This window comes from Mesocricetus auratus, unplaced genomic scaffold (assembly GCF_017639785.1).
Source record: "Mesocricetus auratus isolate SY011 unplaced genomic scaffold, BCM_Maur_2.0 Super-Scaffold_100042, whole genome shotgun sequence".
NCBI classification, from domain to species: domain Eukaryota; kingdom Metazoa; phylum Chordata; class Mammalia; order Rodentia; family Cricetidae; genus Mesocricetus; species Mesocricetus auratus.
Genome location: NW_024429219.1, coordinates 4,152,455 through 4,260,000, shown reverse-complemented (window position 1 = coordinate 4,260,000; position 107,546 = coordinate 4,152,455). Strand labels below are relative to the sequence as shown.

Genomic DNA, 107,546 nt, shown 5'->3' with positions numbered 1-107,546 from the left:
TCCTCCTGGCAGCGGGCTCGCAAGGCCCGGCCCCACCTCCTCCTCAGCCGTCGGGGCCGTCGCCGGTTCGGAGTCCTGACCCGGGGCGAGCTGCGGCGCCTGCGACGGCGGCTGCTGCGGGCCCACGCGTTGGGCGGCGATTGGAAGCTCGGCGTCGCGGCGGCGGCGGCGGCGGGGGCCGCGCCGGCGGCCTCCAAGTGCAAGGCTCGGCCCCGCGGGCGGCCCACGCCGGACACCCGGCCCGCACCCCGCCCCGAGCCCGAGCCCGCGCCGGACACCCGGCCCGCGCCCCGCCCCCGGCCCGCGCCCCGTCCCCGGCCCGAGCGCCCGCCGCCGCTCCGGCACTCGAACATCACCCAGCCCACGCGGGACCTCGGCTCGGGCCGCGTGCTGCTGCTGCTGCCAACCGGGGAGGTGAGTCGCCCGCGGGGAGCTCCTGGGGGCCGGACCGCCCTACGGTCCCCGCCCCTGGCCCTACGGAAGCAGGTCGTGGGCAAGTCCATCCTCATCCCCCTGCTCAGGATCTGCTGGCCGAGCTGTGCCAGCAGCACGTGAGCGGGTCGCATCTGTCAGGCACATAGCTGCCAGCGTTCCCGGTGTTCCAAACTGTTTAGCACTCCCAGCTCTCCCGGGAGTGACGGTGGCCTTGGCTTTCTTGCCGTCATGGGCGGGAGAAACAAGGTAGGTGACATGCATGGAGTCAGACAGTAGTACAAGGCAGAGAGCCAGGAGTTAAACCGGGGCGGTCTGACCATGGACTGCCCCTCCTGGGACGCCTCAAGAGTCGCAGATGGGTGCTGTGCGACTTTGTGAGCCTCTTGGGAGTTGCAATGGGGGGGGGGGGAGTTAATGACGTTTAGGATTAAGTTAAAAACCTCGGGGAAGTTTGGCCGATCAGTACAGTGTAGCTTCGTTTTATGTGTCTTGAGTGTACAGCATGTGCATGCAGTGTCTGCAGGGGCCATGCCAAGGCGTGGGATCCTCTGAAACTGGAGTTAAAGGAGGTTAGGAGAGGTTGCGAGCCACCCACCCACCACATGGGTGTTGGGAACCAGGCTTGGATTCTCTGGCAGCCCCAGCCGGTGCTCTTAACCAGTGAGCCTCCTTTGCAGCCCCAGGGCTGTGTCATTTGTTTTTTTTGTTTTTGTTTTTGTTTTTTTGGTTTTTCGAGACAGGGTTTCTCTGTATTGTTTTGGAGGCTGTCCTGGAACTCACTCTGTAGACCAGGCTGGCCTCGAACTCACAGAGATCCGCCTGCCTCTGCCTCCCGAGTGCTGGGATTAAAGGCGTGCGCCACCAACGCCCGGCGTGTCGTTTGATATTTAGGCATGGATTTTCTTACCAATCACTCTGAATGCAGAGATGGTTGAAGAACGGCCTTTTGTACTTAGCTAGTTCTAAGATAGCCTTGGCTACATCATGAGGCCCCCTTCTCTGGGGGGGGGATCATTTTGATAAGTGAATAGCAAGTTAAGATTTTAGGATTTTCCTGTCTTTGTACCAAAGTGTCCATAATGTTTTTGTTGTTGTTTTCCTTATCCTGCTAGGGTTTTACTTTTAGTGGGATCTGCCGCGTGACTTGCATCTATGGCCAGGTGGAAATATACGGCCATATCATCAAACAAGGCCAGCCTGCCAGAGATGTTTATTCTACCTACACCCACTCCTACCTGACCATCAATGGGGTTCAGTACCCAGAACCTGACAAAAGCGAGAAGGAGACCAGGAGAGAGATCCGGGCTCTGCTCAAGCCCCACATGAAACTGGGTAAGGCTTCAGCCTCCTACGTCACAGCCAGTGATTTTTAAGTGCTTTTTATATTTTGCACATTGTGCTCTATTTAAATCCTGGTGGGCCGGGCATTGGTGGTGCACGCCTTTAATCCCAGCACTCCGGAGGCAGAGGCAGGCGGATCTCTGTGAGTTCGAGGCCGGGCTGGACTGATAGCCTTCAAAACAATACAGAGAAACCCTGTCTCGTAAAAAAAAAAAAAAAAAAAAATCCTGGTGGGGTGGGCTTACTTATTAAAGTACTGTTATCCCCACCGGTTTACACCAGATGTTTTCCAAGACCATGAAGCTGATAGGTGGCAGGCTTGGGTACGTCAGGGAATCAGCTCTACGGGTGTAAACTGTTAACTTCTTCTGAGGTGACTTGACCTTCTCTCTGCAGATGACAGAAACTGGGCCATACAGAATTTCCCTCCCCTGGGTTCCATGGTGCTGCTGGAACAGCTGAGGACGCCTGCCGTAGATTTCATGAGCTTCTATGCCTGCGCGTCCTATGTCTTCCTGCAGGAGGTAAAGCCAGTGCTCGTGCCCCCTTGCCGCAGAGTGGTCGGCCGTGCAGGGCACGCCCCCAGAATCATCCTGTCTGTCATGTGAGTGGGGTAGGCATTACACAGCAGGCAGCACCTCAGTGTCAACAGTTAGGAGATAGTCTCCACACAAAGGTGTGTCATGGGTGAAGACACTTGCTGAAGAAGCCTGGCGAACTGGTTCCATCCCAGGTACTCGGGAGAAGGGGAGAGCGCCCCCGCTGATGTTCTGTGACATGCACCCACACAGGCACCTACAGGAAGGTTGTCAGGAATGTTTTTCCTCTTCTCCCTCAGTTTCATTGCCCAGCTGAAGCTTTCTCTTTGTCAGCTATGGTAGGACAAGCCTGTAACCCAGCACTCGTGAGGTGTAGTCAGGAGGGTAACGAGTTGAAGGCCATCTCCAGCTAGGTAGTGCTGAGGAGGCCACGCTGAGCTGCATGGCACCCTGGCTCCCAAAGAAGGAAGAAGAAAAAAGACAGCCAGGTGGAGATGTCAGGCAGGCTGTAGAGTATAGGAGTCTGCAGCCTGAAGAAGGTGGGGGCTATGAATTCGGGAGCCTGCAGCAGAGAGGGCATCTGAGAACACAGATTAGGAGACAGACAGACAGAGAGAGAGAGGGAGGGAGGGAGGGAGAGAGAGAGAGAGAGAGAGAGCATGTTGATACAGCTTGAGAGGGGAGAGGGTATGAGGTCTGGGCAGTGTCACTCCAGAGGGGTTTAAAATAAGGAAGCCAGCCAGGCGTTGGTGGCGTACGCCTTTAATCCCAGCACTCTGGAGGCAGAGGCAGGCGAATCTCTGTGAGTTCGAGACCAGCCTGGTCTACAGAGCGAGTTCCAGGACAGCCTCCAAAGCCACAGAGAAACCCTGTCTCGAAAAACCAAAAATAAAATAAAATAAGGAAGCCACAGAGGAGCTGAGGAATGGCCAGGGTTGGAGGCCTCACTGGTCTGAGGTGGCCTGAGACAGGTGTAGAATGAGGATCTGGACTAGACTGATTTCAATACACTGCTGAGAGACAGCCTCAGATGGGTCAGGATGGGAGAAGAGAGACACTGGATTACGAAATATAAGACTTTGTAGTAAAAGACTTGGTTTTCAAGGGAAGGAAAGAAAGCAGTGTCTACAGGGCGCTGTAGAGAGTTATGGTTGTTGAGGGGGATGGTGCAGCACTGTGCTGGCACACAGCCTTAGGACTGACGAGAAGGACTGGAGTGATGTGCTGTAGAGGGCAAGCTCGTCTGCACTCACCCGAGTCCAGGATGGATGTGTTTGCTCATGTGGTCACGTGGCCGTGGGAGGAACAATGATTCTATGTGTGTGTGCTTGTACACGCGCCTGCAGGTGCATACGGGTGATGCAAAAGCCAGGGGACACCTTGAGTTCTGTTATTCAGGGAGACCGTATCTGGTGGCCTGAAGGCTGATGGCTGTCACAGCCTCCATGTGCACATCCCAGGGGATGGGCTCTCTCATGCACACTCACACTCGCACATGCGTACACACACACACACACACACACACACACACACACACACACACACACACACACACACACACACACACACACCCTTCCTTCATGCCTGGGTTTCTGCCCAGGGCCTCAAGATTATTGACCAAGCTGTTTCCCCAGCACTTATACAGGCATTATTTTGTTTTAAATTTTTTGTTTTTTTTTTCAAGACAGGGTTTCTCTGTGTAGCTTTGGAGCCTGTGTTGGAACTTGCGATCCCCCTGCCTCTGCCTCCCAAGTGCGGGGATTAAAGGTGGCTGGTTTTAACTTTTTTAAATTTGTTATGCTTTGGTGTGTGAGTGCTTTGTGTGTGGGTGTGGGTGTGGTGTGGGTGTGTGAGCGCTTTGTGTGTGTGTGTGTGTGTGTGTGTGTGTGAGAGCGCTTTGTGTATGTGTGTGTGCGCGTATGTGTGTGTACACGTGTGTACCTGGTGCATGAGGAGGTGGTGATGAGCCTCAAGTGGGTGCTGGAAATCAAACCCCAGTCCTTTGCAAGAACATTGAGTGCTCTTTTCTTGTTTTTTTGAGACAGGGTTTCTGTAGGTGGAGTTTTCCCACCCCAGAGGCCATTTCCAAATTACCACACAGGGGCTTGTATTAATTGTAAATGCTCGGCCAATACCTCAGGCTTATTACGAGCCAGCTTTTACTTTTTTTTTTTTTTTTTTTGCTTTTTCGAGACAAGATTTCTCTGTATTGCTTTGGAGGCTGTCCTGGAACTCGCTTGGTAGACCAGGCTGGTCTCAAACTCACAGGGATTCACCTGCCTCTGCCTCCCGAGTGCTGGGATTAAAGACGTGAAGTGAAGGCGGTTGGGGCAGGGCTGTGTGTGGTAGTTACTTCAGTATTTGAATATGTGGGTCTGTGCGCGCAGGACACGTTTCTGTAGAGAGAGGTGTGAAGTCACGGCTCTGGGACTGAAGTTACAGGAAGTTGACAGCCGCTCTGCATGGGCACTAACAACAGAGCATCAGCCTTCAGAGAGCCCAGTCCTCTTCACCTCTGGGCCCTCTCTCCAGACACCCACTGTGTTTTTGTTTTTGGAAACACAGTATTACTATGTAGCCCAGAGGGGCCTCGACCTTGTATTCCTGTCTCTGGAGTTCTGAGATGACAGACAAGTACTACTGTGGTTACTTTATTGGTTGCTATGTAACAGTCCTGGCTAGCCTGGAACTCACAGAGATCCGCCTGCCTCTGCCTCCAGAGTGCTGGGATTAAAGGCGTGCGCCAGTGTGATTACATTTTTACTCACTTGCTCCTGTGAGGAACTGGAGGTCAGAAGCTGCTAGGAAATGTCTTGCTCACTGTCTCCACTGACTCATTGTACCAGGTCTCTTGCTGAACCTGGGGCCCACCAGTTGCAGCTAGTGTAGCTAACCAACTTCTCCCAGTGTTACTCTGTCTGCCTCCCAAGTACTGAGTTACAGGCAGCCCTCACACCTCCTTAGCTTTTACGTGGGTGCCAGGGATTTGAACACTGGTCCTAAAAACTGAGTCTTATCCACTGAGCCATCTCCCTAGCCCTCATATGATTGCATTCTGAAGAGTTTTTTGTTTTCATTTATGCGTCTGTGTGTGCCACGTATTTTTTTAGGAGGCTAGAAGACAGCATCAAATTTCCTGCAACTGGAGTTAAGGCGATTGTGAGCAGTCTAACATGGGGGCTAAGGACCAGACTCTGGTCATCTGCCAGATCTGTAGGTGCTCTCAGCCGCTGAACCATCTCTTCCACTCTGAGACTACATTGTTACCCTCTACAGAAGGAAGGGAGGCACCCGGGCAGGAATGCCCTCTCATGAGGATGTGTCTGTGGGTGCTGCCTTCTTTCATTCCGCTGAATGGTGGACTCCTCACCTGAGCCCCCCTGACCCACGTCAGCTAGCACGTGGACTTTTAGCTTCCTCCCGCTTCCTTCAGAGCTCCAGTGAAGCTGAACACACCGCCCTTTTCATTCCTGCTCTATTTGCATCTCTTCCGCGCCCTGTTTTGTGTGAGAGGCGGCCTTGGCTTTATTTCAGATTGCCAACCTGTCCCTTGCGGTGGCCTCTGTTAAACTTGCCCTGCATTTTAATGCCTCTCTCCTCTCCAGAGGCAGTGGCAGTCTGAGGGTATACGCTGTGGAAACAGACATGAACTTTGGAAAGAGGCAGGACATGCCGATGGGTGGGCTGGGTGTGGGGGTACTGAGAGAAAGGAACGAGGTTTTGTTTTTTGTTTTTGTTTTTTGTTTTTTTTTTGTTTTTTGTTTTTTTTTTTTTTGTTTTTTGTTTTTTCAAGACAGGGTTTCTCTGTGGCTTTTGGAGGCTGTCCTGGAACTCGCTTGGTAGTCCAGGCTGGTCTCGAACTCACAGAGATCCACCTGCCTCTGCCTCCCGAGTGCTGGGATTAAAGGCGTGCGCCACCAACGCCCGGCCTGAGGTTTTGTTTTTTAACTCACAGCGATTTTTTGCTTATTAATTTAGAGTCAACCAAATGTATATTTTTAAGACAATTTTCCTCAGAGTTTGAATTGCTGTGTTTCAGAATACTCCTGTACGGACAAATGCTGAGTACTTCCTTTTGAAGAAGATTGGCCTCAGAAGACAGAGGAAAAAGAAAGGGATCTGCTTTAGTGAGAGTGGCCTTTGTGCCATGGAAGAGCTGGTCAGCGTGTGCTGCGGTGAGCCTCACCTTTCACCAGTTCTGTATTCCCCAGAGCCCCAGGCCCTGCAGAACTGCAGTCCTGAGGACTCGCTGGCCCCGGGACTCACTGTTTGTTTTACCTGCAAAAGTAGATGGCTGCCCTGTGATCCTGTTGTGTGGCGCTTGTGACATTGGAAAGTCGACGTTCAGTAGAATACTGATTAACCAGCTACTGAATAGGTAAGCATGCTTGTGTTTTCACTCGGTCATCCGGGCATGAAATGTGATTCAAATGGAGGAACTTGGTTTTTGTTTGATTTTCTGAGGCATGGTCTCACTCTCTAGACCAGTCTAGCCCTGGGCTCTTGGTGACTCTCCTGCCTCAGCCTCCCCAGTACTGTGACTACTGGTATAAGTCACCATGCCCAGTTTGATGAAGAACATAGGGTGGGGTTGTGTTCAGTTCTGTATGCTGTTGGCTGGGCGCTGGCGCTCTTCACTGTGGGGACAGTGCTCGCATGTGACTCTGATCCAAGTGGGATGCTTGGCCCAGGTGTCACCCCCAAACCCAGGACTGAACTGTTACATTTTGGCAGTGGCCTTGCCTGTTGAATGGCACGGAGCCTTGCCTGTACTGTGGCCCCCAGCTTTTGGGGTGTGGCAACTGCTAGGCTACCCAGGGTGGTGCTATCCACGTGTCACCCAGAGTCACTCCTGCTGAGGACAGCTGAGGGACACTGTCTTTCTCTTTACGATCTCCAGCCTTCCCGGGGTTGACTATCTGGAGTGTGATCTGGGGCAGACGGAGTTCACTCCTCCTGGCTGTGTTGCTTTACTGAACATCACAGAACCGCTTCTGGGTATGTAGAACATACTTCTTTAATGTCTCAGGCTTGCAAGGTTTAAAGGTAACCTTATTACAAAACTGTAAAATGTAAAACATACCAAGTGAACTGTTCTGCCTCTAGCTTCTACAACAACATTGGGTATGTTTTTATTTTAGGAAGTAGAACTATTTTATGTAAATTTTGTTAATTATTTTAATTTTATGTGCATGGGTATTTTGTCTGCATGTATGGCTTTTTGAGGGTATCGGGTCCCCTGGTTCTGGAGTTACAGACAGCTGTGAGCTGTCACAACGTGGGTTCTGGGAATTGAACCTGGGTCCTCTGGAAAAGCAGCCAGTAAATTACAAACACGTCTCACCCAAAAACATCATAGGTGACCTGAGCCCTGCCCCAGATTCCACAGATGATTTTTCTCTGCATTTACCAGTTATCCTGTAATGTCATTTTTAATTTTTTTTTTGTTTTTATTTTTCGAGGCAGGGTTTCACTGTGACCTAGGAGGCTGTCCTGGAACTAGCTCTTGTAGACCAGGCTGGTCCACCTGCCTCTGCCTCCAGAGTGCTGGGATTAAAGGCGTGTGCCACCACCGTCTGGCTGTAATGTCCCTTTTTTAAAATGTATTTCATGTACATTGGTATGAGGGCATCAGAAGTCCTGCAACTGGAATTATAGACAGTTGTGAGCTAACGTGGGTGCTGGGAATTGAGTCCTTTGAAAGAGCAGCCAGTGCTCTTGACCATTGAGCCATCTCTTCAGGCCCGGCCCCCCTCTCCGCCTCCCCCTGTTTTTAGAGTTATAAAATATGCAAAGTAAATGTGGTCATCTTAGCCACTCCTGGGTATATAATTCAGGGGTATTAAATCTGCTTTCAGTGTTCTAGCTCTCATTGCTACATCCGGGTTTTTTGTTTTTGTTTTTCAAGACAGGGCTTCTTTGTGTATTCCAGGGTGACTTTGAACTCAGAAATTGGCCTGCCTTTCCATGTATGCAACAACTCCCTTTTGTTTTTTGTTTGTTTGTTTTGTTTTGTTTTGTCTTTTTTTTTGGTTTTTCGAGACAGGGTTATCTGTGGCTTTGGAGGCTATCCTGGAACTAGCTCTGTAGACCAGGCTGGTCTCGAACTCACAGAGATCCACCTGTCTCTGCCTCCCAAGTGCTGGGATTAAAGGCGTGCGCCTGGTTTAAGATTACTTTTAATTATGGGGGGGAAGTGTGTGCACCTGAGTGCCAGCTAGTGTCCTTGGAGGCCAGCAGAGGGCGTCAGATTCCCCCAGACCTGGAGTGACAGACAGGTCTTGACATCTCTTGACACCAGGCTCGAGCTCCGCCTGGGCCGTTAGCTCCTGCTGCTGAGCCATCTCTGCGGCCTTGTTCTGGGCTCTTCTCTCTCACTGTTTGCTCTGGCTAACCTGGAACTTGCTGATCTGCAATCTCACAGAGGTCCAGCTGCCTTGCCTCCCATGTGCAGGATTAAAAGTATGTACCAGAGCCGGGAGGTGGTGACCCACGCCTTTAATCCCAGCACAGGGGCGGGGGAACGATGACGAAGACAGGCAGGTGGATCTTTTGTGAGTTTGAGGACAACCTGGTCTCCTGGTCAAGTTCTAGGAGAGTCAGAACTGTTACACAGAAAAACCCTGTCTCAAAAAAAAAAAAAAAAACAGAACAAAAGCCGGTTGTGGTGGCGCACGCCTTTAATCCCAGCACTCAGGAGGCAGAGTCAGGAGGATCTCTGTGAGTTTGAGTCCAGCCTGGACTACAAGAGCTAGTTCCAGGACAGCCTCCAAAGCCACAGAGAAACCCTGTCTCGAAAAAAAAAATTGTTACGTTGGGGGTCATCCCAAAACAGTGTATTACAGGGTCCCTGCATTAGGGTGGTTGAGAATCCCTGGATGTGTGTTAGGCAACTGCTTAATTCCTAACTCGAGCTTTTATTTTCCTAGGACCACCTTTCACTCACCCGCGGAGGCCACAGAAGATGGTCTATTACGGGAAGATGAGTTGTCACAACGACTATGAGAATTACATTGAGATGATAAAATATGTGTTCAGAGATTACAAGAGAGAGTCTCCACTTATCATCAACACGATGGGCTGGGTGAAAGGTGAGCAGTGTTAGCAGCTCCCATGAGTGCTGTACAGGTACATATTTACATGTATGGTGTACAGGTACATATTTACATGTGTGCTGTACAGGTGCATATTTACATGTGTGCTGTACAGGTACATATTTACATGTGTGCTGTACAGGTGCATACTTACATGTGTGCTGTACAGGTACATATTTACATGTGTGCTGTACAGGTGCATATTTACATGTGTGCTGTACAGGTGCATATTTACATGTGTGCTGTACAGGTACATACTTACATGTGTGCTGTACAGGTACATACTTACATGTGTGCTGTACAGGTACATACTTACATGTGTGCTGTACAGGTACATATTTACATGTGTGCTGTACAGGTACATACTTACATGTGTGCTGTACAGGTACATATTTACATGTGTGCTGTACAGGTACATACTTACATGTGTGCTGTACAGGTACATATTTACATGTGTGCTGTACAGGTACATACTTACATGTGTGCTGTACAGGTACATACTTACATGTGTGCTGTACAGGTACATATTTACATGTGTGGTATACAGGTACATATTTACATGTTTGCTGTACAGGTACATATTTATATGTGTGCTGTACAGGTGCATATTTATATGTGTGCTGTACAGGTACATATTTACATGTGTGGTGCTTCCGTATATGCGTGCTGTCTTGTTCAAGTGTGGGTAAGCGTGGTCATTCCCCTGTCTAGCTGAGGACAGCCTTAAACCTCTAAACCTCCTACCGCCTCCTCCCAGTGTGGAGATTATAGGCATTTATATCCACTAAGTGAGCTCTGGTTTCTGGGATTTGGGGTTGTTGGTTATTTTTTCTACACTTTCTTGGTTCTTTGAGACAGTTTCTCCAGCTTTGGAGCATGTCCTGGAACTCATTCTGTAGACCAGCGGACTCAGAGTTCCTCCTGCCTCTGCCTCCCAAGTGCTGGGACTAAAGGTGTAAGCCGCCGCCGCCCCGCCCGTGTTGGTTATTTTTTTAACGGATTGATGTTTGTGTGACTGTTTTGTCCTAACACTGCATGCAGTGCCCTTGGAAGCTAGAGGAGGGCTCAGATCTTGTCAGGTGTGCCCATGCTGCCTGGTCATGTCTTTCATTTTTTAATTTGTTTTGTTTTGTGATACAGAGTTTCTCTATGTAGCACTTCTAACTCTCCTGAAGCTTGCTTTGAAACGCACTCTGTATCCTCCTGTCTCTGCCTCCCGAGTGAGTGCAGGATTAAAGGTGCCTGGCCCATGTCTTTAGTGCGTGTTCCGCTGTGCTTACGGTCTCTCTTCCGGCAGATGAGGGGCTGCTGCTGCTGGTTGACCTGATCCGAGTGCTGTCCCCCAACTATGTCGTTCAGTTGTCGGGCCGGGGCAGAACAATGTCTGCTCTGACCTCCGAATATGTAGAGCTCACAGATGGCCTGTATACAAAAAGCAAGACCAAAAGGAGACATCGGGGTTTCGAAATTGAAGAGTTTGGAGACAGTTTAGAATTGACTGACGAAGACAAAGACTGTTGTCCAGTCCCAGCTTTCACGGGACATAAGCTGATAGCTGTTCACTCAGAATTTATATGTGATAAAAATGAGAAAAACAGGTAAGTGAAGCATCCTGGCTAAAGAGCGATGCTGTCTGTGGTGACCAGCATCGGGGGCTCGCTTGTTCACAGAGCTGGTCACGGTGGCTCTGGCCCGTGGTTCTCTCACCTGGGAGGCCAGCCTGTAGCACGTTGTGAGGCCCTGTAAACTAAAGAAGAGGTGGCCTCTGAAGATTTAAAGGGGCATCATTCCTGGGGGAGCGTGGAGATGGGGCTTCCCATACTGGTGGCCAGGGGCTCGGTGCTGAGGACTCTTTGGGCTTTCTGTTATTTGGAGGACTGTGTCAAGGCGGGGTTTTAGGTGGAGACTTAGGGGGGTGAGAGTGAGTGTAGCCTTGGCCCTTAGACCCAGGTCTTGGACCTGCTGGCCACTGTAACCCTGAGCACATCTGCAGCCCTAGGGTTTGGAGAGACCCTTAAAGAAGTGCTCCGGATGTCGGCTGAGCTGCTGCTCGCTTCTGCCCCCAAGTGGCCGTGGTATGTTATTCTCCATTCACCTTGCTCTGCTCTACTTTTCAGGGCCAAATACAACAAAATTTTTCGAGATCTGGCAGTGTTGGGCTACCTTAGCCAGATGATGCCGCCTGTGCCAGGGCCGCTTACGCCTTTGCACAGCCTGACTCCCTATCAGGTAACCAGAGCTGGTGGGAGAAACTGTCTATACAGAGGAGATATGTGACGCTTCCCTAATTCTCACACAGCCCTGTGGTTCAGGGTCTGATAGTCTCCCCGTTTTTCAGATGGGGAGACTAAGGATCCGTGAGGCTGGTTTTTTGAGACAGAGTTGCTTTGTGTATAGTGGTTATCCTGGAGCTCACTCAGTAGACCAGGCTGCTTTCCAACTCACAGAGATCCGCCTGCCTCTGCCTCCTCCTAAGTGCTGGCATTAACGGTGTGGCAGCCACTGCCTGGTGCGGTGGGTTTGTTTTAAAAAAGAAAGCAAGCAGCAAAGTCCTGTTCAGCAAAGCACAACTGGAAATACTGCAGCCAGACATCCGAAGAAAACGGGCTAACTGGAGCAGAGGCACCGGCTGTCACTCTTGGTGGCTGCCAACACTTAGTGTGCTGAACTCTTGACTTTTACAGCCCTTCACCTTGCAAACGCATGTCTCCATGGTCTTGATGATGCTTGGGCAGCTCCCTCTACTCAGTCTGCAAAGAGGTGACCTGGGACCCTGCATGTCGACGCTGGTGCTTTTACCCCTGGCTTTGTTTTGTTTTTGAGTTGAGAGAAAGGAATGAATCATAGGAATACAAGTACAGGAAGGAGGGACTATGGAACCCAGGTGCCCTGAGCAGAACTCTGGTCCTCTTGCCTCTGCCTGCCATTTGCTGTGAGGCTAGGCATGTGCCACCACACCCGTCTCTTTGGAGGGAGGAGAGTTTCGAGATGGGGTTTCTCTGTGTAATAGCCCTGGCAGTCCTGGCACCCTGAGTACACCAGGCCGGCCTTGAACTCGCTGAGACCCACCTGCCTCTGCCTCCTGAGTGCTGGGACCAGAGGTGTGCACAACCCACTGCCTGGTCCACACCCAGTCTTTCGCGGTGCTAGGTGGTAGCCTAGGGCTTCTGTGTATTCAACCAAGCCTTCCCCTAATTTGTGCTTTCAGAACCCCGATTGGCTGGATTTGGTGTCGGATGTTTGTAATCCCAGCCCTGGGAAGTAGAAACGAGAGGATCTCCGTGGCTTGCTGGCCAATCAGTCTGGCCACATCAGCAAGCTTTAGGTTCTGTGAGAGGCCTCTTTCTCAAACAAACAGGGTGAAGCCTGGTGTGGTAGCATATTGGATCTCTGCTTTGAGGCAGCCTAGACTGCATAGTGAGACTGTTTCAAAACAAAACTTGAAAAGCAACATGCCAGGCGTTGGTGGTGCACGCCTTTAATCCCAGCACTCGGGAGGCAGAGGCAGGTGGATCTCTGTGAGTTCGAGGCCAGCCTGGTCTACAAAGCGAGTTCTAGGACAGCTTCCAAGACAATACAGAGAAACCCTGTCTCGAAAAACCAAAAAAAAAACAAAAAAAAAAACAACAATGTCCAGAGTAGTCAGTGGGGAGATACCCACAGGTGTATGCTCAAAATACACACGGGAGCACACATGAACACATACATGGAGAACATATTAAGTGTCTGAGTCAGCGTAGGAGACTAAGGCAGTGGATTGCGTGTCTCAGGAGGAAGCCTCTCAGAGGAGAAGGGCCTCGGGGACATGAACATTGGTGGTTTATTCTCCAGGTCCCCTTCAATGCGGTTGCTCTCCGGATCACCCATGCTGATGTTGCCCCTTCCCACATACTGTGTGCTGTGAACGCCAGCTGGGTTGGCCTTTGCAAGATCGTGGATGACATGAAAGGATACACTCGGGGTCCCATCCTGCTTGCACAGAATCCCATATGTGACTGTCTGGGCTTTGGTGAGTTGAGAGTAGATTATGACTCTTTCCTTGTCCACTCCACCATAGACAGCTGGTCTTCACCTTGTACCTGGGCATTGTATCGAGAAGCACCTGTTGTCAGGGAAGTTAATGTCTCTGTGTGCTCCTCCAGGGTTGAGTTCTTTGCCCTCATCACAACTGTCCAAGCTCTTCTCGGCTCCTCACAGCTGAACAGGGCGATGTTCAAATTCTTTGAATAGACTTTTTCTTTTTTAAGATTTATTTATTTGGGCTGGAGAGATGGCTCAGAGGTTAAGAGCACTCACTGACTGCTCTTCCAGAGGTCCTGAGTTCAATTTCCAGCTCCCACGTGGTAGCTAAAACTGTCTCTGACTCCAAGATCTGACACACTCACACAAACATACATGCAAGCAAAATGCCAATGCAAATGAAAATTTAAAAAGTAAATAATTAAATAAAACATATGTTGTTTTATTTTTAGCTAGGCATGCTGGCTCATCCCAGGAGACACAGGCAAGTGGTTGGTTCTCTGAGTTTGAGGACAACCTGGTTTCCTAATCAAGTTCCTGGACAACAAGGTCTATGTAAACCCTGTCTCAGAAAGATTTATTTCGTTTTTATGTGGGTATATGTGCACATGAGTGCAGATGCCCCTGGAGACCAGAGGTGTTGGCTGTTAAGTTCCTGGAGTTGGTGTCATAGCTGCCTGAAGTTGGTTCTGGGAACTGAACTTGGGTCCTGTGGAAGAACAGCACATACCTTTAACCCTGCTTAGCCACCTCAGTACCCCTCAGAAGCACTAGAAATTAGAACTCCTTAATTTATCTTGTTTGTGTTGGCCTGTGTGTCTGGTGTGCATTCAGGCCAGAAGGTGGCATCGAGTGCTAGGATTACAGGCATGCACCACTGCCCGGCTCAGCAAGTGTTCTTATCTGCTGAGTTGACTCTTGAGCCCCAAAGGAAAACTCGCAATGTCAAGATCAGCCTTCCCTTCCCGGTGGTTGAAATGTGGACTGTCTGCCGAGCGGCTGACTTTGCTCTGTCTTGAAGGCATCTGCAGAGGCATCGACATGGACCAGCGTCTGTATCACATCCTCACCCCTTTGCCTCCAGAAGAGTTGAAAGCTGTGAACTGTCTGCTGGTTGGCGCCATTCCCATTCCACATTGTATTTTCAAGAAGCAGGTGAGCTGGCGGGGACAGTCCCGCGGGGACCATCGGAGGCAGGAGTGAGCCCATGGTGGCCATAGTCAAGGCAACAAGTTCTTCATCTGGGAGACTCACACTTGACTGTGTGGTTTGGGTGACCTAAGCTGGGATATTGAGTGCTCAAAAGGTTTCAGTCAGCATCTCAGTGTAGAGCCAAAAATAGGGGAAGGACGTGGAGGGCAGAGGTGGCTCTTCAGACTGGCCTCTGTGGACAGTCTTATGTGGGTGTGTTGTGAGACAAGGTCTCACTGTGGAGTCTTGGTTGACCTAATTTATAGACCAAGTTGGCTGCCCAAGTGGTGAGATTAAAGCTCACCGCCGTGCTCAGCGTGAACAATCTAAGGCCACTGGGAAGAGCACACGTGCTCACCGGCATAGGTGGAGGTCCTGGTGCTTAGCTCTTACAGATCTGGAAGCTGCACACACCATGCACTGTCCCTCAGAGTGTTTGGTTAGGGGGTCAGGGTAGCGGGTCAGGGTAGACAGATGGCATCCAGGCTTGTCCAAGGTATATCTGGTCAGATACACATAAAACCATGTCAATGAACATATATACTCATATATTTGCTTTGTTTGTTTCTGGGTTTTTTTTTTCCCAAGCCTTGAAATCATCTGCCTACCTTTGCCTCTGGAGTGCTAGGATTAAAGGCGTGCACCACCACTGCCCAGCTGAGGCAGATGAAGTTTTGTGTTTGAGGCCAGTCTGGTCTACAGACTGAGATCTAGAACAGCCAAAACTACATAGAGAAGTCCTGTCTCAAAAATCCATATTCACCAGGCAGTATTGGTTCAGGCCTTTAGTCCCAGCAGTTAGAAGGCAGAAAGCCTGCCTGCCTGCCTGCCTGCCTGCCTGCCTGCCTTCCTTTCCCCCAGACAGAGTCTGTCTGTGTAGCTCTTAACTGTCCTGAACTAGCTCTATAGATCAGGCTGGCCTCTAAATCATCTGCCTACCTCTGCCTCCCAAGTGCTGGGATTAAAGGCGTGTGCCACCAACGCCCAGCTGTATATTTTTACATTGAAAAAAAAAAAAGGCCTTTTGAGGAGCATCCTAAGTGTCTTGGGACCCAGAGACCTGCTTTGCAGCTGCTCTGTATTGGCTTCCGGTCGGGAGAGCCCTCTGTTCCTCGAGGCTGTCCAGACTGGTCTCTATGATGTTTCTTTGTGTTTCCATTTCAGCCTGGGCCCGAAGGGACAATTCCTTACGTGACCACAGATTATAACTTAAAACTTCCTGGAGCATCAGAGAAGATTGGAGACAGAGAGTATGAACATTCATTCCTTGGATACAAATCCTATAAGAGAAAATAAAGCCTCAATAGGATGGACAGAGGCTCCTTGTCCTCAAGCCCAGAGTCGGCAGCCTCAGCGGGGCTTCGTGGCTGAGAACAAAGTCAGGACCAGTTTCATGGGACTGGAAAATGTGCTGAGAGCAGACAGCTCCAGACTCCGGTTTTCTTTTCCCTCTAAGACACCTTGAAGCTCACACTCGGGGTCTTCCTGTCTCCGTCACCCAAGTGTGGCGTTACCATTACAGGCCTGTGTCTTCACACCCAGCTTTCAGGCTTTTCTCTGCAGTTGTTTAATGCAAACTTGGCCTCTTTGTGACTAGCCCTCCTGGGTGAGCGGAGTGTGTCCTGAAGAGCCGTGAAGCAGTGAGGACAGCTGTGCCCCCTGACCAGATGGGACTAGCACGACCTCTCAGTTCCAGAAGGACCTGACTATTGGAATCAAAATAAAATTAGGGAATCTGGAGCCACAGAAAAATGTGCCAAGAAACAAGGCAACAGGCTGACCCTCCCAGCGCTCAGGCTCAGTGCACAGGCTGCTCGGGTCCTGAGGAAGCTGAGGGGACCTGAGTGAGAGTCGTCGCATGGTCCTGACCATTTAGGTGACTCACATGCCTGATCCCTTGATGCCATTGACTCCCAATCGTGTAGTCAAGTGTTAGCAGATTGTGTTTGCTCTTTTAGCTTTTTGGTCATTTTAATCATGAGACTTTTGTGTTGAAGAAGCTGCTCTGACATCCAGAGAGCCTCCAGACTGTTCCTACGGCCAGTGTTTGCTCTGACTGACTCCTCCGTTGAGGCTGGACACATTGCCACGGGTCCACCAGTCTGTGCACAGACATATTTGTGCCTGGCTTGGGCAAATCTCTGCTACCAGCGCTTTCTTCTGGGGACCTAGAGGCCACTGCAGGTGCCATTTTTTTTTTTCCAGTGGATTTTGTAATTAGAAGTGACTGGGTCAGACCCTTTTTGTGCTTGAGAGACCAGCCACTGAGGAACTTCTCAGGTTGGCATGACCGACACGTCAGGACTCCACCTCCCAGTGGGATCATGTTCGAGGCTGTGGAAGGTTGAGTCTTCGTGTTCACATACACCACCTTGTCTGTAACCACCTCAGTGTGCCCCATGTTGTCTGCTTGGCCCAGTCTGTGTGACTCTTCATGGTGGCCTCAGCATCTGAAGACCCCATCACGAGAGAGAGAACTGCAGCAGCCTGTTTGGTCTGAAGCCCTGTAGACCACTGAAGGACTCACTCACCAGCTGTTCCTTATTTATATCTCGTGTTACCTTGTGTTGTCTCTGTCTGGTGGGGAAGGGTCTCCTCTCCCTGAGGTGTGACTGTCTGTGCCATCATTGGTCTGCATCCCCCACATCTTCCTGTCTTTTCCAGAATAAAGGTCCTGAAACGCAGTCTCCATTTGCATTTTCCGTAAAGGTGTGCTTTTAGCCGACCTTCACCTGGAGGGTTCCCTGTCAGCCGTAGAGGGAACCGTAGGATTGTACTGGGGGCTGAAGGAGCAGTCATTTGGAACAAGATTCCTGGAGGGAGGTCTCGCTGTGGAACCCTGGCTTTGCAAATGTCCATGTGATTATGGGTGGTTGGGGCAAGGAAGAGATGGCATGGAGGGCCGTCTTTCTGGGGGTTTCTGTTTTGAGACAGGATCTTGCTATGAGCAGGCTGACCTCAGACTCACGCACTATTCTGCCTCAGTTTCCCAAGTCCTGGGATCATTAGCGTGTTTGTGTGTTGTTTTGTTTAGGTTTATTTATTTAGATTGTTCTGGTCCATTAGAATAACATACACTTGTTACACTACAGAACCATGCAACAGCAAACACCCAAGTTGCCAGTTTTTATGGCTCCTTAAAATAAGACTCTGAAGCTAGGCATTGGTGGCGCATGCCTTTAATCCCAGCACTCAGAAGACAGAGACTGGCAGATCTCTGTGAGTTGAGGCCAGCCTGGTCTACAAGAGCTAGTTCCAGGACAGCCTCCAAAGCCACAGAGAAACCCTGTCTCGGGGAAAGAAAAAAAAAAGACGTTAGTTATTTCCTAGACAAAGATGACCCTGTGTCCCTTAGTGCTGTCCTGCAGAGGCCATTGGTAATTCAAGACCCAAAAAAGTGACACTAATGAAGAGGCCATGGCCACACGCCCAGTACCTTGAGTTGACGTACTCTTCCAGAGTCTGGGCAGAGCTGAGTGGGGAAAGAGGCCAGCCTGAGGGAGGCTGTGTCCTGCACTGGACCTCTTGAATAAGAACTTGTGACTTGGGGTTCTGCCTGGTCTGCAGCGTGGAAATCAAATGATCTAGGTGAAGGACCCCTTTTAACGTACTACATGAGAGACCTGCTGGCTGGACCTAAACGCTGGGGTACCTCAGGGTACCTCAGCCCCTCCAGCTGGTGGTTTCCTTTTTTTCTATTTCCTATTCATCTTTTTCTCTTCACTCTCCCACCCCATAGCATCTTACTCTTAGCCCAGGCTAGCCTAGAAATCACTGTAGCCCAGGCTGACTGACGTTGCACTGGTCTGCTGCTGCAGCTTCCCAAGTGCTGAGAACCCAGGTGCGAGCCTCTTCTGACCTGGTAATGATTTTTCTTCCACTAGATTCATTCGATTTGGATGGCAGCGTAATGGTGGAGACAGCATGCTGTAATGTTGGATCTGAGGGGGAGTCTAGCCTGGGTCTGTTTCTTTCTCCATGGTGGGGTGGGGAGGACAATGGGATTGCTTATAAAAGGCCCTGCCAAGAAGTAGAAAATGGTGGTGACTCTGGGCGGCCTTTAATCCCAGAGGCAGGTGGATCTCTGTGAGTTCGAGACCAAGAGCTAGTTCCAGGGCAGCCTCTAAAGCCACAAATGCTGTCTTGAAAAACAAAACAAGGGGGCTGGAGAGATGGCTCAGAGTTTAAGAGCACTGACTCCTCTTCCAGAGGTCATGAGTTCAATTCCCAGCAACCACATGGTGGCTCACAACCATCTACAATTTAATCTGGTGCTCTCTTTTGGCATGTAGGCAGAACACTGTATATGTAATAAATAAATAAATCTTTAAAAAAAAAAAAGAAAAACAAAACAAAAAATGATGGTGACTCCTCTTGAGTAGCCTGTCTCTGTCAGTTATAAACCCTTGGAAGGTGAGCATCAAGGTTTTGCCCCTCCTGAAGGCTGGGAGTGGTGTAGACTTAAATGTCTGTGCATAACTCCTTCCCTGTCGAGCCAAGCATGGTGGTGCACGCCTTAATCCCAGCACTTGGGAGGCAGAGGCAGGCAGATCTCTGTGAGTTCAAGACCAGCCTGGTCTACAGATCGAGTTCCAGGGCAGCCTCCAAAGCCACAGAGAAACCCTGTCTCAGAAAAAACTCCTTCCCTGTCCCTTCCCTTGAGTTCAATTCTGTTGCCATGTGTCTTTGTGAAAGTGTACCACTTAGGCAGGTCTTGGTTACTAGTGACGAACCAGGTCCTCGAAAGTCCCGACTATTGCTTTTAGAGTTAATTGTCTATGCCGGTGTGGAAACACAGCCCTTGAGTGCCTGTGGCATCGGTGGTGGCCCTGTGACTCCCGTGAGCTTCACACCTGGCTCTGTGAGTTCAAAATTCACAAAAGTCATTTCCCAGTGTGTGCCTTCACCGTCTCCCATTTACCATGATTTGTGTAATTTCAGGGTGTAAGATTTTTTCCCCAGGCATGTATTTATTTTTGTTGCTACTGTTGTTTTGAGAGTTTCTCTGTGTAACTCTAGCTGGCCTTGAACTCAGAGACCCACCTGCCTCTGCCTCCCGAGCTCTGGGATCAAAGGCATGTGCTACCACCTCTCGGCTTGAGTGCACAGTTTTATTTTGTGTTTTTTTTTTTAATGCAAACGGTGAACCCTAAACTGGTGTCTGCGCAAGAGATGCCTCAGTGAGAATGCAGCCCAGCTCAGGGCACCTCTGGTTTCCCCTGACCTGGTGTGGCCTAGCAAAAGAGAACCAGACTTTGCTGACGAGTCCAGCTTCAACGGCAGCTAAAATAAATAAGGGGGCCATCTGCGCTGAGGGGGAGAACCCGTGTGACCTACAGGGCCTCTTTGGAAAGGCCTTGCACAATTAAATGCCCGCAGGCTTTGCCAGGAAAGAGCAGCTGGAGAAGGGCAAGGTCGCATAAACGAGATGCACCCAGGCATGGGGTGAGCCTGCACCGCACAGGCCAGAGCGGAGTCAGCACAGCCCAATTCCAGCAGACAGAGCCGAACTGGACAGACCAGGGTCTAATCTGGGAAGCCTGGGGTTGCCATGGTTTCCAGCCCCATGTCATGAGGACGGCCAACAGTCACTGGCTAGAGTTTTTTTCCTAACACCTTTGAACTTGCTCAGATTCTGGGGTGTGTGACCAGCTCTGCCAAGTAGAAAGAAGATACCTGACCTCTCAGGCCCTTCCCACCAAGCAGCCCAGCAGGGAGTCTGCTGCTGGCCTGGGGGTAGAGGCAGGGGGGGGGGAAGGTCTCCCTGCTATTGCTTTCTAGGAAAGGGGGGTGGGGTGGGGTAGCCCCACGTAAGCTCTGGAGTCCACATATTAAAAAACTTCAAATACACTGTGCCCCGGAGACCGGGGACTGAAGGAAGCAGGGCCGAGAGCGCTGAGGTCTTTCTGTGACAGAGTCCCCTGGAGAAGTTGAGACTGTGTGAAAGAGAGGCCCTCGAGCGTTGGGACAGCAGCTACAGTGAGGTCTCGTGGTAGAGGGTCCAGCAAAGCACCACCTCAGTCCCGGCGAAGCCTGGACTTCCACCTTGCTGCTGACTCTGCCTTCACTCAAAAAACTGGTGAGTCTGTTTCTCTGTCTACGAAGAAGGGTTGAGGGAGTGGAGTGAGGAGAAGCAGGTCCCAGAGGGCCCACCAAAACCCACGCTTGCACCTTTAATCCCAGCCAGATGGGTCTCTGAGTTGGCGGCCAGCCTGGTCTACAGATCGAGATCCAGGACAGCCAAGAAACCCTGTCTCGAGAAACCAAAGCAGGGCAGGCGTTCCCTCACGCTATTCCCCAGGCATCTCTCTTCATCTGCTCCCGTCACCGGTGTGCCATGGCTCTCGGCTGAGGGGTGTGTGCAGCTGCCACAGGACCTGACCTCATGCTTCTAGAACCTGCAGTTTCTGAGCGCTCTGATTAGCAGGTGTGACGCGGCACCCTCAGTTACGGAGGGAGCTTGTAACAGCCTAGACCGTGTAGGCAAAGAACCTGTGTGATATCAGCCTCTGACTCGGTAGGCAACATTTTTACTGTCCAAGATAGTCACAGTGGCTGTCACCCAGAATGTCTGTGGGAAAGGTTTTAGTCCCCGTCTGAAAATTGTAGTAACTCAAGGGTTTAGTTTTTTTGTTGTTGTTGAAACAGGGTCTGGTGTAGCCTAGACTGGCCTTGAAGTCACTTTGTAGTTAAGGCTGGCCTTGAACTCCTGATCTTCCAATCTCACCTCCCAAGTTGTGAGCCATCTGCTGTGGGTGCTGAGAACACACCTCAGGTCTTCTGGTTCTCACAGGCGCTTTTAACTGCCCTCTCTCCAGTCACCCCACGCCCACTTTTCTTTTTTTTTTTTTTTTTTTTTTTTTTTTTGGTTTTTCGAGACAGGGTTTCCCTGTGGCTTTGGAGGCTGTCCTGGAACTCGCTTGGTAGTCCAGGCTGGTCTTGAACTCACAGAGATCCGCCTGCCTCTGCCTCCCGCCACGCTCACTTTTCTGAGACGGGGTGGAACCTTGGTTGACCTGGAACCGATGTGTAAACAAGTCTGCCCTCAACTTCATGGAGATCGGCCTGCCTCTGTCTCCTGGTTTACCTTCCAGTGGACTCTTGGGGCTGAGGGACCAAATGCCTTACCTAATAGATTAAGGTCAACTTGTAAATAATTAAAAGGTTTTTTTTTTGAGACAGGGTCTTACTATGTAACAGCCCTGGCTGGCCTAAAACTCTATTAGTTCTACAATATTAAAAGCCTGTGTTGCCGGGCGTTGGTGGCGCACGCCTTTAATCCCAGCACTCGGGAGGCAGAGGCAGGCGGATCTCTGTAAGTTCGAGACCAGCCTGGACTACCAAGCGAGTTCCAGGACAGCCTCCAAAGCAATACAGACAAACCCTGTTTCGAAAAAAAAACAAAAACAAAACAAAACAAAAGAAGAGAGAAGAAAAAAATAATAAAAGTCGCAGACACCCTCTTCTGGTAGCCCCCATTGGCACATGACCACTCAGAATATCAGGATAAGAAAGAAAAGGCCCTTAGGGGCAAGGGCCCCTTTTCTGGCTTCACTCTTCCCGTCCCCATTCCATGGGTCTCCTTGAGGCTCCTAGTACAGTGACCAGCCTCCACTTGAAAACCGAAAGTCCTGTGTTCAGGGACTGGAAGAGCTGGTCATCTTAGCTCAGCCACAAGGCATGTTGTTGTCCCAGGGCCTCTGGCCCTGCTGCTATCTGCCCGTGTGCATGGTCAGAGAGATCCCTCATCGTCCCATGCCCTGCTGAAGTCTCCTGGACAGAGGACAAGTCTGAAATAGCATACCCTGTCCCCTTTCTCAAGGCTAAGTGATCATGGGAGAGCGTCCTGCATGGGAGGCATCCCTGGACAGTCACCCACTGCAGCGCCAAGCCAGACCAAACTACAAGTTGCCTCTGCGGCCAACGGGAAAGCATGGCCTGGGTCAGAGACAGCCTGGTTTGTGCTGGGCACATCCACCAGAGAATGACGGTCATTGCCAACCAACAGGGCCAGTGTTCCAACAATTGGTTAGATGTTTTGAAATCCCAGCTGTCCCAGGAGTCCGACCTCTCTCTGTTGTCAGAGACTGGCCTAGAAGCCTTTGTTCCCAGGACAGACGCAGCCTCCAGAGGGCTCAGCCTTTTCAGTCTGTCTGGCCAGGTTTGAAAGTCTGTGTGGCCAGCAGCCGGGATTCACTGGAATGTGGCCATTCTGTTGTTGCCATAGGCTTCTGGAAACCTAGGTTTCTCCTCACCCAGCCGATTCAGGCAGTCAGCTGGCTGGACAGCTGGGACAGAAGGCAGCTGTCAACTCTGTCCTACCAAGTGTCCAGGGTCTCCTTCGGAAGGTTAGGGAGGCTGCCACCTCACCCACACAGGTGAGGGGTTGGAAGTCAGTGCCTGACTAAGGACAGTTAACTAAAGTGACTCAAGTTCCGGTCAATGAGAACATTCCTGGCACCGACAACTCTGGGCCAGACTGGCCACGGACTCCACATCCAGAGAAAGAATCCAGGCGCTAACTGGGGGTAGGGTGGGCCTCCAATTCCAGAAAAAGCAGGAAGGATCCTCCCACTATTGACTTGGAGGAGGAGCCTGAAGGGCAGGTCCTGGGGTCCGAGTGGCCACCTCTGGGCATGTGACCACACCCCCGGCAGGAAAGAGCAGGATTGTAGTCAGAGAGGCAACAAGTTCAGGTTTGCATTCTGTCTGTCCTGTGTTTGTTGGTTACGGTTTGTAAATCCTCCATGTCACCCAGACACTGAACGTGACAGCCAATCGTGTGATTTAACTCACTGAGTCCCCAGAGTCTCCCGAGAGGCACAACTGTAAATCCCCTATAGAGGCGAGAAAGCTAAGGCCCAGAGAGGTTGAGCCTCTTGCCCAAGATGGCACAGCCAGCAGGAATTTCAGTCCAGACCCCTGGGAGAGATGACAAGACTGAGTCTGGGGTCCGTGGCCCCACAGGGGTGGCTTGAGCCTGGGCCGGGGCAGGACCGAACACTGAGACATTCTGGGAGCAGAGAATGGTGTGGGCAGCTGGCGTGTGGCCAGCAGCCCCAGGCTGCACTTGTCCCCGGGCTGTGGTGGGCGTATGGGTGGGCGACAATGGTGAAGCCGGCTACGGGACAATGACTGGGTCTCCCAGCAGAGTGGGAGGCCCCTGGGACCTCCTGGCTCTAAGAGGCCTGTGACTGGCACTGCCCCCACACTATTGAGGGTCCAGAGAAGACCCCCCGTTTTGAGGCCCGTCCATAGTTAAGTGGCTATTAGGTCAGGGAGGATTTTTTGAAGCTTGAAGAGCCTAAGGCAGGACAGATCCAGGGAAGAGGCTGACTGGGGTCTGAGGCTCAGGGGTTGGGGAGGGGCTGGGACCTGGCTGAGGCTGCAGAGATGGGCTGGTTACCCGTCAGAATTAATGCTGAGGGGAGGGAGATATGCCGCCCACACTGGGCTCTGCCATTCAACCCTCCTGCAGGAACCAATGCAGGGCACACTGCTCCCGACCAGGGGATTGGCGTCTGTGGCCCAGGCCCTTGCCAGGGGTCACCAGAGAACACTGGCGCCTTGACACATGCTTCCAGAAGGTGGGGCAGTTCTCCTGTTTACCTGGAGCAGAAGTCTGGTTGGAGGTTGGGGAGGGGAGCAAGCCAAAGCAGGAGAGCCAGAGGGCTGGGAAGAAGCCAGCATCCGTCCCTGCCAGGTTATATAACAGCACCCTGATGCAGCTTAATTTGAACAGGCTCTGTGGCAGACCTGAAAGGGGCCACCTCACTCGCACCGCACGTGAGCTGGGCAGCTGGCATACAGCTGGCTCTGCTCAGCTGTCCTGGCATGCAGAGGAGCCTCAGACACCGGGAAGAAAGAAACATTGGTCACCTGCCCCTGGGCATCCTAGAGCACCACAAGGGGTCACAGTGAGCCTTACCTGGTAAGAGAGAGACATGGAGCCCCCTTAGTGGGAGAAGAAAAAAACCCACCTCTGGGGCTAGAGAGACGGCTCAGAAGTTAACAGCATTTGTTGCTTTTGCGGAGGACCTGGGTTCAATTCCCAGAACCCACACGGTCACACACAACTGTCTGCATCTCCAGTTCCAGGCATTGATATCTGTCACTGATGGTGCCCAGACATTCATGCAGGCAAAATGCTCATGTATAAATCTTTTTTAAAAAATCCCCAAGTTGTTATTCCCTCCAGGTCAGCACTATCCCTCTGGCTGAGTCCCTGCATGGCCTTGTGAGTGAGGGGTCTCTCCTGCCACCACTGCAGAGGCAGGTAATGGCTCCCTGGTCCCATTTTTAAAAGACACGCGCACACACAAACACAATATTCAACTCTTTTTTTTTTTTTTTTTTTGGTTTCTCTGTGGCTTTGGAGGCTGTCCTGGAACTCACTTTGTAGACCAGGCTGGCCTCGAACTCACAGAGATCCACCTGCCTCTGCCTCCCAAGTGCTGGGATTAAAGGCGTGCGCCACCAACGCCCGGCCTCAATATTCAACTCTTAAACCCTAGTGCTCTGAACCCATTTTGCAGATGTAGATTCTGAGACTCCAAGACCCACCAGCTACTGCAGCAGGGGGCAGGACTCAGAGCCAAGCCCAACTCAAAGAGACTTGCCTTCCGTGGCCCAGCGCTAAGGGTCATCATCAGAGTAACTGAAGGCTAAGGTACGGTAAGTGCTCCCGAGGACTCCATGGTCTCATTCACCAAAGGCAGTGCAGAGTCACTTCCTGGGTGCATCGGCCAGCTCTGACCACCTGCGTCTCTTCCTCTTTTGACCCCTTACTCAGCAAGACCTTGCAGTGGTCCCCTGTCCAGGCCCTCAGAAGGCACTTCCGCCCCTAAGGAAACAGCTGTGGCTGGCAGAGGGCTCAACCTCTCCCCAGGGCGAGGCCACCACCAGACACTGGAGTCTCCAAACCCCTGGACGTCTGGCTCCTGGGCCAGCCCGTTTCTCACTGGAACTCAGCAGGGTCTAAAAGTCTGGACAAGGGCCAAACCTTGGTCCCAAGGTTCCCAGTCCCAGGAGGCCCAAGTAGAGAGTACTGGCTGACTGGTCTACACTCCGTGTGGATAGAGAGGTACCTAGAACCCCGAGTGTGAGGTAAGCCTTCAGGGCCACCCGACTGGCTCTGGTCCCTAGCTCTGTATACCTCGGTGACCAAGAGGGCTCTGTGGGTGGGTGAGGTTGGATGATGAGAGCCACCCCTGGCTCAGAACAGTGTGTCTCAACTGCGGGAATGGCGCTGGGGGTCTGCCAGGGCTCTTCTCTCTCTCCCTAGCACCATGCGGCACCTGGGCAAGTTACCACCAGAGCCATCAGCATCTCCATCTCTATCCTGGACATGGGGTGGGGACTAAAGGAGAAACGGATGAATTAGCGTTCGGTGTGGCACCAGGCCCTGGGAGCATCTATCATTACGCTTGCCCCCGCGTCTGTTAAGGCATGAAGTCCCTGGACAAGGCCCAGGTGTCCGGCAGCTTCTGACCGTAGCTGTTTCGCAGTCACATTGGCTAAGGCTTTGTCCACGGCACTGGTGGCTGTTTCTTTAGGCGTGGGGAGTCGGTCCTGGTCCACTGAGGGGGTCTCCTGCTCTCTTGCGGGGAGAGGTGAGCCAGGGACGCAGAGTGGGTGTGAGCGCAGACACAAGTATGAAAAATCGGGAGGGCCACTGGGCTTGGGGGCGGTGAGCGTGTGTGCATGGGGAGTTAGAACCCAAGCACGGGAGACTGCCCCACGCCTGTGCACCAGCAGCCCAGGACACTGACCTCTCGGGTGGGTGCCCTCCAGTTGGATTCAGGACCCTGTATTTAGTCTGTAGATAGGTAGGAAGAAAGCTGCTCCCCACTCGGTAGACCTGCCCTAGGGCTGGCTACTCTGAAACCAGAGGCAGGCATGGTTCCTACCCAGCCCAGCTCCTAGATCTGCAGCTCTGGCCTCTACCGGAGCGGGTGCTGATGGATGCCGGACAGCCTCATTCCTGAATGCCCAGACCTACACCGAACTGAACATGAACCAGGACACCCCCAGCATCCCACAGCCTCATGTCCAGTCCACACCGACGGCTGTGATCAGGGCTCAGGGCCCGTGAAGCTAGACGTGAGAGAGGCAGGCAGGCAGGCATGGGCTTCAAATTATTCCAGCTGCCTCTCGGCACCTTGGCCCTCAGCTGGGGATGTGCAGCCCGCCTGGATGGCCACTTCTACCATTCCCCAGCCCCCGACAGCCTGGGGTGACCCTTCTACCACCCTTAGGAAAGCAGCCAGCCCCCTCTGCCTGTGTCCCTCTGTCTCAGACATCAGATCTGGTTGGGTGGGCGCTGCCTGACCCAGGCCAGCACCATAAACCTGGCAGGCTGAGGAGGCACGAGCAGAGTCAGCAGAGAATGGCTGGGAGTCCAACGCAGGGTGCCTCTACCACACGGACATCTGGATGTCTTTCTTTCCTTCCCCCTTTGTAGTGCTCAGGATTAGACCCAAGGCCTCATTCGGGCTAGCACCCCACCACTGAGCTCGGTCTAACCTCACACCACCGCTGTGCTGTACCCTCAACTTTTCATTTTGTATTTGAGCATGTGTGTGGAGGGGAGTCTCACATAGCCTTTAACTTGCTCTGTAACCGAGGGTGACATTACACTTCTGACCCTCCCAAGGCTGGGATTAAAGGCAGGAGCTGCCGCGCCCAGTTTATACAATAATGGAAGTCAAGCTTACGGTTTCGTACCCAATGGGCCATCACTCCCTGCCAACTGAACTGTATATTTCAACTCCTTCTACTTTTTTAAATTTTTTTTTATTTTGCAACTGGGCCTCACTAAGTTGCCCAGGCTGGTCTGAACTTGGGGTCCTCCTCTTCCTCAGTTTCCTGAATAGCTGGGGTTACAGACCTGTGCCTCCAGGCCCACAACAAGTCTGGATTTTTTTTCTTTCTTTCTTTGGTTTTTCGAGACAGGGTTTCTCTGTATTGTTTTGGAGGCTGTCCTGGAACTCGCTCTGTAGACCAGGCTGCCCTCGAACTCACAGAGATCCGCCTGCCTCTGCCTCCCCAGTGCTGGGCTTAAAGGCGTGCGCCACCACCGCCCGGCTGTTGGTATTTTTTTGAGACAGGGTCTTCTCATGCAGTCCCAGTTGACCAGGGTCTCTGGGTTCTCCTACCCCAGCCTCCCGACTTCTGGGATTTCAGACTTGAGCGTCCATCCATGTTCAGTTTTGTTGTTGCTAAGACAAGGTCAGGCCTGGAATTTTCTATTTTCCAACCTTTGCTGTGTGTTCTTCACTCACCCAAGGGTTCCTGTCACCCCAGGCTATACACATGGGACCTGGCCCTACCCCTCCTCCCTTGGTGCTTTTCCTTGGTAGCTCTGTACCCCTAGCCCTCAGTTTCCCTTGCTCTTCTCAGGGCTTACTCTGGGGCCTGTGCTGCAGAGAACAGTGAGGCTCCCTGATGACACTAGGGGTCCTTGGCCTAGGCTCAACCACCCAAGGCTCATCCCTGTCTGTGGGTCACAGGCTGAGGAAGGAGATGCTAACTGGGCAGCCTGGTGAAGGGTGAAGAGAAACTCAGGAAGAGCCCAGCCAGCATAGCTGGCCTCAGAAGTGGGTGAGGGCTTGTGCCCTTTGACAACCTGGAAGCCCTCAGATCAACAGAGTTGGGAGATACTCTCAGTGTCCCCTGGCATTCCCACAGGTGCCTTCACCCCTCATTGAGGACCTGTGAGCCAGCTGAGGCTGTTCCGGGTCACAGGTCACGGTGGAGACCCGGAATTGCTCCCCGGGGCAGCACATTTTTCTCCTCTGAAAACTTATCTTTGCAAAGAGACCAGGAAACAATTGTACTTTTTTTCCAGGCCTCCGCATCCCCAGACGGACGGCCCATCTCCACGGCGGGGGCTCTGAGGGGGCTGGGAAGGCAAAATGTGTAAAATGTCTGTAGGAGGGGAAGAAAGGCGCTTTGTGTGGGGCAGGGGCCCTGGCCATTGGTCAGATGTAAGGCCCTCGGCCACTCCCAGAATGCTCCTTTCTCTCCTTGGGGCAGGGGGGCATTATTGTCAGCCCAAAGCCTGCCTCTCTGCACCCCAGCACCACTGTGTCCGGGTCTTGGGGACTGAGGTCCCTGGAGCCACCCAACTTCTGAAGGTGCGGGCCAGGCGGGGGCACCCCAGGTCTCAACATGTTTCTCTACTGGAGGAAGCGGGGTGCCTATGAGCTGGAGACCCTGCCTGGTGACCTGGACCGGCTGGAGCTGGGGGCTTTGGAGCGCTTTTCCTGGAGCTCGGCTCTGGACATCATCGAGGACTTGGGGGGTAGGTGCAGCCATTTCCCAGAGGACTTTGAGGAGGTGTGGGCTCCTGGTCTGTCTGGCCGCTCCTGCCGGCCAAAGCCTGTGGCCGGCTTGCCATGCGTGTGTTCCCATACATGCACGCCATGCTTGTGGTGCTGTGGGGTCCCTAGCCCCTCTGGAGAGCCACTGCAGGAGGGACAGGTGCCCAAACATGATGTCCAGAGGGTAATGAGCGTGTCGGGGTGCTCTCATCCTGCCAAGTGACCTGTGAGGCATGCCTGCCCCTCGCTAATCTTGGAGAGCCCCAGCTGAAGACCAGTGGCAGCCGTGACCACCTGACCACCTGTCCTATTCCTCCAAGATGAGGCACGGGGCTGAGCTTTTCTGGAACATTGCTGATCTAATGTGAGGATATGGGTCATTTCCTGTATTATCCCCCATTTTACATGTGTGCAGGCAGAACCATGGTGAGATTGTGACCCTCAAGAGGCATGGTGAGCCGGGTGGTGGTGGCGCACGCCTTTAATCCCAGCACTCGGGAGGCAGAGGCAGGCGGATCTCTGTGAGTTCGAGGCCAGGCTAGACCGACAGCCTCCAAAACAGAGAAACCCTGTCTCGTAAAAAAACCAAAAAAAAAAAAAAAAAAAAAAAAAAAAAGAGGCATGGTGAAGTATTGGGGTGCTCAGCTCTGAGGCCCTGGCATAGTTGAGGACAGTGGTATCTCTGGCATTGTCATGAGAGGCTCAGAGCAATCCCTGGGGTGACTTGTCGGAACACCTCCCACAGTGGCAGGCAGATAGGGCCCAGTTTGGGCAGGCTATGATTGTTGTAATTGCTGGTCTCAGTTCAGCAGCGTTGGTTTGCTCTGGACTGGTTCCGTGGGCCTGACCCCTGTGATCCGCTGTGCCTGTTGCTGGAGAACAATCCAGGCCCACAGTAGCCAAGCCAAAAGCTGAGGGCCAGTTTACAGAGTGGCTGGGTCCCAGGCTGTGGTTTGCTTATTTCCAACCTCAAGCTCTGGCATCTCCAAGCCCCAAGCAAAGAGAAAGGGAGTCTCACCAGGGTCAGAAACCCTCCAGCTTGGCTGGAGTCCTTTCATGAGCCCGTCCGGTGGCCAGAGGGCTGGAGAAGGCTGGTTAGGCCTGGGGTCTGCCGTGAGAAGTTGGGGAGCCTTTGGAGCAGATGGGGAGATGAGAACAAGGACGAATGGATGCTTTGGAGCTTTGAAAAGCGCGTTGTTCAGTCCCCAGGTGTGGTGCTTTTGGGACTCGGGTGACTGCTGCAAGAAGACAGACAGGTTTCTTGGCCACTTAGGTCCCAGAGCTCTGGGCTCCATTAGAAGTGTGTGCAGGTGTCTTGAGGGAGAGTCGCTGCGCTGCCTTGGACATGGGTCCATGAGGAGCATGGAAAAGTGGCGGAGGAGAAAGGAGCAGGCGCCAAGATGGGAGAAACGCGTGGCTTGAATCCCAGCCGAGGGAAAAATGCCCCCTTCCCTGAGCCAGAGAACACCTGCGGTCGGTCGAGGGTGGGATGGAGCCACCGCAGGAGGCCACAATCTTCTCAGCTTTACCCAGTCTCAGCTACAAGCCAGGGAGGCTCAGTGGGAGTGCACTGAGCTTTGCGGTGGTCACAATGGCAACAGTTGCAGTGTGTAGAGCCCCATTCTCTCCAGGGTTCTCCGGTGTTCTTTACCCAGGGCGTCCTCTGGGGTTCCATGATGGCCATCTGCCTGCAGCTTTGGGGTCCCTCAGTCACACAGCCGCCCCCTCCCCCCTAGATAATATTCTCTCAGTGGGCATTAAGCCCTGGTCCTGAACCTTCATGCCTATCCTCCGGCCGGGGCTATTCTTTTGTAGCCATTATTCTGGTGAGGCTCCGTGAGGTCACACACGGCAGCACTGAGACCTGCCCTCAGCCCAGGCCTGGAGCCGAGGCTCTCCCACCCACTTGCTCCCGGGGCCAGCTCTCTGTAGGGTGGGTAGGAGCCTGGCGAGGCACTGGCAGCCCATGAGCTGATCCCAGGAGGAGCTGAGGCAGCTGGGTGGGGGAGCCAGGGCACGCAGCTGTCTGTGTGGGATCGGTCCTTCGCTGCCAGCTAGTCCAGTCCCTGGCCTGGACCCACGTGGGTGGGTGTTGGGCCCCAGAACCAGCCCAGCCTGGGGGGGGGGGCTGCACGGAGCATGACTGTCGGGAATTGGAATCTCAAACCCTCTCTGCGGCCCATCTTTCCGTTCCTCTCTCTGTTCCTCCATGGGGGCCTTAGGAGGAAGCTCACAAGCCAGCAGATGGATGGATGAGCAGGGAGGACCCATGGCAGCCTCGGGCAGAGGAAGTAGCCGCTTGGCCATAAGCTTATGTGCTAGAACGGTGTGGACAGTTTCTCTGGCCATCGGAAGGAGGTCTGGATGGGTCATGTCCTGCCTTTGACTGAGCCTGAGGGGTGTGTGCTGCGTGGCTGGGGGGGTAGGGGGGGCACGGGGGCGTGGGTGGGGGCGGGGCAGAGTGAGTGTTTAGACTCTAGCACCAGGGATGATGGCAGCAGTGAATCTGAGTTGTAGGCAGGAACTGCATTAGGGCCTATGGCCTATGTTTATTCCTCCATGGGATCCCCATCGATCCCCTTTTAACTAACACATATGCCAGATTCCCATAGCACAGTGGTTCTCAGCCTATGGGTCATGACCCCTTTGAGGGGGGCAAATGACCCTTTCACAGGGGACACATATCAGAAAAATCCTGCATATCAGATATTTACATTATGATTCATAAAAATAACAAAATTATAGTTATAAAGTAGCAACAAAATAATCTTTTGTTTTTGTTGTTTTGTTTTTCGAGACAGGGTTTCTTTGGCTTTGGAGGCTGTCCTGGAACTCACTCTGTAGACCAGGCTGGCCTCGAACTCACAGAGATCTGCCTGCCTCTGCCTCTTGAGTGCTGGGATTAAAGGTGTGCGCCACCAATGCCCAGCGCAACAAAATAATCTTATGGTTGGGGTCAGCACAACATGAGGAACTGTATTAAAGGGTCGCAGCGTTGCAAGGGCTGAGAACCACTATCACAGCACTTTAGGAAGGGGCTCAAACCTTTCTTTTTTCTGACCACCGCCCAGCTTCAGTTAACTTTCTTACATACCCTAGGACCACCTGTTCCGGGTGGCACCACCCACAGTGATCTGGATCCTCCCCTATCAATCATTCATTAAGAAAACTCCCTGCAGCTGGGCATGACGGACGGTGCACACCTTTAATTCCAGCACTCGGGGAGCAGAGGCAGGTGGATTCTCTGTGAGTTCGAGGCCAGCCTGGTATACAGAGCGAGTGCCAGAGTGCTACACAGAGAAACCCTATTTCAAAAACCAAAAAGCATGGGCTGGAGAGATGGCTCAGCGGTTAAGAGCACTGCATGTTCTTCCAGAGGTCCTGAGTTCAATTCCCAGCAACCACATGGTGGCTCACAACTATCTATAATGAGGTCTGATGCCTTCTCCTGGGGTATAAGCATGTACACAGATTAAAAAACTGTATGCATAATAAATAAATAAAAAAACAAAAAGCAAAGAAAACACCTTACAGACTTGCCTACAGATCAATCTGACGGAGGCTGTTCCTCAACTAAGATCCCTTAGCTCTTCCTAGATCCCTCTAAGTCTGTGTCAACGTGACAAAAAAGCCAACCCAGCATGGCCCCAAGCTCCTTATGTAGCTGAGGATAACCCTGATGCCCTCTCTCCACCTATAGACTTCTGGGCTAGGCATGCAGTACCACACCTCTTGTGCCGTGCTCGGGATCGAACCCAGGACTCCCTGCGTGCTGGGGGAAGCACCCTGCCAACTGTGCTGCACCCCAGCCCTGTGTGTGTACTTCTTCCTTAAGTTTTCTGGGATGTCCTGACTGGGGTCGACTAGAGGGAGTAGGAGACATGAGGACCAGTAGGCACTGGTGCAGGGCGCAGCCCTGGGTCCCACCTGCGCGGAGACAGGTTTTGCTTTCCTCTGCAGCCGGCTCAGTGTTTGCGTGTGTTGGGGGTGGGGGTTGCTACATCCCTTCAAGGACTGTCACAGTTGCTCAAGCACAGGCAGGCTCCCGGGAGGGCTGGGCCAGCGTGGGAGGGGGCATCCAAGGCCACAGCTGTTTCCTGGGAGGGGCAGCCTTTTGGTGATCCGGCCTGCGGCTCAGAGGTAGTGGGCAGGAGGGCTGAAGGACTTGAGAACAGGTGCATCTGTGTTAGCCCCAGGCCCACAGGGGAAGAAGGAAGACACTTGATGCTGGAAGGATCATTTATTTTTATTTAGCACCTAATTGTGCCAGGCATTGCGGTGGTCCTGTAGCCGACGGTGGGGACACAGACTTGGAGTCCTGTAGACCCATACTCTGGTCCCAGCCTCATCAATGAACGCCTTTGTAACCTTAGGGGAGTTTGTTTGTCTGGAATGGCTCAGTTTCTTCATATATAAACGGAGGAGGCAATAGTCATACTTCCTCTCGAAAGTGTTTAAAAACAATTATACCCAATAGAACTTTTGTAGACTAGGCTGGCCTTGAAATTGGAGACTGTCTGCCTCTGCCTCCAAGTACTGGGATTAAAGGCCTGTGCCACCATGCCTGACTTCATTTTATTTTTTTCATGTATTTGAACACTTATTACTGGTTGTTTTATTTTTTTATTATTATTATTATTATTATTTTTGGTTTTTTGAGACAGGGTTTCTCTGTGGCTTTGGAGGCTGTCCTGGAACTCGCTTGGTAGTCCAGGCTGGTCTCGAACTCACAGAGATCCGCCTGCCTCTGCCTCCCGAGTGCTGGGATTAAAGGCATGAGCCACCAACGCCCGGCTGGTTGTTTTATTTTTTTGCTTAATTTAAATTGTTTTTTATTTTATGTATCCGGGTGACTTGCCTTCATGCCTGTCTTTGTGCTACTTTTGTGTTTGGTGCCTGCAGGGGTCAGGAGTGGGAGTCATAATCCCTGGAACTGGAGGTAGCAGACTGTCGGGAGCCACCATGTGGGTCCTAGGAATGAACCCAGGTCCTCTGGAATAGCAGCCAGTGCTTGCGACCACTGACCTGTCTCTCCTCTCCTCTCCTCTCTCTCTCTCTCTCTCCCCTTTCTTAACTTCTTTTGTGCATGGTATATGTACATGATTATATGTATGCATATGGAGGTCAGGTTAACGTAGGGTGTCTTCTTCAATCACTATTATTATTTATTTTATTTGAGACAGGATCTCTCATTATTATGTAGCTCTGACTGTCCTGGAACTTCCTATGTAGACCAGACTGGACTCAAACTCCCAGAGTCCTCTTGTCTCCATCTCCTGAGTGTTGGGATTAAAGGTCTGTGTCTGAGATAGGGTCTCTCACTGAACTTGGAACTCACTGTCCTGCAAGCTGTGGGGAACTAGTGGCCTCCACACTCCCAGGACTGGGGCTACAGACGTGGGGTGGCTTTTTACATGGGTTCTGGGATCTGAACTCGGGTCTTCATGCTTATTCTGCAAGCATGCTGCTACTGCCTGAGCCACCTCTCCAGATCTTTTTTTTTTTTTTAATTTCATTTCTTTTTTTTTTTTTTTTTTTTTTTTTACGAGACAGGGTTTCTCTATATTGTTTTGGAGGCTGTCGGTCCAGCCTGGACTCGAACTCACAGAGATCCGCCTGCCTCTGCCTCCTGAGTGCTGGTTAAAATTTAATTTCTTATGTATACAGTGTTCTGCATGCATGCTGGAAAAGGGCACCAGACCTCATTACAGATGGTTGTGAGCCACCATGTGGTTGCTGGGAATTCCTCTGTAAGAGCAGTCAGTGCTCTTAACCTCTGAGCCATCTCTCTGGCCTTCTCTTCAGATCTTTAACTTTTTCTTTTTTTTTTCAAAAACAGTTTTTTTTTTTTTTGTATGTGTGTGTGTGTAGTCTTGGCTGTTCTGTAACTCACTCTGTAAACCAGGCTGGCCTCAGACTCACAGAGATCCACCTGCCTCTGCCTCCCAAGTGCTGGGATTAAAGGCACGTACCACCACTGCCTGGCTGACATCTTTTTCTAGAAAGATGTTTTAGCTAGGCATAGTGGAGTTTCAGGACAGCTTGAGAGAGACCCTGTCTCAAAAAACAAAATGCCAAACCAAACAAAACATCATTGAAATATTTTACATTTTCCAGGTCTGGGCTAAGGGACTATTGAGGTAGCAGTTGTATCAGTGGTAAAGAGCACTTGCTGGTCTCGCAGAGAATCTGAGTTCAGTACCCAGCACCCACAGGCTCACACCCTCTTCTGGCCTCCACAGGTACCTGCACATATGTGTGGGAACATGCACACACATATACATACATACATACAAGACAGACTACTTCTTGAGAGGCCTGGCTTGGGTTTCATGTAGACAGCACACCTGAGTGTTGAACTTGCCTCCCCTTGAGGGACCCCTCGCTGCAAGGGGCCAGAGGCTCCCGTCTGGGGCCAGCAGATACCACACAGATTTGACTGGTGAAGTGAAGTAAACCTTCAAGGGAGCAGGCCGAACTCCCCACAGGCGCTCAACATGTGAGGGCTCTCCTGGAAGCTGTCTGGAGAGGATAGGGAGAAAATAATAGGTTGCTTCAAAGGTGCAGCCCAGGTCGGGAAGGAGTGGGGGCGGGGGCGGGGTGGGGTCAAGCATGGAGATCCACCTGGATCTAGATGTGTTGCAACAAGGCCGAAAATGGCATTCCTGATCCGAGAAGGAAGGGCAAGACACTGGAGGCCAGTGCCGGAGAGGGAACCCTGGGAAGGGCCTGAAGAGCCCAGGGAGGGTGTAGCAAGGGCTGTGGGCAGAACAATTTGAGCCCATCTGAGACAGACACAACTTGAGAACTGGAACCTTCTGGAATATATGGATCTAGAGCTGCCAGTCCCCTCTGGTTTGTCGAGAGGAGCCAACAATCTGGATTCTTTTTTTTTTTTTTAATGTAAAATCTACTGACTTTTCAAAGTTGGCAACCAACTGAGATTCTTTTGAAACGCAGTACTTAGCCAAACAAAACAGGTCTGTGGGGCAGCTTCTGCCTAGTTCTGGTAGAGATGCTGGGGGGGGGGGGAGCCAAGGCTGGGCATTCTTGTGACTAACACAGGGGGTGAGTGAGGTGTTGGGAGCTCATTTCCTGGCTGAGGGACCCTGGCTTTGCTGAGGCTAGGAGGAAGGAGCCGAAGGGCAGCTGGGTCATTTCAGACTCAGGGATGAGTCTCTAGCATGCGTGTGGGGGGCAGAAAAAGGGAAATTCAGAGTTCCAGGTCTGCCTGGGGCCTGGCTAAGGTGCAGGAGAAGACAGGAAGGGAGGACAGGAACCCTGGGTGCGCCAAGGGCGGGTAAGCAGGGTCGGGCCTGAGCTCCTCCTCCTTGTCCTCTCTGCCCCAGGGTCTTTCCACTGATTAGTGTCTTCTGAAAGTCCCCTTATCCTTGCTTCCAACAATCTCGAGGTTTCCCGTCCACTCAGACTGACTCTCCATGTCCTCAGGACCCAATTCTAACACCCATGAGAGCAAATCTGATGGACTGAGCTCGGCTAGGTAGCCACCAATGCCCAATCAGCATACCCAGGATGCCACAGTACAGTAGGGTGTGGCCCCTTCTGCGTCTCCCTCCAGGCCCATCCTTTCTGCCTCAAGGGAGGTCATGCTTGCCCTGGGGCAGGATTGCGGGGTTGTTTGTCTCTTTGCCTGCTTTCTTGGCCCCGGCACCACGTTGGACCCCCAGACGTGCGGAAGCCCTGGTCTCATGAGACTTTGGGGCAAAGGACCATAGATCATAGCACCGGAAGTAGTGGGGGAAAGAGCACACTCTGGACATACATCCTCAGGCTGTGGCCACCGCAGGCCATCGGACTCACGCAGCTTGTCCTGGAACAGGTGTAGCAGAACCCAAAGGGCGCTAAGAAAGGTGCGCGGTTTCAGGTGGCAGAGGAGTGACCCCGAGTGCTCTGGGTAAGGAGTCAGATAAACAGGACATGGAGGTGCACACCGGCAGTCTCAGCGCCTGGGATGAGATGGCAGGGTAATCAGAAATACAAGGTTGCTGGGCGGTGGTGGCGCATGCCTCTAATCCCAGCACTCGGGAGGCAGAGGCAGGCGGATCTCTGTGAGTTCGAGACCAGCCTGGTCTACAAGAGCGAGTTCCAGGACAGCCTCCAGAACCACAGAGAAACCCTGTCTCGAAAAACCAAAAATATTTAAAGAAAAATTAAAAAAAGAAAGAAGAAGAAATTCAAGGTCATCTTCAGTCATTTCATACAGCTGGGCTATGAAACCTCGGGGAGAGGGGGGTGGGTGAGGAGAATGAACTCCGAGTTCTTGGGGCCAAAGGGTGCTGGAAGGCAAGGCTGCTAGGGCCAGTAGCACTGGTGACCCAGGTAGCCTCGCCAGGGTCCTTAAGGATCAGCCCCACCTGTGTGCCAGGACGGGCAGCCTGGCCTGCTGGACATCCTGAGAAGGCCCGTGCTGTGGCCGGGAGCGGCTGGACCAGAGAATGTGAGTCAGGAGGCCCCAAGTGCGGGAACCGTCTCCGTGTCTCACCTGAGGACGGCTGCCCCACTCGGAAGGCTGAGGGACACTGCAAGAGCTCTCCTCTCAGCCCAGACCTCAGGACGCTGGCCGTGCTTAGCTCAGATGTTCTGTTCCAAGGCCTTTGCACATTGGGGTTTTGTTGTTTACCCTAAGGGTTATCAGGGTCATCACTGAGTCCCTTACTCCCAGCCCAGGGCTTGACCCATATTTGCCGAATGAACGGACCTTTCAGGAAACTCCAGACCCTTCTACTCAGCTAACAGAGACTGACTGGGTTCTCAGAGACAGTATCCCTGTCAAGCATCCTGCTCTCGCACACCTAGCTCTTGGCAGCACCGAGCCTGCAGGCACTATGGACAAGGAGGTTCTAGAGGCTGACACAGCAACACCTCGTCCTCAGTGGAATCTGGGGCTATTTTTTTTCCCAAAGGTTTTTTTTAATGTTTTATTTATTGTGTATACAGCTTTCTGCCTGCAGGCCAGCATAGGGTACCAGATCTCATTCAAGGTGGTTGTGAGCCACTATGTGGTTGCTGGGAATTGAACTCAGGACCTCTGGAAAAACAGTCAATGCTCTTAACCACTGAGCCATCTCTCCAGCCCCATCTGGGGATATTTTGTTCAATATATATATATATATATATATATATATATATATATTTTTTTTTTTGAGTTTTTGAGATAGGGTTTCTGTGTGACTTTGGAGACTGTCCTGGAACTAGCTCTTGTAGACCAGGCTGGTCATCTCAAGCTTACAGAGATCCACCTGCCTCTACCTCCCGAGTGCTGGGATTAAAGAGGTGGGTCACCACCGACCGGCTAAAAAAATATTTTTTATTTTATGTGTGTCTTGTCTGCATGGATATATACACACCGTGTCTATGCCTGGCGCTCTAATAGGCCAAAAGAGGCAGACACACCCCTGGAACTGGAGTTCTACATGGTTGTGAGCCCTGCCATGTGGTTGTGAGCCCTGACTGAACCTGGGTCCTCTGGAAGAGCAGCCAGTGCTCTTAATCACTGAGTCTGAGTCATCTCTCCAGGCCCCAAATATTTTAGTGTGTGTGTAGCATGAGCTCACAGATATGCCAAAACATGCATGCAGAGAGGCCAAAGAACAGTTGAATTTCTCCTTACACCTCGGGTTTGGGGTTGGGATGTCAGACTTGCAGGAAAAGCCTTTATCCTGAGCCATCTTATGGGCCTCTTACACAAGGATTTAAAGCACTGTCTCTGTGGGGCACAGGCTGTTAATGCCAGCACTCCCGAGGTAGAGGCAGGTGGATCTCTGAGAGTTCGAGGTTAGCCAGCACTACAGTGAGTCCCTGACTCAAAAACAACAAAACAAACCAATTGATACCACCTATTGATAATTCTGCTTCCATAAATGATCAGGGGGAAACTTCCCAAAGCGTCATTAGCCAGGGCAGTAGAGACCCTGAGGAAACCCAGCTCGTGGGGCCTGCCGGGCTGGGGGGGGTAAGGAGGGGGGGGGGGGTCTCTGGGCGCTGGGCTGCCTGGCCTGGACGCTGGTAATTTTGCAAAAGTTGAAGTTTAGTGCGGTGGCTAAACTGGGAATAGTAAAGCCACAGCAGAAGTCGCTCAAGGAGGCCACCCGCCCCTGGCCCGCCACCTCCAGGGCGTCCTTAAACCCTGGAACCGCGCGGGTGGCAACCGTTCCGAATGAGTGGGGGCGCGGCCTGGAGCAAAGGGGGTACGCGTGTGTCGCCGACCCGCGTGTCTGGGTGCAGGAGGCGCCCTCTCCTTGGAGGCACTTCCGGCCAGAGCAGCCGCCGCCGCCACTGCCGTGCGGCCCGCAGTGCAGGAGGCCGCGAGGAATCGGGGCTCACCACGCGCGCGAGGCCGTCTCCGGAGGGTTCCGAGGGGCGGGGCGCACGGCCGGGTGGGACCCCCACCTGGACAAACCCCGTCTCCCGGGCAGGCGCCGTCGGGGGCCGCCGGCTCCCCGCCCCCCGCGGGCCGCCCCGCGCTCCTCCCACCGCCCACCTGCCCCGCCCCGCCTCGCGCGCCAGGCGGCCGCGGCGCTCGCTCGGTTCGCCGCTCCCGCGCTCGGCGGCTCCCGGCTCCCGCGCTCGGCTCCTGGCGGCTCGGCGCCATGGGTGAGTGCGACCCCGCGGACGTCTGCTCCCGCCCTGCAGGCCGGGTGGCCGCCCGGGTGGTTCGGAGGGCTCCGCGCGGGGTGGGGGCCGGGCCTGCCCCGGGGAGGGCCTTGCTTGTTGGAGCCGGGTGGACGCCGGCCTCTGCACCCGAGGCTGGCTGCAGCTGCCCTCCCTGGTCTCGCCCCTGCCCCCTCGCTGCGGCGGCGCCCAAGCCTCCGGGAAGAAAAGGCATCAGCCTGGAGGGGGCCAAACTCACGGTCAGAGATGGACCGCAGGGAACAGAGGTCGCCCCGGGCCTCGGGGAAGGGAATGTTTAGCTTCAAAGGGTCTGAGTTGGAGAACAGGGCTAGGAAGGGCATCCTGGAACCTTGGAGTCCCCCTCCTCCCTCCCAGCGGCCCTGCCTCGGATTGCTTAGAAAGTCCGGGGCTCCGGGAGGTCACTGAGCTACCCCCTCCCACCAGTGGGACTGGGGGGGGGAGTAGTTGATTCCCAAAGACTCCCCCCTGGAATCTGGACAATTTCCCCGGGGAACTGCACAGAAAAGGGCTCTGCAAACAGATCCCCCTGCAGATAAGTTGGCATTTAAAAGAGAAAAGGACACTGACTTCCTTTGAAGGCAGGATTGAACAGTCCCCTGGCCTGGAGGCCACTAGGGCCCAGGGGAGTGTGTGTGTGTGCGCGCCTCCCCCCATCCCCCAGCCCCCATGAACTGATGCCCTCTGCTTCTCCACAGAAGACCAGAGCCCAGCAGAGGAGAAGGGGCTTTGCTGCCAGAACCCAGCCTGCATGGACAAGGGCCGAGCTGCCAAGGTAGGGGACTGACAGCTTGCGGGCATAGAGGACAGGTTCTCCCTGCTCAGGACATCCGTGGAGGCCTTGCCAGGGCGTAGCGGTGCCCTCTGGATTCAGGGTGGTTGGTTTAGGAGAGGGTGTTCATGGCTCAGGAACACTGGAGTGGGGGGGGGCTCTGTCAAAACAAGGGACCTGGGGTCCTTGCCGCCGCCTGAGGAGTTGGGAGCCACAGCTCCATGTCACGGATGAGGAAGCAGAGGCTGAGGAAGGGAAGTAAGTGGTCCCCGTGGTTTGGTTGGTCACCCGGCCACTCTTCAGACCTGGGCGTAGCTCTGGGATACTGTGGGTCTTGAACACAGCCGTGGCTGTGGAGATGACTATGGGAGGGGGAAAGGAGGGGGCGCCTGGCCTTAGATTTGGAGGAACCGGGAGACACTGAAGAGAAGGGAGCCAGGGAGCGAGGTAACAGCAAGAATATCCCTGGTACCTCTCCCTGTGACGCACTGGGCTCCCTGCCACGCGTTTTCTGTGCCTAACCCACGAGTGAGGTAGCTCCGCAGGGGAGGGTATTGTCACCGTCACCAGGCTTTTCCAGATGAAGGTACCGAGGTTCAGGGAGGTCGTGTGACTTGGACAAGGCCCGAGGTTCCTAAGAGCCGGATCCCTCCCCAGACACTCATTTGTGTTCCGGTCGAGCCATCCAGCCTCCCTTCTGGGGTAGGTGGGGAAACTGAGGCCCGGAGAGGCGACCTGTGGACACGTGGCCCGGCAAGTAGTAGACGGGGGATCCGAACCCCAGATTCAGGTGTGCAGAGCAGGAACCCACGTCCTTAACTGCCGTGCAGCTCGGCCCTGCCAGCTGTGGGAGATTTAAAATGTGCTCCCCGCCCCCCATTCACCCAGCACAGGAGGCCCATGGTCAGAAGGAATATGAGGACTGTTCCGGGGGTGGGAAGAGGGGGGCGGCCCCCAGTTGCCGTGGTCACCAGGCAAGGGGGCGGCAGTGATGTCAGATGCAATCTGCTGGCACGGGTGGTGCCTGGCATTGGGCTCTGGTGTTGGCTGGCTGCCTCTCCCCCAGATTGGCAAAGCAAGCTGGCCTCTGCTCCCTCAGCACATCTGCTGGGATCCTGAAGCATCTGTCTGACCGGAAGGGGTGACAAGGGGACAAGACACACTGTCCCACCCGTCCCAGGGCCCCACGTGGCATGAGAAGGCTGGTCTCAGCAGCTGGTCCTCCGTAGCCTTCAGCTCTGCCCTGGTCTGCTGGGGACTGGGCTCCTCTGTAGCCGTGGGATCCTCTCTGGCAAGCGGGAGGTGCCCTGAGGGAGGTGGGGATGTGGGTGGTAACAGCAAGGAAAAAGCGGGAGTGGCCCAGGGAAGGGGTGAGCTAGCAAGAATTGGGAGGCACAGAGGAGAGGGACAGCGGGTTTTGTGAAGAGTGATTGGCAAAGGTGGTTGCTGGTGGCGTGACTTACTGCTGTGGTGATGTGTGCCAGGTGTCCTGGGGAAACTCAGAGAGGCAGAGGAACCTGTCTACCTAACCACACCTACCTGGGCCAGGCGTTGGTGGCGCACGCCTCTAATCCCAGCACTCGGGAGGCAGAGGCAGGTGAATCTCTGTGAGTTCGAGGCCAGCCTGGTCTACAGAGCGAGTTCTAGGACAGCCTCCAAAACAATACAGAGAAACCCTGTCTCGAAAAACAAAAAAAACAACACGTACCTGGTGGAGCTTGCCCCGGGGTGAGACAGAAGACAGGGTCTCTTCTTAGTCTCCAGCCACACCAGGAGCCAACAGCAGGAAAGACAATCCCCAGACGGGGCTGCGCCCGATTCTGCCGGGGGCTTGGGTGCGAGGACTTCTGAGATTTGCCTCACCCCTGCCTTCTGTAATTCACTAGGGTTGGAGTGACCATGACGAACTTTCTGGAGCAATAGGAGGTGTGGAGACGGAGAGCGGAGTGAGCAGGGGAGGATGCTGGGGGTTGTGAGGCAGTGGGGGACAGACCCTGAAGAGCAGGCAGGTGTATCGCTGTGCATGTCCTGTGTGTCAGGGCTGTATGCCACGGAGACCCCTAAAAGCCGTGGCGCCCCTTCTCCCTGTCCGGGATGAGGACGTGCGGCTCACACGGTTGGGTTCCAGTGTTTCTTTGCGGTTGTCTGGCTCTGTACCTCTCTCAGTTGCGCTGAGGATTAAGAGAAGCCTCTGTGTAGAGCGCTCAGCACGGTGCCCGGCATGCCGTGGTGTTTGGGAATGCGAGATGTGATTGTGGACTTCATCTGTGTGGGGACTAATCAGGCCTCTCTCCTGGCTCCGGGTGTGCCCTCTGTCTCTCCCTGAGGAGAGTGAGACTGCCCAACAAATGCACGTTGCACACTGGGAGAGAAGGGCGGGGAGTGACTAAGGCAGGTGAGTGTCCTTAGCCCTTCCACAGAGTGTCCCTAGGACAATGACTGACCCCCTGCTCCCTGCTGGGCCTCCTTATGGCAAACGTTCTGGTCAAAGTCTGCTCCACACCTTTGGTTGTAAGGGGACATGTCAGAGGGTTGGTACTGGACCACTGGAGGATTTGGGAACACTGACCTCAAACAGGAGACCATCCTAGCAGATATGTTTGATCAGAATACCATGCTAGTCCCAGTACGTGTCTCATGCCAGCAGCCCACTCTGGATGGCAGAGACAACTCCGTTTCGATGCAGTGACCAACATGATTTGCCCATGACTTGTCAAAGCAGGGCCTGAGCCTCGGTCAGAACTTCCTGTTCTCAGGATCCCGTTCCCAAGCATCTCTAGAGAGAGGTGATGCCCTCTGCTTTGCTCTCAAGGGCCTAGTTAAGGAGGCAAGATTTAATTCCATAGAGACGTTTTCAACATTAGGAGCTGTTCCTCCACCGTCCAGTCCATGAGCCCCCATCCTTGAGCGTACTCAAGCATATGGAGTTCTGTAGAAATGATGGAGGGGGTGTACAGATATGGTAACCCCAGAGTCCTCTCAGTGTTGTGGAATCAGGAGAGGAGGAATCCGGGGTCGTGTCCAGATGGAGGCCATTGTACCCAGGGCCAAGGGACCCCTGCACCCCCTGATGTCCCTGAGCCGGGGTAGGTAGGATGCCTTGAGCAAGGTGACAGAGCTGGCCTGTTTTCTGGACAGTGCTTTAGGGGTAAGAGGCAGGACACCAGGTACCCTTGGGAATGGCCTGGTTTGGGGGTCTTTGGAGGTGATGGTCCCTTTAGAGGCTGGTCAGCTATGAGCAGGTGGTAGCCCCGCCCACTGCTGAAGAGCAGGACCAGAGAAGCAGCGAGTGCTGGCCTAGGCTATGGCTAAATAATCCGGGGGGGGGGGCAATTGAAAACTTAGGACCTCCAGCTCAGCAAGTAAGACCAGAGGAGGGGAGCTGCCTGGGGAGGCCCAGCTCCACAGAGCCAATGCCGAGAGTCAGAGCCCCAGCTCTACCCTTCTGGGATAAGGGAGGGAAGGTCGGGTTGTTTGACCCCGAAGTTCTGAGTGTGATTACAGGCTGCTGAGAGAGAGAGAGGAGAGTTACAGGCCACCCAAGGGTGACAGGCATGGGCCCATGGAAAAGGGACCCAGCCAGGCATGACAGTACATGGCTGTAATTATAGCACTCGAGAGGCTGAGGCAGGAGGATTATTGTGGGTTTGAGGCTGGCCTAGGATGGATACATAAGCAAGAGATGGCTCATTGGTTCTGAGCACTGGCTGCTCTGTCAGAGGAGCACTCTGGAGGCAGAGTCGGGCGAATCTCTATCAGTTGGAGCCCAGCCTGGTCTACACAGTGAGTTCCGGGGCAGGCTCCAAAGCCGCAGAGAAACCCTGTCTTGAAAAAAACCTAAAGCACACTAAGGAGAACTCTGAGTTCCAAGCTAGCCTCGTCTACATAGAGAATTCCAGGCTGGCAAGGGTTATATAACGAAGCCCTCTCAGAAAGGGGGGAGCTGACTGGAGAGGTGGCCCCGTGGTTAAGAGCCCTGGCTTCTCTTGCTGACTTCTCGTGCAGAGGACCTGGGTTCAGTTCCCAGCGCCCATGTGGCAGCTCACAGCTGTCTGTAACTCCTGTTCCAAGGGATCTGTCGCCCTCTTCTGGCCTCTGTGGGCACCGGAGCATACCTGTGGTGCATGTACATACATGCAGGCAAAATACTCATAGACATCAGATAAAAAGAAGTACATCTTTATCTTTTTTTAAAAAGGGACCCAGTGAAAGGCAGAGGCCGTTTCTGGGACACCCTGTTCGGAAGAGCAGAAGTCAGCCTGGTTTGGGGCAGCTTCTCCACAGACTCAGGCAGCGGGTGCTTCAGCCCTGTCCCCTGCTTGCCCCTCCATCCAGGACAGCCTCCTGCTTCCGCACCTCCTCTTCCCTCTCCTTTGGGTCTGTCACGAAGCCCAGGTGAATGACCAGGGGCTTTGAATGTGCTACAGGTTGGTGGAGTGCCAGCCTCTCACATATAGTGAAGACTACTCTTCACCCCCGTAGCCAAGATCTGACTTACCCCCCAAAGCCGCCGCCTGGCATCCTGCCGCTTTCTGGTTCATGAGCGGGACCTACCGAGTGACGCCTTATGCCTCAGCCCAATGGGTGGTAGGTGGGTGGTAGCACCCCTACACCTAAGTCAGTCGGTGTCTTTACCTGCTGTTCCTGTTGCTCTGTGCACCTCTGGGTTTGACATGTGTGGCTCGAGCCTGGGCAGTATCCCTAGGTGAGACTCATTGGTGCCAAGTGGTCCAGGTTATTGAGGGTCCCTGTTGACGATACCTCCACTTATTTAATGATGGGATGTGTGCAGACATTACTCCTGTGGCCATGAGGAGTCTGTGGCTGTGGGGTGGGAGCCATGACTAGAGAGGGGATTCAGGGGGGCCTAGGACTGTGGGGGTACTTAGCAGGCTGGGGACGCCATTTGGGAGTCCCAAGTGGTCTCAAAGGGAAAGGGCCCTGGGGGCCAGCAGGGGGCGCAAATGTTCCAGGCTGCTCTGGGAAGGGAGGGCTGGATGGCCAATCTCCATGGAAGACAGGGAGAGAGAAGCCAAAGAGGCCCCCTAGGCCCTACAAATGCCCAGGGACCTTCCTCAGTGATGTCCCCAGGGTGACGTCCCTCGGGTGACCTTGCTCAGTGACCTTGCTCTTGGGTGTTTGCTGTTCCTGGGCCCCACATCAAAGCCCAGTGCCTACCAGGACACAACACCCATCCTGAGGTGACGTTCTAGTGATGGCCAGCGCTGCCTTCACACAGGTGAGGAGATTGCTGCCAGTGGGGCAGAGCAGGGGTGGGTGGGGCACGAAGCTTCTTGAGACTCCTTCCCCATGAACCTTCCCCAGATGAGGCAGGGATCCTGAATCCAGGTGCCGCCCTAGGGCTGGGTGCATCCCAGACTGCAGCCGAGCCGGGACCCTCAAGAGGAAGGGTCCTGCGCTAAGTCCTGTCGCCGTCTGTCTTAGGTCGGGCTCTGCCTCCGAGCAGGCCTGGCGACCCACGGGACAAAAGGGTGAGGCCCAGGCTTCGGGAAAGGAGAGGCCTGTGAGCCGCCCGCAGTAAGAGCTGCCTGGCACAGCCACCCCACCCTGGCTGGCCTGCCCATGCATGCAGGGCCCCACCCTTGGATATCTGAGGTGGCAGGTAGAGCCCTGGGCCGTCTCTCAGGGGAGCCCAGCCCTGCTAGAGAAGCCTTAGGGCAAGTGTGCTTCTCAGACAGGAAGCCCAGCTGCTGTCTCCCAGCCGTGGGCCGTGTGCCGAGCGCTGAGCTGGCTCTGGGTCCTGCCTCACCTCTGTAGCTCCCACAGGACCCAGAATCCCTCTTTCTCCCGGCCGGCCGGCCCTCTGTGGACCATGGATGGCCATGGAACCCTCTGACTTTCTGGGATTGGGGAAACGGTCCCAGGGAGGAAAGAGCCTGATTGGGGGTGCCCAGAGGCTCCATTATTCATCAGCCTCTGCATCTGGGTTCTGGGTATCAGTTTCAACAATGCAGCCCTGACTCACACCCTAGAGCCAGGCTGGGCTGGAAAGGGGCGCCCCTCCCCAGGGAATCAGGGGCCAGGACCTTGGGTCTGCCCCTTAGCTCCTCGCTGTCCGCTAGGTGGGAGGCCTTTCCTCCTCCTTGGGTTCCTTCCCTCATCTCCACTCTGTCACTGACTGGACCCTACTACATTCTGGTCCTGGAGCAGCAGGTCCTGGTCCCCTCAGCAGCAGGCTTCACCCCTGCTGAGACACAGCATGACCAGAGCCCAGTGACTCAAAGTCCTTTTTAGGTGAAATGTCCTGGCTCCAGTGTTCTTTACTTGTTGGGACTTGGGCACCCCATACCAGTGGGGTTCCCTCCAAGCTGTCTTTGAGCTCTTCCTTCCGCTCAGGAAGGCAGTCTTCAAGACCACCGCTTAGCCTGTGTCCAGGCCACCCTGTGACTGAGCCATGGCGGTGGTTCCAAGCACAGGTGTACGTTTGCCCGCTCGTGCCCTGCAGCCTCGGGGCAGCCTTTGTCTCCTCCTTGGCCTCTCTGAGTGGGACAGGAAGTTGGGAGCCCTCAGTGGAAGGTGGTAGCTGTCTGGCCGTGGGACAGAGGCAGAGGACTGGGGGCAAGACCTCTGAGTGGGAGCTCACCGCTCTTTTTTGTTTTTCTGAGACAGGGTTTTTTTTTTTTTTTCTCTTCGAGACAGGGTTTCTCTGTGGCTTTGGAGGCTGTCCTGGAACTCGCTTGGTAGTCCAGGTTGGTCTCAAACTCACAAAGATCCGCCTGCCTCTGCCTCCCGAGTGCTGGGATTAAAGGCGTGGGGAATTCACCTCTCTGGAGGCCAGCAGGCCCAGGTCGCAGGGTCTCCGGGAAGAGGGAGAAACCCTTCAGTCAAGCAGTGGGAAGGGCCCCGTTGGCTGCAGGCGGGATTGCCTCCCTGAGAACCCCTCTGCCCCAGGTTCGTCCATAGCTGGACGCCCCCCCCCTCTTGCCTTTGGCCGTTCCTTGCTCTTGCTTGCGGTTGCGTGCCAGGACCGTCCTGAAGGCTGGGGGCGCGGAGTGAACCAAGGCCACTGGCAGGGAGGGACAATGACGGAGAACAAGGAAGCAGAGTAATGTCACGTGACAAGAAAGCTAAGGTGGAATTAATTTGACGTGAGCGGAATTAATTTGACGTGAGCGACTCAGAAGGAGCCTGGGGGGTTATTCGGACAGCCCTTTGGGGAGGTAGGATGGGGCAGGGGGGGGCAGTGCCAGCCGTTTGAAGGTTGAGCACATAGAGTTCTGGAAGGAGCATGAGGGGTGAGGGCTCTGAGCTTGGGGAGCTACAGGGCTGTGAGCCAGAAGGCCAGAGGACAAATGACTACATGAGACCACCTAGGAGATGGAGAGGGAGCCAGTCTGTGGTGGGATTTTTTTTTTTTTAAAAAAAACAAGGTGACAAGTTGTAGTTTTCCTGGGAGTTACTTGTATTGTAGATGGTGAGTGACCTGGCCTTTGGGATACAGATAGCCCTTGAAGTAAGCTTAATTACTGCTCTAAAGCATCCCAGAAGTCCCTGCTTTCTCCTTTTCTCCATGGTGCCGGATGCAGGGGCTATCTAGGGGGTCGGTGTGCCAATGACAGTATACACTCCTTACAGGGTACTGTGGAATGCCCACAGAGGCCATTCCACAACCTGAGTCTGTGTTTAGGCCAGGCATGGTGGCTCAATCCTATAATCCCAACACCTAAGAAGTTGCTCTAAGGGGCTGGAGAGATGACTCAGAGGTTAAGAGCACTGGCTGCTCTTCCAGAGGACCTGGGTTCAATTCCCAGCACCCACATGGCGGCTCACAACTGCCTGTAACTCCAGTTCCAGGGGATCTGACACCTTCACACCAATGCACACAAAATAAAAGTTAAAAAGAGAACAGAGGTTTGAGGCAGGAGGATTGCCTCAAATTCAAAGCTAGCTAGAGTGAGACCCTATCTCCAAACGGTACTCTGTTGGCAAAACCAGACTTGGCTGTAGCTCAGTGGGTAGAGGCTTGCCCAACACTGAGTGCCTGAACCGTGTAAACCAGGTGTAGTTCTCTAGAGCAGCAGAATTTAGAGAATGAATCTGTTTATTTATATATATGTATGTGTGTATGTGTGTGTGTGTGCATATATATGGGGATTTACTAGAATCACTTACAGACTATGGTCTACCTAATCCAACCTTAGTGGGCTATGAATGGAAAGCCCAGGAAACCAGAAGTTGCTCAGTCCAGAAGACTGCATGTCTCATCTGGTCTTCAGTAGTCTCTGGAATCCTGAAGATGTGGTCTCTAGGGAATGGATGTGTTCACAGGTGGAGAGCGGGCAGGCAAAGAGCTCCTCTCCTGTGTCCTGAGTGTGCTTCAAGCGGAGGGTGTGGCCCAGATTAAAGGTGGGTCTTCCAGCTTCAAAGGTCTGGACTAAAAGTGGGATCCACCCGCTTCAAACCAAGCCCCCCCAAGAAAAATAGTCTTACGAATGTGACCCCCATTTCTGGATGATGGTTCATTCCAGTCGGAGTCAAGTTGCCGACCAAGAATAGTGCTCACAGTGGTAATCACAGATTTCTCTTTATGTCTGCTTCATCCCCTAGGTGATGGAAGGGGATGATAGCGGCTCACCTTCCCCGCAGCCCCGACACTAGCGGTGTTGGAGGTGGAGCTTTTAATCCCAGCACCCAAGTAGACACAGGCTAATCTCTGAGTTCAAGACCAGCCTGGTCTGCAAAGGGAGCTCCAGGACAGCCAGGGCTGTTACATAGAGAAACTCTGCCTGGAAAAACCAGTAGAACAAACGAACAAAAAATAGTGGCTGCCCCCCTCCCCCATTCCTGGGGATGAGTGTAGAAACCCTTGGTAACCAGAGGGGCAGGCGGCTTGTCATGGTGTGCGGAGCGCCCTCTGGCGTCAGTGACCCAGCCTAGCGATTCCAGTGACGTCCGGCGACAGCCGGCTTGGCTGAGGGGTTTCCCTGGCTCAACCCTCGGGGGACAGCCGGGAATTGCCCAGCCTCTCCACTCTTTCCCACTAGCCCTCCCCACCCTCCCGTTTCTCTCCCAGGTCACGTGTTCCATTGCAGTCCTGACCTCTGCCACGGGGGAGGGGGGAGGGCAGGGATCCCCAGGCTCTTGCTTGGTATTGGGGGGCGGGGGAGGGGTTCCCTAGGGCTTTGCATGAGGCTGGCATGGATGGAATTCAATACAGGATGCAACAGGATGCTGGAGTTGTCCCTTAAACAAACCGCACCCTCGTGTGCTGTGGTCTAGAGCCCCTGGGGTGGAGGAGCTCCCGGTGAAGTCCCCAAGCCAGGGTCTGCAAGCTGTGCGGGCGGCTGAGTGGCTCTCGCTGGGTGTGGCTGGGGCTCTGCGGGGAGGGGGGGTCACCGATCCAGCCCCCCCTACTCCCGCCTCCCCCGGGCGGGACTGCACAATGACAGGAAGCGGGGCTCCACGCTTTGTCCTGAGCGCCGTGCAGACCGCCGCTTCCTCCAGCCACTATGGGGACAGGACCCGGCGTCTCCGGGCGCCGAGCGACAGCCAGACCGGGCTCCGAGCTGCCCTCCCCAAACTCCCAGTCCCCCTGGGACGGGGGTCACACCCGCAGCATCGAGAGCCAGGTAGGGGGACGTGGGTGGGCCGAAGCCTGGCGGGTCCACTTAACTGGGTCCTCTCTGTCCCCAACTCCAGAGGGCCAGCCAGGGTGGCTGAACCCCTGTCTGAACTGCACACAGCTGGAGTGGGGGGTGAGGCTTGAGCTGGGGTGGGGGTCCCCGCCCAGTTAAGAAGCTAGTGGGCAGAGATGCCCCTCGACTCCTGTTCCTTTTGTTTGCTGCCTCCGGACACACCTGTGGGGCCCAAGCCGCCCCTCCCCCTTTCCTTCCTCTGGTCCCACACCCTCTGACACCCAGGCCCTGTTTCTGCCTTTAGACTCAGCCCTTGTGTGAGTGCTCCGTGGGGTGGAGGGGGATGGCCGTGCCCTCGTGTCCTTCTCTGTATTTGCCTGAGACTGTCTCCAGAGGAACGCCTCGCCGATGTGCTGGCCCTCTCCCACGGAGTGGGGTGCCCCTGCCTGTACAAGTGGGTCTGGTGGACAGTAGGGGAAGTCGAGGGAGTCTGTGAAGGAAGATCGGAGAGTCTGACGTTGGGAAGGAGCCTGCTGGGGAGGCCCTGTGACTTGACAATAGGGATATTAGGGAAAGGGGATCGGCTGCCTAAGAGGGCTTTGCCAGCCCAGCCTCAACCTCTGATCTGAACTTGCAGTTTTCTCTGGCCCTTCCGGAATGTCACCGTCCCTTGATGTGGGAACTCTCATTCAGTTCCTGCAGCTGGCCCAGCGGGCCCCCTGAGCCTGTACTGTAGATCAGAGGCATGAGAGGCAGTAGTTGATGCCGTGGTTAAGAGGGCCAATGACAGTTTCCGGACTGGACTGGGAGTCCCTTGAGGAAGCTGGACCCCTGTATCCACCAGGAGTTGAGTGAACCGGCACTGGCTCTTCCTCCCACCCCCACTCCTCTTTTGAGACATAGTATCTCTGTGAAGCTCTGGTTGGCCTAGAACTCACTGTGTATTTATTTCAGGGTGGTGTTGAACTCATAGGCATCCCACTCTGCCTCTGGAGTGCTGGGCATAACAGCATGAGTCATTTTGCCCTGCCGGAATCTGCTGTGACTTAATTTAAAAACACAGTTGTGGCCCCGAGTTGGGAACTCTTCCCTGGAACACACAGTGTAGCACAGTCCCTATTGTCATACTGAGGCCTGACACCTGCCATTGACCGTCTGAAGGCAGGAGCCCAGGCCAGGCTGGTGGACTGGGGGATGCCTGGAAAAAGGAAGCAGGTGTGTGTGTGTGTGTGTGTGTGTGTGTGTGTGTGTGTGTGTGTGTGTGTGTGTCCCGCCCCCACTGAGCAAAGCTAGGTCACTCTCTGAATTCCCTGGGATTCAGGGCTGTAGGTAGGTACGCATTTTCCTGTCTTCATCAGCAGTGGATTAAAACAGGAACTGGAAATATTTTTAAGCCCTGACCACCTGCTGTCAGGAATCTGGGTCATCATAAAGTCCGTTGCTGTAAGCGTGCAGGACCCAGTTCCTGACATCTCCCCAGGGGCAAGAGGGCCACCCGCTGGCTGCTGTTTGATATGTCCCCATCCTTTCTGCCCAGAGAGACACAGACACAAGTGTCCAAACAGCAAGCATCAAAACCCAGATTGGTTTCTTCCTCCCTCAAGGCTGCAAGGTCCACCTTCTTCCCCCCTCCGTCTCTCCTTTGTCTGGTACCTGACCCTGGCAGGGAAATGAGTCATCTGAGGTCCGGCATTGCGCGCTGGCTGCAAGCCCTGGCTCAACTGGGTGTGTAACCCTTCGGCAGTTTCCCCCCACTCTTCTGAGCTCCACACTCCTCGTGTGTTAATGAGGGTGAGAGGGGGTGACACGGATAGGACTGGGGTGCAATCCCTGGCAGAGGAGGCGTGTCCTCGCCTGCCACTCCCTACTTCAGCCACTCCCCTGCTGTCCTTGTGGGGCTGGCTGTGTGGAACGTTCTGGAGAGGAAGGGGACAACGATGCAAGGCTGGAGACAAGGTCAGGGGAGACCATGGAGGAAAGATCTGCAGGGTTACTGGCATTGCAGGCCAGGCGCCAGGGGGTCAAGGCTCCGGTGGGGCCTTTCTGTTCTTACTCAAGAGTGAGGAAGAGTCCCTGGGTGGTTCTGAGTGGCTGTGGTGTGAGTTGCCTGGATCAGGGGTCTCTCTGACCGCCCTCCCAGCCGACCAGCTAGGGGCTGGGACGACCAATCAGCAGGCTAGTGATATCATCTATCTGGAGAAGCCGGCCGGCAGGGCAGCAGTGTTAAAGCTTCAGCTACTGGCTCAGCTGTTAGAAGCATTGGCAACTCTTCCAAAGGACACAGGTTTGATTCCCGGCACCTGTAACTCCATTTCCAGGGGACCTGGCGCCCTCTTCTGGCCTCTGTGGGCACTGCATGCTCGTGGTACACATGGTGCTTGTATACAGGCAGAGCACTCAGATGTAAGGCATAAAACGAAAAGGAAAACCAAACAGAGACTCAGTTCAAGGTCATCCTCCCCTACGTAGTACGTTGGAGGCCAGCTTGAGCTACATGAGACCCTCCTGACTCCCCCTTTCCTGCCCAGGACAAAGAGAAGGGGAATCCCTACACCACAGCAGCCATGGCAGGAATGGCTGATTCAGGCATAAACCATTGATGTTTGTGGAAGCCCTTGGGTGACTGGAGAGGGTGACAAATTGTGAGGCACTGGCTCCTTGTTAACTCGCAGGAGCAGGCAGAGGGGTGACAGCTCAGCAGTTAGGAGCACTTACTGCTCTCCTGGAGGAGCCCATTTCAGTTCCTAGCACCCAGGCTGGATGGTTTGAAACCACAAACCTGAAACTCTTCTTTGTGTGTGTATGTGGGGGGGAGGGGAGCTTCAAGACAGGGTTTCTCTGTGGCTTTGGAGGCTGTCCTGGAAGTAGCTCTGTAGACCAGGCTGGCCTTGAACTCACAGAGATCCACCTGCCTCTGCCTTCCGAGTGCTGGGATTAAAGGTGTGCACCACCAATGCCTGGCTCTGAAACTCTTCTGTATATACCTCGATCCCCACACTCTCACTCTCTCTTCTGGCCTCTGTGTGTGTGTGTGTGTGTGTGTGTGTGTGTGTGATTTGAACATTTGAACTCAGAGTCTTATAATGCTAACCCAATACTGAGCTGTGTGTGTGTTTGTGTGTGTGTGTGTGATTTGAACGCAGGTTCTTATAGCTGCTAACCCAATACTGAGCACGTGTTAGCTCAGGGCCCATGGGTGGGATTTCTGCACCAGAGGAGGCACGATGACAAGGGTTCGAGGAGGCAGATGTGGTGTGGCGTGGTCTCGGGATCCAGAAGGCTGAACTATTCTTGTAACTCTGTAGGCTTGAGCTATTTAAAGATGAAAACTGGGGGAGAGCCAGGCTTGGTGGCTCATGCCTGGAATACTGGTACCAGGGAGGCTGAGGCAGGAGGATTGCTTTGAGCTGGAGGCCAGCCTAAACTAGCGTGAGACCCTGTCTAGCATCACCGCCACCGCCCCAGAAGGGGAAAACCCTGATAATTCCAGCCTGTCAGGAGAGCAAGGCAGGGGAGCGGAGCATTGCATAGAAGCCGTGAAGGCAGAGGCTGGGGGCGGCTCACCCCACAGGGGAAGAGGGGAGCAGACGCCCAAGGGCGAGTGAGCCCGGGGCTCTGTTCATAATGTGGAGGGTAGCGTGCCCTGTGCTGATGGAGGAGGCCTGACCCTGCAGGAAACGGGAGAGTCCTGGGTGGAAGTGTAGGCAGACCTGGGAGGAAGAGGAAGAGCTGGCGGCTGGAGGCTGAGGGGATCAGGCCAATCGTAGGAAGCCGCGGCCGCCCTGGGTTTGGCCGACGTGGGAGGCTGTGGGCTTCTTGCTAGCTTCTGTTTTCTTGTTTTCTAATGGGACTGCATCAGGGCCAGGCCATCGGGGACCAGGCCCTTGGCAGTTAGAAGGCTACAAGACGGACAACTCTCCAGGAAGGGGGAGGAACAGATACATCTAGACAAATATGATAAGTACAGACGCAGCCTCCAGGCCGGGGCTGTGTGTGTGCGTACGCGTATGTGTCTGTGTGCATGCGTGTGTGTGTGTGTGTGTGTGTGCGCGCGCGCGCACACGTGTGTGCGTGCGTGCATGTGTGCACGCGTGTGTCTATGTGCGTGTGTGCGTGCGTGCGTGCACTCGTCATTAGCTCCATATGTGTCTGTCTGTAGCAGTCCAGGTTGGGGGGGGGGGGCTGCTATTCAAGGCTCAGGCAGGCCATAGACCTGAGAGCAGCCAGGCTTGAAGGGTTATCACAGTTCAGGGTGTTCCGATACTGACTGAAGAACAGTCTCAAGCCCTTTTTTTGGGGGGTTCTCCCTGCCAGAAAGTGGTTGGTAGCCCCTGCCCCTCTGTTGACTCTGAAGTCTCGTTCCTTGGAAACAGGCAGTGGGCACTTGGGGGGAAGGCTTGACTAAGGGAAGCAGAGGGTGTGCGTGGTGGTGAAGATGGGGGTGACCACAGTCGTGGTCTGAGTGTGTGTCCTTCCCGCTCAGGTGTGTCACCATGCCGACTGCCAGCAGCTGCACCGCCAGGGGCCCCTCAACCTGTGTGAGGCCTGTGACGGCAAGTTCCACAGCACTGTGCGCTACGATGGGCATGTCCGCTTTGACCTGCCCCCACAAGGTAAGCCCCCGGGACGAGGCCTGGGCACCCCCCCCCTGAGAACTCCGGCAGCCCAGAATCCCCTCTCTTGGCGGAAGCAGTGCTTGGGTGGTAGCCATTGGAACCCTGGTAGGACCATGCACGGAACACAAGAATGAAATAGGAACCTGCGGATACACCTCCCGTAGCTGTCCCTGCCGCTGGCCAGGGTCAGCACGGGAGTCCCCTCTTCCCAATTCTGCCTGTCCCTGGGGCCAGCGACTTCTGGGTTGAAAACTCTCCACACCAGGCCTCCGGCCTAGGAGAGCAGGTTGCTAAGTCACTGTTGTTGGAAGGAACTTGGGGGAGGGAATTAGAAAGGCCACCTGCTGAGTAGGGACTGGAAGACACCCAGACCACCTGTCACCTTTCCCATCTGGTAAGAAAGACAAAGGGACTCTCCACTCCCCCAGGTCTCCTGGGACTTCAGGTGTGGTAGAGGGGGGGGGGGCCCTAAAAGGAAGCACTGTGGACTTGGTCCCTTCTGAGACAGCCCCTGAGGCCTGCCTCTCTTACCCTCCTGCTGTAGAAAGGTAACTGAGGCTGCAGGTGGGCTTGTATTTGGGCTGGGGTATCACTGGTCTATCATTCCAGGGCCTGTGGTCCTTTTGAGTCTGGGGACTTGGATAATGATGGAACCCATTCTTGGAAGAACTGAAGGTCTTGAGTCACTGGGGAGCTCCAGGCTCTGTGCCTTTGGAAGAGGCAGTATCTAAGGGTTAAGGATGGGCCAGAGAGGGACCACGGTCATAACCACTGCCCCCCCCATCCCTTTCTTCAAAGGCTCTGTCCTCGCACGGAACGTTTCCACCCGGTCCTGCCCCCCACGCACCAGCCCTGCCGCAGACCTAGAGGAAGAGGAGGAGAGCTGTGTGGACGGGAGAGGGTAGGTGTGGACCGTAGGCGCGAGCCCAGGCACCACGTGCTCCATGGTGCTTCTCCAGAGGACTGCACTCCTGCCTTGCCTTGATTTCTAGAAGAAAACTGCCCCCCTGCTGGTCGGCTCATATCCTAACTAGTTAACCGTTGTGTGTATGTGAGACTCCCTTGTTGGCCACCAGAGGGCAGACAATCCCACACAGGCAGCCGGGTAGAAAGCATCCAAGTTTAAAGTCCAGTTGACGCAGGGTGGGCGCCCACCAGGACTCGCGCTTACACCCCACACCGTGGGGAACCCACCAGCACCTCAACATCTGCTTCCCTACAGGGACCGGAAGAGCACCGGCCTGAAGGTCTCCAAGAAGAAAGCCAGGAGGAGGCACACGGATGTAAGGAACCAGGAGGGCTGACCGCCAAGCCTCCCGGAAAGGCAGCTTCTCTCCCCGGCCTTTTCTTTCCCTGAGTCTGGTCTCCAGGCCGGGGATGGGGTCTAGATGTGCGTGACCCCCTTCCCCCCCAGCCTACAGCTCAGAGCTGCCCGACTGTCCCGAGTATGTTGGGGGGGCAGGTGGAACGCGGGGCGGGGATCCCCGGCCGGCCTTCGTCTCCCTGTTGGGGTTTTCATCCGGGCTCCAGGGAGTGTCGGTAAGCAATCGATGGGGTGGTGGTGGAGACGCTAATAGACTCCTGTACTCTCAGGACCCAAGCAAGGAATGTTTCACCTTGAAATTTGACCTCAACGTGGACATTGAAACAGAAATTGTGCCAGCCATGAAGAAGAAGTCACTGGGGTAGGGCCTGAGGAGGAAGCGGGGGTAGGACAGATATAGTTCCTTTGTCAGGACTCCCAGTCTCTGCGTCGTGTGTGTGTGTGTGTGTGTGTGTGTGTGTGTGTGCGCGCGTGTGCGTGTGTGCGCACGCACGTGCATGCGTGCACATGTGTGCAAGGCTGTCTGTCTGTCTGTCTGTCTGTGCACTCCTGTGGGCAGGCCCATATGGGTGTGACACCTTCACGAGGCTCACCTGTGTGCTCTAACCCTGACTGGACCGCTGTGCCCTAGAGGGACCTACCTATAAGACTCCGGGGCGGGGATCCGTGTGCCCGTGTGCAGTGCGGCTGTTCGTGCTGCTTTTTTCCATTTGTAACGGGAGGTGGCGGGAAACGTGCCTGTGGGTGGGCTGGAGAGTCACATGATTGTCCCCCTAAAACACACATTTCTTCCTGGGGGGTGCAGGGAGGTGTTGCTACCTGTGTTTGAAAGGAAGGGCATTGCCCTGGGTAAAGTGGATATCTACCTGGACCAATCCAACACACCTCTGTCCCTCACTTTTGAGGCCTACAGGTTTGGAGGACACTACCTGAGGGTCAAAGGTGAGCAGAGCAGCAGCAGGCTCCACGGGGCCACCTAGCTGGGTGGGGTGGCTGGGGCTCCTTGGGGCCTCCCGACTGTGGAGCCCTTCCTGGGCTCAGGTTCCCATTGGCCATGCTCCTGAGCTGGCTCATTAACATACAGGTGTCTTTTGCTGGGCGCTGGTGACTGGTGCTGGCAGGGTGCTGGCAGGGCGGGGCTCCCAGGGAGGGTAGCTCAGCCTAACCCTTGAATCCTCGGGGGAGAAGGGACTCGGCCCCTGTGCCTCCCGTTTCCCAGGCACCAAGGACCTCTCATGCTTTACCTGCTGCCCCTAGGCAAGCCGGGGGACGAGGGCAAGGTGGAGCAGGGAGTAAAGGACTCCAAGTCTCTCAGTTTGCCCATCCTGAGGCCCACTGGAGCTGGGCCCCCCGTGTCGGAGCGTGTGGACCCTCAGAGCCGCCGGGAGAACAGTCTGGACATCTTGGTGAGGAGGAGGGGTAGGGCAGGGCACCTCCGAAGGAGGAATCCTCCTGAGTTCTCCACTCCATCGCTCTTGGAGCTTAGGTTCCGCTTCTGCAAGATGCGAGTGGTTGGCCGTAGGACAGGGGTCTCTCTCTGTATGCAACTAGTCTAGATGATGCATTTTGTCTCTGAATGTTGTAGTGCCCAGGGGGTCAGAGTACATGGAGTATGTTTATCTGTGGGGCAGGGGGGCAGGGGGAATGCTATGTAACAACAGCACATTGGTGTTGGGAGGTCACAGTGTGTCACCCACTGGGTGTGAGTGTTTCATGGGTCTTGTCCCTTTTCTGTTCTTATCTGTGTATCCTCTACCTACCCACCTATCATCTGTCTACCTGTCACCTATCTATCACCTATATTTCTATCTCTGTCATCTATTATCATCTGTCATCTCTGTCTGTCTCTGTCACTTATCATGTCATCTATATGTCTGTCTTTATCATCCATCTACTATCATCTGTCATGTATATGCCTGTCTGTCTGTCTATTTATCTTTGAGACAGGGTCTCACTGTGTAGTTTTGGCTGGCCTGGAACTCATTATATAGCAGAGGCTGGCCTCACAGTCACAGATCACACAGGCTCTGCCTCCCAGGAGCTGAGATTAAAGGCGCTCACCATCACACCCAACTCCTCCTTTTTCTTTCCCTCTTTTTTTTTCTGGAGCGTTTTAATTTTTAAAGTTTTTTTTATTGTGTGTGTATGAGTGTATGTATGCATACCGCATATATTCAGTGCCCTTGGAAGCTGTGACAGCATTAGATCCCCTGGAACTGGAGTTATTACGGACGGTTGTGAGATACCGTGTAGGTGATGGGAACCAACCCCAGGTCCTCTGCAAGAGCAGCTGGTGCTCTTTGTTCTTGCTCTTAACTCCTGAGCCTTTTGGAGCTCTATTTGTGGGGGCTCCTGAGTGAGAGTGTGTGTGTGTGTGTGTGTGTCTGTGACACGCGCACGTGCAACCCCGAGTTTCTTCCTACCTGTTTCCTGCTTAAAGCTGGGTAGCCTGGATCCGGGTGGCCTGGAACAGTAGTTGAGGTGAGCCTGTGTCTGGACATCTGGGTCTCAGTGGAGATGGTGCCCGGGGTCAAGGAAGACTTGTGTCTGCCTGCTTGATCCGTGTCCTGGAAACCCTGGTGTGGAGCTTCGGGGCTGGTGGGAGGCGGCTCTTGACCCTTCATCTCCCTGGCCAGGCGCCCGGCCGCCGTCGCAAGAACATGTCTGAGTTCCTGGGGGAGCCGAGCATCCCCGGGCAGGAGCCACCGCCGCCGTCCACGCCTTCCAGCTGTTCTCTGCCTGTCGGCAGCAGCGCCGGAGGCACCAGCGGTGGGAGCGGCGAGAGCTGGAAGAACCGGGCAGCCAGTCGCTTCAGCGGCTTCTTCAGCTCCAGCCCCAGCACCGGCGCCTGTGGCCGGGTATGTGGCGCCACCGTGGGCTCGGGGCAGAGCCGCTAGCCGACCCCGACCCCCGACCCCCCTGACCCTGGGTCTCCTTGCAGGAAGTGGACCGGATGGAACAGCTGGAGGGCAAGCTGCATGCCTACAGCCTCTTCGGGCTACCCAGGATGCCCCGGAGGCTGCGTTTTGACCATGATTCCTGGGAGGGGGAGGAGGAGGAGGAGGAGGAGGAGGATGACGAGGAGGAGGAGGACAGTGCAAACCTGAGGCTGGAGGACAGCTGGCGGGAACTCATTGATGGGCATGAGGTGGGTGTAGCGGGGGAGGGGGGCTGCTCGGCCGTCGAGTGGGAGAGGACGGGGGGCGCTATAGTGGAGTTACCGTGTGACAGTCACAATCGGCGAGATGGGGGGGCCGCCTCCCCTCCAGATCTGACCGTCCCGGCACACCCTAGTCTTCTGGCTAACCTGCCCCGCCCGGCCCTCTAGAAGCTGACCCGGCGGCAGTGCCACCAGCAGGAGGCGGTGTGGGAACTCCTGCACACGGAAGTCTCCTACATCCGGAAGCTGCGTGTGATCACCAACGTGAGTTGTGTCCCCCCTGCAGAGGCCAGCTGAGTGCACGCTCAGCTGAGCGGGGCCCCTGCTTGCTTGGTAACGGCTGGCGGGGGGGGGGGGTCAAACTTCAGCCGCGGACCGCATCCCGGGAGTGGATCCCCCGCAGGTGCCTGGGAGGGGGCGCCAGGCGCCTGGTCCAGGTGAAGCCCCAGTCGTTCAGCAACGGCTGTTTCTGAACACCTGCCGTCCGGGTCACGCTCCCAGGAGCTGGCACCCCGGCCGGGACACAGTGGATAGGCACTTGGGGGATTTCAACGGGGGGGGTAGGTAGCACCTGCCCTGGAGGGAGGCCGAACCCGCAGAGGTGGCCCAGAGCATTCCAGCCCTGCTGAGAAGCCATTGTCCCCTAGCTTCTCCTCCTGGCGGGACGGGTTAGGGTGACCCCTTCCCCAGTTGGACCATGGGTGTGGAGGCGCGAACGCCCTCTTTCTTTATCCCTGGCTGCTTCGGGCCCTCTGGGGAAGGGGTGACTCAAGAGTCTGGGTGGGACCTCCCCCCTCCCCACCCCTGCTGCAGCCTCCCCTCCCCCTACAGCTGTTCCTGTGCTGCCTCCTCAACCTGCAAGAGTCTGGGCTCCTGTGTGAGGTGCGACCTGGCCTGGGGCGGGGTCCGGGGGCGGGGGTCGCTAGGGGCAGGGGCGGGGCGAGCAGGGAGGCGTGGTTGGGCCGGGGCGGAGCCGACCCACGCCCTCTGTTGGCCCAGGTGGAAGCTGAGCGCCTGTTCAGCAACATCCCCGAGATCGCTCGGCTGCACCGCGGGCTGTGGGGCAGCGTGATGGTGCCGGTGCTGGAGAAGGCGCGGCGCACGCGGGCGCTGCTGCAGCCTGGGGACTTTCTCAAAGGCTTCAAGATGGTATGGGCAGGGACACTGGAAAAGCCCCAGGGCTAGATCCCGCCTACCCATCCGTTCCCTCTGGTTCCCACTCACCCCAATCCCAGGGTACCTCTGGCCAAGAGAGGAGGAAGTAGTTCGTTCTGGTTACCTGGGTTTGAGTCCTTGCCACCAGGCTATGGGGGTGGTGACGTTGAGGCCCGCCGGGGTGATACGGGAAACCTCTGGGGCCCCCGGAATCCTGGGGTAACTGGGCGCCGTGGTTCTGCCCCGGGCCAGTTCGGCTCGCTCTTCAAGCCGTACATCCGATACTGCATGGAGGAGGAGGGCTGCATGGAGTACATGCGCGGTCTACTGCGTGACAACGACCTGTTCCGCGCCTATGTCACGGTGAGCGCCCGGAGCTCAGGGTGCAGAAGACCATGGGCACAGCTGGGTGGGCGGGGCCTGGGAGGAGGGGTGAGGGTAGACCTGAGCTCCGCCCCCCTGCTCCGCAGTGGGCCGAGAAGCACCAGCAGTGTCAGCGGCTGAAGCTGAGTGACATGCTGGCCAAGCCCCACCAGCGACTCACCAAATACCCACTGCTGCTCAAGTCGGTGCTGAGGAAGACGGATGAGCCCCGTGCCAAGGAAGCGGTGATCACCATGGTAACTAACCCGAACTGTGAACGCACCGCCCTCCTAAGCTCTGTCTCTCCCAGATCCCGGCCCTAAACCCCATCGCCTGTCTTCAGATCAGCTCTGTGGAACACTTCATCCACCACGTGAACACGTGCATGCGGCAGCGGCAGGAGCGCCAGCGGCTGGCGGGCGTGGTGAGCCGGATCGACGCCTACCAGGTGGTGGAGGGCAGCAATGACGAGGTCGATAAGGTGGGCGCTGGCTCTGGTGTCCTGGAAGCCCCGTTTGGGTGTGGGGGCGGGGGACATGCTGCACATCTCTTGGGGGCCTCTCAGACTTGGCCCTGGCCTCTCTGACATCCGCCCACCCCCTCCCCCCACCTAAAGCTCTTGAAGGAATTTTTACATCTGGACCTGACAGCACCCATGCCTGGCGCCTCCCCTGAAGAGACTCGGCAGCTGCTGCTGGAGGGGAGCTTGAGGATGAAGGAGGGGAGAGACAGCAAGGTGACCCTAGGACCACCCCACACCAGAGCCTTTGTCCCACACACCCTTGCTCTGTAGGTACCGTCCTTCCCGAGGCTCTCCCCTGGGCCCCAGCCAGTAGTTCATAGTTGCCTGGTTAATTACACGACAGCTGTCCTCGTTTGCTTCTGATTGACGTGAGGAAATACCATGGTCAAAAGCAATTTAATCCCAGCACTCAGAGAGGCAGAGCCAGGCGGATCTCTGTGAGTTCGAGGTCAGCCTGGTCTACAGAGTGAGTTCCAGGACAGCCTCCAAAACAATACAGAGAAACCCTGTCTGGAAAACAAACAAACAAAAAATCAATTTGGGAAGGAAAGGGTTTCTTTGGCTTACATCATTAGTCAAGACAATGCCCCACAAATTTGTCTACTAATTTGATGGGAGTATTCATCTCAGTGAAGGGCACCTGTTCCTAGATGACCCTGGCTGTGTCAAGTTGACAGAGAAACTAACCAGGGTGGTAGGGTATGCATGCACCTTTAATCCCAGCACTCAGAAAGCAGAGGCAGGTGGATCTCTGTGAGTTGGAGGCCAGCCTGGACTACGGATCGAGTTCCAGGACAGCCATGGCTACACAGAGAAACCTTGTCCCAAGAAACAACAGCAAAGAAACTAATCAGTGTGGTGACCCAAGAACATGTCACAGCTATCACAGTGGAGATGGTTGCCTGCTTAAATTTTACAAAGTCCAGTAGCAGGGTCACAGCCCTTGAAAGTGACAGGGAGGGGTGTGCTCTGCAAAGCCAGGAGTTTCCCAGAACCTTACTACTGAGGTGGCAGCCTACTGGTAGTTAGCACTTGCAAATAATGATTTTAATGTCATCTCCCTTTTATTTCTTTTCCTTCTCTTTATTTTTTTGTGTGTGGGGGGGCAGGGTTTGAGACAGGATTTCTCTGTAGCTTTGGAGGCTGTCAAGGAAGTAGCCATTGAAGAAGGTTGTGAGCCATCATGTGGTTGCTGGGAATTGAACTCAGGACCTCTTTTATGATGGATTGAGACCAGGCCCTCGGGGATGCTGACAAACCTTCTATTGTGACAATACATTCCTATCGTGTTTTTCTCTTTTCCATCATTTGCTTTTTTGAGATAGGGTCTCATGTAGCCTGCAGAATCACTGTGTAGTTGAGGCTGGGCTTGAACACAATTGGTTGTTATATTGTTTTCTTTTTGTTTTGAGAGTGTTTCACTATGTAGTCTTGGCTGTCCCGGAACTCTCTCTGTAGACCAAGCTGGCTTTGAACTCACAGAGATTCACCCACTTCAAGACTCATCAGTGCTGGAATTAAAGGCGTGCCCCAACTCACTTGTTGTATTTTTAATGTACTGTGATTGAGACAAATCACAAATATGTACCTTTTTGTTTTTACTTTTTTTTTCCTTTGGAGACAGGGTCTTAATATGTAGTACTGGCTAACCTTGAACTCACAGTGATCCCCCTGCCTCTTCTACCACACTCAGCTCAAGATGTGTGTTTCTGATTTAAAAAAAAAAAATCCTGTTTAATTTTGAAGCTCATGGTAGGAAATGGAGGTATGTAACAAAAACTGAGCTCCAGGGGCCATTGGGCTCCGTGGGCACTGACTGCCAAGTCTGTTGATGATCTGAATAGGAGAGAACCAGACCGTGCGACCCACAGATACACACATGTACACAAAAGCAAAAGCAGCCCCCAGCCAAAGTTGTGGCAGGGGCTGAAGAGATGGCTCAGTGGTTATGGGCACTTGGCCTCTCTTGCCAAAGACCTGGCTGAGTTCCCACCATCCACAGGGCGTTTCCTAACCATGTAGAGCTCCAGTTCCATGGGATCCCTCAGGCACCAGGTGTACACATGGAACATATATATACAGACAAACACTCACACAAATGAAGGTTAAATGGTATTAAATTAATAAGTAAAATGGCCAGGTATGGTAGTATATACCTTTATTCGTTTTTTGTTTGTTTTTGTTTTTTCCTTTGTTTTTTGAGACAGGGTTTCTCTATGGCTTTGGAGGCTGTCCTGGAACTAGCTCTTGTAAACCAGGCTGGTCTCAAATTCAGAGATCCAACTGCCTCTGCCTCCCGGGTGCTAGGATTAAAGGCGTGCGCCACCACTGCCTGGCACCTTTATTGTTTTTAAAGATTTATTTATTATATATGCAGTATTCTGTCTGCATATATGCCTGTAGGCCAGAAGAGGGCACCAGATCTTATTACAGATGGTTGTGAGCCACCATATGGTTGCTGGGATTTGAACTCAGGACCTTTGGAAGAGCAGCCAGTGCTCTTAACTCCTGAGCCGTTTCCTCTGCAGCCCTGGTACACGCCTTTAATCCCAGCTCTCCAGAGGCAGAGACAGGTGGATCTCTGAGGGTTCCAGGCCACCCTGGACTACAGAGCGAGTTCCAGGAGAGCCAGGGCTATACATAGAAACCCTGTCTTGGAAAACAACAGAGGTTTTCAGCAGCCTCAGGACCCTGTCTGTGACCCTTAACGCCCTGTGCTTCTCCACCAAAGATGGACGTGTATTGCTTCCTGTTCACTGACCTACTCTTGGTGACCAAGGCCGTGAAGAAAGCAGAGAGAACCAAGGTCATCAGGCCACCACTGCTGGTGGACAAGATCGTGTGCCGGGAGCTTCGGGACCCTGGTGAGGAATTCCGGTCCCCTGCTCCTGGTCAAGGGGCTGCTGTGGGCAGGGGCTCTGATACTAACCTGGCCCTTCTGTGACCAGGCTCCTTCCTCCTCATCTACCTGAATGAGTTCCGCAGTGCCGTGGGGGCGTATACATTCCAGGCCAGCAGCCAGGTCCTGTGCCGAAGCTGGTTGGACACTATTTACAATGCGCAGGTGAGAGCAGCGGCAGAGGGCTGCCGGGAAGTGGGGTCTGTCTCTCACAGCTCATTCTGTGTCTGCGCCCACCCGGCCTGCAGAACCAGCTGCAGCAGCTGCGTGCGGAGCTGTGTGCACAGGAGGAACATCCGGGCAGCCAGCCCCTGCAGAGCCTGGAAGAGGAGGCAGAGGACAGCAGCGCCTCCGCCGCCAGCTCGCCCACCGTCCTGCGGAAGAGCAGCGACAGCCTCGACTCTCAGCGCGGGTACGCTCCCCCCAAGACTGCCTGGCAAGCTTGGGCCTCCTTGCTTATAATCCCAGAGCTAGAGAGCTGAGGCAGGAGGGTCACCCCGAGTTTATAACAACCTGGGCAGCAAAGTGAGACCCTGCCTCAAGAAAGAAAGAAAAAAAAGAGGAAGAGAAGAGGAGAAAGGCAGACAGACATAGACAGACAGACAGACATGCAGTCCACCCACCAAGCTAAGGTGCACGTCTGTAATCCCAGCACCTGAGATTACAGGGGGATTGCAGAAAGTTTGAAGCCAACCTGGTCTTTTTAGGGAGCTCTAGGGCTACACAGCCAGACCAGGCCACACACACAGAATGAAAACATTCAGCAGGGTCCATCGGGACAAGTTACCCCAGCCAGCCAAGGACGCAGATAGGGACTGCCCTCTGAATAGTATGACGCTGTGAACCCAGTGGGAGTGGCGGGGGACAGCTGTGTCTCCCGCGAGAGTCCACGCATGGAGGACAGTTTCCCACATGATCCATTGCATGTAGCTGCCTGCAGTCTGTAACAGGTGCTGACGCTCTGAGCCCCAAGCCCCTGCTTCTCTAGGCTGCTTTAGGCTTGTTAGGTATCTCCTGGCTGGTTCACACTTCTTCTGGCCCCTACAGTGCCTCAGATGGTTCCACAGAGACCCTGGCCATGGTTGTGGTGGAGCCTGGGGAGACACTGTCTTCTCCGGAGTTTGGCCGAGGTCCCTTCAGCTCCCAGTCGGACGAGACCTCCCTCGGTACCACTGCCTCATCCATTACTCCCACTGGCGAGCTGCTGCCCCTGGGCCCAGGGGACGGCCGCTCTTGCTCCATGGACTCTGCCTATGGCACCCTGTCCCCCACTTCTCTGCAAGACTTTGTGGCTCCACCCCCTGTGGCAGAGCCGGTGCCCGTGCCCCGGCCCCTGGAGTTACCACCACAGACCCCCTCGCCCCCATCCTCTCCCCGCCTCCGCCGCCGTACACCCGTCCAACTGCTGCCCCGCCCGCCCCACCTGCTCAAGTCCAAATCTGAGGCTAGCCTCCTACAGCTGCCGTCAGGAACTGCCGCCCACGCAGTGCCCCCAGCTCCTAGCCGTAGCCTGTCAGATCTCTGCCTGACCGCTGTGGCCTCTGGGGTGAGGACTCGGAGCTCCCTTCAGGAGGGCGGGCCTGACTGGAATTGCCCAGGGGTGTTTGGCGCTGGCCCTGGCCCTGGCCCTGGCCCCGAGTTGTCGAGACCTGAGAAAAGAGTCAGCTACTCGACTGGGGGACCTACGGATCCTGCCAGGAGAGAGGTGCCTTCGGGGGCTGCTCCCAGCGTGCAGCCCGAGCCTCCCCCAGGGATCTCTGTTCAGCACAGGAAGCTGACCCTGGCCCAGCTCTATCGGATCAGGACCACCTTGCTGCTTAACTCCACCCTCACTGCCTCGTGAGTGGCCCCTGCTGGGGGAGGAGCAGCGGATGACTCAGTGCCCGCGACGGGTAGCACCCGAGTCTCGGGAGTAGGCAGTGATGTAGCAGCCGTGACTGGGGATGGAGCGTGAGAAGGGGGCTTGAGGCCTGTCCCAGTGCTACGTGGGGGTGTCTAGCAGGCAGCAGTGACGGGGACAAGGGCCCGTGGTGGAGAGGAAGGTCAGCTAAAGCCACTTGGTGAATGGCATCCACCAAGGACGGACTTTCTCCCCACCCCTTACAGGGAGGTCTGAGCTGAAGGCTATCCCAAGGGTGCCATTGACTAAGGGACAGCGGAGAGCGTCCTGCCCGGGGGACATGGCACCTGCTTCACCGCAGCCTCGCCTGCGCGTGTGCCAGAGTGCCAGGCAGGATGACCGCCCATCACCCTGTGGCCGATTTGCACTTTGCTGGACTGGATGGAATGGAGAAGGGCCCGTCACGTTCCGGCCCTGGCTGCCACGCTCTACCCCCTTGCCCGGGCAGCCTCTTTTATCTGCTCTTGACATGGCCCAGCCCTAATCCTCTGGGCTAGGCTCCTAAGATTACCCCCCCCCGCCATCCTCCTTTGGACTCATACTGGCCTCTGAGGCTCAGGCTGGGCTCTGTCAAGCTGCGTATTTATTGAGTTTGGCTCTTTTTATAAAGACTTGTATATACTCCCTGGAGAGTGCCTTGCTTCTGAAACCCTGTCTGTTCCCTGTGTGCATTGAGCTGGCTGGGGGAATGCAGGGGGGGGGGCTGTGGAAGACACCGTGCACCAAGCCCGGCTTGTCTCCTGCTACAGCCAGGAGATAACCTTTAATCGGAACCCTCAGGAAATGCTGCTTGTGCCTGCCTTTGCCGACCTCTTCTAGAATCGATAGGGTATTCCTTCGAACTCAGGGTTCGACCCACACCCAGCAGCTGTTCGGGAAGATGTAGGTCTCCTGGCTAGGTTTTCCCAACGCATCCCAAGTACTTGAGGGCCAGAGAAAGGACACCTGCCCCAGGCCCACCTCTAAGAATGGTTCCCAGGACACTTGCCCTAGGCCCACCTCTAAGAATGGTTCCCAGGGCTAGAGCTAGACCCAGGTTGGAGTTAAGATGCAGCCTTGTCCTATATGGGTTTGGCCAAAGCCTGCGTGGGCCTCCAGTGCCCAGAGTGTACCACACCAGGGAAGGCCTCCCGTCTGGTAGAGAGTCACGCCCCCTTAGCTGTTGAAGAGCGGCAGACCCCACCCTGGCCATTCCCTGAGGCGGGCTTTTCTGGATGGCGCAGGCGGGCAGGCCCTGGGCTAGGAACACAGGGGCTGGGCTAGTGGGGAAGCCCCGGGCTGCACCAGAGAACCAGAGAGGCACTCAGGCGGTGCAGACTGCCATGGAGCCTCTGCCAGGGGGCTGCACGAAGGAGGTGAGTGGAGTTGAGGGAGCCCAGGAAACAGCCTGGAAACTTAGCCCAGAGCTAACTAAGCGTCTCATGGGGGTATGGGGGGGGGGATGCTCTCAATTCCCACCTCTCTGAGGGCTGGGTTGCCTCCACCCGCTGACCTAGTTAGAGGTTCGGGCGTGCCCTTCCGTTAAGAGGAAGCGTGCTCTCCCGCGCTGGGGAAAGAGGGGTCTGGGGGCCTCCGCGTCACAGAAGATGTGAATGGGGCCCATAGTGGCCCAGTCTCGATGACTGTAGGGGAAATGGGCAGAGGACTGGCAGGGGGGAGGGGGTATCTGCAGTTCGTAAGCTGAGTCTGTAGGAGAGAGAGAAGGAAGCTGCTCCCCCGCCCCTCCCCTCGGGCGCCCCATTATGCCCAGAAGTGAGTTGCTCAGAAGGCAAATGTTGGGGCTCTGGAATGGCGGAGGAGCCTGGGAGGGAGAGGTGGCCTCCTGGGGCAGCCACACAGGGGTCAACAGTACGTGTCCCCCAGGCTCTCTTGCCCCTCCTGCTGCTGCTGCTGCTGCCCCCCGGGGGCCAGGGCCAGGGTAGCAGCACTCCTGGCCGGTGCGACTGTGCCGGGGACTCGCAGAAGAGGTATGGCCCGTTTTGTTGCAAGGGCTGCCCAAAAGGTAGGTGTCTGAAAGGGTGATGCAGGAAGAAGGAGGGGCTGGGGGGTAGGGGGAGGCAGGCTGGGCATGGGGTCCAGGGAGGCTGGGGTAGTGACCACAGGTGGGGAGGGAAAGGCAGGGAGCGGGTAGGATGGCTGGACTGTGACTCTTGCTGGGGGTTTGGCAGGACACTACGTGAAGACCCCCTGTGCAGAGCCCTGTGGCAACTCCACCTGCCTCCCCTGCCCTCGGGGCACCTTCCTAACCTGGGGAGACCACTTTATGTCTGGCTGCACCCGCTGCCAAGCCTGTGATGAGATGGGTGAGGGGGCTGTCCGGGGCTCAGGGGACTTGTGTGGACAGGCCACGGCCAGGGCCATTGGGAAAGCCGGCTCGGGCCCAGCCTGTGGGTGTGAGGCCCCTGCGTTCACGTATCCCTACATCCACCATGTATTCTGTTTCCCCAGGCCTTTCTCCTTTCCCCTGTGGCCTTCCTGTTTCTGCATGCCTTGGCCTCTGGTCAACTCTGAGCAGCCTACTTCTTCTACCTGTGGGGCTAGCTAGTACCTCCTTCTCTGGGGGGGGTTGTGGTTATCCCCTGCTTCTTTGTGGAGGTCAGTAGCTCAGACACATCCGTGTTCCCCGTACTCCCGCACCCCTGACAGCCTTTCAGGTGACCCTGGAGAACTGTTCAGCGGTGTCCGACACCCGCTGTGGCTGCCAGCCGGGGCTTGTCTGCTCCACCGACCCCTGTAGGGAAAGCTCGCCCTTGGCTTGCCTGTCATGTTCGGGTTGTGCGGCTCCACCGACCCCTGGTGAGTACTCCGTCCTGGGCCGTCTACCCTTAGGGCCCTTTTCCTCCAGCCCCCTCCTCCTCTGCCCTGATGCAAACCATGTCCTGGTCTGCCGGGCCCTGGGAACATGGCAGTGGCTGTGCATCCTGCCGCACGCACGTAGGGGGCCGTGCTGGGCCAGAGGGGAGGGCGGCTGGGAGCAGGGTGGGGACTCTGGGGGCAGATGCTGCTGGTTTAGAGGTGGGGAAAGATGTAGGTGGGGGCAGCCTGGCTCTGTCATGTTCGGGGGGCATTTCAGATATCATGAGGGTTTAGGATACATAACGGGGCGGGGCCTTGTCTCCACTTTCTGCCCGAATGCCCCTCAGACCCTCCCACCACCTGTTTGAGGGTGGATTTATCACGGATTGGTCACACCGACTGCCAGAGCTTTGAAGCTGGATTTGCTTCTAGTCCTTGGCAAGCTGAGAGATCTCGGTTTCCCCCTTGAGCAGGGGGCACCGCGATGCTCTTCCCAGGGCTGCAGCAAGGGGGATGGCACCTATATTCACTCATCTACTTGAGTATCTGCCACCTCACTAATTCCAGGCGCCAGGACTACCCAGGCGCTGAAGGCGAAAACCCCCATTCTTGTAGAGTCTGGGTAGGAGCTCAGTAGTGAGTGACAGTTGATGTAAGTGACCCTCGAGGCATTTCAGTGATACTCAGGGAACGGTGGGGGGGGCAGAATGAGGTCCACAAGATGGAAGCCCCCGCCCCCTACAAGGTGGGGAAGGGGGTCAGGCAATCCTGGGTAGCCTTCAGCCCCGCCTCCGCTCCCTTCACAGGGGTTTCAACGGAGTCTGCCCTGGAACCACAGACACAGCCAGCGGTGCCTGAGGCTGGGGGTGGAGTAGGTGGTAATGCGGGGATTCGAGTGGGAAGAGTGGAGTGGGCCGGTGTGAGGCAGGGGGTGGCTGCTAGCTGGCGCTCACCAGCCGCTGTTCTTGTAGTATTTTGGGCCCAGCTGCTATTGGGGGCCTCATTCCTGCTTGGGGCCACCCTGATCTGCACGTACTTCCGATGCCAGCCTTGCAAGCCTGTGGTGCCTGGTAAGTCCATACATGTACCGCACCCATGTGTTGCCAGAGGCCTGGAGCAAAGGTAGGTAGGTACTCGGGAGCCCCTGGAAGTGATGCAGGCGAAGGGAACCGAGGGAAGGCGGATGAGGCGGGAAAGGACTCGAGGCACATTACTGGATTAGCGCCCAAATCCTGGCACCTTGCCTGCTGTTGACTGGGCCTCTCTGTCTCTGTCAGCAGACACAGCTGGGATGGAGACCCTCACCTCACCGCAGGTAATTGTCTCAGGTCTGGGAAGCTTCTGGAACTAGGGAGTTACAGTCCCCAGTGCTCAGCATGGTTGCTAGCAGAGGTTAGACCTAACAAATGTGCCAAGAGCTATCAGCGAACAAGACCAGCCACAGCGTCTGCTCAAGTGACTGTCCACTATAGTCAAGCAGGTGCTCCAGGCCTAGCATTGAGAGGGGTGGACACCTCCAAAGGACTGGGGGACAGACGACAGACTTCCAGCAGACACAGCAGCCCTTCTACTGGGCCACAGGGGAGAGAGACAGAGCACGCACAGAGTGTGTGTGTGTGTGTGTGCGTGCACATGTGCCCAGAGCCTAGCGAGGTGATTCCGCTTCCAGAATGAGCCAGGGAATGCCCACCCCTGGCTAGAAACTAGCTAAGGGGCCTGTCTAGACACACATGGCTGACTTGGTGCCTCCCACCTTCCAGACTACCCATATCTCCGCCTCAGACAGCGCCCACACCCTCCTGGCACCCCAAGACAGTTCTGGGAAAGTCTGCACCACTGTCCAGTTGGTAGGCAACCACTGGGCCCCTGGTTTATCCCACACTCAGGAGATGGCCGGCAGCCAGGCTCCACAGCCCTGGAATCAGCCACCAAACAGAACTCTTAGTAAGTGATCCCGGTGGCTCAGACCTGACCCCATCTTCCCAAGTCCAAGGTGGGACATTAGTGTTTCACAGTCGACTTCCTGTCCTCACTGGGTGGTATCTGCCCTCCGCAAAGAAGTCCATTAGGCCCCCTGCTGGGGAGCGACCTCACATCCCTGACCCCACCCTCAGGCCTTCCTCTGGCACCTCCGCTCTCGCCAGCGCCTCCTGCAGGCTCGCCTGCTGCTATGCTCCAGCCTGGCCCGCAGCTCTATGATGTGATGGATGCAGTTCCCGCACGACGATGGAAGGAGTTCGTGCGTACGCTGGGGCTGCGGGAGGCAGACATTGAGGCTGTGGAGGTGGAGATCTGCCGCTTCCGGGACCAGCAGTATGAGATGCTCAAGCGCTGGCGGCAGCAGCAGCCTGCGGGCCTGGATGCCGTCTACGCGGCCCTGGAGCGCATGGGGTTGGAAGGCTGTGCCGAGGACCTGCGCAGCCGCCTGCAGCACGGCCCGTGATGTGTGGCCCACCAGCCACTTTGACATTCTAGTGAGCCTAGCAGGAACCTTAAGTATTGTTACTTATGGGTGTAGACATTTTATGTCACTTACTAACCCCCTAGCACGGTCCTGCGTAGCAGCGCCGGCTGGCCTCTTCCCTGCCTACCTGCTCCATGCAGCTCCGGCTAAGGGAAGCGTCATGGAGAAAAACCAGGATGGGCCAAGTGATTGGTTGTACAGCTGTTTATCAGCCTGAGTTTGGACTTGGTATTAAATATCTTAAGTAGCTTCCTGGCGTTTCAGTGGGGCCTGGGGTGTTATGTGACGCTCCGGTTCCCTTTGTTTCCCCCGGGCGTTGAGTGGGCTAAGGGTCCTGACGCCTGGGGAACTGGGGCGCACAGTGGAAACCAGTGGCCTTCTTGGCTCCTATACCAACCCGTCACGCATCCGCATCCGCTATGACCCAGAAGGAGAAAGTCACTGGCTAGTGAGAGTGAATGAGAACCACAGTTGGCGGATAGAGGTTTAATGGGGGAAAGGAAGCGGGCGGGGTCTGGGGTCAGGAATGGTTGCAGGTACAGGGTCCCTGCCCCTCCACTCACACCGCTGGGACAGTGAGAGGCTCAGGGGAGCGCGAAGGTCCTAGCTGGGGACTAGGAGGGCTCAATTGGGGTGGGGGAGTTAAGGTGGGGCCCCTCGGGAGCTGCAGCTCCGCCCCGGCAGGCAAGTTTCATCGTTTCTGGTAAACAATTGACTGAGAGGAAGCCCTCGTCAGGGGTGAGAAATGCAGCCTGGCCTTGGCTAGCGCAGATCTGGGTCGTGGAGGGAGGAAAACCCCTTCCCCGAGCTCGGGGTCTGCCTCCACCCAGGATGCGCTGGCAACGTGGGTTCCGGGCTGCGGGGGAGGGGGCTGCAGCCGGGCTTGAGCCCTGCAGGAAAAGTCACCACCCACGGGGCTGGGGAGAGCTCAGCGCTAGGTGGACCAACATGCAAATATATGTAAGTGAGCATGCAAATAAGCAGCATCTTTCTCGCTCTCTCTTTTTCTGTTTTTTTTTTTTTTCTTTTTCTTTGCGTCAGCGGCTTGGGCACTTTTTTTTTTCCAGGCGACAGCAGCAGTACTCAAGCAGGGTTGGGGATGTGGGTCAGGGAGGGGATCAGGGAGGGTTCCGGCACCGAAGGGAAGGGTGGCAAGGCTCCCAGCCCTTCCGCACCAACCTGGCAGGATGGGGCAGGGGCTGGGGGACCGGTCCCCATCTCTCAGAACTTTCGAGGCCACGCGCAAAAGGCTGAGACTCATATTACTTAGGGATCTCCCCCTTCTTCAGGATGACCTGCCGCTGCCAGGGTGCAAGCTTGGCCTCGTCGTAGCCAAGTGTCCGCAGCTTCTCGGACTGTTCCTTCGCCTTCTGTATTTCCTCCTGCTTCTGTTTCTCCTCCTCTTTTCTGTTTATGGGTGGCAAAGCTCAGTGATGCCTGAGGCCAGCTATGGGGCAGGCCAGACACCAGGATGACAGTGGGACAGAGGAGGTCAGTGAGGGCAGGGACTTCTCTGCTTAGGACCTGAGGTTTTCATAGGGTCATGGTGCAGGGATGCCAGGAGGGGTGGGTAAGCGGAAGCTGAAGTTGGGTTGTTTTGTGGAAGAGTATTACTGGAAAGAGGTATTGGGTCATTAGGTGACCCTGTGTGAGGATTGAATGTTACTGAGTTCAGGGGATCAGTGACAAGAGGTCTGACATTGGAGACGGGACTTGAGTTGTTAGGGACAATCTAAATTACTAGGGAATAGTGCTGAGCCGGTGGGGATCTCATTACTGGGGAACAGGCTAGTGAGCTAGCTAGGGACAGCTTCTCAGAACACAAGGCTAGGAACTGGGGGTATAGCTTCCCAGTAAAGTGCTTGCTTAGAATGCTCTGAGCCCCAACTCTGAAAAAGCATAAGGATAGATTGCTCTGTTGACAGGTCACTACTAATCATATTTGGTTATGGAGCAATTAAAATGTTCAAATTGGCATGCACAGGGCATTTTGAAACCTAAGAATCTTTTTTTTCCTTTCTCTTTCTTCTTCTTTTTTTTTTTTTTGAGACAAACAGGGTTTCTCTGTATAGCTTTGGAGCCTGTCTGGCACTCACTGTAGACCAGGCTGGCCTCCAACTTATAGAGATCTGCCTGCCTGGGATTAAAGGTAAGTGCCACCACTGCCCAGCTGTTTTGTTTTGTTTTGTTTTTTCTTTCTTTTTTTTTTTTTTTTTTTTTGGTTTTTCAAGACAGGGTTTCTCTGTATTGTTTTGGAGGCTGTCCTGGAACCCTCTCTGTAGACCAGGCTGGCCTCGAACTCACAGAGATCCGCCTGCCTCTGCCTCCCAAGTGCTGGTATTAAAGGCGTGCGCCACCAACACCTGGTTTTTTTTTTTCTTTTAAGGGAAAGAAAATCATCTCAAGTGTGTGTGTGTGTGTGTGTGTGTGTGTGTGTGTGTGTGTGTGTGTGAGAGAGAGAGAGAGGGGGGGTTGCGGAGGGATTTTTCGGTATTGCAGGCTAGTCTCAAAGTTGCTTTGTTGACAAGGCTATTTGAACGTCTGCTCCTCCTGCTAGAATTAGAGGCCTGTGCCAGCACTACATGGCTCTGTTGCTACTCTGTTTCCAAGCTCATTTAATTGAATGTGTACAAGCGTTTTGCCTGTATTCATGTCTGCACCATGTGTGTGCCTGGTGCATAAGGGGCTAAAAGAAGGCACTGGATTCTCTAGAACTGGAGTTACAGAGTTACAGATGGTTTTGAGCTGCTATGTGGGCACTGGGAATTGAACCTGGGTCCTCTGGAAGAGCAACCAGTGTTTTAACTACTGAGCCATCTCTCCAGTCCTGTGACTCCAGATTTATGCAATACTGGAGATTGAAGCTCGAGACAGGGTTTCTCTGTGGCTTTGGAGGCTGTCCTGGAACTAGCTCTTGTAGACCAGGCTGGTCTCAAACTCACAGAGATCCTCCTGCCTCTGCCTCTCGAGTGCTGGGATTAAAGGCGTGCGCCACCACCAACACCCAGCGGACCAAGGGCTTTTATTTTTGAACCTATGGCTTCTTTTTTTTTATGCTGGGCAAGCACTCCACCAACTGAGCTATATGCCTAGCTCTCAATAATAACTCTCACGATGAAATGCTAAAATAATAGCTTTCCTACATTAAGTTAAAGTATTAAAATTAAGTTTACCTATATCTTTTAAATTTTTCTCAATGTGGCTACCACAAAATTGAAAATTATGTAAGTGTTGCGCATTGTACTTCTGCCTGGCAGTACCAGGATAGATTCCTGGGTACACAGATTAAGTTGAGGGGAACATGAATGATCAAGTTTGTTGATCTTGTGGTTAAAATAACTGTCCTTGGGGCTGGAGAGATGGCTTATCAATTAAGATAGTGTACTACTCCGCAGAGGACCCAGGTTGGATTCCCAGCACCCACACTGGGTGGCTCATAACCACTTGTAATTCTGACACTCCTGGCCTCCATAGGCACCTTCACGTATGTGTACCTACCCACACACAGACATGCAGACATACATGTAATTTTTGTTGTTATTTTCAAGGCAGGGTTTCTCTGTGTAGTCCTGGCTACCCTAGAACTCACTCTGTAGACCAGGCTGGCCTCGAACTCACAGAGATCCACCTGCCTCTGCCTCCTGAGTGTTGGTACTAAAGGTGTGCAACACCACCACCCGGCTGACACACACACAAAACAGAAAAACCAGCACTATAAGGTAGGCTTTTGTTTTGAGCATGGTCTCCTGTAGCTCAGGTTGGCCTTGAATTGGTGGTGAAGCCAACATAATCTTGAACTCCTAGCCCTGCCTGTACCTACTAACTAGGATTATAGGTGTGTGTTATCACAGTTGGTGAAAAGCAAGGTCAAATGATAGAAGATGGCGGAGGAGGGGGGTCTAGGTAGCTTAAGAATGTGAACAGAGGAGGCTGGAGGGATGGCTCAGAGGTTAAGAGCACTGGCTACTCTTCCTGGGGTCCTGAGTTCAATTCCCAGCAACCACATGGTGGCTCACAACCATCTATAACGAGATCTGGTGCCCTCTTCTGGCATGGAGGCAAAATGTTGTATACATAATAAGTAAATAAATAAATCTTTAAAAAAAAAAAGAATGTGAACAGAGTCTGAGAACTAGACTTTGAGGTGCTCAACAATTAAGGGTCTCGTGTCACCACTGGGAGCTGAAGGCTGTGGTACAAGGACTGAAGTAATGGGCTGGACGAAGGAGCAAAAGGGACAAGCCTCTGTGACTGGGTGGGGGAAGAAGCGGCAGGTTTTAGGCCAGTCCCATACTTACCGCTTCTGCTCCCTGGAATGAGAAAGAGACAGCATTAGATGGTGTCACAACACCAGAGTCAAGACACGAGCCAAGCAGCCTCCTCCAGATACTGACCGCTCCTCCTCCAGCTTCTTCCGAAGAATGTCTCGCCTCCAGGCAGGCAGGCTGGCCAGCCGGGCCTCCTCCTCTTCCTCCTGAAACACAACCACACAGCTTTGAGATTTGCAGGCCGGGGGCATGCACTTCCAACCCAGGGGGCATGGAGAGCTCAGGGACAGCAGAATATAGATGTGTTTGTAAGACCCTCTATCTAGGTGGCCTCCTATGGTGCAGTCAGATAACGGTTGGTGCTTGATGATTTTGGTGATGGCTGCTACAAAGGGGCCTTCGGCTCCCCAGTGACCTGACCAGTGGCCTAAAGGCGGAGCCAGATAGATCACAGGGAGGGAAAAGAGAAGCTGCAGAAAAGTAGCTGGGTCTTGGTTCCCCACAAAGCAAGTGGCTAGATGGCCACCAAGCCTGCCCTCCAGAATTTCTAGGCAGATACAGACTTGTACGGCACACCGGGTCAGCTCAGGAAGACCCAGGTTGCACTGGATCCCCTATGGAGGACCTGCTGGGACATGCTTGCTCTTTTCGTGGGGGGGGGGTGTTCCATACTGTTGGGTTATAATGACATGGGGAGAGGGGCACCAACACAGCCTATAACAGAGTGCTTTATTCCTTGGCTGTCACAGACAGAATAGAAAGGGTCCGAGCACGCCAACACACCACACACAACATTGCACAGGTGGCCAAGGGGACAGCTGCGAACTCCTGTGAAAAGCCAGAGACAGAACTACACTGCCCTCGGGGGACCGAGAGCTCCTTAGTTAGCTTCTGCTGCCTGGCTGCATAGAGGGCAGTACCTGACTCTCCCCGTGACTAACCAACCAGACAAAGGCCTCACTTCCTCCCTCCTGGGCACCCCAAAAGTCCCAGAGAAGCAGGCCTTTTGAAAATCTGGTTGAATCTGGCCTCTAGCCTCCAAGCACAAAACTAAACTCCACGTTTGTCTGCTGTCAGATGTCAAAGAGTTCTGCCTCCTTCTCCTTCCAAAAGGAGAAGCTCCGGTCAATATAGCGGCAGATGTCTTCATTGCTGAATTCGCCCATCTCAGATACCAGCTCCAAGGGCTCTTCAGTTGGGGGTTCTGAACGAGGCAGGTCTGAGGTTGGGGGAGGTGCAGCGGGAGGCCGCTGCGGTGCAGGAGCCGGGGCCTCTGACTGCCCCTGCGGCAGGTCCCGTGTTTGAGCTGGAGCGGATTCTTCAGAGCGCTCCTCTCTCTCCTCGCCCTCCTCTCTCTCCTTCTCGTCCTCCTCTCTCTTCTCCTCTTCCAGGTTTTTCTCCTCTTCCTCCTCCTCTTTTATCTCCTCCTTCTCCTCCTCCCCCTTCTCTTCCTTCTGGTCTTGTTCCTTCTCTTCTGTTTCTTCCTTCTCCTGGGCCTCTTCTGGAGCCGGCTCAGACTCGGGACTGTCTCCGAAGAACTGGCGCCTCAGGTCCTCGAAGCCGTCATCCCAGCCACGCGTTCCGGCCTCCACCTCCTCCAGCACCGCGCGGTGGAACTGGCGGATAAGCTCCCACGGGTGGCTGCCCAGACGGTCGAACATCTCGTAGCACAACAGGTGGCGGAATTTCCGTTCCTCGCGGCTCAGGCCCATCTCCAGTAGCTGAAAGTAGCCTAACATGAAAAGATCCAGGGTGAGACTGTCATAGCTCCGCGTAGCCCCATCGTCGAGTGGCGGCAGGAAGTGCTCGGGCCAGTACAGACCATGTGTCAGCTTCGAGCTGGGTGCCTGGCGCGCCGGCACCTGCCTTAGCAGGCTCCTCCAGTGGCCCAGCAGCTTGCCCACCACCTGTCGCTGCTTGAGCAGCTGCAGCAGCCGCTCTTCAGGGCCATGGACCTGGTCCGAGTCCTCACCAGCTGGTTGCTGCTGGGTAGTATCGGCTGCCTCTGGGAGGGGACCGGCGCCGGAGGCTACCACCCGGGGCAGCAGTCTGCGCAGGCGCGCCTGGGCGTGACGCCCAGGTCCTTGGAAGGTCCACTTGCGCCAGTGCTCCAGGAAGAGGTAGACGATGCGCTCCTTGCGCATGTCGATGTAGTCCTGGACGCCAGGCAGCTCGGTGGAGAGTGGCGGGCTGCTAGCTAGCTGCTCGGGCTCGGGAAAAGCTGCTTCCCGGTGCCACGGCTCCGGTGGGTCCAGGGTGTTCGGGGGCTCCTCTGCAGCCCACGGGCCATTGGCGACGGCGGCTCTCGGCTCACTGGAACCGATCGCCACGTAGTCCTCCTCAAGGATGGGCTCCCGGTCTGGGGTGCTGGCGGGCAGAGGGAGCTTGCGGCGCAGGCTTTGGCTGGGCGCTGCGCCCTGAGTGCGCAGTTCGTATGCTGCGCGGAGGTGCTGCACCGAGACTCCACATTCGAGGATCTCCCGTGCCACGGCCTCCCGGCACCAGCTGAGCGAATGAGAGCGGCCCAGACAGAGCGGTCCAGGCCTCGAGGGTGCATCCGGCAGCGGCGCCAGCGGTTGGCCAGTGTCGGCAGCCAGCAGGTCTGCCAGGTGTGCGGGCCGGCCGCCCAGCGCGGCCAGCAGCGAGGCCATACTCTTGAGCAGCGAGGAGATCTTGCTGCACCAGGCCGGCAGGTTGGCTGCGTGGCCATGCATGCGGCGTGGATCTACAGTGAAGCGCGGAGCCGACAGGGCGGCCGAGATCGGTAGCAGCTGCTCCAGCTCCAGCTCTAACTGCTCCAGGCGCGCCTCCAGTTTCTTTGCCTTGTGCAGCACCTGCAGGTTCTCAATTTGCTGTTCGATGCGGAGGATGTCGGCTTCGGTCATGAGCTCGCCAAAGGGCCCCAGGATGGCGTTGTGCTCGCGGGAGTACCTCCAGCCTTCCGGGGGATAGCAGCAGGAGCTAGCAGCCGTCAGCTAAGGCGGGGAAGACAAGAGAGGGGAGGGGGGCGCGTCTCCCTCTGGCCCAGCTCCTGCAGCAGAGCCGGCGACCTTTTGCAAGTCCTAGGTGGTGTAATGGCTCCTCTGGGCTGCGTTTGCAGGGACCGGCCGCCTGGCTGGCGGGGAAGACTGCTTTGCAGTAAAGGCTTCGGCTGCCGGACTCAGAGCAGTGTTCATACTTTGGTCGCTGGTCGTGGGCACTGGCTGGGGCTGCGGTGCTGCCTGAGGCAGGGGAGGCAGGCTTGCAGACCGGGTCTCCATGCCTGGCTTGGTCGCTCATTACACCACCCAAAGAACATGCAAAGGCGTTGAAGCTGAGAAGCACAGAGGCCCCTCCCCTCCCCGATCCACAGCCTATCTCCAAGCCAGATCCCAGAGAGCCTCTCGTGTCACCAGATCACAGACCCTTTCTCAGGCTTCCTGTGGTCCAAGTCCACTTTGTCTCAGTGGTCAATGTTCACCAGATTAAAGGCCACTTGACTTTTTTTTTCTTCTTCTTCTTCCTCCTACTCCACTCTTAAAGAAGCTAAAGTTACAGTCTCCTATTCCATAAAATGTATGGGACCCAGCTCCTCGGCTAGGCACCAGATCCATCTCGCTCCCGTACAGTCTACCTCCCACACAAGGTATGATGACCCCCACTTGCTCCAATCAACTGCCTCCAGGCTTCCCAGGCTCTGGGACGTAGTCTCTTCCAGGCAGGCAGCTAGCTGAAACTTTGTATCCGATTCCCACCAGCCAGCGGCCACACCAAACACCCAAGACACATCCACTTCCGGACCTACCCATTCTTCCTGCTTTCCTCCGTAGCCTCCTCTTTTCCTAATCAACTCTTGTGTGCCTCCCCCTCCCGGCAACCCTCAGCCCACAGCTGTGGCATCTCAGTCCCCTGCGCTCCTGACCACCCAGGGTATTATAAAGCTTAGTTGTCTGTTACCCCAAGTTGTCACTCTCAAGTCATCATCTCTCAGGGACACTCACGCACACCTCCACAGCCACCTTGATAGCAAGTATTCACCCAGAACCCCCAGAGGACGCAACAGTGGGTACCGTACATGGATGGCACTCAGGGAACAGAGGTTGGATGAATAAATGGCGGCTACCAGCTAGTGATGGCCGAACCATCTTACAGATATGGGGACAGTGTGGGGACACCAGACCTTGAGCAGAAACCCACTTTCCCTTTGGCCTGGGAGCAGGCAGCTGTGTAATGTTTACTGAAAACAATTTAGTGCTAAAGCTCTTGATAGGGCTCAGATAAGGGCTTACTCACTGAAATACCATGTCTTTTACACCCCCTACGGCTAGATGTCTCTTCCTGTTTCCCTGTGGTGTCTCCCCAATTCTGGGGCCAGAGATTAAACCACCAGCCAGGAGGGTGAGAAGTCTAGAAAGAATGGTATGTAGATGAATGGCAGAAGTCCTTAAAAAGAAAAGCTCCTTTTTCTTAGAGGGACTTCTCCTGAGAGCTCTCTCCTAAGCGGACTGGGGTCTCCTCCTAAGCTGACTTGGGGAGCATAAAGTTTTCTTAAAGCAACCGACCGGTCTCTGTGTCATCTATCCCGACCACCTCGCTACATTCTGGGATGCAGGCCGCACAGCAGGTGCGACAGGACAGTAGTAGTGTCTGGAGGGTGGCAGTCCCAGGACAGAGTTCAGGTCGGTCTGGATTCAAAGAAAGCCTCTCTGGGCCACTCAGCTGTTAGAAATGTAGAATCTCAGCCCTCATCCCCAAAGCAGAATGAGCTCTTTAATGAGGTTCCCAAGTGACTTGAAGGCACATTAGAGTCTGGTAAACATTGACAGCTCACTTCAAGGGACAGCTAACCATGGGGAGATGGAGACCAGTATGTGTAGGGTATCTTACATCCCTGCTTCTCTCCAAGAGCTTGGCCGGAGGTTGGATGGTCAAGACAAGCTGAGAGGCGACACAGGGAACAGGCCATATATATAGGCTTAGTGCGGACCCCCAAGTCTTCCTAGGAAGCCAGACCCCACCAACCTTCCTCCTCTGCTCCTCCTCCTCCTGCATCTTCTGCTGCAGCTTCCGAACCATCACCTGGCGCTTCCACTCTGGGATGGGCCGGCCCTGCTCATCAAGTGTGGGGATGAGGGCCTCCACGTCCAGCTGGACTCCTGGTGCCGGGGTGGCAGGTGGCGCCGGCACTACGCTGCCGTTGAGCAACGGTTGAGGCCCAGAGGCTGGTGGGGTGGGGCTCCAGGCCCGAGACGGAGCAGGTGACACCGAGGGCTGTGGTGACTCAGGCTGCCGGGAGAAGCAGTAGGGCTGAGCCCCTGGCAGGCACCGGGAGCCCGGGCGGGTCACCCGTCCGGTGCCTACCTGGGAGGCTGGCTGCCCGCTGCCTGAGAACACAGTGGTCAGCCCCTTGCTCTGTGGTGTCGGCTTCAGGTTCTTGCCTGCCTTGATCTCGGCCAGCAGCTCTGAGTTATCACCCGTTGGGGACATCATGTTGAAAGATTTGGTGCCTGCCCACAGGAAAAGAAGTGCTTGGTTGGTTGGGGGGATAGGTAGCATTCCCATTTCCCTCCTGACCCCCCCTCCCCAAACCCTCTTTCCAAAGCAGATGGGTAGGGTCCACCTCTGGGCCCAGAGGCAGCTCTCCAGATCCTGGGATACCTCATATAGCTTTCAGGACACCCAAAGGTGGGTCCATCAGCTCCCGATCCACAGTGCCCCCACCAAGTCTTACTCACTGGGCATACGGCCCCCACCTGGAGGCCCCTGAGAGTTCATGGTGGCTCTTGGGCCAGCCCTGGGGACTCAGCGGATCTCTGCCCACCATCGACTGCCCAGCCCCAAAGCACTCCCTGACTAGCCACCCAACCTTTGTCCCAGGTTTCCTGGCTCAACCCCACGAGGGCGGAGTCTCCCTACGGCCCTTTCATCAGCAAAGCCCTGTGACCCTTGGACTGAGCCGACTGGAGCCTCCATGGCCATAAGACTCAGGACCCTGGAGTGCCACCCAGCTGGACCCTCCCTGGCTCCACACCCACAGACAGACAGACAGCAGACACACTGGCCGCAAGCACAGCGTACATTTACAGCGAAGCACTGCGTGACCCTGGAAGGAGGGGCTTCCTGGGGAAAGGGCATGCAGGAGGGAGGGCCAGGCCAATGGCATGCAAATACCTGGACGGGGGTTTGCATTTCCAGCAGGGCTGGTGGAGGTGAATGGGTACTTGGAGGGAGCTGTCTTTGGTGTCCCCCAGAAGGGGGCAGGAACAAAGTGATACTACAGGTCCTTGAGTGCTGGGGCTCATGTGAGCCAGAGCACGACCCAAAGAGCAGGAAAGTACCCCTCCGGCTCATTTATTTACTTAAGCAAAACCGCAAGCCAGGCACTGGGCGCTGTGATGCTTTAGGTGTTGGGGAAACAGGTCCTCTCACTGGCTGGCCCCTAGCAAGCCCTTTCCTCGGTCCCAGGTCCCAGGCCATTTCTGCCTTACTCCTGGCAAGCCACCTCCCCCACCCCACGCCTCAGCCTCAGCCGGGTGCCCGCGCGCAGCTACTCACTCTTCCTGTGCCTCAGGGCTCTCACTTCTAGGAACCGAGAGGAGAGAATTGACAGCAAAGTTAGAGGAAGGGGGGGTGGGGTGAAACGGGGACAGCAAGAGGGCCAGGGAGGGCAGGAGGGGGAGAAGAGGGGAGGGAGGAGCTCTCCTGCCCTTGTGACCCTAGCTCAGGCCACTCCGGGGCCCGGCAAGGGTGGTCCATCCAGTCCTCTATGGGACACCATCTTGGCATTGGGGCTGGCTGGGGCAGCCAGAGTCCATTATTTCCCTTTGTCCCGAGTGTAGGCTTTAGAGGAAGGGACGTTGACTGTCAGGCTGGGGATGGGCTGAGGGCTTTCTAGAAGCTCAGCCAGGGGTGGCCACGCTACCACAGGCTCCAGAGGAGCTGCTCTCCTAGTCTGTCTAGTCGGAGAAATAAAGCTTGGACTGGAACCACCAAGTATGGTTTCTGCAACCCAGCCCTCCCTCACTAGGATGGGAAAACCAGAACCTTCCGGGATCCCTGGCAAAAGCAACAGTGTCCAGCTGTCCTGGTCTCCACCTTGACTTCTTCTTCTTCTTCTTTTTTTTTTTTTTTTTTTTTTTTTACAAGACAGGGTTTCTCTGTATTGTTTTGGAGGCTGTCAGTCCAGCCTGGCCTCGAACTCAGCGATCCACCTGCCTCTGCCTCCCCAGTGCTGCGATTAAAGGCGTGCGCCACCACCACCCGGCCTCCAGCTTGACTTCTAAGCAAGGGTGCCAAGCCCCGTGGTGGACAGCATGCCCGGCATGCTTGAGGGAGACCCTGAGCTGTCTTCCATGATCGCCATCGCCACGCACACACAAACCCCGAGGAAAGGAAAACGGGGTGGGTTTGCTGGGTCATTGTCCTTGCCCCCTCGCCAGACGCAGCTGATCAGTGAGAGTCCTGTCACGGCTGAGAAAAGCTCAGGGCTGTGCTTAGCTCGAAGGAACAAGAGTTCGTGGTTGGGGAGGGTGTGTGTGTGCGCGCGCCGGGACTGAGGATGCAGGCTACAGGAAGCAAAGAGCCAGTAGGCTGCTTGGAAACACCAGCCACCAGAGCCGAGAGGCTCTCTCCCTAGCCAAAAAGGAGAAGGCCCAGAGCGGGCAGGCGCCTCGCCAAAAGCCGCACTCAGCCCAGCTCTGCCGAGGGACCAAAGCAACTCAAAACTTCCTTTCCTCATCATCAGAGGGTAGGGTCTAGAAAGAAGAACCGGGGAGGAGGAAGGACCAGGCACAGGTCTCAGCTGGGGAGGGGGAGGTCTCTAGGTTTCCCTCCCCTTTACAGCTGGCGCCGCCCCCACCCCTCATCCCGCCCCTACTCACTGCCGGCGGAGGAGGACGAACGACGCTGCTGCCCGCAGCCCGCGCCCGCGCCCTCGACGGGCAGAGGTGGGGCAGGTGGCGGCGAACCCCGGACCTCGGGCAGCGGCGGCGGCGGCGGTGGCGGCGGCAGCTCCCTGGACGTCTTGGGGTCCGCTGAGCAGCCGTTGTGCACGTGGTTCCCGGGGAGTAGCGCCGCCTGCGGGGATGCAGAGGGGCCAGCGAGTGAGGAGCGTGAGACAGGGCCCGGGCCCGGGCGGCCGGAGGATGCGGGCTGGTGAGCACGCACCTCCTCGCTGTGGGCCATGCCCGGGCGTGAGGCCAGCGGCTCCCCCCGGGCAGCGGCCCAGCTGACGGTAGTAGTCCCCCGTGCTGGGCTGTTTGCTGAATGAGCGCTGCTTGCGGCCGGAATCCTGCCTGCGCAGTCCGATGCTGTGCCTGTGCAGCCCCGAGTCCTGCTTGCGCGGCCCCGAGTGGCCGTCGCCGGAGCTCGGCTGGGGGAAGACAGTGGCGGATGATGCTCTTAGCCCCGATGTCCCTCGCGCGCCTCCCGTCCCACCCTTTGCCTGGGGGGGGGGGCCTCGCGGCCAGCGGCCGTCGAGTGGCCCAGCTGGCCGCGTCCCTGGGCTCCCCAGCAGTGCGTGCAGGATGGGGCCAAGGGCGTGCGGACCTTAGTGAAAGGGCCAAAGGCTCAGCCGGCTCACAGGGAGGGGTCTGGGTTAGGGCCAAGGGCACAGGGGCCCCCACTGAGGCCAGAAGGGGCGGACCCAAGGGCGGGGTGGCCCAGCCTGGTCGCCAGGGGGAGCCTGAGCTAGGACAGCTCCCACTTAGCCCGCCCCGAGGGCTCAGCTGCACCCTGTAGCTGCTCCAGCAACCGCACGTGAGCGCTCAAGGCTCCTCGAACCCTCTCTGGCGGGGGGTCTCGGTCTGGATGGGGGGGTCCTGCCTCGAGCTGGTACCCTGGAACGCTTCTGCTCACTCAGCGGGCCCACAGCCTAGGGCTGCTCCTACCTGCGACTGTTCCGGTGGCCCCCCGCTGTGCACCTGGCAGCGGGGGCGGCACGGACCCGACACCTGCGTTACCTGATCCCTGCTCTCAGGTTACAGCCCGGCCCGCACGCGGCCCGCCTATGAGCTCAGTCGGCCTGACATCACCCAGGGTCCGCCAATCCCAGGCTGAACCCCCCAGCAGGCGGGGATGTCACGGAGCCCCAGTGCCCTACACCGGGCCAGGGGCGGCTCCGCCCTCGGCACCTCTCTCCCCACTAGAGGTCCTGAGTCCCTACCTTCATCCTCCCGGGCCCCAGTCATTTGGCAGGACCGTAAGAGGGCCTGACCTCGGGCAGGGAAATTGCTCATTTTTGCCCCCCCTCCCCATCGCAACCCAGGTCGCGCCCCGGACCTTCCCCTCCCGCATCTGGAACCCATCGCTATCCATGTAAACGACACCACACCCGCGCCCAGGCCTCAAGTTTCAAGGGTGGCCGGGTGGGCTCGGGTGACAAAGCCACTTCTCACTCGGCTGCACCCCACTAAGGCCTGCCCCGGGAGAGAGGGAAGAGGTGGTGTGACCGTAGGGCCAGGCGGGGGGCTGTCCCCTGACCCAGTCCCAAGTTTGTACGTCTATGAAGTGGCCCCAGACCCTCCGCACCCCCCTCCCTGGGCCGGGTTCACGTGACAGGAAACACGACACGCTGGATTTGCTTTCTGGGTCAGCCAACCCCTTCACTGCAGCCACGGAGGCGAGCGGCCCTCAACCCAGTTTTATCCCACAGCTTAGGCACCCGTGCCTGAGGGGGCAAGGGACATAACTGCATACAAAGGGGCCTTTGTGGAGCCTATTAGCGCCTGCAGTTCTGCACGAACACACGGCAGAGGGGCTCGGGCCTGGCATAATGCTGGCACTCAGGCCCAGGGGTGGGGAGTGGGCCTGGTTTGGGGCTAAGGCGCATATGCTGTGCGCCAGGCTACGGAATTGGGCTGGCCTCACCCCCCCTGTCCAGCCTTCCTTCATCTCCAGATGAAAACAACTTCTGGGCAGAGCCTGGTGCACCGGAAGGGAGGTAAAGGTGCTGGCGGAGTCCCTGTGAAGGCTGTGTCCCTCCCATGCCGCCTCCGCCCTCACCCCACCCTGTGCCGTGGCCCTGTGACCTGGCTCACCTGTGCAAACTGATCACTTAGCTCCACCCTGGGGTGGCATGCCTTAGGCCGGGGAGAGAATCGCAAGGTCCCGGCTCTGGCAAGACTTTATGGGTTTGCCACGCTACACCTGGCCACCTGCGGTCTTAGGATGCCCCCCCACCTCTCCCTCTGACCAGCCTTGCTGTGGGCCTCCCCCACCCCCCCGTTACATCTGCACCCCCAAATTCCCTGCTCTCCTCAGCTTTAGCCAAAAGCCCAAATGCCTTGGGTGTTCTCGGGCCTCACATTCACACCCTTTCTGATGGGTCCTCTTCTCCTCACACGTCCCTCCTCCTCCCACCACAAGTTACGGAGTGGGAGGGGAGTTAGCCTTGAAGCAAGCCCTTTTCACCCTGGCGGAAGGGGCAGCCGGCTTCAGCCCCTACTCCCCCAGCCAGACAGGAGGTAGCGGAACCTTCTAGGGTTTGCTCTACTTCCTCCACCACCTTCTGGCCCTCGCCTTCAAGTCAAACTCCTGGAATGACCCACCTGGAAGACACCTCAAGTACTGATCTTTCCTCTTCTTTCTTTCCTTCTCTCTCTCTCTCTCTCTCTCCCTCTCTCTCTCTGTATTTATTTATTTATTTATGGTTTGTTCTCTGAAACAGGGTTTCTCTTGTAGCCCTGGCCATCCCGAAACTCAGAGACCCGCCTGCCTCTGCCTCTCCAGTGCTGGCATTAAAGGAGTGTGCCACCACCACTTGGCTCCAGTGTCATTCTTAAAGTGTCATCCTCTACTCCAGCCCCCAAGCTATGGCTATAAGCAATGTCTGCAATGTCTGCTCTCTCTCTCTCTCTCTCTCTCTCTCTCTCTCTCTCCCTCTCTCTCAACTCCATGATAACTCTGCCACTCCGTGCAAGACACAGCATAGCCCCTCACTAAGTGTGACTAGGTGTCACCCCCATCCCCTCCGCAACGTTCAGCCCTGAGCTCTCACGGACCCGGCTAGGACTTTCAATTCTTGAACTTGCCCAGAAAGCCTCATTTGCAACCCCAAGTCAACCAGGCCGGTTCTCCGTTGGCCCGGTAGCCCACCAGACAGGGCCAGCTGTCTACCTACCTCTTTCTTCAGGGTCTCCACCCCCACGTGACGAAGCTTGTTCTTGGTCTGCATGTAGATATTAGCTGCTTGTAGCCCTGCAGGAGGATTGGGAGCTGGGTAGTCTGGTGGAGGCGGAGGCAGCTGGGTGCCTGGGGGTGGCGGCGGGGCAGGGAAGCTTGGTGGTGGTGGCGTAGGCTTCCCTATCTTGCCCCGAGGCGAGCTCAGCTCTGGGTTCAGCATATCCATGTAGCTCTGCAAGTCTGCAGCTCTTGCGCTGGGAAACCCTGGGGATGGTTGGGAGGGGCAGGATGTGTAAGTTTGCAAACTGTAGACCAGGGTATCCCAACACTGCAAACAGCTTATCCAGGTGACAAGGCTAACTGGGGTGACTGCTTGGCATGCCTGGCTGTAGCCTACCCAGTAGGCAGGAAGGTGATGCTCTCAAGTTCCAAGGGGGTCACTTTAGGGAGCTTTGGATTCCAGGGTCCTGAAGAGTAGGACTGCCAGGCAGGGCAGGAGTCTGGATGACCACACGCAGTAGCGCCGCAGGGCGCCGCCTAGTGGTGGGAAGCTGGCACTGTGGGTAGTTAGACTTGTTCAGGGTGTGGTCTGTGTACACATGTGTCTGCCTCTGAGGGCTTTTGTTATGTGTGTGTTTAACCCTGTCCCTCTGTGTTTTCCTGCTTCTGTGTAGGGCTGGGAGACCTTTGTGCGTGTAGCAGGCAAAAGGAGGGCTTCTGTTTGTGTAATGTATGTGCATGTGTACATGTTATCTGCCTAAGTTTGTATGTGTGCCTGTGCCTGCTTATCTGCACACTATGCACACCTCTGAGTTTGTAGCCCAGAACAGGGAGCAGCGAATCATGCGTGGGGAGCACACAGGGAGCACACGGGGATGCGAGGAGCACATATGGGGAGCACACGGGGATGCGGGGAGCACATATGGGGAGCACACGGAGATGTGAGGAGCACACGGGAATGCGGGGAGCACATATGGGGAGCACATGGGGATGTGAGGAGCACACGGGAATGCGGGGAGCACACGGGGATGTGGGGAGCACATATGGGGAGCACACGGGGATGCGGGGAGCACATATGGGGAGCACACGGGGATGCGGGGAGCACACGGGAATGCGGGGAGCACATGGGGATGCGGGGAGCACACGGGGATGTGAGGAGCACATGGGAATGCGGGGAGCACACAGGGAACACACGGGGATGTGGGGAGCACACAGGAATGCGGGGAGCACACGGGGATGCGGGGAGCACACGGGGATGCGGGGAGCACACGGGGATGTGGGGAGCACACAGGAATGCGGGGAGCACACGGGGATGCGGGGAGCACACGGGGATGCGGGGAGCACACGGGGATGTGGGGAGCACACAGGAATGCGGGGAGCACACGGGGATGCGGGGAGCACACGGGGATGCGGGGAGCACACGGGGATGTGAGGAGCACATGGGAATGCGGGGAGCACACGGGAATGCGGGGAGCACACGGGGATGCGGGGAGCACACGGGGATGTGGGGAGCACATGCGAGGAGCACATGCGGGGAGCACACAGGGATGCGGGGAGCACACACGGGGAGCACGCAGGGATGTGGGGAGCACATGTGGGGAGCACACGGGGATGCGGGGAGCACATGTGAGGAGCACACGGGGATGCGGGGAGCACATGTGGGGAGCACACGGGGATGTGGGGAGCACATGTGGGGAGCACACGGGGATGCGGGGAGCACATGTGGGGAGCACACGGGGATGTGGGGAGCACATGTGGGGAGCACACGGGGATGCGGGGAGCACATGTGGGGAGCACACGGGGATGCGGGGAGCACATGTGGGGAGCACACGGGGATGTGGGGAGCACACGCGGATGCGGGGAGCACGCGGGATGTACACGCCTGACTGTCCCCTCCCCACATTACGGCAGTGAGTGACATGGACAGGCTGGCCCTGTGCTTTGGCTCGTCTCCTCGCACCCTCTTCTCTCCAGCCCGCTCACCTCGAGTATAGCGCTGGCCCCTGATGCTGGACTGGTTGGAAGAGCAGGAGTCATAGTTGGAGAGGGTGCTGGTGGGCGAGCAGAGGTCAAAATTCATCGGCTGGACCGACACGGTGGTGTTGGGCGAGGACATGCCCGAGTCAGGCTGCTTTGCCTCCAGGTCAGTGGACGGGTCCCGGGACAGGACTCGGTGCTCCACGCTCTGGGGAGAAAGGAGGGACACTGTGGGGACAGTAGCCTCCACACTGCCCAGAACACAGGTCCCACCACAAGTCCCCACTGAGCAATCTGCCAAGTCGCTCCCTTCTCTCTCAGCCGCGAGAGGGTCTGCGCCTTCTACGAATAAGTGCCAAGAGCAGACCCTCCCAGCGGTAATTCCAGCCTCAGAGACCTCCCACCTGGCTCTTCCCCTGCTCAGGAAGGCAGAGACCTGAGAAACAGGGCCTGGGCTGCATCTCAAGGGCGTGGAGTCCTGTACCAGTCTCTGCTCTCATCTGTGGGCAGAGGGCCTGGGCTCCCATGCATCTGTGTGCAGAGAGTTGGGCTCCTACGCATCTGTGTGCACAGGGCCCCAGGGGCTGCTAAGCATTTATGGACAGAGGGCCTGGGCTCCCATGCATCTGTGTGCACAGGGCCTGGGCTCCTACGCATCTGTGGGCAGAGGTTCCCCAGGGCCTGCTGCAGGGAGAGGAAGGATACAGGGAGACTCAACCTCCATTGCAACCCCGTCTTAACTTGCGTGACACCCAAGCTCCCCTAACCTAGGCCAGGCCACCTCCTGACGTGGGCAGGGGGCTGGGCCCGAGGCGGCATGCCCCAAGGGAGGCTGCCAGCCCTCTCGTTCTCCCTCCCACGGGCTGGGCCTGTACGTGCAGGTCTGTCCCTCTCTGCTGGGAGCAGTTAGGGCGAGGGGCCGACTTACATTGCCCATGCTGTCCCTGCTACCGGCAAGCCTGCTCCTCTGCTGCCTCCTGCCCGAGGCTACTCCTCCCTGCCCCTTGCCCCTCCCTGCCCGGGAAGTGTCACAAGCCCCCTGAGAGAGGGAAGCAGGCTGGTACCAGGTAACGGCTCAGCTGCCACCCTCATTGGCCCTGTAATTAGTGTTTGCCTTTTCTGGGCCAGCTACCTCGGCAGCTTGGATCTGTCACTGCTGCTGCCGGGCCCTGCCTGGGTGAGGGGACCGAATCCTGCTGCCTGCATCGCTCACTCCAAGGGGTCCAGGCCCTGCCACCTACCCTGAGCAGGAAAGGAGGACCCAGAAGACGACTTGGGGGAGACCGCCCGCAGGTACCAACACTGGCGGGCAGCACAGGGACCCAGCCCCGACCTCCTTAGGCCACAGAAGACAGGAGCTAGGGCACAGGCACGCAGGCTTTGCAGTACACGCCCAAAGTATCAAGCACTGGCCAGAGAACCCGCCGGAAACAGACTTCGGCACTGGCGCTTACGGGCGGCGGCAGCTGCGGCTGTCCAGTGTTTCAGGGCTCCGGTACTACACACCTGCAGACCCCAGGCGGATTCCTCCCGGCCCTCACGGCGCCCGCCCGACCCTGCTTGTGTGCCCCAGGCAGGGGACGCCCACGACCTGTCGCTTGCTCTGGGAGGCCCTCTCTGGAAGATCATCCCCCAGCCTGCCAGCCACGATTGACACCTGGGCGCCACTGCGCTGTTCAGATCCCAACCGGGGTCACCCCACAAACTAGCAGGTAGAGGGGGGGGGCATCTGCCTTCTCCCCCCAGGCTTCATCTGGAAGCCTTCCTCACGACCGGGTTAGGCCCTGGAGACGGCGTCCCTGTGAGGGGGGCTGTGAGGCCTGTCATCTTCCTCCTGCACTGTCCCCCAAAAGTAGGCATTGTACCAGCTGGGGCAGCACCCCGAGCTCAGAGCCCCTCGCCCCTGAGCCTGAGCCGCACCGGGCCATCCCGTGGCTTTGCAAACATACAATAAAATAATTGACAGGAGTCACGTTTTCCAGTTAGGAATTAACTACGAAGTCAGCAGATGTGTTATGCATGAGTCAAGAGGAGGGGTGACTCCTGGCAGGCGCTAGATGGTGCATGGCTGAAATCCTGGCTACTGAGGAGGCCACAAAAAAGGCAGGTGGAGTGAGACCTGAACCTGTAGCCTAAAGGCAGAACACTTGCCGAGCACTCCCAAGGCCCTAGGCTCAACCCTCAGCACCGAAGGAGAGAAGAAAGTCAGGTCATTGGACTCCATCACGGGTGTGTGGCATCTAGCCTCCCGGAGACTCAGTTCACCCATCTGTGAAATGGGACCACTAACCACCACACCCTACAAGGGAGGGTCTGTGAGACTTGAATCAGCCAATACATACATGTGGGTGGGTAGGAAAACAAAGTCGGCTGGGCCCAGTGGTCCGTGTCTCCTGTCATCTGCCTCCCCCCCATGCCCCACGGTGCCAAGCAGTGGGGAAGGACATTTAACTTCTTGTGCCACCTCAGGCAAAAGCTTCATACCCCTGACTGTGCCTCAAGCTCCCCTCTTGGTGACAGGGGGTCACTGACCCTTGGGGTTAGGTGGTGAGGTGGGGTACCTCCCCACCAGCCCCTCCTGGGTCATTTTCATACCAGGTTTTGCACGGTCCGTAGGTAGCGGGAGCAGTGAGTGTGGCCATTGAAATCGGACAGGTCGGCCGCTGTGTAGCCGTCATGGTCCCGGACATCCAGCCCCGCGCCGTTCACCACGAGGATCTGGCAGCACTGCAGGGGGGGAGCAGGGGAGAGCTGCGTCCCGGGACCCCAGAGAGAGGCCGCGAAGAGCGCGCGCGCAGCCGCCAGAGGGCGCCCGCGACCCGGCCCCGGCCCGGCCCCACCCTCCACCCGCTTTGGACCCCGCCCTGACCTCGAGTTCCCCGTTCTCAGCAGCGTCATGCAGCGGGGTCCCGCCCCACAGGTCCTGCGAGATCTCTGCGCCGTGCAGCAGGAGCCAGCTGAGCACTTTGGTGTGGCCGCGGCTGGCGGCGAAGTGCATGGCCGTGGCGCCGTCGTGGTCCTGCTCTGACAAGCTCACGTTTGCAAAGCTCACCTGCGCGGGAGGGGGAGCAGAGGGCGGGGCTTGCGCTAGGCTCCTCCCGACTCGCCCGCCCGCCCGGCCGCTCTCCCCGCGACCGCGCTCGGTCCCTTTCCCCCCCAGCTCACCAGCCACACCAGGACCGGGTTGTGGCCCATCTGCGCCGCGGCGTGCAGAGGGGTCATGCCGTCTTGGGCGCGCACGTGCGCGTCTGCGTTGCACTCCTGCACCAGGTACTTCGTCACCTCCAGGTGGCCCTCCTGGCACGCCAGGTACAGGGGCGTGGCACCGTTGTTGGTTTGGGCATTCACCCCCCTGCGAATAGGCAACACAACACCCACCGGTGGGCTCTGGATGCCCACCGCACGCGCTCTCGTCAAAGCCTCCTTCCCTAGCCTGGCTCTCTAGAGTGCCGCTAAAGAGTAGCCTGGAGAGGCTGTCACACGTTGTCCCCGAGTTCTCCGGCTCAGTCCTGTCTCTCAGAGTCCCTCTCCGCTTTCCGCCTCCTCCCACCCACACAACTTTTCTATATAGTGCCTAAGCTTTCTTTTTTCTTTTTTTAGGGACAGGGTCTCTCTATGTAGCCCAGGCTGGCCTCTAACTGACAGAGATCTGCCTGCCTCTGACTCTTGAGTATTGGGATTAAAGGTGTGCGACCATGCCCAGCTAAGATTATTATTATTATTATAACGTATGAGTACTCTAATCTGCATGTACACCTTCATGCCAGAAGGGGGCAGCAGATCCCACTCTAGATGGTTGTGAGCCACCATGTGGTTGCTCGGAATTGAACTCAGGTCCTCTGGAAGAGCAACCAGTGCTCTTAACAGCTGAGCCATCTCTCCAGCCCCGCTAAGATTATCTTAAAATATATTTATTCATCTTTTAACTGATTTACTTTTCCCCTTTTGTTGCGAATGACTCTTTTTCTCATACATTATATTTACTTATTCGTGTGTGTGTGTGTGTGTGTGTGTGTGTGTGTGTGTGTGTGTGTGTGTACACATGGCAGGCATGGATGGCCAAAAGGCGGTCAGAGGACAGCTTTCGGGAGTCAGTTGACATTCTAGTGCATGCCAAGTACTGCCTTCTGGGTTTCACTGCGAAGGGTGTTTTAATTATGTGTATGTATCTGTGCGTGGGTTCATGGATATGAATACAGGTGCCTGCAGAAGCCAGAGGTTTAAGACTCCCACAGGGCTGGAATTGCGGGTGGTTCCGGAACCCAAACTTGGGTCCTCTGCAAGAGCAGCAAGCCCTCTTAACCACTGAGCTATCTTTCTAACTCGCCAAGTTTCGACGTTCATCTGGCAGCCTTACATTCATCATATCCTGGGTGCTTACCCAGGAGTATGGTACTAGCAGATAGGCCTTTCTTTTTTTTTTTTTTTTTTTTTTTTTTTTTGGTTTTTACGAGACAGGGTTTCTCTGTTTTGGAGGCTGTCGGTCCAGCCTGGCCTCGAACTCACAGAGATCTGCCTGCCTCTGCCTCCCGAGTGCTGGGATTAAAGGCGTGCGCCACCAACGCCCGGCTCTAGGCCTTTCTTTTTAATTAATTAATTAGTTAACTAATTTTAGGGTTTTTTTATTTGTTTGTTTTTTGAAGCAGGGTTTCTCCATGTAGCCCTGTCTGTCCTGAAACTCGCTCTGTCGACCAGAGATCTACCTGCCTCTGCCTCCCAAGTGCTGGCATCAAAGGAGTGCGCCAGTATGCTTGGATCTTTTTAACGTTTTAAGAGACTTTAAAGTCTCTTAAACACATAAATGCTTTGCCCGGATTTATGTGTGTGCACCACATTTATGTGTGTGCACCACAGAGGTCCAAAGAGGGCATCAGATTCTCTGAAACTGGTGTTACAGATGGCTGTGAGCCTCCGTGTGGGTGCTGGGTATCAAATTGAGGTCCTCTGCAAAGGCGGCCAGTGCTCTTAACCGCCCAGCCATCTCTCCAGCCCAGACAAGTATTTCTTTTTCTTTCTTTCTTTTTTTTTTTGGTTTTTACGAGACAGGGTTTCTCTGTATTGCTTTGGAGGCTATCGGTCCAGCCTGGCCTCGAACTCACAGAGATCCGCCTGCCTCTGCCTCCCGAGTGCTGGGATTAAAGGCGTGCGCCACCAACGCCCGGCCAGACAAGTATTTCTTAAACTGTTGTTATTCCTGCTTCGCCGAAGGTTAACTGGGCCAGGGCATCTGGCGCCACATGTCACACAGCTGGTAAATGTGTAGGATCCCACACCTGTCTGTGGGGTGCGGTGCCTGTGGGGAGTGGCCTGCAGCAGACACACGGACAGTATGTGGGAAGAACAGGTGGGGCCCGTTCCCTTACGGTCGAGCCTTTGATTATCACCACCCATTATTCTTGCTTCCCCAGCCCAGCAGTTTCCTAACTGGGCAACAGGGATCCAGCCCCACAGGTGGGAGGGATACAACGGAAAAGCTCTGAAGCTGTCCTGGCCACCGGGTGGATAATGGGTTTGGGTTGCCCAGGGTGCAGTTACCAGGGATGGACACTGGGTGGAGCCACAAGCTGCTCCAGACCCATCATCACCTGCCCATTCAAGTCCATACACTCAAGCTGGAGGGGTCCATCCTGTTACTCGCCAGTTTTTCATATTCCCACCCAAATTATTCCTCCTAGCCAAGCATCCACGGTATCAATCAGACCCATCGAGCCACGCCCTCATTTGTCCAATGTCCTGCATGTCCCTCTTCCTCTAGATAGGTCTGCCCATGTACCAGCCCTCTCTGTCACTGCAGCATGATTTAGGTCTCTACTCCTACCCAGACAAGCATGTCTTCTCCTCCTTCCCCACAGCCCTCCCAGCATCCCTGACCCTGGAGCCTCTCGGCTCAAGCTGTATGCATCCCCACTTAGTTCCCATTCCCGTCTCCTGTGTGGGCATCCTTCCCCCGCCTGACACAAAGCTGTCACTTGTTGATCTGATGCTGAATCTGGACCTTTAGATGTCAGGGGGAAGTAGTGTCTCTCATGTCAGGAGCAAAGTGAGGGCCGGAGATGTAGCTCAGTATTACAGTACCGGTATACCATATGGGATGGGTTACAGCCTCAGCAACACACACACACACACACGCACACACACGCACACACACGCACACACACGCACACACGCACGCGCACACACGCACACACACGCGCGCACACGCGCGCACAGACACGCACACACGCGCACACACACGCACACACGCACACACGCACACGCACGCATGCACACATGCACATACGCACACATACATGAACACACATGCATATGTACACACACATGTATTCATGCACACACACACATGGACACACACACACATACATGCACATATGTATACCACACACATACAGGAACACACACACACATGCACATATACACACATGCACACCCCACACACATACATGAACACACACATACACATGCATATGTATATACACATGTATGCATGCACATATGTACATACACACACATACACACACTGAGTATCCTGGCACACTCATATCATCCCAGCACTTGGAAGGGAGGATCACTGAGAATCTGGACCACATAGTAAAATCCTGTACCTAAAAAACCTAAAATATAATGAACGGGGAAAGATGAAAAAGTACATCCTGTCTACACAATGCAGGGCAGTCAAAAGACCCAACCATCAGCCACACACCTCTCCTTAGATCCCTGCTGGCTCATGGCCCCAGCCTGCAATCCCAGTGCCAGCGTCGCCCCCACATGGCTCTGGGGTGTCGGGAACAGCCTGCTAAATATTTCATGACCCACACTCAGGGGCTTGAATTATTCACCCAGTAACCAAGGCACAGTGAGTGCTGGGGTCCTGGGGGTTGGAAGCCACAGGGCGACCCCTGGGGCCTGCTGAGTTCCAGGGTGGGCCAAGGCTTTGTGAGCATTGCCTGTCCAGCCCCTTCTGGACTTCCAGAGGGCAGTGGAGCCACACCCTCCTGTCAGCTGCTAGCTGCCACACCCAGCAGTCCTGTCACTCAGTAAAGGGCCCCATTATTACTCGACTGTCAACAACCTCCATTGAGAACCGGGAGGCCCAGGGCGTGGGGCAACCCTGTTGACCAGCCATGAGAAGGGGCAGCTGACTGTCTTCTTGCTTGGCATGGAGGCAAGAGGAAGTCCAGGCTCCCTCAGACTCTGCTGTAGAAAAGTCACAAAGCTATGGATAAGCATAGGGAACAAAGTGAAAGGCCTGGGACCGGATGGATGAATGGACAGGAACAGGAACAGGAACAGGAACAGGAACAGGAACAGGAACAGGAACAGGAACAAGGAGAATGAGGCCAGGTGTGGTGGTGCACGCCTTCAGTCCCAGCGCTCGGGAGGCAGAGGCAGGCAGATTTCTGTGAGTTCGAGGCCAGCCTGGTCTACAGAGTGAGTTCCAGGCCGGCCAGAGCTACATAGAGAGACCCTTTCTTAATTAGAAAAGGATGGTCACTGCCTGATAAGAGCCACTTTTAATTGCGTGGTTACTCACTCCAAACGCAGTGATTAGCCAGTTTCACACGCTCTCCCATCCAGTTCTTGTTATGGTTTAGGGGTGAATCTGAGCACTGTTCCCCTTCCTCAAAGAGGAAGCTCGGGCAGACAGGGCTAAGTTCATTTGATACAAAATAGACAACTATTACCTGTGATGTGAACCCGAGAGAGGGAGAAAGAGACAGGGAGGGGGTGAGAGAGAGAGGGAGGGAGGGAGGAAGAGAGAGAGGGAGGGAGAGGGAAGGAGGGAGGGAGAGAGAGGGAGAGAGAGAGAGAGAGGGAGAGAGAGAGGGAGGGAGGGAGGGAGGGAGAGAGAGACAGGGAGGGAGAGAGAGAGAGGGAGAGAGAGAGAGAGGGAGGGAGGGAGGGAGGGAGAGAGAGAAGGAGAGAGAGAGACAGGGAGGGAGAGGGAGACAGGGACGGGGTGAGAGAGGGAGAGAGAGAAAGGGAGGGAGAGAGAGAGGGAGAGAGGGAGGTTGCAGCTGCAGCCATGCTGTGTCCACACCTTTCTTGTCTGTCTGTCTGTCTGTCTCTTACACAGACGTCTACCCTTCTCTCAGGAACCCTTTGCCATTGGGCTCAGGCATGCATGGGCCCGGGGACATGACAAGGGCTGAGCAGGCCCGGGGACATGACAAGGGCTGAGCAGGACCTGGTGTAAATCCCACCTCCCTCAAGCTGGGTCACAGTGTCCCTTCTTGTCTGAATTCTCACACCTATGGTTAGGACATCCGTCTCTTCTATGCCTGGGAGAGTGAGCCAGGACCAGGAGTCCTACCAAGCACGTGCCAGGCTAGACTCCATGTCTGCCGTGTGTGTAGTAGGGTGACCCTGACCAAAACGGGCAAAAAGGACCTCAGGAGACCTCCAGATGGCTGTCACCTGGCTCCCCTGTATCCCACGGTTCCCATACGTCCTCAGTCCCCACTCACCATGTGAGACCCCAGCACAGCCCTCTGCCCTCCCCAGGGGACACCCTCCGCTTGACAAGCTGTGGAGGGGCTGGGCCTCTCCCCGGTCCCTGCTCCTTTGCAGCCTGTTCTTTTGGACATAGCACAGGCGTCTGGAACGCTACATGTTCCCCTTGGTAGAGGACAACCTCTCCCTCTGTCTCTCTTGAGACAGAGTTCCATGCAGTCCAGACTGACCTAGAACTCACTGTATACAGCCAAGGGTGGTCCTGAACTTTTGATCCTCCTGCCTCCGCCTTTGAGTTCTGGGATCACAGGCTTTGTACCACCACTCAGTCTATAGGACGCTGGGGCTGGAACCAAGGCAAGGGCTCTACCACCGAGCTGCAATAACCCACACCCTTGTTCGCTTTTTTTTTTTTTTTTGGTTTTTCTTTGTGTAGCTTCAGATGTTGTCCAGGAACTCACTCTGTAGATCAGGCTGGCCTCCAACTCACAAAGATCCTCTTGCCTCTGCCTCCCAAGTCCTGAGTGCTGGGATTAAAGGAGTGTGCACCACCAACGCCAGCCCCAGCGATAGCTTTTTAAAGAATTATTCTTGGCCGGGCGTTGGTGGCCTTTAATCCCAGCACTCGGGAGGCAGAGGCAGGCGGATCTCTGTGAGTTCGAGGCCAGCCTGGACTACCAATCGAGTTCCAGGGCAGCCTCCAAAGTCACAGAGAAACCCTGTCTCGAAAAACCAAAAAAAAAAAAAAAAAACTTATTCTTTCTTTACTTTATGTGTACATGGGATGCCCTGAATGTCTTCCTGTGCTCCGCATGCATGGAGGTACCCAGGAGGCTGAAGAGGGCGTTAGATGCCCCGGAACTCGCATTCCACAGGCGGTTGTAAGCTACCACGTGGGTGCTGGGAACTGAACTCCGGTCCTCTGCAAGAGCCAGAGTATTCTCCTAACCACCGAGCCACCTCTCCAGCGCTGTTACCCTCCTTCTGGAGTTTGGGAAAAACCTTGCTCCAAGATCTCCTGCAATGATCATAGGTCATAAGTAGTTCGTGGTCTTCCCCCCCCCCTCCCCGGGGATAAAGGTGAGATGAACTAACAGTGACCGTTATGGAAGACACTTTGTTAGAAAACGGTATGTAGGCCGGGCATTGGCGGCATGCACGCCTTTAATCCCAGCACTCGGGAGGCAGAGGCAGGTTGATCTCTGTGAGTTCGAGGCCAGCCCGGTCTACTGAGTGAGTTCCAGGACAGCCTCCAAAACAATACAGAGAAACCCTGCCTCAAAAAACCAAACCAAACCAAAACAAAACAAAAAAAAAGAAAGAAAGAAAAGAAAACAGTATGTACATAGTCTATTTCTGAAAGCTGTTCAGATCTATACCAGTTTACAGCTACTGCTGCCACAGAGATCAAAGAGTGATCGTCTCCACGGCCTCAGGCTCTGGTCAGAGAGTAACAGTTCTTATTCTGCTGCTGCCAACAGCATCTGCCCTAAGGGAGTTTGGGAAGGACCCCCCCTCCCCCCCCACTCCCCCTTCCTCTATGCACACAAGGTGTTTGCCAATCCCATCTCCTGTTTATGCTGAGAGCTTGGCCTGTGGGGGAGGGGGGAATCACAGCGTTATTCTCAGGAAGGTTCTAGGCCAGCAGAAAGCCTGGCTTATCTTCATCGTCAGGTGGACTGCATTTACAGTCACCTAGGAGACACCACCAGGCGAGTTGGTGAGGGCAGATCCTGAGGGGAAGACCCACCCTGCGTGTGGGAAGTGACCCCCATGGGGTGGGGTCCTGGGCTGTTTGGAAGGGGAAGAAAGGAGGCAGCCAGCTGAACACCCACTCAACTCTCTCTGCTTCCTGACTGTGGACACAATGTCGCCTCAGTCAGGTTCCCACTGACTTGCTGCCCCACACCCCCTGCCCCGTAACCGACTATTATGTCCTCTTAAACTGAGTTAGAACAGCCGGGCATTGGTGGTGCACGCCTTTAATCCCAGCACTCGGGAGGCAGAGATAGGTGGATCTCTGTAGGCCAGCCTGATTTACAGAGAGAGTTCCAGGACAGCCTCCAAAACAATAAGGGGAAACCCTGCCTCGAAAAACCAAAAACCAAAAACCAACCAACAAATAAATAAATAAATTGGGGGTGGGGGTTTGCTCTCAACCTAGCCTCCTCTTTGTCCGCTGCGAGTTTCTTCCAAGCTGGGAGAACTGTATCCCCGGCACTGGTGAGCTGGGAAAGGAGTTCAGACCCATTTGTGGAGTGAATAAGGGTGTACGTGAAAAGAGATAGGCCAGCCAGGAGCTCTGTGGCCACCATGGCCTCAGGCTCTCCAGCAGACTGGGTCCATTTGGCAAATGGGCCCAGGGAGATGCAGTAAGGGAGTTCCATCTAGAGTCACAGGCAGTAACCTGCTACCAGGCACAGACCCAGGAGTCCAGACTCCTCATCAATCAACAAACAAAGGCCCACTGCGTGGCAGACACGGGACACACGGAGCGAGGAAGATAAAGCCTGGAGCCTCATCAGTCATGGGGTCCAACAGTAAGAAAACACACGGAGACGCAGCGAAGGCTGTGTCCACAGACGATAAGGGCCCAGGAGCCTGAGAGGAAGACCCCGTCTCTCTCCTGGTCTCAAAAGCTCAAAGTCAGGGTTGAGCCCAGGGCTCACCTCCAGCAGCCTAGGCCCCAGAGCGTCCCAAAGCGGACATGGAAAAGGCATTTGGAATTGGGACTCTTGGACTCAAGAACTCTGTTAAGAGCCAACCAGACGTTAGTGGCACACACCATTAATCCCAGCAGTTGGGAGGCAGAGTAGGCAGATGGCTGTGAGTTCGAGGTCAGCCTTGCCTACAAAGCAAGTTCCAGGGCATCTAGAGCTGTTACACAGAGAAACCCTGTCCTGAAAAAACAAACAAAATCTTAGAGGCAAAGATGTCTGCCGGCTCATTGACCCTTTTCTGTTTTCCCAAGTGGGGATGCAGACACCACGGTTACCATGAGTTACTTGTGTTTCTGTCCAGGACTGTCAGCCCACCTGTCTCCAGACTAGGGGTCCCTTTTTTGCAGGGTGCTTAGAGGAAAGCTTCTCCTCTCCCCCTGTCCAGAGTGGGAGGGAGGTGTTCTGCTGCAAGTTCTGTTTCTGGAAAGACTCAGTCCAATGAGCTGGGGTAGACTAGAGAGCGGAAGAGCACTGTGTGTTCCTGTGTCCCTCAAGCCCTCTGCAGTGCCCCAAGGCACAGACCTGCGCTAGCCAGCCCTTCCCAACGCTGCCCAGCCCTCCAACTCCTCTGCAACTCGCCAGCCCCGTGGCCCACGGTTACCCACAGCCTCCCTGGGCAGGATCGAGTTTCCCAAGGATGGCACTCTTCCTCCCTCCGCAACGCACCAGGAGAGAGCTGAGCCCTTGAATAATTCACAACGCTTCACAGCAGGCCGGGGACGCTCAAGAGAGCATCAAGCCACAGCTGCAGAGCTAGGCTGTGGGGTCCTCTGACTGGACCCTGTGGCCCTGGAGAATTCCGCCCTTCCCAAGGCCAGAGGTGACACAGGCCCACCAGCCCCTGACCGCCTTTTCTAGTCTCCCTTCCTGCCTCAGCTCAGGCTGACATCCACTCAAAGATAACTTCTTATCAGCCTGGTCACAAACCAGGATCGGAGCCCAGGCTCTCTGTCTAACTCCCCGAGATTCATGGTGAATCCCGGGCGGTCTGGCAGCTCCTCAACGAGGTCATTTGGCACAGAATCAGCACCAGAGCCCAATCTTACTCAGCCCCTGGGAGGGTCAGGGTCTCCAAGGACTGGAACCCAGAAACCCGCTGCATGGCAGAGCTGGAGTCTTCCTACGTGGTAATCTCAGTTCCTGGAGGACTCTAGGCTTGTCACCAGTGGGCTTTTCACTAAGGAGGGTTAAGGGGCTAGTAGTTCTTTTTTTTTTTTTTTTTTTCGAGACAGGTTTTCTCTGTATTGTTTTTGGAGAGGCTGTCCTGGAACTTTCTCTGTACACCAGTCTGGCCTCGAACTCACAGAGATCCGCCTGCCTCTGCCTCCCGAGTGCTGGGACTAAAGGCGTGCACCACCGCCACCCTGGCTAGTGGTTCTCACTGGAGCCTGCAGAGCAGGCTTGGAGTCCTGTCTTTTTATAGTGCTCCCACCAGCCAGGAGCTCTAGGTGCATACCGTGTCTGAAGGAGAGGCTGCTGGGAGCAGGAGAGCGTCTGTACTACATAACCTGTCATTTTAGGAACTCAGTGTCCTGGGCTTAGAGAGAGGGTGTGTGACAGTACATCAGAATCGCAGCCTCTGGGCTGAGGGCATGCCACAGGTATGGCCAGGCCCTAATTTGAAGGGTCTAACAGAAATCTGGGCCAAAGCTTCCTAGGGCTGCTGATGGTATCGAGTCAGACCCCACCCTCAAAGGTCTCAGACCCCACACTGACTTGAATGTGACGGCCAGGCCTGCTTGCTGAACACAAAACCCTTCACACCTCAGTGACCACCAAATGGCTTTGCTGAGAAGCCACCCCAGTCGCAAAGTTCCTGCTGGCTCACCCACCCAATGCCAGACAGGGAAACCCTTGCCAGAGGCCGAACAGGTTCAGCCTGCCTGTGCGGAGCCAAGGAGGCAGCCGGGGCCTGGTCTTGTAGGTCTGAGATCTGTCCTATGCTCACACCAGCTGTCCGCCCTGTGCCATGTGGTCACATCGGCCACCAGCCTGCTCCCCGGTGGACACTGGCCACGGGACAAGCTCAGAAATGGATTGGGTGATGAGTCTAACCCTGTCACCTTGCAGATGTCCTCCTCCGAGGCTGGACACACACACGTAGAGAGAAACTGATCAGAACCCTCACCCTCTTCTCACATCCTACAACTTTAGGAAGAATCCATGTCCTTTCCCTGAGCCCCTGTCCTCACCCCCAGGACACCTAAGACATGACTGCCTCCTAACCCCCAGACTCTGCTATGGGTCTTTCTCCCACACGACCCCATCCTGTCCCAGCCACTTAGAGTCCCGGGAAGGTTTAGATGCTCCTCCACCAGTGACAGGAATGGGCTGAGAGGCCATAGAACTGGAAGATTCTCTAAAGGCCGCCTGGCCTGCTCATAGCTCTGGGGCTAGGCGGGATCATGGGACTAAAGGGCGGCTCTCCTCTTACCTGCTTGACTCTTGACCTGACCCTTCCTCTCCTGCCTAACTCAGGTCCAGGAGGAGGCTCCTGACTCATCACTCTATTTAAGTAGTCTCAGAAATGAGCACAGACTAGGGCTTAGGACCACCTGTTGCAGCCAAGCAAGCATCCCGGAGGAGGGCTAGTGACCTGGGCCTGCTATCCCAGTGTTCCAAATCCAACTCCAAGATGCCCAGGGAGCTAGGGTTGGGGGCATCTGCTTGTAGACCTGAAACAGAGGCTGTGGTCCCTACAGGCTGTGTGGAAGGGAGAAGTTTCACTTGGACAGGACCTGTCATAGGCCTGGGCCTCTGAACCCGGGGTGGTCACTGAAGCTGCCGCTGACGGTAGCATCCTCCAGGCATTCACCAGAGCCTTGGGCTCTGTACCCAGAGAAGTCCTTAAGAGAAAAGCCCCAAAGTCACCCGTGGTAGTACACGCCTGGAATCCCAACCCTTGGGGTCACAGAAAGACCAACAATCCTGAGACTGGGGGATGGCAGTCACTCAGGAGGCAGAGGCAGGCAGATCTCTGTGAGTTTGAGGCCAGCTTGGTCTACAGAGTGAGTTCCAGGCCAAGCAAAGACTGATCTCAGGAAAAACAAATGAATGCATAAAAGAAAGAAAAAAGGCTGGGCGGTGGTGGCACACGCCTTTAATCCCAGCACTCCGGAGGCAGAGGCAGGAGGATCTCTGTGAGTTCGAGACCAGCCTGGTCTGCAAGAGTGAGTTCCAAGACAGGACAGTCTCTAAAGCCACCACAGAGAAACCCTGTCTCGAAAAACCAAAAAAAAAAAAAAAAAAAACCAAGAATGAAAAATATGGACCAGGAATCCAAGGCCCAAATCCTTTACTTAGCAAGTTCCAGACCGCCTGAGCTACATAAGAGTCTGTTCCAAAAAATAAACCAAGAAGGAGGTCCTGGTCTGGAAGTGTAGCTCTGTGGTGGACTTCCTGCCTGTGGAAGGCCCCAGGTTCAATTCCCAGCACACAAGCAAAGCAAAGGTTCTTACTCTGGGTAATGCTCGACAAGAAGCTTCGTCGACGGAAGGTCTCCTTTGGCGGCGGCATAGTGGATAGGCAGGGCACCTGTGTCTGTGGTGATGACAGAGTTGGCACCACCGTGATGCAGAAGCCAGCTCACCAACTCGGGGTGGCCAAAGCGGGCGGCCAGATGCAGGACTGTGGCACCGGAATTATCTTTTTCCTGTGGCAAGAGAGTGAGTTAAAATGCCATAGTCTGAACCAGGTGCTCAGCCTACTACCAACTCCCCCAAGAGGGGGCGCGAGTCCATGTGCTTACCCTCCCTCGAGGGAAGGGCTGTGCCTAGCTTAGCACTCTGGAGGTGAGACGGATCCAAGGAATTTGAATCTGCTCCTGCCTTTAGGCAACTCCTGGTTGGCTTTGACCCTGGGGACAGGGGCAACAACACCACGTGGGACTCTTTGAGCCCTTTAGGGCATGATGGAGAGTTGTCAGGACACAAGAGGCACCGAAAACATGGTGCCTCCTCTGTCCTAGCAGGAGTTAGACACGGTCCTGATGCTTGGGAAACACGAGGAAATGCCTCCATTGCTGGGCTGAGCAAGGCAGGGAGGGACGGGTTGCTGAGCCTCTACCAGGCTGGCGTTAGGATTTCCCCTGCCTCCAGCCTTGTTCCTCCTCTTCCTCATTCCCAGGTATCTCCTGGGAGGGACAGAACCTTCCATCTTGGTATACCTCCCACAACCCAACTCCCACACAAGAAGCTGCCCGCCTGTGGACTCGCCTGCACACAGCGACAGGAACAAACTGTGTTCTTGCCCTGTGGAGGAGGAGGTTACTAGGCACTGGGTGGGCAGGTCCTGGGGCAGCTAGCCAATGGTGTGGGTGTTTACTAGTAGCAGTCTCTTCTCTTCTAGAGGCTAAAACTCCTGCAGACACCCTGTGGGCCCAGAACTGCTCTTCATATACACCTGCTGCATCTGTACGAGGAGCTGAGGGGCTGTTCATGGGCAGGGAGAGAACCATGGACACCCCCAGATGTCCCCATGGGGGCTGCTGCATCTGAGAGCGTGCGCTCTTCTGGAAGCTTCTAGAAGCTTCAAGCGCAGAGACGCCAGAGAGAGCCACGGCGAGAGGTGGCTGACTTGGGAAGTGAGGTCTCTCCTCTCCACAGAGACCCGTGTGGCCAAGGCACAGAGACCCCGAGGCAGGTGGGTGTGGACCGAAAGACCTCAGAGCCCCCCGGAGGCAGGGGACACAGGGGACTGGCATGCCACCGGTCAGGCTGTGGAGGTGGGAAGGGTCACGGGACACAGAGCAAATGACCCATAGGGGACTAAGGAAGATGCCAGAGTCCCCCGCTGCAGACTGTAGGTGTGTGCAGGCTTGTCTAGTTGGTTCCTCTGAGCTCAGGCATGGCTGGCTGGAGGTGACCTAAGTAGGACCATGCTTATGAAAGTCTGGCACCTCCCTCTCCACTGGTCGTGGGGACGTGGACAGGAGGCTGGCTGTAGTCTCTATGACTCATCAGATAATGATGGCAACAAGGAGTCAGCGCCCCGTGTCCAAGGTACCACCTGCTGGGTAGGCCCTGGGAGCTTTGTGTGTGCGCGTGGGGGCACATGCTAAGCTGTTTATCTCTAGGTCGGACAGGACCAGAGATCAAGGTCACTGCCCCCACACTTCTGCCCCCATCTTTCTGGGGGTAGGGGACAGGGGACATGATAAGCAGGCACAAGGTTGCCTGTTCCTTCCACCTCCGCTGCGGTGATAAAGGGAGGCTTCCGGCCAGGGCTGGACATGAAATCAGGGAGGCAGGCACCTCCCGAAAATGGGAGGCCTGGCTGTGGGCCACATGGCCAGGAACTCCTGATAGCAAGGCCAGGAGATAAGGGAAGAAAAGAAGCTCCCAGAGAGAGATCAGGAGGTGGAGCTTGCCCTCGGAGGACAGGAGGTGGGGGGCTGAACTTCTTTTTGTTAGGCCCCTGCAGACCCGGTTGGAGTTGGCTCTCACGTCTTTGGTATGCAGGTAACCTAGTAGTCTGTGGGTTGTTTTTTCGTTTTTTGTTTTTTGTTTTTTTGAGACAGTCTCACTCTGTAGCTCAGGCTAACTTCAAACTCACAGCAGTCCTCCTGCCTCAGCTTCCCAAGTGCTGTGGTCACAGGTGTGAGCCACTCAGTGCTCTCTGTCAGCTGGACGTCAGGTGCGCTGCCACCTCGGGTTGGCTGCTCAGGCAACCAGAATGCCATACCCATTCCTTCCCTCAGCCTAGGAGACCCTCTGGATCCCGCCTGGTGGCCTCCCATCCCCGCCACGACTCCGGTTTCTTTAACCTTCCTTCAGCACAAGAATGTGGACACCTCAGGGCATTTCACTCCGTGTTCTCTGCTCTGAGGACGCTCTGATCCACTCTTGGTCAGGTCCCCCGCCCCCCAGCAGGTCCTCAAAGTGACCAGGTGGTTATTCTAGGCCCAAAGATTCGGGTGGGGCATTGAGGTGACTTTGGGTTAGAAGGCCCATGCTGATGTCCTGGGATCCACCTATGTCCTAGGGAGAGCTGCCCCGCCTCACGTCCCTGACTTAGTGGTATCTGCATCTTGGCCCGGGGTGACTTTTGGGACCTCGTGCACGCTCCCTCCAGACCTGAGCCTGGAGGACTCCCGCTTCTAATTTGGCAGCCAAGGCCCAACACCAGCCCCACCTTCCTCCAAGCATGGGCCACTCCCTCTCGGATCTGTGCTTGGCCTGCCCTAGGAGATACCAGCCCTGTTGAGTCCAGTTCCCCTCGGGTTTCCCTGATACCAAGTGGCCAGGAATCCACCCAGGTCGTCAATCTCAGGACCCTACCTTATCTAAAGCCGGCCGGAGAGAGAGAAATCTGAAGGGCTCAGCCTAGCCGAGACCGTTTCACCTATTCTCAGGCACAGGAGGGCTGGAGTCCTCTTTGGGGGGCCCAAACCCTCTCTTGGAGTGGACTCACCTGCACTCTGCAACCACCCTGTGTGAGCAGCCACTGCAGGCAGGAGAGGTAGCCTGTGGCAGCGGCGTCGTGGGCCGGTGTGGCGCCGTTGCGCGCGCGGGCCCTGGCCGGGAGGGCAGCCTGCTCCACCAGGTAGCGTAGACAGTGAAGTTTGCCAGATCGGGCCGCATGGTGCACCGGCAGGGCATCTAGCGGGTCGCGCAGAGAAGGCCCCAGCAGGCCAGCGGCGTGCAGGGACTTCAGCACGTCCAGGTCGCCCCGCCGTGCCGCTTGCAGCGCCTGCTCCAGGGCCATGGTGCAGCCCTCGGCGCCGCGACCCGGCGATCAGTGGGTTCCCCGGGACGTCATGCGGGTGGCTTTAGGTTTCAGGAGTAGGCCCGCGACGCAGACGTCGGAGGACAGTGAACCCCAGAGTCAGAGCGGCTGCCCGCCGCCCCGGCTCTACGATCCCTCCGCAGCGTTCTGGGGCGGGGACCCCGAGAGAGCCCCGCTTAAGCCTGGGACCCGCCCTCGCCACGCCTCCTCTCTGTCCCGCCTCCCCGGCCCTGAGCCTTCCCCTGTCCCTGGAGGTTGTCAAGGGCTGGTGCACACAGAAGTTCATTTTCTGATTTGCCGCACATAAAAATCGAGTAGGATTCTAATGCCATCCAGACACGGATCCGTTCATTCGGCTGCCCAGTGGCCATTATGTGCTGTTTCAGGTGCTGGGGACGCAAGCCAGCAACCGATGGCAGTTAAAAGGAGCTACAAGTGTCACTAGAACCTGGCAAGAGGGAGATAGGAAATAGTTTGTCATGGGCATCAAAATTTGCCTGGTGCTGGGACTGGTTGGCAAGAAGGGGCATTCAAAGCCAGGGAACTGGACGCCACTGCCCAGAAACTTAAAGGTCCCATTAAGTACAGAATGCGGAGTACCCCATGTTCAGGATGCCAAGGTCCCTCTAGAGTCTAGAACCAATAAAAAGAAGGGAGACAGGGAAGGCAGAAAGAGAAGAAAGAAAGAGAGAAAGAAAGGAGGGAGCCAGCAAAATGAGCATGCAAAAGTGCGTTCTGCCAAGTCTGACAACCCAAGCTCTATCCCAGCAACCCCCATGGTGGAAGGACAGAACCAACCCCTACAAGTTTTCTTCTGAACCCCACATGCACAGGCCCCCAAATAAATAAATACAATGATTGAAAAAAAGAAACAACTCCAAAACCCATAGGATCTCTCTCTCTCTCTCTCTCTCTCTCTCTCTCTCTCTCTCTCTCTCTCTCTGTCTCTCTCTCTCTCTGTCTCTCTCTCTCTCCCCTCTCTTTGGGTTTTCAAGTCAATGTTTCTCTGTGCAGCAGTCCTGGCTGCCCTGGAACTGGCTCTGCAGACCAGGCTGGCCTCGAACTCACTGAGATCAGAAATTCACCTGCCTCTGCCTCCCAAGGGCTGGGACTAAAGGCGTGCGCCACCACCGCCCAGCCAG

General features: G+C 55.5%; 4 protein-coding genes across 18 annotated transcripts in view; 3 read left to right on the top strand and 1 right to left on the bottom strand.

Annotated features, from left to right (window-relative positions):
• Nol9 (nucleolar protein 9) overlaps window positions 1-17,304 on the top strand; it is a 17,377-nt gene extending 73 nt beyond the window's left edge. The window contains exons 1-12 of the mRNA XM_040734991.1: window positions 1-414; window positions 1,548-1,767; window positions 2,173-2,300; window positions 6,355-6,490; window positions 6,606-6,693; window positions 7,216-7,313; window positions 9,245-9,406; window positions 10,707-11,007; window positions 11,527-11,638; window positions 13,241-13,418; window positions 14,451-14,584; window positions 15,785-17,304. The exon at window positions 1-414 is cut by the window's left edge and continues 73 nt beyond it. Of these exons, the coding sequence (XP_040590925.1) occupies window positions 1-414; window positions 1,548-1,767; window positions 2,173-2,300; window positions 6,355-6,490; window positions 6,606-6,693; window positions 7,216-7,313; window positions 9,245-9,406; window positions 10,707-11,007; window positions 11,527-11,638; window positions 13,241-13,418; window positions 14,451-14,584; window positions 15,785-15,916 (2,103 nt within the window). The 3' untranslated portion in view covers window positions 15,917-17,304. The remainder of the gene's footprint in view (window positions 415-1,547; window positions 1,768-2,172; window positions 2,301-6,354; window positions 6,491-6,605; window positions 6,694-7,215; window positions 7,314-9,244; window positions 9,407-10,706; window positions 11,008-11,526; window positions 11,639-13,240; window positions 13,419-14,450; window positions 14,585-15,784) is intronic.
• An 8,272-nt stretch (window positions 17,305-25,576) lies between these two features.
• Plekhg5 (pleckstrin homology and RhoGEF domain containing G5) lies at window positions 25,577-66,532 on the top strand. Of its 5 annotated transcripts, none has more exons than XM_040734864.1 (22): window positions 25,577-25,726; window positions 40,293-40,369; window positions 54,446-54,575; window positions 55,377-55,479; window positions 55,801-55,861; window positions 56,172-56,263; window positions 56,708-56,844; window positions 57,160-57,308; window positions 58,539-58,760; window positions 58,844-59,050; window positions 59,231-59,326; window positions 59,894-59,944; window positions 60,062-60,211; window positions 60,470-60,580; window positions 60,688-60,837; window positions 60,924-61,061; window positions 61,197-61,316; window positions 63,835-63,967; window positions 64,052-64,167; window positions 64,251-64,414; window positions 65,050-65,841; window positions 66,109-66,532. In XM_040734864.1, the coding sequence occupies exons 2-22, from the start codon at window positions 40,346-40,348 to the stop codon at window positions 66,116-66,118; spliced, it is 3,156 nt and encodes a 1,051-aa protein (XP_040590798.1). In that variant the 5' UTR covers window positions 25,577-25,726; window positions 40,293-40,345; the 3' UTR covers window positions 66,119-66,532. The 5 variants fall into 5 exon arrangements, with proteins under 5 accessions (XP_040590798.1, XP_040590796.1, XP_040590797.1 ...); XM_040734862.1 differs by lacking the exon at window positions 25,577-25,726 and adding an exon at window positions 39,494-39,558; XM_040734863.1 differs by lacking the exon at window positions 25,577-25,726 and adding an exon at window positions 39,536-39,558 and having other exon boundaries at window positions 40,296-40,369.
• Window positions 66,533-66,616: 84 nt separating this feature from the next.
• Tnfrsf25 (TNF receptor superfamily member 25) lies at window positions 66,617-71,411 on the top strand. 11 transcript variants are annotated; one of them, XM_040734868.1, is made up of 9 exons: window positions 66,617-67,257; window positions 67,766-67,904; window positions 68,071-68,205; window positions 68,549-68,698; window positions 69,505-69,573; window positions 69,670-69,768; window positions 69,979-70,013; window positions 70,459-70,642; window positions 70,813-71,411. In XM_040734868.1, exons 1-9 carry the CDS (start codon window positions 67,117-67,119, stop codon window positions 71,139-71,141), a joined length of 1,281 nt encoding a protein of 426 aa, XP_040590802.1. In that variant the 5' UTR covers window positions 66,617-67,116; the 3' UTR covers window positions 71,142-71,411. The 11 variants fall into 11 exon arrangements, with proteins under 11 accessions (XP_040590802.1, XP_021088263.1, XP_040590801.1 ...); XM_021232604.2 differs by having other exon boundaries at window positions 69,976-70,013; XM_040734867.1 differs by having other exon boundaries at window positions 69,505-69,576.
• Window positions 71,412-71,633: 222 nt separating this feature from the next.
• On the bottom strand, window positions 71,634-106,541 carry Espn (espin). The gene is given in 16 exon segments (XM_021232597.2): window positions 71,634-72,569; window positions 75,461-75,472; window positions 75,557-75,636; window positions 80,432-80,695; window positions 80,771-80,916; window positions 81,965-81,991; window positions 83,290-83,485; window positions 83,576-83,620; window positions 83,622-83,780; window positions 86,529-86,794; window positions 88,514-88,715; window positions 91,103-91,234; window positions 91,377-91,559; window positions 91,673-91,859; window positions 103,137-103,330; window positions 106,090-106,541. Coding segments are annotated over 16 exon segments (2,532 nt in total). The 5' UTR covers window positions 106,384-106,541; the 3' UTR covers window positions 71,634-72,424.
• Window positions 106,542-107,546: the final 1,005 nt, after the last annotated feature.

What these genes read in the sequence shown, in the direction of transcription:
- Plekhg5 (XM_040734861.1), top strand. Translation starts at nt 49,837, where the DNA reads ATGGGGACAGGACCCGGCGTCTCCGGGCGCCGAGCGACAGCCAGACCG. An exon ending in CCCGCAGCATCGAGAGCCAG is followed by an intron (nt 49,957 to 54,445) that starts GTAGGGGGACGT and finishes CTTCCCGCTCAG; the next exon opens with GTGTGTCACCATGCCGACTG. An exon ending in GCACCGGCGCCTGTGGCCGG is followed by an intron (nt 58,761 to 58,843) that starts GTATGTGGCGCC and finishes GTCTCCTTGCAG; the next exon opens with GAAGTGGACCGGATGGAACA.
- Tnfrsf25 (XM_021232601.2), top strand. Translation starts at nt 67,117, where the DNA reads ATGGCGCAGGCGGGCAGGCCCTGGGCTAGGAACACAGGGGCTGGGCTA. An exon ending in CCAAGCCTGTGATGAGATGG is followed by an intron (nt 68,206 to 68,548) that starts GTGAGGGGGCTG and finishes CACCCCTGACAG; the next exon opens with CCTTTCAGGTGACCCTGGAG. An exon ending in TGCGGCTCCACCGACCCCTG is followed by an intron (nt 68,699 to 69,504) that starts GTGAGTACTCCG and finishes CTCCCTTCACAG; the next exon opens with GGGTTTCAACGGAGTCTGCC.